Source organism: Phyllobates terribilis, unplaced genomic scaffold (genome assembly GCF_046119375.1).
Source record: "Phyllobates terribilis strain yellow unplaced genomic scaffold, ASM4611937v1 Scaffold_4__5_contigs__length_816908805, whole genome shotgun sequence".
Lineage (NCBI taxonomy): Eukaryota > Metazoa > Chordata > Amphibia > Anura > Dendrobatidae > Phyllobates > Phyllobates terribilis.
In genome coordinates, this window is record NW_027362764.1 from 474,214,871 (window position 1) to 474,336,766 (window position 121,896).

The following is a 121,896-nucleotide window of genomic DNA, read 5'->3' on the forward strand; positions in this document are numbered from 1 at the left end:
AGTATATACTTCTTAGAAAAAGCAATAAGTGTAATAAATATTGTATAATATGCCTTGTGTCAGTATGGTAATGAAGACTGGAGAATGTTCCAAGTATCTACTTAACACAATGAAAACCAATTACTGTTACTGCCTTGAGGTTCCGCTCTCACCAGCAATCACTTGTCCATGTAGCACCTAGTCTTTTTCCACATTTTGTTGCTGAGTAAAGAACTTTAAAGCGCTGGCAAATATTGCTCTGACTGGTGTGGAACCCCAGGGGTCTGGTTACCACAGTAATAGCAATATTACGTCTGAGAGCAGGTGGGAGGTCTCCTGGTCAGGTGCCCTAAGCATGCCACACCTCCTGCCCAGTCCTGGGAGGGGAAGAACTTCCCCTATAAAAACTGGGGGCTGAGGTAGGGTTAGGGAGAAGAAGAGGAGTCCCAGACAGAGACACAGTCTGGTCTGGAGTGGAGCAGATACAGGGAGAGCAAGATCAGGAGCTCTGTGGGAGCAGTGATAAAAGGGGTCAGAGACTGGAAGCTGTAGAGCTCGTCCTGACTGAAGAGATCTCACCGGACACGGAGTCCGAGGCTGTGGGGACTGATCCATACCCAGCAGCAGAAACCGACCGGCAGGGGATTTCAGGTCCTCTGGCCAAGAAACCCGAAGGCACGGTCACACGCAAGGGACCAGCACCGCCGGCGTGGAGCGGAGGCTACCAGAAGGCCCCGAGTCACCGGCCATACGGGTGAGCACCACACGGTACACTCAGGGACGTGGGCTACTTCTACCCGCTTCTAGCAAGGTAGCCAGGAAGAGTACAATAGTTGGGGAGGCCTACAACTCCGCCTGGCCAGGGGAGATCCTATCTGCTCACAGACTGACCAGGCCCCGATCGCTAGCCAGTACTCCCGGGAGGGTCTACCTTTGCCACCAGTAAAGACGCTGAATTACACCGCACCGTCTCTGAGTGGTTCCTGGTGCCCGCGTGCAATTCTGCTATCCCCATCATCCACGTCCGCTGCCCTGAGGCCATACCCCTCCCGTTGGGGGTTATACTATCCACGCTGCACAACCGTACCACCGGCCTCAGCGGTCTGCCCTGCAGCGGCGGTTTCATAACCGCATTCAACGGGTGGCGTAGTCGAACTCTATAACATCTTATTCTAAGTTCTGCCACTTGGTTTAACACCCTGGGCACGGACCGGGTCACCGCCACGAGGACTACTACCCCTATCAGATCCGGCTCCGGGTATTCCCCGCATGCGCAACGCTGCACAACATGGCCCAGGGGGCACGTCAACTTTGGCATAGTCGGCAGGATTTCGTGCCCGCAACCACCGGGTACTGCGTGCCTGAAAAAGACTGTTAAACTTACCTGTGGTGAAGATTCCCGCCATCCGACGCCATCTTCTGCCTTCTTCCCGCCATCCGTGGAGTTTTCCCGCCATCCGACGCCATCTTCTGCCTTCTTCCCGCCATCCGTGGAGTTTTCCCGCCATTGGACGCCATCTTGAGGACGCCGCGCGGGAAGAAGAGGGGCGTGGACTCCGAAAGCGCGCGAGAACTGAAGCTCCGCCTCACGTCCGGACGTTGCGTAAGGTCCTGGAAGGAGCCCAGCAGACGCCGACGTCACAGGAGCGCGACGGAAGGTCCTCGACCCTGACGATCCACTGCGGAGCCGCGGCCTATGGAAGAGGATCATCGCAAGGTAGGCCACGGTCCACTAAGGGGGAGGAGGATGTCGGATACAGAGGAGAGCTTCACTGCCACAGCCACCGCCAGCGCCACCGCTGCTGCGGTCATGCCTTTCACTATGCCCTATATCCCGGGGGCAGCCTGGCTACCCCAGTACTCAGGGGAGTCACATACCCTAAATGACTTCAGAGAAAGGCTGGATAGCCTCTTCCAGGTGTACCCCCTCACAGAGGAGCAAAAAGTGAGCATCCTGGTGGCTCAATTAACAGGGGCAGCCCAAAGGGAGGTAAAGTCCTGGCCACTCGGGAGGAGGAGGACTGTCGCAGAGATACTAGCCCGGCTGAAGGACACCTTTGATACCCGTACCTCAGCCGAGATCAAGCTTAGATTCTACGGGTGCAAGCAGCGAGCACATGAGAATATAAGGGACTATGCACTAAACCTACAAGAGGCCCTGAGAGCCATTAAGCAGGCCGACCCTGACGGCGTGGGAAACGAAGACAAGTTGTTGACTGAACAATTTATAGAGGGTCTACATTGCAATGCCCAACGAACCCAGTTGCGGGCAATGGCCTTACAGGACCCTCATCTGGACTTTGCACAGTTCAAGGACAGAGCCATCCGGGTGCTCCGAGAACCGGCACCAGGTGGCGCTGTGACCCACAGACGCCCTACTACCACTTACCACCAGGAGACGGCGCCCTTGTCGGCAGGGCCTGTGGGAGCTGATGCGCAGGCTTTAAACAATGACCCAGATACAGACCTGCACCATCAGGTCCAAGAGCTAACTAAAAGCGTTGCTGCGCTAACCCGAACTGTGCAGTCTTTACAGGTTTCTACTCCAGGGAAGATTCAGCTGGCATCCGGACCGGAGGATATCCCGTGGCGACGACCAAGGAGGACCCCACCGGCCAGAGGAAGACCCAGCGACCGATACAACGAGGACGGACAACCCATCTGCCGCCGCTGCAATTAACCCGGACATATGGCAAGGTACTGTCCTTTAAACTGGCACAACCTGGGGTAGAGGGCCAACCCCTAGGAATAAGATCACCAGGCCCATCGAACTGGCGTGACAAATATGTGGGAGGACGTCCAGTCTTGCCTGTGGTACTGGATGGCATTCCTATGAGTGCCCTACTGGACACCGGGTCACAGGTCACCACCATCCCGTACGTGCTCTTCAAGCAGTACTGGAATGACTCGGATATAACCCGCTACCCAGATGACGACCTGAGTATCATCGCCAGCAATGGTCAGCCCGTGCCGCAGGTGGGATTCAAAGAGGTGACCATTAAGATCGGTAAAGTCGAACTGGCGGCACAAGGACTGATAATAGTGGACATAGACCGTCATGAGAGTCACCCTAGAATAACCTTGGGAACTAATGTGATTGAAAATTGTCTTGCAGAGGTGATTCTCATTTTACAGCAGATTGCCAAGAACGCCAGTTCCGGCCAGCAGCGTGTGCTCCAAAAAGAGATCCGGGCACTGATGAAGCGGCAACAGGTGGAACTATCTGGTGGTGAGATAGGTAGCGTGAGAATGTGTGACCCGTTCCCTATTGCCATGCCCCCAAAAAGTGAGATGATGATTTGGTGCCGGGCAGCTATTGATCTAAGAGGTAGAGACTACCAGGCAATGGTGGAACCAGTCTACTCAGACAGTAGGCCCACCATTTTGACAGCACGGGGGGTGGTCGATGTACGCCATGGGAGGGTGCCCGTTCGCATCATAAATATCGGGGAGAGAGAAGTACACCTGCCCCGGTATGCCACGCTAGCCAAATTGTTCACCATAAACCAGAATTCTGTACAGGCCGTGGAACCCTTGCCTCCATCTCAACCAGAGGAAGGTAACGGCTCTAAGCAACAAATGGAGGACTGGTGTCAGCAACTACATTTGGGTACTGACTCCACTCCCTCACACCAGAAACAGGGAGTCTATCGGGTGGTTCAAGAGTACGAGAGAGTGTTTAGTAAACACCCGTTAGACTTCGGGCGAGTAAAGGGGGTAGAACACCACATCCCCACGGGAGACCATCCTCCCATAAAGGAGAGATACCGACCCGTACCCCCTGCACACTACCAACACGCCAAGGAGATGCTTAGACACATGAAGGAGGCTGGGGTAATCAGGGATAGCTGTAGCCCCTGGGCAGCTCCACTAGTCTTGGTTAAAAAGAAAGACAACACCATGAGAATGTGTGTAGATTACCGGAAAATCAACCGTATCACACACAAAGATGCGTACCCCTTACCAAGGATAGAGGAGTCTTTGGCTGCTTTAAAATCTGCTAACTTCTTCTCCACTTTGGATCTCACTAGCGGGTACTGGCAGGTTCCTGTAGCAGAGGCGGACCGGGAGAAGACCGCATTCACCACCCCGATGGGACTTAGCGAGTTTACCTGCATGCCATTCGGACTCTGCAACGCACCAGGAACTTTTCAACGATTGATGGAATGCTGTCTGGGACACCGGAACTTTGAGACGGTCCTGCTGTACCTGGATGATGTTATAGTTTATTCCAAAACCTACGAGGACCACCTGAAACACCTGGCGGAAGTGTTTGAAGCCCTGGCAAACTACGGTCTGAAGGTGAAACCGTCGAAGTGTCACCTGCTAAAACCAAAAGTGCAGTACCTGGGACATGTGGTGAGTGCTGACGGAGTGGCTCCCGACCCTGATAAGATCACCGCGATTAAGGAATGGCCAAGACCCTCCAGCGTAAAGGAAGTGCGGCAGTTCCTCGGGTTGGTAGGCTACTACCGAAGATTCATTCCCGGTTTCACCAAAAAGGCAGCTCCTATGCAGGACCTCCTGATAGGCCAGTCCAGGAAGGCCAAGAACCAGAAGCCGCCCTTCAGATGGGAGAAGCTGGAAGAAGAGTCCTTCCGCCAGCTGAAGATGGCCCTCACGGGGGATGAAATCCTGGCGTACCCTGATTACAATCAGCCCTTTATCCTCTACACCGACGCAAGTAACATCGGGCTAGGAGCCGTACTGTCCCAGATCCAGCAGGGAAGAGAACGGGTAATTGCTTACGCCAGCCGAAAACTGCGACCCACCGAAAGAAACCCTGAGAATTACAGCTCATTCAAGCTAGAGTTCCTGGCAATGGTGTGGGCAGTCACCGAACGCTTTAAGCACTACCTCGCCTCTTCCCGGTTCACCGTGTACACGGATAACAACCCGTTGACACATCTGGACACTGCAAGACTCGGTGCCCTGGAGCAGAGATGGATGGCCCGCCTGTCCAACTATGAATTCACGATCAAATACCGGGCAGGACGCTCCAATACCAACGCGGATGCCTTGTCCAGAATGCCGAACCTACCGGACGTAGGGGAAGATCCAGAGGAACTGGAAGAAGTTGAACTCCCCGCGTTCCACCGTCATGGGACTACCCAGTATTCCCACCGTGTAAGGGGTAAGCAATCCGCTACGTTCAACCCCTTACCTCATTACAACTGGGCGGAAACGCAAGACAGTGACCCCGCCGTCCGACTGGTGAAGGAGATGCTGACTCAGCCAGATGCTCGCCTTGACCCAGACGCTCCGGAGGAAACCAAGCAACTGTGGGCTGAGAAGAGTCGACTGTTCCTTTACAAGGGGAAGTTGTGACGAAGAATGGTTAACTCCCGGACGCATGAACTGATCTGGCAAGTAGTGGTGCCAAGAAGAGACGCGGCTATGGTACTGGAGGCATACCATGACGGGGCTGGGCACTTCGGATGGAAGAAGCTGGAGTTCCTGCTGCGCGGGCGGTTCCACTGGGTAGGCATGAGAGGAACCATCGAGAGGTGGTGCAGAGACTGTGGCCCATGCAACCTAAGAAGGAAGGACCGTGCCAGTCAGAAGACTCCCCTGCAGTCCATCGTCACCAGGCAGCCGTTGGAACTGGTAGCCTTGGATCATGTAAAACTGACCCCCAGCAGAAGTGGCTACGTCTATGCGTTAACCATCGTGGATCACTACTCCCGGTTCTTGGTTGTAGTCCCCGTCAAGGACTTAACGGCTCAAACAGCAGCTAGAGCCTTCCAGCAGCACTTCTGCCGTCCACACGGATACCCAGAGCAGGTGCTGACGGACCAGGGGCCTGCCTTTGAAGCGGAAGTCTTCCAGGAGTTCTGCACTCTGTATGGCTGCCGGAAGATAAGAACAACACCCTATCATCCGCAAACCAATGGGCTCTGCGAGAAGATGAACCAGGTGGTAATATACCTTCTGAAAACATTGCCCCTGGAAGAACGCAGTCTGTGGCCTGAGAAACTGCCTGATCTGGTGGACCTATACAACCACATCCCTGTAGGTTCCACCAACTGTACCCCGGCTTACCTAATGAGAGCAAGACCTGGTAAGCTGCCTGTTGATCTGGATATGGGAGTCCTGACACCCGAGGACACTTCACCAGAAGCAGACTGGGACACAGAGAGGCAGCAGCAGTACCGGAAAGTACAGGAGAGCGTTGAGCGAAGTCTCTGTCAAGCAAGAGAAAGACAGGAGAAGACTTACAACCAGTATGCTCCCGCTGTTCCCCTGGTACCTGGAGAGCAGGTCTTGAAAAGGAAGAGACGGCTCCACAAGTTGGACGACCAATGGGAGAAGGACCCGTACACCGTACTGCCATCAAAACCCAAAAATCTGCACAATCAGTAAGGATGGAGGAGAAACCACAGCCATTGTCTCCCGAGATCACCTGAAGAAGTGTCCCGAGCAGCTACGAAACCCTGAAGAAGATCAAGAAAACCCTTGACCCGCAGAGGAAAGGGAAGAAATGGTCAGTACTGTACTCGGAGACTTCCCTCGGTCTTGGACACAAGTAAATGGCGCTGTTGTGGTACCCGTCCTCACCTTCCTCCAGCCAGCATCCCAAGTGCCTACGGAAAAACAGGTAGAGCTGGAAGAGCAGCCGTCCAGGAGGCAGAAGACCCCACACAAGCAGACCAGGAGAATCGACCCTCTGCTTATAGTGAGCCTGCCGTGCCCCTAGTGAGCCAAAGAACCCGTAGACAGCTGCCCAGCTTACCTTTGACAGCTCCTACACCCTGTAGCTTAGGACCGGTCAGTAAGCTCCGTAGGTTTACTAGGGCCACTAGAGGCCAGTTGCCAGTACGTTGGAGGATCTAAAGTTTTCAGACTGTTTTATTGGTATTTACCTGTTTACTGTTGCTTGTAAATAATTATGTTTTTCCAGTTATTTTATAGGTGTCTTTTGTGGATTAACCGGAATTCTTTGTATATATGTTTGGAGCGTAACCCAGGAATGGACTAAGACTGCTAAAGACTCGGGGTAGGACAGACCCCCACCTGGTTACGGCTCCCTGTTCTTTGGTGAAATGGACACCCTTATTGCTTCAAAAACTGCACCCGGTTGCGGACATGCCGTGACCACCCTAACGTGTTTTTCCTTATTGTATTGTTCCTGTTTATACCCTGTTATGTTTTCAAAAATATGTTTAGTCCCGGAGTACTAAATTTTACTAGGGGGGAATGTGGAACCCCAGGGGTCTGGTTACCACAGTAATAGCAATATTACGTCTGAGAGCAGGTGGGAGGTCTCCTGGTCAGGTGCCCTAAGCATGCCACACCTCCTGCCCAGTCCTGGGAGGGGAAGAACTTCCCCTATAAAAACTGGGGGCTGAGGCAGGGTTAGGGAGAAGAAGAGGAGTCCCAGACAGAGACACAGTCTGGTCTGGAGTGGAGCAGATACAGGGAGAGCAAGATCAGGAGCTCTGTGGGAGCAGTGATAAAAGGGGTCAGAGACTGGAAGCTGTAGAGCTCGTCCTGACTGAAGAGATCTCACCGGACACGGAGTCCGAGGCTGTGGGGACTGATCCATACCCAGCAGCAGAAACCGACCGGCAGGGGATTTCAGGTCCTCTGGCCAAGAAACCCGAAGGCACGGTCACACGCAAGGGACCAGCACCGCCGGCGTGGAGCGGAGGCTACCAGAAGGCCCCGAGTCACTGGCCATACGGGTGAGCACCACACGGTACACTCAGGGACGTGGGCTACTTCTACCCGCTTCTAGCAAGGTAGCCAGGAAGAGTACAATAGTTGGGGAGGCCTACAACTCCGCCTGGCCAGGGGAGATCCTATCTGCTCACAGACTGACCAGGCCCCGATCGCTAGCCAGTACTCCCGGGAGGGTCTACCTTTGCCACCAGTAAAGACCCTGAATTACACCGCACCGTCTCTGAGTGGTTCCTGGTGCCCGCGTGCAATTCTGCTATCCCCATCATCCACGTCCGCTGCCCTGAGGCCATACCCCTCCCGTTGGGGGTTATACTATCCACGCTGCACAACCGTACCACCGGCCTCAGCGGTCTGACCTGCAGCGGCGGTTTCATAACCGCATTCAACGGGTGGCGTAGTCGAACTCTATAACATCTTATTCTAAGTTCTGCCACTTGGTTTGACACCCTGGGCACGGACCGGGTCACCGCCACGAGGACTACTACCCCTATCAGATCCGGCTCCGGGTATTCCCCGCATGCGCAACGCTGCACAACATGGCCCAGGGGGCGCGTCACTGGCTTTTTGACAAGTGCAGATGCAGGAATGCTGCCAAAGCTGATTTTGCTATTAAGTCCTATTACTCCCAGTAAGCAAAGCAGAAGCTGTACTGGAGCCTAGACGAGACATTGGAGATATTGTGAATATCGAAGGAAAAAAAAACAAAAAACAATGATCAGCTCCCCCATTCATTTAGAAGATAGGCTTCCTCGCACGGAAACTGGCAGTACGACAGGAAAAGTATTCAAAAGACAAAGATTATCCAGCGTGGAAAAAATCTCCATAAAAATAGAAAATTTATTAATTAAAAATATTAAAAACTTTTTGAGGCATAAGATGACATCAAATCAGTACAGAGTACAGACGCGTTTCGGAATGAAACTTCCTTATTCATTGCTATCCATAACCATGTGCTTATGTCATATCCTGACTATGCATGTGGTTGGATATGGCCAATCCCATCTGGTAAGGAAATATACAAACATTTAAAATCTACATAATCAATTATAAAAACACAAGACAAGAAAGGCAATGAAAAAATATATATGTACAATACTATATTATTCATAGTGGTATATTAGATCATACTTGGTATGAACATTAAGTATGATCTATTATACCACTATGAATAATGTAGTATTGTACATATATATTTTTTCACAGATTGGATTGGCTATATCCAACCACGTGCATAATCAGAATATGACATAAGCACATGGTTTTGGATAGCAATAAATAAGGAAGTTTCATTCCGAAACGCGTCTGCCTAAGTACTCTGTACTGATTTGATGTCATCTTATGTGTCAAAAAGTTTTTAATATTTTTCATTAATAAATTTTCTATTTTTATGGAGATTTTATCCACGCTGGATAATCCTTGTCTTTTGAATACTGTGAATGTGGTTAGTTTGGATGTGGATCCAAGTCATGTCAAACTGCAAATCTAAAGCAGAAATTCAAGGGTCAGCCTCAGATTTCTGCCACGGATTCTTTTGTAAAACCGCATTGAATTTTTCAGACAAAGGCGTGTGTGAACATAGCTCTAAAGGCGTTGTCCAGTACTTTTATATTGATGGCCTATCCTTAGGATAGGTCATCAATGTCAGATCGGTGAGGGTGCGACACTCTGCACTCCTGCAGTTCCCGATGCTGGATGTGATCAGTCGCAGAGCTGCACAGCACAGCTCCGTCAACTGTGTATTGGTCACGGCTGGGTATTGAGCATCTGTCCCTATTTCAATGAACAGGATTGGATGTGCAGTACCCCACTGCGGCCAATATACAGTTGTCGGAGCTGTGCTGTTCCACTCCACAAATGATCACATTCGGCTGCTGCTGGCACTGGGAACAGCTGATTGGCACGGTGTTGCACCCACGCCTACCCACATCTGATATTGATGACCTATCCTGAGGATGCGCCATCAATATAAAAGTACTTGACAACCGCTTTAATAAGGTGTACTGAACTGCAGGGAATTTACCAGAATTCACCCCCTTCTCTTAAAAAAAAAAATCTGCAAACTTAAAGAGCTATCCCAGTCTACAAAACAAACAAGTTCTATATAGTAAGAGCTATAGTATAGTATATTGCTCCATTCAGATTGAAAAGCCCCCTTCTTGGGATGGGTCATGGTCCTATCGTACAAGAAGCTTTTCCCCATCCTCTGGATAGAGGATAACTTTAAATCTTGGTTCAGACCTTTTAAACAATCACCAATATACATAAGCATTCCCAAGAAAAGCATACCATATGTATGAGCCCCAGTAATGACCTTAAAAGCATCTTCTTACTGTCAATTAGAACATGAAAGAAGTAAGCCACTAAGTAAGAGTATTTTTGGTCCGAGTGCTGTCCGTGGAAAAAATGGAAGCACTCGGACCAATGTTGTTCAATGAGGCTGTGCAGATGAGTGTTGTTTTTCAGTGATTGAATCTGTATGAAAAAAAATTGCGCCATGCACTAGTTTCTTCCGTAAAATGGATGAGGCTCATCCATTCAAGTCTATGGGTGTGTAAAAAAAAAAAATCGAATGCCAAGCAGAGCCACAGTATAGCCTCTGTTTTTTACAGATACATTGTAATTCTGTAACATAGTAAACTGTAAATGGTCCTGTAAGTGATTAATAGCTACCGTAAAAAAAATGGATTGCATACAGATGACAAGTGAGAAAAAAAATCGTCTGAGTTTTCTAGATGAAACTGAACAATGATTTATATGATCGTGTGAACCTACCCCATAAGCGGATAATAATGAGGACAATCTGGGCTCCTGCCCGAGGCAAAAGGTTCCAGGGGGCCCATGGCCAGATTGCCCTAATTATAATATTTTTTGCGCCAGCAGGGAGCGCTCCTCTTGCTTTGCTGCTCGCAATAGAGAGACAGAGCATAGCTGCAGCCGTCGCCTTCTCTATGACTTACCATGTACGCGCCTACAAGAAGAGGAAAGAAGCAGAGCTGCAGGGGATTGCTAGGAGAGGCGAGTTATTCTTTTTTCTTTAAAGTGATTGAATTGGAGTGGGAAGATGGCTGACAGCACAGTATGTCATAATGAATTGGATGGGGATGGGTGAGAGCACAGTATGTTATACTGAATTGGGGCGCGGGGATGGGTGAGAGAACAGTACATTATACTGAATTGGGGTGCAGGGATGGGTAAGAGAACAGTATTCATAATGAATTGGATGGGGATGGGTGAGAACAGTATGCTACAATGAATTGGGATGGGTGAGAGCACAGTATGTTATAATGAATTGGATGGGGGATGGGTGAGAGCACAGTATGTAATAATAAAGTGGATGGGTAAGAGCACAGTATGTTATAATGAATTGCATGGGGGATGGGTGAGAGCACAGTATGTTACAATGAATTCCATGGGGGATTGGTGAGAGCACAGTATGTTATAATGAATTGGGGTGGAGGACGGGTGAGAGAACAGTACGTTATATTGAATTGGGACGTGGCGATTGGTGATAAAACAGTATGGTATACTGAATTGGCGTGCAGGGATGGGTAAGAGAACAGTATTCATAATGAATTGGATGGGGGATGGGTGAGATAACAGTACGTTATAATGAATTGGGATGGGTGAGAGAACAATATGTTATAATGAATTGGGATGGGTGAGAGAACAGTATGTTATAATGAATTGGATGGGGGATGGGTGAGTGCACAGTATGTTATAATGAATTGGGGTGGCGGATGGGTGAGAAAACAGTATGTTATAATGAATTGGGATGGGTGAGAGAACAGTATGTTATAATGAATTGGGATGGGTGAGAGAACAGTATATTATAATTAATTGGATGGGGGATGGGTGAGAGCACAGTATGTTATAATGAATTGGGGTGGCGGATGGGTGAGAGAACAGTATGTTATAATGAATTGAGATGGGTGAGAGAACAGTATGTTATAATGAATTGGGATGGGTGAGAGCACATCACATGATCGCGGGTCACCGTTGGGTTGGCATGGCAACCCGGAGTCTGCAGGAGACCCCCGTGGTTGCCATGTCCAGATTGCTATGAGCGCCACCCAGTGGTCGGCGCTCATAGCAAGTGAGCAAATCTGCTACATACAGGTGATCTGCTCATCGCCTGTATGTAGCAGCGCCGATCAGGCAAGTGCTGCTTCTAGACTCCCATGGAGACTATTGAAGCATGCAGAAAGTAAAAAAAAATGTTTTTAAAAATATTAAAAAAATAAAAAATATATAAAAGTTTAAATCAACCCCCCTTTGCCCCATTCAAAATAAAACAATAAAATAAAGAACCCACATACACATATTTGGTATCGCCGCATTCAGAATCGCCCGATCTATCAATATAAAAAAAGAATTAATCCGATTGGTAAACGGCGTAATGAGAAAAAAATTCTAAACGCCAGAATTATGTTTTTTTGGTCGCCACAACATTGCAATAAAATGCAATAACGGGCAATAAAACATCAGATCTACCCCAAATTGGTATGAATAAAAATGTCAGTTCGGCACGCAAAAAATAAGCTCTCACCTAGCCCCAGATCACGAAAAATAGAGACACTACAGGTCTTGGAAAATGGCGTCATTTTTTTTTTTAGCAAACTTTGGATTTTTTTTTCACCACTTAAATAAAAAAGAACCTATTCATGTTTGGTATGTACAAACTTGTAATGACCTGGAGAATCATAATGGCAGGTCAGTTTTAGCATTCAGTGAACTTTGTAAAAAAAAAATCACAAAACAACTGTGGAATTGCACTTTTTTTGCAATATCACCGCACTTGGAATTTTTTTCCCGTTTTCCAGTACACAGTATGGTAAAACCATTGGTGTCGTTCAAAAGTACAACTCGTCCCACTATACACTATATATATATATATATATATATATATATATATATATATATATATATATATATATATATATCCCTTTATTTTTTTGAGCAGTGTGTGTATATATATATATATATATACACAGTACAGACCAAAAGTTTGGACACACCTCATCTAAATATTTTTCTGTATTTTCATGACTAGGAAAATTGTACATTCACACTGAAGGCATCAAAACTATGAATTAACACATGTGGAATTATATACTTAAAAAAGTGTGAAACAACTGAAAATATGTCTTATATTCTAGTTTCTTCAAAGTAGCCACCTTTTGCTTTGATGACTGCTTTGCACACTCTTGGCATTCTCTTGATGAGCTTCAAGTGGTAGTCACCGGAAATGGTTTTCACTTCACAGGTGTGCCCTGTCAGGTTTAATAAGTGGGATTTCTTGCCTTATAAATGGGGTGGGGACCATCAGTTGTGTTGTGCAGAAGTCAGGTGGATACACAGCTGATAGTCCTACTTAATAGACTGTTAGAATTTGTATTATGGCAAGAAAAAAGCAGCTAAGAAAAGAAAAACGAGTGGCCATCATTACTTTAAGAAATGAAGGTCAGTCAGTCCGAAAAATTGGGCAAACTTTGAAAGTGTCCCCAAGTGCAGTTGCAAAAACCATTAAGCGCTACAAAGAAACTGGCTCACATGAGGACCGCCCCAGGAAAGGAAGACCAAGAGTCACCTCTGCTTCTGAGGATAAGTTTAACCGAGTCACCAGCCTCAGAAATCGCAGGTTAACAGCAGCTCATATTAGAGACCAGGTCAATGCCACTCTAGCAGCAGACACATCTCTACAACAACTGTTAAGAGGAGACTTTGTGCAGCAGGCCTTCATGGTAAAATAGCTGCTAGGAAACCACTGCTAAGGACAGGCAACAAGCAGAAGAGACTTGTTTGGGGTAAAGAACGCAAGGAATGGACATTAGACCAGTGGAAATCTGTGCTTTGGTCTGATGAGTCCAAATTTGAGATCTTTGGTTCAAACCACCGTGTCTTTGTGCGACGCAGAAAAGGTGAACGGATGGACTCTACATGCCTGGTTCCCACCGTGAAGCATGGAGGAGGAGGTGTGATGGTGTGGGGGTGCTTTGCTGGTGACACTGTTGGGAATTTATTCAAAATTGAAGGCATACTGAACCAGCATGGCTACCACAGCATCTTGCAGCGGCATGCTATTCCATCCAGTTTGCGTTTAGTTGGACCATCATTTATTTTTCAACAGGACAATGGCCCCAAACACACCTCCAGGCTGTGTAAGGGCTATTTGACCAAGAAGGAGAGTGATGGGGTGCTACGCCACATGACCTGGCCTCCACAGTCACCAGACCTGAACCCAATCGAGATGGTTAGGGGTGAGCTGGACCGCAGAGTGAAGGCAAAAGGGCCAACAAGTGCTAAGCATCTCTGGGAACTCCTTCAAGATTGTTGGAAGACCATTTCCGGTGACTATCTCTTGAAGCTCATCAAGAGAATGCCAAGAGTGTGCAAAGCAGTCGTCAAAGCAAAAGGTGGCTACTTTGAAGAACCTAGAATATAAGACATATTTTCAGTTGTTTCACACTTTTTTGTTAAGTATATAATTCCACATGTGTTAATTCATAGTTTTGATGCCTTCAGTGTGAATGTACAATTTTCATAGTCACGAAAATAAAGAAAAATCTTTAAATGAGGTGTGTCCAAACTTTTGGTCTGTACTGTATATATATATAAAGCATCCGCCAACTACTGCAAAGTCTGTGGTGCAACGTGATGTTGGTGGATGGAGCGAGACATGATGTCCCAGATGTGCTCAATCGGATTCAGGTCTGGGGAAAGGGCGGGCCAGTCCATAGCTTCAATGCCTTCATCTTGCAGGAACTGCTGCCACACTCCAACTACATGAGGTCTGGCATTGTCCTGCATTAGGAGGAACCCAGGGCCAACTGCACCAGCATATGGTCTCACAAGGGGTCTGAGGATCTCATCTCGGTACCTAATGGCAGTCAGGCTACCTCTGGTGAGCACATGGAGGGCTGTGCGGCCCTACAAAGAAATGCCACCCCACACCATTACTGACCCACTGCCAAACCGGTCATGCTGAAGGATGTTGCAGGCAGCAGATCGCTCTCCATGGCGTCTCCAGACTCTGTCACATGTGCTCATGGTGAACCTGAATTCATCTGTGAAAAGCACAGGGCGCCAGTGGCGACTTTGCCAATCCTGGTGTTCTGTGGCAAATGCAAAGCATCCTGCACGGTGTTGGGCTGTGAGCACAACCCCCATCTGAGGATGTCGGGCCCTCATACCACCCTCATGGAGTCAGTTTCTAACCGTTTGTGAGGACACATGCACATTTGTGGCCTGCTGGAGGTCATTATGCAGCGCTCCTCCTGTTCCTCCTTGCACAAAGGCGGAGGTAGCGGTCCTGCTGCTGGGTTGTTGCCCTCCTACGGCCCCCTCCACGTCTCCCGGTGTACTGGCCTGTCTCCTGGTAGCGGCTCCAGCCTCTGGACACTACGCTGACAGACACCGCAAACTTTCTTGCCACAGCTTGCATTGATGTGCCATCCTGGATAAGCTGCACTACCTGAGCTACTTCTGTGGGTTCTGGAGTCCGTCTCACGAGTGTGAAAGCACAACCAACATTCAATAGTGATATATACACACACTGCTCAAAAAAATAAAGGGAACACTTAAACAACAGAATATAACTATAGTAAATCAAACTTCTGTGAAATCAAACTGTCCACTTAGGAAGCAACACTGATTGACAATCAATTTCACATGCTGTTGTGCAAATGGAATAGACAATAGATGGAAATTATTGGAAATTATCAAGACACACTCAATAAAGGAGTGGTTCTGCAGGTGGGGACCAGAGACCACATCTCAGTACCAATGCTTTCTGGCTGATGTTTTGGTCACTTTTGAATGTCGGTTGTGCTTTCACACTCGTGGTAGCATGAGACGGACTCTACAACCCACAGAAGTTGCTCAGGTAGTGCAGCTCATCCAGGGTGGCACATCAATGCGAGCTGTGGCAAGAAGGTTGCTGTGTCTGTCAGCCTAGTGTCCAGAGGCTGGAGGCGCTACCAAAAGACAGGCCAGTACACCGGGAGACGTGGAGGGGGCCGTAGGAGGGCAACAACCCAGCAGCAGGAACGCTACCTCCGCCTTTGTGCAAGGAGGAACAGGAGGACTGCCAGAGCCCTGTAAAATGACCTCCAGCAGGCCAAAAATGTGCATGTGTCTGCAAAAACGGTTAGAAACCGACTCCATGAGGGTGGTATGAGGGCCGACGTCCTCAGATGGGGGTTGTGCTCACAGCCCAACACCGTGCAGGACGCTTGGCATTTGCCACAGAACGTCAGGATTGGCAAAGTCGCCACTGGCGCCCTGTGCTCTTCACAGATGAAAGCAGGTTCACACTACGCACATGTGACAGACGTGACAGAGTCTGGAGACGCCGTGGAGAGCGATCTGCTGCCTGCAACATCCTTCAGCATGACCGGTTTGGCAGTGGGTCAGTAATGGTGTGGGGTGGCATTTCTTTGGAGGGCCACACAGCCCTCCATGTGGTCGCCAGAGGTAGCCTGACTGCCATTAGGTACCGAGATGAGATCCTCAGACCCCTTGTGAGACCATTTGCTTGTGCGGTTGGCCCTGGGTTCCTCATAATGCAGGACAATGCCTGACCTCATGTGGTTGGAGTGTGTCAGCAGTTCCTGCAAGATGAAGGCATTGAAGCTATGGACTGGCCCGCCCGTTCCCCAGACCTGAATTAGATTGAGCACATCTGGGACATTATGTCTCGCTCCATCCATCAACGTCACGTTGCACCACAGACTGTCCAGGAGTTGGTGGAAGCTTTAGTCCAGGTCTGGGAGGAGATTCCACAGGAGACCATCCGTAACCTCATCAGGAGCATGGCCAGGCGTTGTAGGGAGGTCATACAGGCACGTGGAGGCCACACACAATACTGAGCCTCATTTTGACTTGTTTTAAGGACATTGCATCAAAGTTGGATCAGCCTGTAGTGTGTTTTTCCACTTTAATTTTGGGGGTGACTCCAAATCCAGGCCTCCATTGGTTAATAAATTTGATTTCCATTGATGATTTTTGTGTGATTTTGTGGTCAGCACATTCAACTTTGTACAGAACAAAGTATTCAATGAGAATATTTCATTCATTCAGACCTAGGATGTGCTATTTGAGTGTTCCCTTTATTTTTTTGAGCAGTGTATATATATATATATATATATATATATATATATATATATATATATATATATATATATATATATATATATATATATATATATATATATATATATATACACACATACACACAGGGTGGTCCAAAAGTAGGTGGACAGAAAGTGTAATAAGCTTATGAAGGGGGAGATTTATCGAACATGGTGTAAAGTGAAACTGGCTCAGTTGCCCTTAGCAACCAATCAGATTCCACTTTTCATTCCTCATAGACTCTTTGGAAAATGAAAGGTGGAATCTGATTGGTTGCTAAGGGCACACATATTATATATATATATATATATATATATATATATATATATGAGAGGCATATACTGTATATGTGACATTTTTAGCGGCTCGGTGAACAGTGCAGCAAACTCTGTAGTGTGTCCACATCACGCCTTTAGGACATCGACAAGAAGGTTTGACAAGATGGAGAAGAAACAAAGAAAATGGCTGTAATCAAACAAGACCTCAATGGTAAGTTACTAGCTGCAAATATGTATTCTGTATTTGCACCAAAGGTTTACAAGGTGATCAGTGGCACTAAACGACCACTGATTGGTAAAACATGATCATTGTTCTTGGCAGTGCGAGTTCTGTTTACAGAGGACGATCATCATTTGTGCTGGACAACAAGTCATTTCACCTGATGAACGAGCATTTTGCTCATTCATCGGGTGATCGGCGGCATGTTCACACTGAAACAATACATTATAAGAATGCTTCTTCAATGATTATCTTTCAGTGTAAATGCAGCTTTATTTGCAGAGTGATGGTTGGAGTAATACTTTTGTTTGCAAAAAAACCTCCCTTATTATGTAAAGCACCATCACTTAGTATATAGGCTTTTCCCTTGTTATGTTCAGAGCTGTATGTAAGGGAAACCTTTTTCCCTTATTCCATAGCATCCCCTCTTGTCATATATAGCCCCGTCCCTTATTGCATAGCATTCCCTCTTGTTATGTATAGCCCCATCCCTTATTACATAGCATCTCCTCGTTATGTATAGCCCCATTGCCTTACTACATAGCATCCCCTCTTGTTATGTATAGCCCCATCCCTTATAATGTAACACAGGTACTTTAGATGCAGTGACACAGAAGCACAGAGCAGCCAATACAGGGTTAACAAGGAAAGTTTATGATAACAAGATGAATCTCCACGCAGGGAGTAACAGGTAAATATGGGGAAATAGCAGGTAACTGACAGTTTACAGTTTAACTAGATGTAGCAGAGTCAAACCGGTAACAAACGACAGTTTTTTCTTTTTCACTTAGCTGACTTGTATCCTCTACAAGGCAGTTGCCATCTGGTGCTGGTGACGCTGTCTTCAGGCTTCCCCGCCCAAACAATGCTCCGTCTTCTGGCGGTAGCGGGCGGTCTCCGGTTTTACCCGCTGAGCCCCTAGTCCATAACAGTGCACCTCACGTGCTCAGCTCCACGGACCCTGCGTCTCTTCTCCCTACAGTCAGCTTGACTCCTCCGGTCCACTGCACTCGGATCCCTTGCTCCAAGTCCTGTAGCCAGGAGCCTCGACCCTCTCACACTGCTCTGCTGAGCTGGACCCAGCTCAGTTTTCCCGCGCAAACGTCCTGGTCTCTCCCTCTCTCTTGTCACACCAGTCCCTCTGTTACCTGACCTCCCAGCTCTCTCTCTCGACACACCCCCAGCTTCCCTGTCACATGACTCCTCTGTCATGTTCCGGATCCGTTGCTCTGAAAGTACTTACACCCCGGTCTTCCCCCTTACACTCCCGCTCTCCTTTAACTCGCCATTCCACGGGCGAGAGTTCCTTCATCAAACGTTCACATTCTTGGACTTCCTGGACGATACGGTACCATATGAATTGATCTTGTTCGTAACGGTGAGGAGGCACTCCTGCTGTTGTCCGTTCTGACCGGCGTAACTCAGTTTGACCGATGGGGGGGTGCAGGGTCACTCGAATTTCCAATCTCCGCCTGCCCGGTGGCTTCAACCGATGTTGTTCCCTCGCCACCTGCACTGGGGACTGCAGGTAATCGAGTGCTGGGGCTCGGAGGTAGAATCAACAACTCTTCTTCGTCCACATCGTGGCTTGGGGCAACTGTGACAGGACCCTCTCTAGAAGCAGGTGATTCTTCTCCATCCTCGTCACCTTTAGACAGACAGGGTCGCAGCATACTACGTTGAACCACTCTGGCAGGGGCTCCTTCAGCCCCCTCGGGTTGAACTTCATACACAGGTCCTTCAGTGCCAATCCTGCGCTTCACTCGGTGCGGGGTCCGTTCCCACCGCCTACTCAATTTGCCCCGGGGCCGCCTGTCCCGAACTAACACCCGCTCCCCGGGCCTCAGAGCTGTCCCTCGAAGAGGCAATGTCTCATGATGTTTGAGCTCCTGAAACTTTTGTTGTACCAACCGTCGGAGGGTCTGCAGTCGATGCCGATGTTCTCGGACCCAGGAAGACACCCCCGTCCGTCGGTAGTCCTCCTCGGGGTCCAGCTCTAACTCGGTGATCTCTCGCCCCTTTCGTCCGAACAGCAAGGTATAAGGAGTGAACCCCGTCGTACTATTCACTAGGTTGTTGTAGACCCACACCAGCTCGACCACAAACTCAGGCCATTGTACCTTTCGATCTTCCTCCAACGTGCGGAGCATTTGGATCAGTGTCCGATTAAAGCGTTCACAGGCCCCATTTCCTTGAGGGTGGTAAGGAGTAGTCCGTGACTTCTCAATCTTGTACAACCGGTGAAGCTCTTCCATCACCCGGCCTTGGAAGCAGGCACCTTGATTGGAATGAATCCTCTTTGGGCAGCCATACACTCGAATGAAGTCTCGGCAGATGGCCTGCGCAGCTGACTCGGCGGTCTGGTCTCTGGTCGGTGTCACTACCGCAAACTTGGTGAAGTGGTCTGTCATTACCAGGCAATGTTCATACCCGAGATGCGCCGGTCCAACAGTCAAATAGTCGATCATCAGCACCTCCAAGGGGGCAGAAGTCACAATAGTTTGTATGGGGACCTGCTGCTCCGGGGGCTTTACCAGCTCACAGCTCCGACATCTTCGACAAGTGTCTTCTATTGTTGCTCGCAGTCGGGGATGATACACCAGCCTCTGCAACCACTGAAACGTCTTCTCTGGTCCGAAGTGAGCCCCTCGTTCATGAGCCTCCTTAGCCACTACCCCGACCAACTTTTCTGGGATCACCACTTGCCAGGTGGTCCCGAACTCTCGCAGTAGCTGCACCCGTCGGTACAGCAGCCCGTCTCGCAAACACAGTCTCTTCCATTGTCCCAGCATTTTCAGTGCTCCCGAGGACAGGGTACTCCTCTCTTCTCGACTGGGGACTTGCCGCAAAGCCACCCATTGATGTAATTGAGCAACTTCTCTGTCAGTCTGTTGAAGTTGGATATAGTCATCTCTTGGCTGTCCTAGTACTTTTTCTTCCGACGTCTCTCCGATCTGTCCCTGTGCCGCAGCCAGCGGTCCCACCAAACTTCGGAAGCTAGGGGTCTCATCCGCCTCCAAATCTTCAACGCGGTCATGATCAGGCTGTTCATATGTCACTCTGGAGAGGGCGTCGGCGTGAGTATTCTCTGCCTTAGAGCGGTAGGCGATCTTATACCGGTACCTGGCCACCCACCGCTGCTCCAGGGCCCCCAATTTCGCATTCTCCAGGTGAGCCAGTGGGTTATCTGTTCTCACCAGTACTTCGGACCCGGACAAATATCCGCAAACTTCTCGGTCATAGCCCAAACCAGAGCCAGCAACTCTAATTTGAAAGAAAGAGCTATAATTATCTGGGTTCCTCTCGGAGTCGTGAAGGGAGCGGCTGGACTATGCAATCACGCGCTCTTTCCCCTCCTGTACTTGGGATAACACACTCCCAGACCATGTAGGCTCCCATCGGTGTGGAGTATGAAGGGTTGGGAGAAATCCGCATAGGCAAGTATTGGGGCCTCGGTCAGGGCCATTTTTAGGGCACGGAAGGCCTCTTCCTGGCTGCTTCCCCACCGAATCGCCTGATTCTTGGAGCCCGCCGGCACTCCCTTAAGAAGCTCCAGCAATGGGTTGGCTATGCGGGTGATGTTCTTCACGAATCTTCGGTAGTACCCGGCAAGTCCCAGGAAGGCCCGAACGTCCTTCACTGTCTACGGGGTAGGCCACTCCTGTACGGCGGCCACCTTTTCCTGGGTGGGCCTTACTCCTTCACCGGACACAGTATGACCGAGATATTCGATCTGTTTGCGGAACGGTTGGCACTTCTGGGGCTTCACCTTTAGGCCATGACTCTGTAGGCGACTCAGTACTTGCTCCAGTCGCTGGAGGTGCTCCTCGAAGCGACTGGAGCAAGTCTCCGCACAAGTCTCCGCACTTCCCATCCTTTTCACTGTGGTGGACTTTGGAAAAATGGCCGCCAGAGGTGGCGCATGCACAGAATGAGATCTCCGCTCCCGAATGCGGAGATCTCAATCTGCGTATGCGACACCTCCGGCAGCCATCTTCCCGGAGTTCACCGCAGTGAAAAAGATGGGAAGTGCAGGGACTCCCGACATTTTCTGAAAGTCTAGCGCCCGCGCAGCCTCGCACCGTCGAACACCCCCTCCTCCCATTTCGTGGCCCGCAGCATCGCCCCACTCCTGCTGCTGCTGCCAGCTTTCTGCAGCGGCACCCCTGCCTCCTGGGACCCCGCTCCACCGCAGCCGCCCCCCAGTAAGCTACCATAAAGGTGGACTATAAGAAGCACCACCATTTTATTAAAACATTTTTTTTCCTATTTGGGGTGCGTCCTATAATTCGCAAATTACGGTAAGTGAATAAAATAAATAATACCATCATTGCAATGCAGTTTTTTTAAAAAAGCACTAAGGATTTCTAATCTTTTTTTTTTGTGAAACTCCGTCAGTTGTAGTTTCACAGCAGCGGGACACCACGTTTGTGCATTAGGAATACAAGGATATATGCACGCTGTATAGCAGTGTAACACCTGTTTAGTACATCAGTGAGCAGTTTATTCTGGCTAGTCCTAAGGACAGAGCAGCAACATTATTTCTCATACATTTACAATACTATGGATGGCTTTATCTACAATTGCTTCTCATATTGATCCAGTGCACATGTTTATTTCGATTAGTGGCATGGAGCTAGATTTGCTAATCTCCAGACCCCAATGATGATAGTGTACTGTCTATCCCACGGCAGTATTTTCAGCAGTTCTCATATAACAAAGTGGAGTCTCATATAAAGTGATGGCGAGCCAGCAGGACACTCACTGTCCTTCTTATGACCATCTGCTGCTTAATTGGGAATGGAGCAGACAAAGTTCATACTCTAATCAGCAATGCTGGTATATGATGAATATGTAAGACACATATTATACGTACACCTCATCAGCGGCTCAAGCACACTGGTGTAAAGGGAAGGTGACAAGTGAGCATGCTACCCTAGGGAGGAAAATCTGATGAGCAGCAGATGGATGGAGACACAGTTGCATAAATGCATTTCAGTCTCCAGATGCTTCAGAAGTGACCGTCCATTCGGCAGCACAAGCTAGTATAGATTTACGGTAAGGAGTCTGGACAGACCAATAATGACACTGATCTATAAAGTGACAATTTATAAGTTACACTACAACCCAAAGAGTAGAATCAATGTTTCTATAGTCTAATATGCAATGGGATAAAACGGGCAGATTTGGAAAGTAAATTAAAAATATCGTAAAAGATTAGGTTTAAAATTACCTAGGAAAACCTCCCTTACTAAACACAGAGGAAACAGAGCTCTTCTGTGGATTTATCCTTTATTTAAAGTGAATCTGTCACCAGGTTTTTGCTATGTAATCTGAGAGTAGTACGATGTAGGTTCAGATACCCTGATTCCAGGGATGTATCACTTACTGGGCTGCTTGCTTCAGTTTTGGTCAAATCAGTTTTCTCTGCTGTATATGTAGCTGTTCTCTGAATGCTGAGCTCTGTATAACCCTGCCCACACCTCTGATTGGCAGCTTCTGTGTACACTGCATTGGAAAAAAATTGCCAATCAGGGTGGGGGTGGGGTTATGCAGAGCAGGAAGACTACATGGCACATGGCAACAAGTTCTCCAGTAACTGCTAATAAAATGCTGATTTTATTGAAACTACATCAAGAAGTCCAGTAAGTGACATATCACTGGAATCAGGGTCTCTACTGGTCAATGTAGGTCGATATTTTCACAAATAAACGTAAAACATATCGGAATTTTGACAAATTTTGAAAAATTAGCAATTTTCAAAACTTTTGTTATATCCTTAAACCAGTTAGTCATGCTGTACAAAATAATTAATAAATAACATTTCCCATATCTATACTTTACATCTACATCATTTTTCAAATGTCATTTTATTTTAAGATTTTAGAAAGGTTAAAGGTTTTGCAGCAATTTTTAATTTTTTTCAAGAAATTTACAAAACCTTTTTCTTTAGGGACCTATTCAGATTTAAATGGAACTGCAGGAGCCTATATATTGGAAACTTCCCAAATGTGATATTTTAAAAACCGAAACCCTCAAATACTTCAAAACAATTGTCAAGAATTTTTTTAACCCTTCAGATGCTACACAGGAATAAAAGAAGCCCTCCCATCAAAGTGGAAAAATGGACTCACAATTTGTTACCCAGTTTCTTCTGAGCGTGTTAATACCCCACATGTGGTCAGAAACCTCTGTTTGGACAAACGGCAGAGCTTGGAAGGGAAGGGGCCCCATTTGAATTTTGGAACACAAATTTGGCTGAAATAGATTGCGGGCGCCTTGTCGCATTTGCAAGACCCCTAAAATGCCTAAACAGCAGAAACCCCCTCCCCCCCCATTTTGAAAGCTGCACCCATGAAGGATTTTATTCAGGGGTATTTTGAATCCCCCTCGTACTACACATCATTTGATAACATTAGGTCATCATATTGAAAATTTTCATTTTTTTTCCCACAAAACTGTTGCTTTAGCCCCAAAGTTTTTCACTTTTGCCAGAGGTAACAAGAAAAAGTGGACCGCGCAGTCTGTTTCCCACTTTCTTCTGTGCATGGCGATACCCCACATGTAGTGGACAGTTATGTTTGGACACCTGGCAAGGCTCAGAAGGGAAGGGGTGTGTTGAGAATGATGAACCCATAGGTGCTTGGCAGAACTTTTTAAAATGTGGATGTGAAAACGGAACTTTTTTTTTTCAGATAAAATGTTGTTTAAGCGATACTACCCCATATGTGGTCAAAAACTGCTGTTTGGGCACCTGGCAGAAAAGCAAAGAGACCTTTTTGGCTTTTGGAGCATACATTTATCAGGAATAGATTTTGAATGCCATGTCGAATTTGCAGAGCCCGTGACATGCCAAAACAGCAGAAATCCCCCCATAAGTGACCCCATTTTGGAAACTAGATCCCTCAAATAATTCATCTAGTGGTGTACTGAGAATATTTAGCTTACAGGTGATTCACAAAACTTTGTAACATTTAGATGTGAAAACAAAAAAATTTAATTTTTTCCACTTAAATACTGTGTTAGCACCAAATTTATAATTTAAACAAGGGCTAATAGAAGAAAATGGACCCTATAGTTTGTTATGCAATTTATCCTGAACACAGTGATACCCCATATGTGGTCAAAAACTGATGTTTGGGCACAGGGCAAAACTTGGATAGCAAAGAGCGTTGTTTAATTTTTGGAACACAAATTTCGACACAGAGTTGCATTTGTACAGTCCCTAAGGTCCTTATAGCAGAAATACCCACAAGTTAACCCATTTAGAGGACTAAACCCGAGGAGTTCATCTACTGGTGTGGTGAGCATTTTTAACCAACAAACTTCATCATAGAATCAAAATTTTAATTCACACAAGGGGTAATAGGAGAAAATGGACAGAACAATTTGTTATGCAATTTTTACCAAACGTGGCAGTACCCTATATGTGGTTGTACACTACAGTTTGAGCACATAGCATGGATCGGATGGGAAGGAGCGCTACTTGGCATTTTAAAACAAAGATTCTGTTTGAACAGATTGTGGGCTCCATTAGCCAAGCCCCTGAGGTGCCAGAACAGCACAAACCCCCCAGGTGATCCCATATTGGAAACTTTACTGCCTAAGGAATTCATCTAGGGGTGTAGTGAGTATTTAGCACCCATGGGTGCCTCACAGAACATTGCGAAGTGGAAATATAACATTTTAGTGGTAAAAATTTTATATTTTTTTATCTGCTGCAAATTTGTTACCCAAGAGTTAATAGGTAAGACTGGACCCCACAATTTATTGTGGAATTTCTCCTGAAAGCAGTGATGCCCTATATGCTGTCAAAAACTATTGTTAGGCCACACGTCAAAGCTGAGAAGGAAGGAGCGTTATCTGGCTTTCGGAGCACAAATTTTGCTAGTTTAGTGGGTTCATCTGCAGGTTAATAGCGTTATTAACCTTCCCGGCGCCAGCACTTAGCCAAACGATGCCGGGAGAAAATTAACTTTATTTTCCCCAGCAGCGTTCTGGTTTCAGTCACTGCTCAGTGTATAGAGAGCAGTGGCTGTACCCGTACCCCGACACTGACAGCCGGCCTCAATGCAGATCCCATGTCAGTCAGTGTCGGCAGCATGGTTACAACTGCACGCTCTCTATACACAGAGCGGTGATTGAACCCACGCCAGCGCCGCTCCATGACTGAAACTGGAATGCTGCCGGGGGAAATAACATTAATTTTCTCAAGGCAGCATTCGGCTAATTGCGGACACAGGGCAGGTTAATAATGCTATCAACCAGCAGATAACCCCATATCTGCAGGTTAATGCTGTTTTTTTCTCGTGACAAGTTCCCTTTGAGTGTGCTCTCCACGCTACAATAATGCCAAACGTGGCCGATAACTGCACAGTGGGGGTTAGAAGGAGGGGGCATTTGGATTTGGGAGCACAGATTTCACTGGATTTTATTTGAGGGGATGGGAGGCGTCACTTTTCCAGAGTCTTTCTTCTACCAGTAACATGGGAAAATCCTATAAGTATTTCCAGTGACAGACAATGGACCTGAGTGGCCACTGGTTTTGTGCAGGATAAATTAGGGTTTTTTGTTGGTAACATTTTGGGGTACATGACGTTTTTTGATAGCTTTCAGTATAAGGCTGAAATCACTTTCTTGTGTTCTACGGTGAGAACTTATGTCGGTGTTTCCATGTAAATCCCACAAAAATGCGATTCAGACAAAACCCATCACCATTATGAACCAGATGTAGTCACTTTGAAATCCATTTGGCGTCTGTGGCATCCATGTTTTTAGGCGTTCACAAATCTGTGGCCGACCACACTTGTGCACTAAAAAGATGCCAACAATGATGGGATGCCGCCAGAACAAAGACCAGACGGAGTCAAAAATGACTCCATCTGCCTCATTATAGTGAGCGATTCCGTAGGGGTTTTTGTCTGAATAGCAATTTTTGGGATTTTTACAGAAACACCGATGTAAGCGCTCAGCAGAGAGCACAGGATAAATGTTAGCCGAGCCTTATTCCGATTTTTGGGAGGCAGAATGAGTAAATAAACAGCAGTACAAGAATAGTTCTTATTTTTATTGTTTAAGTGATAAGGCAGATTTATTTCTTTGTGATTACATTGATACCAGATTTATATAGTTTTTGCTATGTTTTGCTATCACACAATAAAAATGCTTTTTTTTTTTTTTATAAAAAATTTTTTTTTTTCGTTACCATATTCTGAGAGCTGAAACTTTTTTTTAGTTTTTGGAGAACAGAAGATTTTTTTTTGTATTACTTTGAGATACAAAGTTTTTTAATAGCTTTTTATTCAGATTTTTCAGACACAGAATGAACAAAAACCAGAATGAGCCAAATTAGAGCTTGTTTTTTTGTAGGATGGTTTGGTGTTTTTATTTATACCATTTTTTTCTTTTTACATATGACTTTTTGATTGCTTTTTTATTCCATTTTTTGTGCGTCAGTATGATGAAAAAGATACATTTTTGTCTTTTTTTTGTTGTTGTTTTTACGGCTGTCGCCATACGTTATAAATAATGTGACAGTTGTATAGTTTGGGTAGTTCTGGACGTGTCAATACCAATTATGTGTACTTTTTTTTTGTTTTAACACAAAGACTGCATTTTTAGTGGCAAAATGGCTTTTTTGTGCGCTTTGTGTATTTTTTTTTTACATATTTTATTTAACTATTTCACTTAGTCCCACTGTGGGACATATATATTTTTTACTTTTATCATTGGTCTTATACTGTACTTATGTACTACAGTGAGTGCATGAGACCTATCGGTGTCTCACTGACTGCCTATAGCAGGATCTAACAGGGCACTGTACCCTGGGGCCATCAGATGAACTCGGGGTACCATGGCAAGTACTGTAACCAGTGATTATGATTGTGGGGGTGTCATGGACATGTTTTGTGGAACCACTGTGCCACGGACCGCGGAGAGCCTGGAGAGGCGTGACTAAGCGAGCACCGAACTGTTCGCTAGAGCCTTTGATGGTGAGGTTAGACTTGGCTCCCGATGAACGTAAGGTGCCACTCCAGGACAGACCAACCGACGCGCAGCAGCGGAACCCAGTAGGACAGACTGGATGGTGCAGCAGGCTGGGCTTGCACCCGAGTGAAGCAGACAGGGTTTGTAGCGAGGACTGGTATGCAACCTTAACAACATAGACTGCAGAACAAGAACGTTGCTCAGGCACCTCCCCAGTGGGGAGGAAGCAATATACACTGCTCAAAAAAATAAAGGGAACACTTAAACAACAGAATATAACTCCAAGTAAATCAAACTTCTGTGAAATCAAACTGTCCACTTAGGAAGCAACACTGATTGACAATCAATTTCACATGCTGTTGTGCAAATGGAATAGACAATAGATGGAAATTATTGGCAATTATCAAGACACACTCAAAGGAGTGGTTCTGCAGGTGGGGACCACAGACCACATCTCAGTACCAATGCTTTCTGGCTGATGTTTTGGTCACTTTTGAATGTTGGTTGTGCTTTCACACTCGTGGTACCATGAGACGGACTCTACAACCCACAGAAGTTGCTCAGGTAGTGCAGCTCATCCAGAATGGCACATCAATGCGAGCTGTGGCAAGGTTTGCCACAGAACACCAGGATTGGCAAAGTCGCCACTGGCGCCCTGTGCTCTTCACAGATGAAAGCAGGTTCACACTGAGCACATGTGACATACATGACAGAGTCTGGAGACGTCATGGAGAGCGATCTGCTGCCTGCAACATCCTTCAGCATGACCGGTTTGGCAGTGGGTCAGTAATGGTGTGGGGTGGCATTTCTTTGGAGGGTCACACAGCCCTCCATGTGCTCGCCAGAGATAGCCTGACTGCCATTAGGTACAGAGATGAGATCCTCAGACCCCTTGTGAGACCATATGCTGGTGCGGTTGGCCCTGGGTTCCTTCTAATGCAGGACAATGCCAGGCCTCATGTGGCTGAAGTGTGTCAGCAGTTCCTGCAAGATGAAGGCATTGAAGCTATGGACTGGCCCGCCTGTTCCCCAGACCTGAATCCGATTGACCACATCTGGGACATCATGTCTCGCTCTATCCACCGTCACGTTGCACCACAGACTGTCCAGGAGTTGGCGGATGCTTTAGTCCAGGTCTGGGAGGAGATCCCACAGGAGACCATCCGCAACCTCATCAGGAGCATGCCCAGGTGTTGTAGGGAGGTCATACAGGCACGTGGAGGCCACACACAATACGGAGCCTCATTTTGACTTGTTTTAAGGACATTACATCAAAGTTGGATCAGCCTGTAGTGTGTTTTTCCACATTAATTTTGGGGGTGACTCCAAATCCAGGCCTCCATTGGTTAATAAATTTGATTTCCATTGATGATTTTTGTGTGATTTTGTTGTCAGCACATTCAACTTTGTACAGAACAAAGTATTCAATGAGAATATTTAATTCATTCAGATCTAGGATGTGTTGAGTGCTCCCTTTATTTTTTTGAGCAGTGTATATATGTAATGTCCCACAGCCATTGGCTGGGGACGTAATAGCAAGTGCGTGCGCTGGCCCTTGAAGAGGGCAGGAGCGTGCGTGCCCTAAGGACACAGCCGGAAGCACTACTGGAAGTAGGCAGAGCACGGGGGAAGGATGCACCAGCCGCAGCGCGGGTTAGTGAAGTGACACGCCGGAGATGCTGCTTGTTAGAGCAGGGATCCGGCGTGGCGCTAACAGGGGGGCAGATGGTGTCAAAAGGGGTATTTTAGCCACTTGGATGCTGCTGTCGCGATAGACAGTGGTATTTAAGGGGTTAATTGACACTGATCGGTTCCAAAACTGGTCGGTGTCGATGCCGCAGGGTGTCCGCTGTCACCCACAGGAATTTTGGCCATGGGGGGAGCTATTTATTTATTCCTGATGGCCGGTTTAAAACGACGAAAAATAAGGCCCCTTAACAGCCGCAGTTTTAATGCATATCGGCGGATGTTAAGAGATTAAATAGATTTTTAAAAGGTTGGATAACCCTAAGGAAACTTGTGTATGCAAGAGTCGACAACTTTCTAAGTTGTATGGGGATTCAAGGGTATGTGCACACAATTTAGTTTGGATGTCGGAGTATCTGACGAGTTTTGCTACCGGAAGACGTGGTGGTGTTTGTCCTGAAGCGTCTTCTCGGTCATTTGTGATGACTTTTTTCTACGCCCCCAGCCTTTTTTCCTTGTATCCATCAGCTAGTGAGCGGCTTCCAAGCAGAAGGCGCCTAAAGAATGAACCGGTCAATTCTGTTAACGTTAACATCTTGTGAGAGCAGGAGTTATTTATCTATACTGACTCCATCTTGATTTTTGTACTGTATCTGCTTACCAGAATGGAGTTTGAGCTAGCATGTGTATTTTGTCCATGTACTTTGCTCTCAAAGAGATCAGATAAGAAGGTTTTAAGGTACAGTCACACTTAGCGACGCTACAGCGATTCCGACAACGATATGACCTGGCAGGGATCGTTGCTGCGTCGCTATGTGGTCGCTGGTGAGATGTCAAACAGTCAGATCTTCCCAACGACGCAGCAACGATGCGGCGACCCGTATAGCGATGCACGCCTATGTGTTTCTGTGTCTGAGTCGGCAACGAGGTCGTTGGTAAAGGTGTCAAACACACCGACGCATGCTACCCAGCGGGGCCTCAACGATCAAAGAAATGTCCAGACTATTCCAACACGACCAGCGATCTCACAGCAGGGGCCTGGTCGCTGCTAAGTGTCAAACGTAGCGACATCGCTACTGAGGTCGCTGTTGCATCACAAAACTTGTGACTCAGCAGCGATCTCGCTTAGTGTGACGGGGGCTTTAGGAATGTCTCTGTTTAAAGATGTAGCAATAAGAAGAAATGTGACAAAGGGCGGATAGTACACCAACTAGTTTCCCAAGCTTGGTGTCAATAGTGTTAACTTAGCCAATGAGATGTATGTATGCTAATGTCAGCACATATGTACAGATAAGCTGAGCCAATTATATAGCTACAACGAATGTCCAAGAAATGTCTATATATGTGACAATGATGTAATAAACTCAGATCTACCCTGATGCTCAAAACAACCAGTGTAGTGCTTCCGTGCACGTATTTGAATTTTACAATTTAATTTGGAACAGGCACAACGTCTCAGACCGTCCCACATTATGTGATGACAATCTTTACAAACGTTAAGCGGTTAACAGGCAATCAAAAGACAGAACAATATGCACAGCAAGTCGTTTTTACATTGCAATGCACAAGTTCAGTCTTTTTAAACATTTATTGAGCACTTTTTCAGGTGGGTTACAGAGCAGATCTGCCTGAAAAAGATGTCTTGTGCACATACCTTAACACAAGTTTTCTCTATTTCTTTCGCTATACACTAGAACAGGGAAAAGAAAAATTACAAAAGACATCTCTAGAATCATCCCTAATAACGGATAGTCATAAACAAAGGAACACATGTCACATTGTCATAAATGGAAAAGTTTTATTAAATCCAGTTTAGATATATCTGGTTCTGTTTCTATAAAAATAGAAGGCCCGATTCATTATGACCAGCACTGATTCATCAGACCATTTTTTTTCACGCCGATCTTGATGAGGGGCATGCTGGAGTCAGAAGCATACGCCTCTTCATGAATCAGGAGCACCAGGTGAGTGGAGTACACCTCTGTTCACCTTGACACAAATCTTACTTCAGCCCCTGCTCATCATGAATTTGACAAGTGGCGGCCACCATGTCCCCGCCCCAGCTCCACTCATTTTGGTGGAGCTGTGAGAACCTGGAGTCAAGGCACCAACAGTTAAAATTTTTGCGCAACTCCGAGTTGCGCCTAAATGTTGTGACTTTTCAAAGCTTTTCTGGCATGAAAGCTTTTATGAATCAGTCCCCTTGTGTTGGATGCCTTTAAATTACAAAAAATTGTATGTAAAAGCTGCTTGGAAAGAGTTTTTGCTCGTCGTACACAAATACCCCCACATACAAGAACAATAGGGACATGGAATGATGGGTCTGTACATTTTTCATCCCGAATTGCAGAGTCTAAACGGATTACAACAACAACAAATGGTTGAAAACGTATTAAATGTTATTAATACATAACAAAACATTTCTGCACTGAAATACACTTGCAGTGATAGGACGTTACTTATTTTGCAGATTTTCTCCATGGATTTTTATTCTTTGCAATATAGCAAAAACTGAAGAAAATCCCATTCAAAACCCACATGTAACAGCTTTTTTTTGCGGTTGTGCCTCAAAATCCCCATGTGTGGCGCACCTTAAAAGTAGCGTAAAACAAGTGCCAGGGAAATGACTGATTATCAGGTTTAGGATGTGGTTACATGGCAACTTCGGTTGCGACACATGACATTGAAGCTCAAAACATGTAAATGGGGTCTAATTGCAACCCCGAAGGTACTGTGTCAAGCAAGTTGTAAAAAATTTGAATTGTGTACTTTTTTTACGACTTGTCATGGTGGCACTGCGACCCCTTCACTTGTATTTCGATGTGATGTAGCAGCGACACCTAGCAATCCTTGGCAGTGCAACTTGTGTTGTGGCCAAAGCCACAGTGTAGCCCCAGACTTATGTTTACTGCACATTTAATGAAGAGTAAGAAAAGGGCCAAGTTGTGAAGGATAGCTTTTTATAGAACTTTTTCTTGGTCTTCTGACAGCATCTTTACAGCCCATTCACACAAGTCTGCTGGAATTCTGGATGAAATAAAGAAAACAAAGTTACTTTTTTCTTAACAGAGGTACCTGTAGATTTATCCATAGTGTGAGAAGAGACATGAATATAACAGTTGGTACAAATTGTGCAAAACTGGCGCATGTGCTGTCATGTACCCTACATGCCCAAAACTTTGAGGACAACAAAACAATTTATGGAGTTCAGATGTTTCAGCCACAAACACTGCAGACAGATGCATAAAATCAAGCACATGCCATGCCATCTCCATGAACAAAAATGGCTTTCAGTATGGGTCGTAATAAAGAGCTCAATGAGCTTAATGATCTATGACTTACCGATAGATCTTCATAACAGACAGATGCTGACTGTTACATAACCAGTACAGCCATCTGTCTGTAACTGCAGGGATAGGAGCTAGCTCAGATTACTGCAGTGTAACTAAATGCTGCTGTCAATCACGGAGAGTGGAATTCAAATGACGCCATCGCTCCCCTCAGACCCCAACAACAAGACTGCAGGGAACCAATGGGTTACGGTGGCAGCAAGGGGTCTGCTGAAGGACCCTTATCTACCATCTTAATCCTCCTGTGAAGCTCAGCTACAGGATGGAGTCAGATGAGTGTATTAAAAATCGTCCGTTTCATCTAGAAAACTATTTTCATCCATATTATCATCTGTGTGCCATCCATGTGTCTATTTTATACGTGGCCGTGTGACATCTATTTCTGTACATCAACATAAAAAAAATGGAATAGTCCGTTGAAAATCCAAATGGCCATATCCTTTTTTTCTTTATCCTTGGGGGAGAGTCACGAGACCTCCTTATCACCTTAGGTTGTCAGACAATCCTATCCTTGGGTTTGACTAACTTTGGTATAATGTATCTGCAAGGCTGTGGAGTCTGAGTCCATTTTGGTGGAATCGGAGATGGTATAAAATGGAAAGACTCCGACTTCTAAAATGTATAATAAGTTGGGTTCAGTGGCTCAATGCAGTATGTGCTGTAAATTTTTTCATAAGAATTTGGGAAATGTCCTTTTAATGTCTGTTCTGTTCCTGATCTAAGCTTTTAGTTGAGATGAATCTGTGCTGCACTTTATGTACATGCTCAGTAGTGAGGCAGCGCTGTGGAGTCGGAGTCATGGAGTCGGAAGTCAGGGAAATTGAGGAGTCGGAAGTTTGGCTTACCGACTCCACAGCCCTGCGTATGTGGGAGTCGTAAGAGAGCCTGGCTGCCAAATGCTGAAGCATCTAAAAATCACTTATCCTCTTGCATCACTCACACAGAATATCAAACTATCCTTGGAAAAATATCAGCACAAGAAGGTTATAACTGGAATTCATGGAATGGGCTTTCATAGTTCGGTAGCTGCACACAAGCCTAAGATCACCATGTACAAGGCTGAGTGTCAGGTGAAGTGCTGTAAAGTGTGGCGTCAATCAGACTCTGAAGCAGTGGAAACATGTGATCTGGAGTTATCAATCAGGTTTGACAGAAGCCCGAAAAATGTTGTCTTCTGAAATGTACAACGCCCCAAAATGAGGTACATAAAGGTTGACAAGCTTGGTGTGGCTGATCTCAAGTGGCCAGCAGAGCCCTGACCTCAACCCCAAAGTAAACCTCCAGGATGAATAGGAGCACTGATTGCACAGGAGACCTTCTCATCTACCATCAGTGTCTGACCTCACAAATGCTCGTCTGTCTAAATAGGCACAACTTCCCACAGACCCACTCCATAATAATCTGAAAAGCCCTCAGGGAGAGTGGAGGATGTAGTATTTGCATAAAGTGCTCAACTTTATAATAATGGCCATGAAATGTCCAACAAGATGTATGCGATTGTCCACAATACTTTTGACCATATATTTTACTAGGCATTTGAAACACATATCTCTCTCATACATTGAAAGCATACGTAAATACCAATAATTTCTGCCCTTCACATAGTTTATATCTTTAATTGAGAAGTTTTGTTTTATGTGAACCTCTTTAATGAGAAGTAGTCAGTCGTTAAATGCTGCTCGAACCACAGGCAGGATGAAGCCTGGACGGAGCCTGGCTGCACAATCATCATTTTGATAATATTTTGCAAGCCATATAGTTTTGTTCGTCTGTACTACAGTATAGCTTTTAAATGGATGGCTGTGGTTTGCACTGCTGGGTGAGTGTTACCTGGGCAGTAACTTGGCACTAGGAAGAAGAGTCTGCTCGGCGTGAAACGGCTGTTGTCCATTCACTACCTCTCCCTATCTACACACATGGGAGAGACCTGCAAGTCTCCTAGAGAGGTGCAGGGAGAAGAGGCTGGGGATGGCTCTGGACTAGTCACATCTTTCCCTATAGTCCCTGGCTGGATCTTTAAAGAGGACCTATCGCCTTCACATATACGACGGTATATAACAGTAAGGAGACTGTTAAATTAACTACTTTTGGAAGAATAATGACTATTATTATGTGAATTATGTTATGAGAAAATCAGTTTATGGGAGCGGCCATCTTGGGACTGGCAGCGCAGCGTGCTGTGTGCTAATGAGACACGCCCCAGATTCCAGGCTGGTTGCTAGGCAGCGCCTCTGCTCAGCAGCAGTGTAGGAACCCTAATAGCTCATTTACCAAATCTGGCCAATACCTCTAAAATATGGGCCCCCATTGCCAACAGACCATCTCTCCTACTCATTCCTTGATTCACTTATATTATTTACGGGGGTTTGCTTTGTCATAAACACATTTTGACTGGTTGTGCCGTGCTATTTATAGCCAGGGTTGCTTAGTAGGTCTACATTAATCAAATGTTATATAAGTGATGTAAAATATACCTGTGGCACATAACATAGTGGGGTTTAGTGCTATTTTTATGCATATTATCATGAATTCCCCCATATGAAGATTGCACATGTTTTTGTCTGTTTTAAATGCTTTTAAAAATTTTTTTATTTTGTTGTCTAAATGTAATAAAGATTTTTTTCACTTTTCCAACATTGGGTGTGCATGGTTATATATCCTGAGTCTTTTTCTTCCGGGGAGAAAATGAACTTTATTCTTCCCGCCAGCATTCGGATTCAGTCATGGAGGATACAGAGAGGTGGCTGCAACCGCGCCCCGGGCCCTGACTGACAACGGAGCCCCAATGCAGAGGGAGTGTCAGTCAGGACCCCATGACACACACACTGACATACATACATACATATAGACACACACACACTGCTCAAAAAAATAAAGGGAACACTTAAACAACAGAATATAACTCCAAGTAAATCAAACTTCTGTGAAATCAAACTATCCACTTAGGAACCAACACTGATTGACAATCAATTTCACAAGCTGTTGTGCAAATGGAATAGACAATAGATGGAAATTATTGGCAATTATCAAGACACCCTCAATAAAGGAGTGGTTCCGCAGGTGGGGACCACAGACCACATCTCAGTACCAATGCTTTCTGGCTGATGTTTTGGTCACTTTTGAATGTTGGTTGTGCTTTCACACTCGTGGTAGCATGAGACGGACTCTAAAACCCACAGAAGTTGCTCAGGTAGTGCAGCTCATCCAGGATGGCACATCAATGCGAGCTGTGGCAAGAAGGTTTGCTGTGTCTGTCAGTGTAGTGTCCAGAGGCAGGAGGCGCTACCAGGAGACAGGCCAGTACACCAGGAGACGTGGAGGGGGCCGTACGAGGGCAACAACCCAGCAGCAGGACCTTTACCTCCGCCTTTGTGCAAGGAGGAACAGGAGGAGCACTGCCAGAGCCCTGCAAAATGACCTCCAGCAGGCCACAAATGTGCATGTGTCTGCACAAACAGCTAGAAACTGACTCCATGAGGGTGGTATGAGGGCCCGACGTCCACAGATGGGGGTTGTGCTCACAGCCCAACACCGTGCAAGACGCTTGGCATTTGCCACAGAACACCAGGATTGGCAAAGTCGCCACTGGCGCCCTGTGCTCTTCACAGATGAATGCAGGTTCACACTGAGCACATGTGAAAGACTTGACAGAGTCTGGAGACGCCGTGGAGAGCGATGTGCTGCCTGCAACATCCTTCAGCATGACCGGTTTGGCAGTGGGTCAGTAATGGTGTGGGGTTGCATTTCTTTGGAGGGCCGCACAGCCCTCCATGTGCTTGCCAGAGGTAGCCTGACTGCCATTAGGTACCGAGATGAGATCCTCAGACCCCTTGCGAGACCATATGCTGGTGCGGTTGGCCCTGGGTTCCTCCTAATGCAGGACAATGCCAGACCTCATGTGGATGGAGTGTCAGCAGTTCCTGCAAGATGAAGGCATTGAAGCTATGGACTGGCCCGCCCGTTCCCCAGACCTGAATCAGATTGAGCACATCTGGGACATCATGTCTCATTCCATTCACCAACGTCACGTTGCACTACAGACTGTCCAGGAGTTGGCGGATGCTTTAGTCCAGGTCTGGGAGGAGATCCCACAGGAGACCATCCGCAACCTCATCAGGAGCATGCCCAGGCATTGTAGGGAGGTCATACAGGCACGTGGAGGCCACACACAATACTGAGCCTCATTTTGACTTGTTTTAAGGACATTACATCAAAGTTGGTTCAGCATGTAGTGTGTTTTTCCACTTTCATTTTGGGGGTGACTCCAAATCCAGGCCTCCATTGGTTAATAAATTTGATTTCCATTGATGATTTTTGTGTGATTTTGTTGTCAGCACATTCAACTTTGTACAGGACAAAATATTCAATGAGAATATTTCATTCATTCAGATCTAGGATGTGTTATGTGAGTGTGTACACACACACACACACACACACACACACACACACACACACACACACACACACACACAGTACAGACCAAAAGTTTGGACACACCTTCTCATTTAAAGATTTTTCTGCATTTTCATGACTAAGAAAATTGTACATTCACACTGAAGGCATCAAAACTATGAATTAACACATGCAGAATTATATACTTAGCAAAAAAGTGTGAAACAACTGAAAATATGTCTTATATTCTAGGTTCTTCAAAGTAGCCTCCTTTTGCTTTGATGACTGCTTTGCACACTCTTGCCATTCTCTTGATGAGCTTCAAGAGGTAGTCACCGGAAATGGTCTTCCAACAATCTTGAAGGAGTTCCCAGAGATGCTTAGCACTTGTTGGCCCTTTTGCCTTCACTCTGCGGTCCAGCTCACCCCAAACCATCTCGATTGCGTTCAGGTCTGGTGACTGTGGAGGCCAGGTCATCTGGCGTACCACCCCATCACTCTCCCTCTTGGTCAAATAGCCCTTACACAGCCTGGAGGTGTGTTTGGGGTCATTGTCCTGTTGAAAAAGAAATGATGGTCCAACTAAACGAAAAACCGGATGGAATAGCATGCCGCTGCAAGATGCTGTGGTAGCCATGCTGGTTCAGTATGCCTTCAATTTTGAATAAATCCCCAACAGTGTCACCAGCAAAGCACCCCCACACCATCACACCTCCTCCTCCATGCTTCACGGTGGGAACCAGGCATGTAGAGTCCATCCGTTCACCTTTTCTGCGTCGCACAAAGGCACGGTGGTTGGAACAAAAGATCTCAAATTTGGACTCATCAGACCAAAGCACAGATTTCCACTGATCTAATGGCCAGTCCTTGTGTTCTTTAGCCCAAACAAGTCTCTTCTGCTTGTTGCCTGTCCTTAGCAGTGGTTTCCTAGCAGCTATTTTACCATGAAGGCCTGCTGCACAGTCTCCTCTTAACAGTTGTTGAAGAGATGTGTCTGCTGCTAGAACTCTGTGTGGCATTGACCTGGTCTCTAATCTGAGCTGCTGTTAACCTGCGATTTCTGAGGCTGGTGACTCGGATAAACTTATCCTCAGAAGCAGAGGTGACTCTTGGTCTTCCTTTCCTGGGGCGGTCCTCATGTGAGCCAGTTTCTTTGTAGCGCTTGATGGTTTTTGCAACTGCACTAGGGGACACTTTCAAAGTTTGCCCAATTTTTCGGACTGACTGACCTTCATTTCTTAAAGTAATGATGGCCACTCGTTTTTCTTTACTTAGAATTTGTATTATGGCAAGAAAAAAAGCAGCTAACAGTCTATTCAGTAGGACTATCAGCTGTGTATGCACAAGACTTCTGCACAACACAACTGATGGTCCCAACCCCATTTATTAGGCAAGAAATCCCACTTATTAAACCTGACAGGGCACACCTGTGAAGTGAAAACCATTTCCGGTGACTACCTCTTGAAGCTCATCAAGAGAATGCCAAGTGTGTGCAAAGCAGTCATCAAAGCAAAAGGTGGCTACTTTGAAGAACCTAGAATATAAGACATATTTTCAGTTGTTTCACACTTTTTTGCTAAGTATATAATTCCACATGTGTTAATTCATAGTTTTGATGCCTTCAGTGTGAATGTACAATTTTCCTAGTCATGAAAATGCAGAAAAATCTTTAAAGGAGAAGGTGAGTCCAAACTATTGGTCTGTACTGTATACACACTATATATTATATATATATATATTATATATATATATATATATATATTATATATTATATATTATATATTATATATATATATATATATATATATATATATATATATACACACACACACACACATTAACGTGCACACACATTTACATACAGTTCTTACATACACTATACACTCATGCATGCAATCTCCACATATAGGCAAATATTTGACATGTCTATAGACACAATTAGACCTACAGTGGGGGAAATAAGTATTTGATCCCTTGCTGTTTTTGTAAGTTTGCCCACTGACAAAGACATGAACAGTCTATAATTTTAAGGGTAGGTTAATTTTAACATTGAGAGATAGAATACCCCCCCCCCCGCAAAAAAAAAATCTATCAAATCACATTGTATAAATTAGATAAATTTATTTGCATTTTGCAGTGAGAAAAGTATTTGATCCCCTACAAACCATTGTGAGTTTTGGCTCCTACAGACCAGTTACACACTTCTAATCAACTCGTTACCTGCATTAAAGACAGCTGTCTTACATAGTCACCTGTATAAAAGATTCCTGTCCACATACTTAATCAAGCAGTCAGACTCTAACCTCTACAATATGGGCAAGACCAAAGAGAATTCTAAGGATGTCAGGGACAAGATCATAGACCTGCACAAAGCTGGAATGGGCTACAAAACCATAAGTAAGACCCTGGGTGAGAAGGAGACAACTGTTGGTGCAATAGTAAGAAAATGGAAGAAATACAAAAAGACTGTCAATCGACATCGATCTGGGGCACTATGCAAAATCTCACCTCGTGGAGTATCCCTGATCATGAGGAAGGTGAGAGATCAGCCTAAAACTACACGGGGGGGAACATGTTAATGATCTCAATGCAACTGGGACCACAGTCACCAAGAAAACCATTGGTAACACATTACACCTTAAAGGTCTAAAATCCTGCAGTGCCCACAAGGTCCTCCTGCTCAAGAAGGCACATGTGCAGGCCCATCTGAAGTTTGCCAATGAACACCTTGTTGATTCTGTGAGTTATTGGGAGAAGGTGCTGTGGTCAGATGAGTCAATGAGATGTCTGAAATCTCATGGAAAAGCAGCTTATTTTTTCCTTGCAGATTTGAAACAGTTTCATGTCTGCAGCATCTAATCTTTCAGCATTTTTGCAGCTTTTTTCACCCTTTCTAAAGAACGGGAAAAAATCTCTTAAAAAAACGCAGCAATATCAAAGCGATTTTCCTGCCAAGAAATACGTTATTGGTGCAAAAAGCAAATACTTATCGCGTGCACATAAACGTGCCATATCATGATCAGTAAACATTGCAGACTGTGGGCTTTATCTTTACTAGATACTGACTTCAACAATTATCTTGAACAGGAGAACGGTGCATTTCCACCGGCCAACAGCAGCTGTTAAAATGGCTTTCCACCGCTTTGTCATGTAATTGCAAGTATGGGATTTCCACGGTTTTATTCTGCTTGCTGAAAGTTTCCTTTGGGGTGAAACAACCCTTTAACGGCTGTAACCATTTTTAAAAGAGTGGTTACAATATGGCTAAGAATAGATGTACCAGCCATTCTTCCCTTTCTTTTTTGCTTATATTTTATGTTATATAGAGTTCCTTAATATATTTATGTCATCCCCTATTACCTTTTTCATCTCTCCTTACAAGTATGTCTTGTATCTTAGCTAAAACATGGTAGTAAGTAGCATATTAGACACTCTTATAATGGGTAGTGTATAATCACTGCATATTTCAGGGTTATGTGCTTCTGATGACCAATTCTGGCAGCTAAATAGGAAAGGCTTCTTTACAGTTAGAGCAGTCAGAATGTGGAATGACGACCACAAGAGGTAGTAATGGCAGACACTATAGCAGCATTTAAAAAAGGGCTGGATACTACTAACAAAACAGAACATTGTGAGTTATACATTTTCTATTACTAGATTATTTATAACTATGAAGATAGTTTGAACTTTATGGTCCTAGGTCTTTTTTCAACCTATATAACTGTGCAACTATGTAGAATATACATTAGGAAAATGCTTCAAATGCAATTCCCTATAATATTATTCTACAAGTAATTTCCTCTTAATTTTTTTCCTTTGTAAAGTGCTAGTTATAAGCCCAATCTCAACCCAATCTCTGGATATAAAAAGTGCAAAACACTCCTGAAAAACTTGCACATTTAATCTGTCACTGTATTTCTTATGGTGCCTAAAGGAAGCCATAATGACAAGGAACCTGTATGGTAACAAGTGCAGTTATTTGCCTCTATAATGAAAGCAAATTACCAATGATGAAAGGGTTAATACTTGGGCCCCTGTAGCAACCATGACAACTGTTATGAGATCATAAACAAGTGTCAAAGAAGATTCCATAAAAGAAGGGCACGCTGCCATGATCAGTTCCATTACTGATGCGCCTGAGGACCTTGAGCTTGACCACCCCACGTAATGTGCCGAGCTTGGTGTAATTTGGAGGTTCTAGCAGGGAAAGAGGTTGTCTGCTTTAGACACCCAGAGGGCATGGGAAGGTAACAAAGGGGGGTCCTCAGCACAGGATCTCCTTCTGTTACCTTCTACATAGAGCTGCTCTCCTATGGGTGTTCATGGATGGAACTATGTCTTTAATGGGTGATAAATTGGGAAGGGGAGGGGAGGAAGGGGAGGGGAGGAAGGGGAGGGGAGGAAGGGGAGGGGAGGAAGGGGAGGGGAGGAAGGGGAGGGGAGGAAGGGGAGGGGAGGAAGGGGAGGGGAGGAAGGGGAGGGGAGGAAGGGGAGGGGAGGAAGGGGAGGGGAGGAAGGGGAGGGGAGGAAGGGGAGGGGAGGAAGGGGAGGGGAGGAAGGGGAGGGGAGGAAGGGGAGGGGAGGAAGGGGAGGGGAGGAAGGGGAGGGGAGGAAGGGGAGGGAGGAAGGGGAGGGGAGGAAGGGGAGGGGAGGGGAGGGGAGGAAGGGGAGGGGAGGAAGGGGAGGGAGGAAGGGGAGGGGAGGAAGGGGAGGGGAGGAAGGGGAGGGGAGGGGAGGAAGGGGAGGGGAGGGGAGGGGAGGAAGGGGAGGGGAGGGGAGGAAGGGGAGGGGAGGGGAGGAAGGGGAGGGGAGGGGAGGGAGGAAGGGGAGGGGAGGAAGGGGAGGGGAGGAAGGGGAGGGGAGGAAGGGAGGGGAGGAAGGGGAGGGGAGGAAGGGGAGGGGAGGAAGGGGAGGGGAGGAAGGGGAGGGGAGGAAGGGGAGGAGAGGAAGGGGAGGAGAGGAAGGGGAGGGGAGGAAGGGGAGGGGAGGAAGGGGAGGGGAGGAAGGGGAGGGGAGGAAGGGGAGGGGAGGGGAGGGGAGGGGAGGGAGGAAGGGGAGGGAGGGGAGGAAGGGGAGGGGAGGGGAGGGGGAGGGGGAGGGGAGGGGAGGAAGGGGAGGGGAGGAAGGGAGGGGAGGAAGGGGAGGGGAGGAGGGGGGGAGGGAAGGGGAGGGGAGGAAGGGGAGGGGAGGAAGGGGAGGGGAGGAAGGGGAGGGGAGGAAGGGAGGGGGAAGGGGAGGAGAGGAAGGGGAGGGAGGAAGGGGAGGGGAGGAAGGGGAGGGGAGGAAGGGGAGGGGAGGGGAGGAGGGGAGAGGGGGAGAGGGAGGAAGGAGGGAGGAAGGGAGGGGAGGAAGGGAGGGGAGGGAGGGAGGGGAAGGAGGAGGGGAGGAGGAGGGGAGGAGGGAGGAAGGGGGGAGGGAGGGAGGGGAGGGAGGAGGGGAGGAGGGAGGGAGGAGGAGGGGAGGAAGGGAGGGGAGGAAGGGAGGGGAGGGAGGGGAGGGGAGGGAGGGAAGGGGAGGAAGGGAGGGGAGGAAGGGCTATTTATCTTATTAGGGATTATCCATAATGAACTGTAAACGAGTGTCCAACTTCTTGAGACTTGTACCATTTCTCCCTTACAGATCCAGTCCATCCACCTGGGCAATCGGATCAACCAAATTCATTCTAGTAATCAATGTGGTGGCAGATATCGCAGTCAGATCTCTCCCACATCCAGTTTATCACATTTATAGTCTATATTTATGATTTTCTCTGTAAATCTGGTAAAATGTACAAATTCTAAAACTCTATTATATCGGCACTGACTCTCTAAGCCCATCGGAAGGGCAATCCTCCAGCCATGGTTTCCAAGAGGTTTCCTCCACAGGGGTTTTTCCTCTCCTGAGTGCTGGAGGGTGAGACTCTTTGTGAGTCGGGGGTTGTGCTATTTTCGGTGTCATGTGAAATTAAATAAAGTTGTGAATGTTTGACACCCAACTGCCATGCTTCGTGTATTTATTTTGTATGCTTCTGTCTGATACTTTTTGTTTGGGAGTTGGGGTCCATCACATATCACTGAGTGATACGTCTGGACATCTGCTGCTAGCCGTTTTGCCCCAGGGATTGCCCCTGCTCTGGGGAGTATGATGGAGCAGAGAAGACAAGCATTACAGCACAGCACCTGCAAGTGTACACTCATCCTCGGAATAAGGACTTATATTACACACAGCTAACAACCAGAGAGGAACACAAACAAAGAAAAATAATAACTGAAATACTTTCACCTCTTCTGGGTTTTAGATTCACTCCTGGTGTTTGTTAACAAATAAATACTGATGAAAAATATCGCCATGTAAAAGTGCCCTAAATCCTTACTGACTGATTTCACAGTTTGAGTTGCAGTAAAGCAGCAGAGGTTGCAATCGTTAAAGGAGTTTTCCGGTTTCAAAAACTGATGTCCCCAGGTTGCCGTACTGTAATTTCCTTACCCTCCCCGGGAGGAAAGACTGTGCAGCATATGATCCCTTTTATGATAACCGCCTCCCTATCCTCACCTCACCTCACTTACAACCAGCTACTGCATCTGAGTTTGAGACGCACTGATTTAGGCTAAGTTCTGCTGCATATTTTCATGCAAAAAAACAAAACATATTACAGTGTATTACAGTTCCAGCAAAGTGGATGACATGTATATAATCAAAAAGGCAAAAAAGTCAACTCAGCCATAAGAAGATCCATGCACAGAGACTTGTAATGCAGCGAGAAGTAGGCAGAAGCAAAAAACAGTGATCCAGCATCAGAATCTTCTATTAAAAGCCATACTTTATTGTGCAAAAATAGAGAAAGGAAGTCGCAACATCATCTCTAAAAACCATTAAAAATGTATACAAACGCATTTCAGGCGACTGTGTTAATGTATGTAAATCTGACGCCCGTGTCTTTTTTTAACACTAAAGAATTTGAAATGCATTGAGTTTTTGAAATCTGCAGCGTCACTTTATCTATCCTGAACCTGTGCCGCCTGTCCAGATCTCAGACCATCTGACCTCGTCCTCCTGTACCTGGTACCCGCACCTCTGACTCTCCGGTCTGCTGCTGCAGTCTCGGGGACTGCCCTGGCGTGGTACCTGGTGTCTACCGGCAGCCCAGCCTATCCTCACCACCAGAGGCTCTAATGAAGACTCAGACACCTAGTCACATCCCTACAGGGTAAGTCCATCCCATAGCGCAGTGGGTCCTCACCCACCAGCATTACAGCCGCATAGCAAATGTGGTACCAATATTTAAGACGGGGACAAGATCTGAGCCTGGAATTTATAGGCTGGTGAGTTTAACCTCTATTGTGGGCAACATCTTTGAGGGTTTTCTAAGAAATGCTATCCTGAAGTATCTCAATAAGAATAATTAAATTTCGCAATATCAACATATGTTTATGAGAGATCTGTCCTGCAAACTAATCTGATAGATCAGAGGAGGCAAGTTCTAGATTGGACCAGGGAAACAGTGGATGTTGTCTATTTGGACTTTTCAAAGGCATTTCATACGGTGCCATACAAAAGGTTGATACATAAAATGAGAGCAATGGGACCAGGGGAAATATGTGTAACTGGGTTAACTGGCTCAGTGATAGGAAACAAAAAGTGGTTATTAATGTAACACACTCAGATTGGGTCACAGTTAACAGTGGGGTGCCACAGGGATCAGTACTGGCAGGGGTGCGCATATCGCCGGTGTAGCTGCACCGGGGCCCAGAGTTGGAGGGTTCCAGCGATAACGGCACATATCCAGCTGAAATGTATTGCGACTGCAGTGACCCCGCCGGTTCCCTACGCTGCCATATACACCATTGGCCAATCAGAGGCTGGCAGTTGACGTTGGTGGGCCCCTGACTGGGGGAACATGGCAGTGACATCATGCACCATGGTTCGCACGCCGAAGATCACGTGTAGCAAGATGGGAGCAGCAGATCAGGGGCAGGAGCTGCTGGACAGGACAGAGGACAAGTGTTTCAACTAACACATCCTCCCGCAAACTTGGAAAAGGGTCCTCATCAGCTGGACTGGGGGAGGGTTCCTGCACTAACACTTTCAATGTGTGGAAGCCAAGTATCTCAGCCTGCTCCTTCGAGGCTGGCTGTAGGTAATTATCATGCTGACTGGCTGTGGAGTCATCTACTCTTTCATCCATCACGTGCATAACGTGAATGTGAAGAAAAGGACGTCACGTGGGACTCGTGAGAGAAGGGGTGGGGTATTGATCCCTGCGCAGCGAAAGATAACAGGAGACACCATGTAACAGAGTGGCCCAGCAGAGGTACCAGCCCATCTGGCAATTGCCAGATGACCAATCTGGCTCTGGTTACTGCTGACTCACTGACAGGATAATTTGTTACCATTGTATACAGCAGCCAGCGATCCTGCTCTGCGCATCTTACCCCTAGCTGAGCAGCTCGAATATTACTTACAGAGCGCAGACCGGCAGACTGCTGATCACTGTCACTTTGTGCACTGCATCATGGGAAAGTGACAGCAGAGGAGCTTGGGGAATCCCCTGGAGGTGACTTCAGCTGAAGTCGGCTCAGTTAAAAGAGAGGCTTGTGCCAAGAAAGGGAGTTTTTCTCCCACTTAGCTTTTGCCTTGTTTATAACTTTGTCAAATTATTGATGTTTTTACTTGTGCTTTTAAATTAAATACTAAAAAAATTTAGTGATGGGTTCACTTTAAACTATGGGTCTGATTCATTAAGACTGGTGTTTTGTATTCCAAAAGTAGCAATTTTTTTGTGCAAATTCATGATACGCAAATGTTTTTCAACATTTTACGGTGTTTTATGCTAGTATTCTGGGGTAAATATCTTGATAAATCGGGCCCTATGTTTTCTCTGAAAAACTAGAGTGTTTTAAAGAAAAACATACCTGGCTACAATGATTTATATTTTTCAGATAAAAAACAGCTGAAGGTATCCGATATCCACTTTTGTGTATATGTGTCATGAGCTTATCGTGTAGATTTATTTATTCACATAAAACTCACTGTATAGCTTTTACGTGGGCACAGAGGTCTTCAGAAGGCGACTTGTACTTATACTGAAAGGGTGTTCCATCCTGATGGACCTGTGAAAAAAGAAATATAATCACTACCATATTTTAATAATATAATTTTAACATACAGTACAGACCAAAAGTTTGGACACACCTCATTTAAAGATTTTTCTGTATTTTCATGACTATGAAAATTGTACATTCACACTGAAGGCATCAAAACTATGAATTAACACATGTGGAATTATATACTTAACAAAAAAGTGTGAAACAACTGAAAATATGTCTCATATTCTAGGTTCTTCAAAGTAGCCACCTTTTGCTTTGATGACTGCTTTGCACACTCTTGGCATTCTCTTGATGAGCTTCAAGAGGTAGTCACCGGAAATGGTCTTCCAACAATCTTGAAGGAGTTCCCAGAGATGCTTAGCACTTGTTGGCCCTTTTGCCTTCACTCTGCGGTCCAGCTCACCCCAAACCATCTCGATTGGGTTCAGGTCTGGTGACTGTGGAGGCCATGTCATCTGGCGTAGCACCCCATCACTCTCCTTCTTGGTCAAATAGCCCTTACACAGCCTGGAGGTATGTTTGCGGTCATTGTCCTGTTGAAAAATAAATGATGGTCCAACTAAACGCAAACCGGATGGAATAGCATGCCGCTGCAAGATGCTGTGGTAGCCATGCTGGTTCAGTATGCCTTCAATTTTGAATAAATTCCCAACAGTGTCACCAGCAAAGCACCCCCACACCATCACACCTCCTCCTCCATGCTTCACGGTGGGAACCAGGCATGTAGAGTCCATCCGTTCACCCTTTCTGCGTCACACAAAGACACAGTGGTTGGAACCAAAGATCTCAAATTTGGACTCATCAGACCAAAGAATAGATTTCCACTGGTCTAATGTCCATTCCTTGTGTTCTTTAGCCCAAACAAGTCTCTTCTGCTTGTTGCCTGTCCTTAGCAGTGGTTTCCTAGCAGCTATTTTACCATGAAGGCCTGCTGCACAAAGTCTCCTCTTAACAGTTGTTGAAGAGATGTGTCTGCTGCTAGAACTCTGTGTGGCATTGACCTGGTCTCTAATCTGAGCTGCTGTTAACCTGCGATTTCTGAGGCTGGTGACTTGGATAAACTTATCCTCAGAAGCAGAGGTGACTCTTGGTCTTCCTTTCCTGGGGCAGTCCTCATGTGAGCCAGTTTCTTTGTAGCGCTTGATGGTTTTTGCAACTGCACTTGGGGACACTTTCAAAGTTTGCCCAATTTTTCGGACAGACTGACCTTTATTTCTTAAAGTAATGATGGCCATTCATTTTTCTTTACTTCGCTGCTTTTTTTCTTGCCATAATACAAATTCTAACAGTCTATTCAGTAGGACTATCAGCTGTGTATCCACCTGACTTCTTCACAACACAACTGATGGTCCCAACCCCATTTATAAGGCAAGAAATCCCACTTATTAAACCTGACAGGACACACCTGTGAAGTGAAATCCATTTCCAGTGACTACCTCTTGAAGCTCATCAAGAGAATGCCAAGAGTGTGCAAAGCAGTCAAAGAAAAAGGTGGCTACTTTGAAGAACCTAGTATATAAGACATATTTTCAGCTGTTTCACACTTTTTTTGTTAAGTATATAATTCCACGTGTGTTAATTCATAGTTTTGATGCCTTCAGTGTGAATGTACAATTTTCATAGTCATGAAAATACAGAAAAATCTTTAAATGAGAAGGCGTGTCCAAACTTTTGGTCTGTACTGTACATATACATGTATTAGCATAAAAGTTCCTTTTTCATATGCATAACTATAGCGTACCATAGTGGATGCAGTCTGGCCATACACTAGAGATTTGAATGCCTGAAAAAGGCAATTTAGATCATTTTCTGTGGGCCACGTGTGCAATCTTTTGACAAGCCAGTGTGACAGATGCTGGCAGAGATTGACTGGTGAACTGACTCACAGACCAACCATGAAAAAAAATTGTTAAGCAACAGCCAAACTTTTTACACTGATCAATAAATACTTTTCTTGTACAGGTTTCCATCCTTCTGTGAATATACAAGGGTGGGTCTACACCACCAGAACTGCGGTGTTAAAGGACTGATCGGCTACTTGTCTGTTGATCGCTGGAGTTTAATAGCTTGTTTAGACAGGCAGACCGCATTTCATTTGCGCACAGAACTATCAGTAATAGACTGTTCATTGTTTGTAGGCTGCCAATAGTCTCAGTAGCACAGGTCCGGTTTACACAAGAGTGCGATGATGTTTCTAGACTGCTTAAAAATCATTCCACCTGATGAATGAGTGTTTTGCCAGTACATTGGGTGATTGGCAGCCTGTTTACACTGCCTGGTTATTGGGAAAGGAGCGTTCCTAGAAATATTTGTTCACAGAAATCGTCCAGTGCAAATGCAGCTTTAAAGGGAAGCTCTCATCAGAAAATGACCTATTGTTTAAGGATTTTGTGTTAAATCTATTTTTTTTTTTTTTTTCATTTTTACTTACAGCAGGGTATATGTTAATTTTGTTTCTGTCTTGGGTTTAATGACCAGTGTGAACCTGCTCCTATTTTGCATGCATGCCAACTTATACTCCAGTTAATTTTTTTCGGTTACGTTTCTGCATTTAGTGCAGGGCTTGATGTGTTTTTGGACAATTCACAGCTGACATCAACCTCAAGCATTTTTATAGCATTTTTTTTTACTGACTTCATTGAAGTCAATGGGTGAAAAAAATGCAAAAACACTGATAGAATTGACATGCGGCAGATTTGAATCTGCACTAAATCTGCAAGTCACAAATAAGCAACGTGTGCATGAGACTTCAGGATTCTCATTCACTTTACTGGCATCAGGAAACCCTTCAAGTTTTGTGACAAATCTGCACTGAAAAAACGCACAGTGTGCACACAGCCTAAGTCTTCCCCAGTAATGGCTCACTGCAACAATTCTAGACAATTTTCTGTAAACAAAGATGAAATGTAATCATTAACACTAGATAGGTAATCGATTAATCCCATGAACTCCTAGATTAACTAGGCAAAAAAACAGCAATTTAAATCATTTAAGATAAAGTAACCTAGTACAAGATCTTGAAAGATATGTCTTCAGAGGTGGGAAAACCTGCTTAGACTAGATTATAAGAATGCATCCAGTACTGTGTGGCTCAATTCTGTCTTTTCTTTGCTGGATGTCTGCAGACACACCAGATCCTATAGATTTGTACATGAAAAACTCTTTATTAGTCTCTAACTATAATCCCATTATTGGGGTATACCTGTAGCGCCTCATCAACTATTGGGGCTGGTTTACTAATCATAACTTTTAGAAATCGCTGACAAGACAGTCTTAAAATATGCAAAATGTATCACAGTGGTTGATGCGGTTTTATAGATGGTGTAAACTGACGGCCTCCATACACATTAGACAGATTCGGCCAACAGTGTAATGTGTATGGGGGCCACAACTCATGATGTTGGAAAGAGAAAGATCTGACATGTCTGATTTCAGACTGCCGATCCTTTTTCTCTTTAAAGAGATAACTGCTGCCAGGGATGCCTGATAGAGAACACAGCTTATAGGAGAGCGGCCGGCCGAACGAACGATCTAAAGTGTATGGCGGGGCTTTAGACTAAATAGTCTAAAGATGTGCCAGATATACTAATTGGCTAACTTTGCTCTTAGTTATGCCAAAGTCTTGTTTTTTTCCATATCACCATCTTTATTAAAAACAAACTAAATTAGTAATCTTGCAATTAACACTGGCTACTAGGACATTTTTATGCTCATACTTCCTGTACTTTCAGGAAGAGTTTCCAGCAGTTTCTTCAGGGCTGTGGAGTCCGAGTCGGAGTCGGAGTCAGAGTCAGTGCTCATTTTGGTGGAGTCGGAGTTGGTATAAAATGGACCGACTCCTAAAATATATAATAAATTGGGTACAGTAATTCAATGCAGTTTGTGGGGAATATTTTTTCATAGGAATTTGGGAAAGTTATGAAATGTCCTATAAATGGCTGTTCTATTCCTGATCTATGGCTACATTCACACACAGCGTTTTTTGAGGATACGTTTTTCAGCTGCAAAAGCAGATCAGCTTTTTAAAAAACCGCATCACCTGAAAGGTTTTTGAGCTCATAGATGTTTTCAATAATAGCAAAAGCAGATTAGAAAAACGCCGCACAAACTGACATGCTCATTCTTTGGGAGGATCAGTTTTTGAGCCCAAAAACGAATCCTCACAAAAAGATGTTTCTGAATGTCATATCTTGAAACCCATTGACTTTGCTGGAGTGCCCAGAGACACTGCATTTTCCTGCAAAAAAAGTATCCGCAAAAACGCTGTGTGTGAATCATGGCCGTAGCCAGCGAGGGGCAGCTGCCCCCCTCCAGAAGCGGGGGCACGCACCTATCAAAACTCACTTGTATGCTGCAGTGCTCCCGTCCTGCACTGGCTCCAGACTGCAGGGGGCAATCTCCCCTCCTCTGTCCTGTCTTCTGCCATCTTCACTAGAGAGAGGAGGGGGAGGGGTGCTTGCCCTGCACAGGACCCGATTCCTGGGCCCCGAGCTGGAGAAAGTGAAAGTACTACTGCTCATCTCTGTCACAGGAAGGTAACTAAAGCTAATATTGCAGGTGATTATTATGTGCTCTCTGTACAATGTGTGTGAACTATATGTGCGATATGTGCAATGTACTATTTGCTGTCTGTAGCTGTCATCTGTCTATCACACTCTATCCCTCCATCCATCCCTCTATCTATCTATCCATTCATCTATCCCTCCAGCTATCCCTCATTATATTCTATCTAAATATCTTGATTATTGTATCATAAAAATGATTAAATGTCTGATGTTCACATTGTACTACAATAAATTTTTCACTTAAATATAAGCAATATATGTGGGAGTCTGAGTCGTGGAGTCGGTAAGGGAAATTGAGGAGTCGGAGTCACAGGTTTGGCTTACCGACTCCACAGCCCTGGTTTCCTTATCATTGGAGGCAGGATGACAATGACAGGTGACACATATAAACACAACTAATAACAAAGGTTCAACAATTTACAATAGGCAATGTCACAGCGGATCCTGCTAACCCTTCTTTCACAATGACCTGTGCACACGCTCATTAGATGGGTCAGACTCTGCTCATTTTGGCTAGGTACATGTGTAATTTCCTGAAACAGCAGGAAGTTAGGATCTAAAAAAGCCCCAGTGACCAGTGTGAGAATTATAAGATTTTTATATTTTATTTTTAATACAGAATTTTTATAGAAAAAAAATATGTCAGGGGGTTTATCCAGATGCAAAGCGAGCGAGCAATGCTGTATGAGTGACTCCAGTGTAGTTAGTGGTGATACGCTGTTTCCATAACTCCTTTTCATTTCCATGGGAGTTCCGCAAACATTGTGGTACCACTGTGCTTCGCTCTTTTCCTAACCCCTCCTCTGGTGGCCTAAAAGCAGTTTTCCCATCACTGCCATCAAAGGCAGTGATGCGAATTACCCTTGAAGTTAAAGTAATAGAGTATTCTTCAATAGGCGAGTGACCTGACCTCATCCAGATGCTTTTCACTTACTGAAGACACCACTGAAGGGGAAAAGACACAAAAAAAGCAGCAAAAGAAACCAGCTACAGTAAAGGGCAGGCCAAGCACCTCAAGGAATCAAACTCTGTATTTGTCTATGTGTTCCAGACTTCAGACAGTCACGAACTGTAAGGGGTTTGCATCCAAGTATTAAAAATAATTCTTATTATGTTACTTTATACAAATTACTCTTGGACGGACTATGTATAAAATAGTAGTAATTCCTAAATGGTCAATATTTTTGTAAAATCTCTTGAATTAAAGCTGAAAATTAGTACAAATAAACTCTGCACAGAATAAAGTAAGTGTGAACAGGTGCAAGCTGCTCGTACTGCATAAAGTACAGATAATTGATTACAACATCACTCTGTATACACCAAGATATATGCTAACATAGAATATATAATATTTAAACTGCATTACTGCTATATAAAATTTACTTATAAAATGAAGGTACTTAGAGTACAATTTGGCCAATTTGTGTGTGCCCCCAGACGCGACAAGGTGACCTTTCTTTGGTAGTAGCCTAAACACAATATTTATCAAACATGCCTCTCTAGAGTACTACAACTTTAAGGGTACGTCCCCACGTTCCGGGGCCACCTGCAGCCCCGACACTGCGGAGAAGCCGAGTGGCTCCCGCCATCATTTATGCAAATGAGCGGCCACGATTTTTTTTTTTCACATGCGGACTTTTCTCATTGATGTTAGTCTATGGGGAAAGTACACATGTGGACCCGCAACAGAAATTGACATACTGCGGGTCTTAAAGGAGCCCCGCATGTCAGTTTCCGCGGGTGATCTGCAGGTGTACAGAGACGCATAGTGGACATGGGATTTCTGGAAATCCCATCCACTGTGCTGTAACATCTGGACGCTGCGGGTTTGCCGCTGCATAAACACGCAGCTTCAAACCCGCAGCGGCTCCTGATCGTGTGCACATACCCTAAAGGGCGTGTAAGATCCAGCACTAATTAAAAACAGCCATAGGCCTACGGAAGGGGTGTTTAGCCAAATACAGCGGCAGACACCACAACCAGTAGTATAGTAAAAAAAAAAAAAAAAAAACTCACCAGCACCTCATAGCAGGTTTTGGTCCCGCCAGAGAAACGTTGTATTATCATGGCTAATGGGCACACATGAATTGGCCAATTTGTGACCTAAGTACCTTCATTTTAGAAGTATAATTTATATAGCAGTAATGCAGTGTATATATATTAGCATATACAGAGTGCTGCTGTATTCTTCTATTTGTATATTAAAGCTGAAAGTTTACACATCAATGGATCTGAAACAAAACCATGGAGATGTGAATGAACTAGTAAATGAAAGCTAAATTATGAAAATTCTGGCACTCTCCAAATACTTCTACACCCATCTAGATTTCGTTACCTGGGATTGAAAGGCATCCTCTACCAAGTAAATAAAACTTTGTGACAAAAGTGCATTACTTAGATTTCTCTGATCCCGAGTTACATGACTTTAGTCCAGTGGCCTGTATGACTTTCCATGGGCGGGTGTTTAAACGGTCGGGCATGGGTCCTGCTCTGTTCCTGTCTATTGAGGCCTGCTGGTACCAGTGCTGTGAAGTCGGAGTCTGTATAAAATGGACCGACTCCTAAAATATATAGTAAATTGGGTTTAGTAGTTCAATGCAGGATGTGCTGTATATGTTTTCATAAGAATTTGGGAAAGTTATGAAATGTCCTATAAATGTCTGTTCTATTCCTGATATAAGGATCCAGGCTTTTAGTTGAGATGAATCTGTGCTGCACTTTATGTACATGCTCAGTAGTAAAGCTCCTCCCCTACAGATCAGAGCAAAAAGGCACTGGAAAGGAATGCCTGCACTCATCTCAGAACTGCTAGAGTGAACAGGAAAAAGCTTGATTATTGTATCATAATGGTGTTGAAAAGCCTGATGTTACCATTTTACTACAGTAAATGTATCGCTTAAACATGAGCCATGTATGAGGGAGTTGGAGTGGGAGGTTTGGCTTACCGACTCCACAGCCCTGGCTGGCACATAGAGAGGTGAGATACTAGAGCTAATGTACACCTTGTTGCGGTGGGAAGATTTTTACACTCTTTTGATCAAAATAGTGTCAACTAAGTACCCTATGTTATCTGCATGTACTAATACTATTTCCTTAACGCAGGGTATTTGCCCATTTGTTTTTATTCTAGGTTATGTTTATAAATGGTCACAGTGTGAATGTGCACCTACACATTGCACTTATACCAACAGGTGTTCCAGCTCATTTCTTTGGTTTTGCTTTATTATTTTAGTCCAGACCTGCAAACACAGTTCTGTGTACTACTGGAAACAGTCAACAACCTTGTGCCAACAATGAGCATGGAAAGATAACATTACAGATGTTCACTGCTCCTCTTATAATACTGCTTAGATGGAACAGTTTTTGTGCTTCCTCTTCCAGTGGGGACAGGCATGTGACCACTGCAGCCAATTGCAGAACATAGCCGTGAACAACGAGTCATGGCTGAGTCCAGTGATTGGCTGCAGCAATCACATGCTTGTATGACCGGAAGAGGATGTACCTGGCAGGATCCATGTCACATCGTATATTCTTTAAGACTATGGCCAAATATGACAAATTAAATGCATTTCACTGTGGAAATGTAGCTATAACAACAATTAATAGCAGCAACATTCCTCACCAATTTAGTCCTTTCTATTTCCATGGTAGGGACTGGGTTTTTCTCTTTGACCTGGAAAGAAGACGACGATCCATGCGTTGCATTAGATGGTGCTTCCTGTATCAAGTCTTTATTTGTTGTAGGCCCATTTGAAGAATCTTTAGTTACAAGGATTGTTGGATTGACCACAAACTGTAAGCTGGGTTTATGTGCTTTTATTCTCTTTCTGCTAAATTTATCGCATTGTGCATAATGTGATTTAACATGATGTTTAGTTTTCTTGTTATTTTGTTCCATATCTCCATCAGGGATTGCTGCCTCTTTTTTTCCTATCTGGTTACTGACTTCAGTGAACTTAACACCATCCTCATTATTAGACGGCACGGTAGTAGTCACACAATCTGGCCTTTCTATGTGTGCAGGCTCCTGTTGTGCCAATTCTGACCATGGATCCTCACAAGTTTGCTTCCTCTTCGAGGGCCTCCGTGTGCCCGGGGAACAGCTTTTCTCTCTGTTGCTCTCATTACTTAGGGAGGAACAGTCTCTTTTAGAGGCAGAGCTGCTTTTATTTTCTGATATATGGGACTTAATTGGACTGATCTGAACTTTATTGCCTGTTGACAAACTTCTCTGCAGTGAATCTTTGAATGAGTCTTGAGTAAGTGGTATTAGGTTGAGAGAGGCAGCACAGGAGTGTCCACTTCCTCCTTGTTTGCAGTTGGGGCTGGCATTACTGCTGGCACTGCCAGTCTGAGGTCTACTTGTACTGGGCTGTTCTGGGTGTAAAGAATGTTCGGAAAACATCAAGGGAGAAATCCCATTCTGGCCATCAGTGGAGTCACCCATAGATACATCTGCAGGAGGTGTGAATATATCGGGAGTGCTACTGTCCGGATCTGATCCAACCTCATTTTCCCTGCTCTTCTGGGAACCAGAAGATGAACACTTTGGCTGGGAATCTAAAAAAGCAAACACAAAAAGTTACTACTAGTAAAAAGCCGTATTAACACATTATATATGCACACAAGAACAAAAAAACAATGTTTTCCATTACATTGTTCTGATAGAATATCATTCTTAGGTTTCCAATAGATATATGTAATAATGGGGGATTGTATGTTTTATAAACAAAAAAAAAAATCAGCACTTCTCTAGAGTTCATGCACCACCTTATTCTATGGATGCTTAAGGGTATATGCACACTTCAGTATTTGCAGCAGAAAAATCTGCTGCAAATACTGATATGTTGTCAAGAAAAAGCAGCATAAAATACTTGTCTTTTTGACGTGTTTTTCCCATTCATTAGTACTGGGTGAAATCTATAGCAAAAATGCTGAAACAAATGACATAAATCTGCACTAAGTCTGCAAGGAAAAAATAAGCAACATGTGCATGAGACTACAGGAATCTCCTTCACTTGGTGGTACTAGGAAATCCTCAAGGTTATTGTCCCCTAATTAAGGTCATATCTGCCATCTTTTATTGTACTAGGCTTACCACTAATATATATCTCAATTAATAAAAATACTGGTTTCTTGTGTAGTTTTATTTCATTAAGGGCTCTTCTCACCAGAACTCGTAGCAATGCTGACGCAAAGGGACTGTAGCTTGTTCCAGGGGTTTTGGGATTGACAGCTTGGCCCTTCTTCTACGGGCTCCTCATAAGGTGAAGATAATGCTGTACCGTATGGCTGTGCTGGAATAATGTGATCAGTGAGGGGAGAACAGAAATTAGCTCGACAAAACTTAAAAAGGACACACATTGCAGATTTAGAGACTTGCCTTGAGTTTTGGTTGGTAAGGGTCTTGAAATTCAGAGACCCCCCCCTTTTTTAAAAGTGACAGTGAGCACTGAGAACAGTAGACTGATACTGACAAAATACTATGTTCCCAAAATAAAAAGTTATTATGCACTGCACATGTTTGGCTACCTGCAGGTTTACTAGTTACTTAGATACAGAAAAATATAGAAATTCTGTTTATAACTAGGCCGATCCCAAAGGGAATAAAGCATCCCTAAGGTTTGGTATTCTGCACATTGTTTTTTTCAAAAGCACAAGACAAACAAATCTCTACTGCACAAGCAAAAAGTATATATCAAAACCCTGTGTAGTAGTCCCCTTATCACTATTCAGCACCAAATAATACCTAAATACATAAAATGACTTCTAAATATGGAGCACATTATATGGCACATCCTTAAATGGAAACACCATTGAAAATTCACGTTTCCCAATATTAACTACTTCTGGACGACCATGAACTATAAACGTCCGGGTGGTTTGCATTATGCTTTGCAGTGATGTTCTAAAATGTCACTGCACAGTATAGCAGCTGCACAAGATCATGCAGGTGCAGGAGTGGGGAGCTGGCTGTCAGACACAGCCAGACTCCCCATAGAGAAGGCAGAGACTGTTTTTTACCATCTCTGCCTTCTCTATCGCTGTATACACAATGCTGAAGAAGTGCTATGTGTACAGTAATAGGTAGCGCTGACGCCGCTTTCTCCTCCTGACACAGCGGTCATGTGGTTGCCGGGTGAAGGGATGGAGCAGGAGCTGGTGGGTCCTAGAAAAAACAGTCAGCTCTGCAGCCAGGAAACTGAATTTATATTAATTGAGGCCATTATACCAGCCTCAGTTACAAGTAGAACACATTACAAAAACTAAGTATTTAAATGTTGAAATGCCCATCAAAAGTCTCGGGGGGGTGGGGTGGAGGGTGGGGCGGGGAAGGGACGATGTGTAAAATAAATTGAAAACAAAAAAGAGGGAAAATAAAAAAAAATTAACAAAAAAAAACAGCCACAAGGGGGAAACAAATTTCAAAATGTATGTTTTAGTGGTCCTTTGTCTTTCACATTTTTTTATGACCACAGACATACATTTCCTTTATTTTCCCACAAATATAAGCAAAAAATATAGTGAGTTAAAGCGTATGAAAATAAAAGTTAGGCCTCATGTATTACGAAAAAAAGATGCAAAAAGTATTTGAATATCTGTACAAGAAAACATTTGGTCAGAAATGGGGATAAATGGCCCGGTCAAGAACTTATTAATAGAATTCAAAAAGAACTCCAAATTCCTATGTGGCAAGAGCACGCACTTTCAGATGTAAGAAGTCTAACAGCTTATGGTGATCAACGAAAAAACATATACCAGTCTTCTTGATTTGCCATTTTGAAGCAGCCAAATGCTACCAAAAGGTTTTTTTTGCTGATCATAAGATAAGGTAGGGATTCCAAGTTCCATATGAAGTAAACAGAGCAGGTTCCTTACAAAGAATATATTTAGAATTTTAAAACCTGTCACCAGGTTTGTCACTTATGAAGTAACACCAGTTAGTTTAAGATCTCATTTACAACATTCTAATATGCTGTATATATGCCCTCCATCCAGCCTGCAAGACAAGAAAAACATCTAGTATAATACTAACCTATGGGGCGGTCTGGTCTGATGGGCGTCGCTTGTCTTGGTCCGATGCCTTTGTTTTTCTTGCAATGCCGTCCTCCTTCTTGGTTCATGTGGAGGACTCGTCCCTACACCATACTCACCTTTGTCCCCAGCATTGGGCTCCTGCACATGCGTTCGTCTCTGCCCTCTCAAGGGCAAAGCAATGTACTGCAGTACAGGAAAGGTCAAAGAGCCCAGGCGCATGCTCACTGCAGTACTTAACTCTGCCCTGAGAAGTACACCTGCGCAGGAGCACGATGCCGGGGACCCTGTGTGGATCATGTAGGAAGCTCCATCCACACAAAGCACAGAAGGAGGACGGCATCGCAAGGAGAGAGGAGGCACTGGAGCAAGGCAAGCGACGCCCATTGGACTGGATCACCCAGTAGGTGAGTATTATAAAAGGTGTTTTTCTGGTCTTTTAGGCCGGATCGTGGGCTTATATATACAGCATATTAGAATGCTGTACATCAGGGCAGAAAGGTACTGGGACAAACATGGCGATAGGTTCCCTTTAATGTAAAATGAAGTAAGACCGATTTATTTTATTTTTCCTCTAGCTGTCCAAATGTGAACTAGGCCCAGGCACATGCATGCTTTAGTGGCTTGCAGACAATAATAAATGTAATGGGAAGAGCTGATCAAGAGACCTGGCATGTAATTGTGTCCGTTGTCAATAAACACTGTAATTACCCTCCTGTTCACGCGGCACAAGGGACATACACTAAATTAGAATATTATAGTCCTTGGACATTTGACACTTACAGGAATTATCTCCTTCAGAAGAATCTGCGGGTTCACTGGTGCACTGACCTTCATACCTGCACTCTGGAGAAAAGGAACATTTGTTATTTGAGCACCAAGACTACAATAATATAATGCATATATAGAAGATTTGGCCCTTATGATACTAATTGCTCAATAACATACCAACTAAAATCGAAAAAAAAAGCTAAAATCCTTAAAAGATTATATAGAAAGAGCTTTGTCCAGGGGTTGTCTCAAATTCATTAATGAGGAAAAAAATAGTAATTTTGTCTTTGCAATTAACTCATTATTAAGATTCCTCTCTGTTCTCAAGAATACAGGAATTTTTACATTTTCTGGTGAACAGTTCAATGCCCAGGTTACGACCTGCAGTCGGTTAGCTAGGCATGGAGCGTGGCATGAGCAGGCTCTATGCTTTACAGCCTGAAGCCGGCTGATTGCTATACCTGGCCAGCATCAATCCTCCTAAGCTTCTGAGGAAAGCTACCTCTGCTAGCAGCCAGTTCAGACCAGCAGAGTGACCATGCCTCCAGCCTAAACAGTTGGTCTTCATGAGCTGCTTCTTGGGGTTGGCAGGGGGCTAGAAGGAGTGCACTCCTGAAGATACAACCCCTTTAATTCAAAATGCACATTAAAAAAATTGTATATTAGCAGATACCATCAAAATACTTTATTTAGCAATTCTTCACATTATTGCATGAATAAGTATGGGGAACTAACAGAATGGTGGCGTATAGCCCCAACAGCAATACTAATGAACTAGATATAATATCCTTGTCATAGAATAGTCATACAGAATATGCCAGGATTCAAGACAAGAAAAAAAATAGGCTTAGACACAAATGTAAAGTTGAAAAAAAGACTTTGATGAATGGAACGATGGGAAAGGTTTCTAAGTTACACAGTCCCATAAAATAATACGGGCACAGGAATAATGGATCAGCACTCCGTTAGCATGGTGCACGTGGAGTAAAATATGCAGAAAGGAAGTAATTCCCAACACTCACGTGTTCAATGAATAATTGCTCTTTTATTTCATTGCGCCAAAGGACGTTTCAGCCTGTCCCAGGCTTTTTTTTGTTGAAAAAAGCCTGGGACAGGCTGAAACGTCCTTTAGAGCAATTATTCATTGAACACGTGAGTGCTGGGAATTACTTCCTTTCTGCATAAATAATAATTCTAGCAGTGACAGCATTAAGAGGGAACAGTGGGCATCATGGCATGTAGTTTTGAGAAGACTCTAAACCATCTTGAGAACAATTTACACCCAGCCTCCAGAAAATGACTGGAGATGGAAGTATAGATTTTGGATTTAAGAAAAAAAAAAAAAAAAAAAAGATGAAGATTTCCACTCCCAATTCCAAGGAAATGAGGCCTGTCTTGGGAAGACCTCAACGTGGAATTTATGAATGATGGTGTGTGTCCCGTCAAGCCAATACAGAACATTTAAAGCATCTTTTTAAGTGAGAGAAAGTTGTAAAGAGGCCAAAAAGATATATGCAAAGATATACACATAAGCAATAATTGCTAGGCCTTGATACTCTTTTTAACCCACTAACTAGAGCTTGCTCAATTGCTGCGGCGAGCTCACCCCATGGGCCGCTTTATACACTCGCACCCGAATTGCGCCATACATGCAAGGCAGATGTTGGGAAGGGGTTAAACTACAACTGTTCCTGGTTAAAAAAAAAAAAGAAGCTATATACAGTTATGCTGATGGAAAAATAAAAAAAAGTTATTCTTGGAAGAGGAGGACTTTAAAAACAGCCTGGCAGGGAGAAAAGATTGTGAAGTTGCAAATACAGCAATTGCCTAATACCTTGCTATTGATACATACCCTGCTGCCAGCAGTGCGGTACACTGGGGTGCCGAGGTATTTGGCTCGGCTCTGTACAGCAGTACAATGAATCTGCAGCTCAGCTAACAAGATAGACTTTTAGAGTTAACTTCGATAAAACGTTTAAAAATAAATTAAAACTGTTCAGAAACTGCAGCCATATTTTACATAACTCCTCCATTTTCACAGGCTGAAAAGTGATTGGGCAAACTAGCTAATATTTAGAATTATGATATTTATAATTGCTGAAGTTTTAACACCTTGATGCTGTGTGGCTACGTCTATTACATACCTGTCATCTGTTCCAAAATGGCTTCCTCGTGTGGAGGAATAAGGAGCAAATCTAAAGGGATAACAAATCGTTCAGTATTTTCCTGAAACGAAAAAGGTACAAAATATATAAAATATAACAAAATGCAAATTTGCCCTTGGGAGAATCTTTCCCAATTCTTTCAAATGAGATTTTATACATGCGAAACAGATTTTACAGTGAACTGTACCACATGCGGTCTTAAAATTTGGAGAAATCTTGATTACGGTCCAACATGTGGAGTGTAGTTTACAGCGTTTATTCAGGTGAATGAAGATGAATCAGATACATATGGAGGAACAGAAAATCATTGTCCTGTGTGAGGGCCACCCTCACACGATGTGGCTGGCCGTGTGCTGCTCTTAGACCTACATTTCTTTATCACTGATATCGTTGTCCATAGGCGTTCGCAGAGTAGATTGATAATCATTTCAAAGTTGCTCCACTCAAGCTTTTTTTAATCTCTACACACTGAGATTTCTTTTCTTACATGTGCCAAGCCTGTACATCACACGTCGGTGGTGGGCATATGCAGTGGGTTCAGGAGCTTCTCCATACAAGATGGGTGACACTATGCCATACAGCCAGAGCCGACCTCTAACAGCAGCGATCACAGCAGGTTGTTTAAAAACTTAAGCTGTCAATCTCTGACTGTAGCATTTAAATGGCACAGTGCTGGTCAGGTGAACGTTTTGCCCCCCATTTCCACAAGACCACAGGATGGATGTCAATGGGTTGTAATGGCTGCTGGGGCATACTGAAAGTCATTATCTTGTGGCTGGGCTTCATAGGAAATGGCTAATTTTTTTTACTACATGGTGTGTGTGTGTGTGTGTGTGTGTGTGTGTGTGTGTGTGTGTGTGTGTGTGTGTGTGTAATATAAATATTATATATATATATATATATATATATATATATATATATATATATATATATATATATATATATATATAAAATTGTAGAAACAGCACTCCAAAAATCATCTATTTTTATCTATTTTTGGAGTGCTGTTTCTACTATTTTTTTTCATATGTAAGAAGGTTTGGTATTTACCTGGAGGACAGGCACCCACCCATTTACAAGTTGTTTGCTTGTGCTGTTCTTTTTCTTTTTTTTCTATATCTATCTCTATATATAATGTATGTACAGTACAGACCAAATGTTTGGACACACCTTCTCATTTAAAGATTTTTCTGTATTTTTATGACTATGGAAATTGTACATTCACACTGAAGGCATCAAAACTATGAATTAACACATGTGGAATTATATACTTAACAAAAAAGTGTGAAACCACTGAAAATATGTCTTATATTCTAGGTTCTTCAAAGTAGCCACCTTTTGCTTTGATGACTGCTTTGCACACTCTTGGCATTCTCTTGATGAGCTTCAAGAGGTAGTCACCGAAAATGGTCTTCCAACAATCTTGAAGGAGTTCCCAGAGATGTTTAGCACTTGTTGGCCCTTTTGCCTTCACTCTGCGGTCCAGCTCACCCTAAACCATCTCGATTGGGTTCAGGTCTGGAGACTGTGGAGGCCAGGTCATCTGGCGTAGCACCCCATCACTCTCCTTCTTGGTCAAATAGCCCTTACACAGCCTGGAGGTGTGTTTGGGGTCATTGTCCTGTTGAAAAATAAATGATGGTCCAACTAAAAGCAAACCGGATGGAATAGCATGCCGCTGCAAGATGCTGTGGTAGCTATGCTGGTTCAGTATGCCTTCCATTTTGAATAAATCCCCAACAGTGTCACCAGCAAAGCACCCCCACACCATCACACCTCCTCCTCCATGTTTCACGGTGGGAACCAGGCATGTAGAGTCCATCCATTCACCTTTTCTGCGTCGCACAAAGACACGGTGGTTGGAACAAAAGATCTCAAATTTGGCCTCATCAGACTAAAGCACAGATTTCCACTGGTCTAATGTCCATTCTTTGTGTTCTTTAGCCCAAACAAGTCTCTTCTGCTTGTTGCCTGTCCTTAGCAGTGGTTTCCTAGCAGCTATTTTACCATGAAGGCCTGCTGCACAAAGTCTCCTCTTAACAGTTGTTGTAGAGATGTGTCTGCTGCTAGAACTCTGTGTGGCATTGACCTGGTCTCTAATCTGAGCTGCTGTTAACCTGCGATTTCTGAGGCTGGTGACTCGGATAAACTTATCCTCAGAAGCAGAGGTGACTCTTGGTCTTCCTTTCCTGGGGCGGTCCTCATGTGAGCCAGTTTCTTTGTAGCGCTTGATGGTTTTTGCAACTGCACTTGGGGACACTTTCAAAGTTTGCCCAATTTTTCGGACTGACAGACCTTCATTTCTTAAAGTAATGATGGCCACTCGTTTTTCTTTACTTAGAATTTGTATTATGGCAAGAAAAAAGCAGCTAACAGTCTATTCAGTAGGACTATCAGCTGTGTATCCACCAAACTTCTGCACAACACAACTGATGGTCCCAACCCCATTTATAAGGCAAGAAATCCCACTTATTAAACCTGACAGGGCACACCTGTGAAGTGAAAACCATTTCCGGTGACTACCTCTTGAAGCTCATCAAGAGAATGCCAAGAGTGTGCAAAGCAGTCATCAAAGCAAAAGGTGGCTACTTTGAAGAACCTAGAATATAAGACATATTTTCAGTGGTTTCACACTTTTTTGTTAAGTATATAATTCCACATGTGTTAATTCATAGTTTTGATGCATTCAGTGTGAATGTACAATTTTTATAGTCATGAAAATACAGAAAAATCTTTAAATGAGAAGGTGTGTCCAAACTTTTGGTCGGTACCGTGTGTGATTGCAGACTTATGAAACCCCCCCAGTACACGCACTGTGGGGATTCGCCTGTTTCAGACCCGGTAACGGAGGGCATGTACGAGTTATATATAACCCCGGCCAGTGGGCGGGGGCTCGCTCTCCATATACTGGCCGGCTGAGTCGCTAGACAGGGCGTGGCCACGGCTCAATACAAGTGTATGGAGTGATACAGCACCGACTGGCCGGGGGTATGCATAACTCATACATACCCTCCATTATCAGGTCTGAAACCGGCAAATCCCTGCAGCGAACAATGTGTGCACTGGGGATTCCCAAGTCTGCAGTCACACAGAGTGACTGAAGACTTATCGGTTTTGACCGCCCCCTATACCCAATTCAAAAATAGAGAAATTAAAAAAACATAATTGCCATCACCGCCGCTGTATAGGTCCGATATATATGGAAGTAATTAACCCATAGGTTAAACAGTGTAAAGGAAAAAAAAAATTCAAATTCCATTTTCAATCACCTCCCTCCAAAAATGGAACAAAAAGTGATCAAAACTTTCTATTTACCCTAAAATTGTACCAGTAAAAATTACAGCTTGCTATGCAAAAAACAAGACATCACAAAATAGAGATAGAGAAATAAAAAAAAAGTCACGAGTCTCAGAAAATGGTGACACAAACCAAGTTTTTTTTGTTTTTTTTTAACCAGGTAAGAATTAGAAAAAACTATATGGCTTGTTGGTGATGTCTACGCCTCAGCCCCGCGTCTCCTGTCATGTCTACGCCTCAGCCCCGCGTCTCCTGTCATGTCTACGCCTCAGCCCCGCGTCTCCTGTCATGTCTACGCCTCAGCCCCGCGTCTCCTGTCATGTCTACGCCTCAGCCCCGCGTCTCCTGTCATGTCTACGCCTCAGCCCCGCGTCTCCTGTCATGTGTATGGCCCAGCCCCGTGTCTCCTGTCATGTGTATGGCCCAGGCCTATGTCTGCGGTGATGCAAATACAGCAGTCTCGGTACGACTTACTGCTGCAAATTCTTTCCAAAATGTATCATCGCAAAGAGTCACCTGTGCTGCAGACTGATGTAAACCTGGAAAAGCAGTAACGAGTAGGAACATCATCCACACCACCTAACATCAAGCATCGCACCAAAGAGAAACAGCTCCAGCCAGATGTTAGGGAAGAGTTAATTAAATGTTTGACCCAATATAGCAGGGTAATTTTCAAGTTGATAATTTTGTACGGCCCCAGAAGGATGGTATAAATATCCAAATGGCCTTTGTTCAGAAAAAAAAGTTCCTCTCCCCTGCTCTAGAGCAGAGGTCCCCAACCGCCGGTCCGCGGACCAGGACCGGGCCGTTGGGGTTTTTCAGCCGGTCCGCGGCGCCGCTGACAGCTAGCTCCGCGGCCCTGCGCCTGGTCAGAGCTCGCTCTGTGTGGATTTATAATGTTTTCTGCCATAGCCGTGACAGCTCGCAGCTCCCGGCAGAGAACATTATGCAGGACGGGGTGGGGCGTCAGGCGGGTCTTAGTGACGCAGCCCTCCACAGCACAGCATGGTACCTGTTGTACGTCACGGGGCGGGTCTTAGTGACGCGGCCCTCCTGCACAGCATGGTGTGTTCCTGACGGGGTGGGGCGGCAGGCTCTCCTCACTGACACGCCCCCGGCAGAACATGTTATGTGGGGCGTGCTGGGGCAGCAGACTGGCTTCAGTGACGCGGCTCCCGGTACCGGTGTTCAGTGTGTAGCGCTGCTAAGCAGCAGCGCTGTATACACTGACGCTCAATGTACAATGCTGCTACTTAGCAGCGCTGTACACCGAGGTCCCGCCAGCATCCTCCCCATACAGCTCCACCCCTCCATAACCCCACCCCCATATGACCAAAGCCCCGCCCCCACCCCCACCGGGCCATGGAAAACTGGTCTTGCTTAAAGCCGGTCCCTGGTGCAAAAAAGGTTGGGGACCTCTGCTCTAGAGCATCAGTTCAGGGAAAATGTATTAGCGTGTTGGCCATTTTGGGTGTGTGGCGGGGAAGGGGGGATTCATTGTATATAAACCAATGTCCCTGTACAGAATAATGGAGCCTAGAAACTCCAAGCTCTTTATCTTCATTTTACAAGCAGCACAGACATTAGGCAGATCATTGTGGATACTCCTATATCTTACACTGGGAGAAAAAAAGCAACTTTATAAGGATATCGTGAAATTTGCATATTGCCCTGCAACACATCAATAAACTAGATGTAATTTATTGGTGTGAGGGAAAGGACATTTTCTATCACTTATGCATGGATACAATTTAGGAATTATATAGAAACTGTCCATATTAACAACAGTACCTGGTTTCTTTTTCTCTCTAAGCTCCAAAAATTCTCACCCAGCTGTGGAACATCTTGGATTACAGATGGGTTGAGCTCCAGACACTGCTCGGCTATAGATTTCAAAGCGCTGAACTTCTCTTCACTTGCAAACATTAGTAACTGGGTCAGAGAAACATCTGATAAAAGAAAGAAAAGGCAAATCAGCTAAAACTGAAAACGGTCAATACAGTGGGTACGGAAAGTATTCAGACCCCTTTAAATTTTTCACTCTTTGTTTCATTGCAGCCATTTGGTAAATTCTAAAAAGTTCATATTTTTTCTCATTAAAGTACACTCTGCACCCCATCTTGACTGAAAAAAAACAGAAATGTAGAAATTTTTGCAAAATTATTAAAAAAGAAAACTGAAATATCACATGGTCATAAGTATTCAGACCATTTGCTGAGTATTGAGTAGAAGCACCCTTTTGAGCTAGTACTGCCATGAGTCTTCTTGGGAATGGTGCAACAAGATTTTCACACCTGTATTTGGGGATCCTCTGCCATTCTTACTTGCAGATCCTCTCCAGTTCTGTCAGGTTGGATGGTGAAGGTTGGCGGACAGCCATTTTCAGGTCTCTCCAGAGATGCTCAATTGGGTTTAGGTCAGGGCTCTGTCTGGGCTAGTCAAGAATTCAAGAATGGTCACAGAGTTGTTCTGAAGCCACTCCTTTGTTATTTTAGCTGTATGCTTAGGGTCACTGTCTTGTTGGAAGGTGAACCTTTGGCCAAGTCTGAGGTCCAGAGCACTCTCAAAGTGGTTTTCATCCAGGATCTCTCTGTGCTTGGCCACATTAATGTTTCCTTCAACTGCAACCAGTCATCCTGTCTCTGCAGCTGAAAAACACCCCCCCATAGCATGATGCTGCCACCACCATGTTTCACTGTTGGGATTGTATTGGGCAGGATATGAGCAGTGCCTGGTTTTCTCCACACGTACCGCTTAGAATTATCACCAAAAAGTTCTATCTTCATCTCATCAGACCAGAGAATCTTATTTCTCATAGTCTGGGAGTCTTTCATGTGTTTTTGAGCAAACGCTATGCGGGCTTTCATTTGTCTTGCACTGAGGAGAGGCTTCCGTCAGGCCACTCTGCCATAAAGGCCCGACTGGTGGTGGGCTGCAGTGATAGTTGACTTTGTGGAACTTTCTCCCATCTCCCTATTGCATCTCTGGAGCTCAGCCACAGTGATCTTACGGTTCTTCTTTACCTTTCTCACCAAGGCTCTTCTCCCACGATTGCAGAGTTTGGGTGGACGGCCAGGTCTAAGAAGACTTCTGGTAGTCCCAAACTTCTTCCATTTTAAGGATTATGGAGGCCACTGTGCTCTTAGGAACCTTGAGTACTGCAGAAATTATTTTGTAACCTTGGCCAGATCTGTGCCTCGCCACAATTCTGTCTCTGAGCTCCTTGGGCAGTTCCTTTGAGCTCATGATTCTCATTTGATCTGACATGCACTGTGAGCTGTGAGGTCTTATATAGACAGGTGTGTGCCTTTCCAAATCAAGTCCTATCAGTTTAATTAAACACAGCTGGACTCCAATGAAGGAGTAGAACCATCTCAAGGGGGATCACAAGGAAATGGACAGCATGTGACTTAAATACGAGTGTCTGAGCAAAGGGTCTGAATACTTATGACCATGTGATATTTCAGTTTTTCTTTTTTAATAAATTTGCAAAAATTTCTACATTTCTGGGTTGTTTTTTTAGTCGAGATGGGGTGCAGAGTGTACTTTAATGAGAAAAAAAAATGAACTTTTTAGAATTTACCAAATGGCTGCAATGAAACAAAGAGTGAAAAATGTAAAGGAGTCTGAATACTTTCCGTACCCACTGTATACAAAAAAGGAGGGGCCACAAAATTCAACAAAGAGTCAAAAATAATATTAAATGGGGTTGTCCAGGCCTTAAATATTGAACGTCATACACTGTGTAGTGGTTGTTCTTGAATGTAGCTCAGCTCCTATTGAAAAGATTGTAAGCCACTCATGGGACCCTAATGAAATGTAATAACTTGCATTCATGCAGTGGATTTTTTTTTGTCAAATGTGACAGATTCTGCAGCCTAAAAAAAACAAACAATAAAAAAAAACTATAACAAAAACTACAGCCTAAAAATGTACCTGTTTTTAGTAAATGCATGATATGTGAACAAAAGAATAACATAATAAAGAAATAAAGATTATACTGCATCACTGTAGTTTCATCAGCTAAAAAAAGTCTGTAGTTAGGTTTACCATTCTATGGAAATCTTATAGCACGTTCACAGAAAGCAAACAGTGATGAGACCAGTATCATGGCTGAGTTACCAACTGTTGGGTTATGTGCATACAGTGCGTTTTTGGTGCATTTTTTCAGCATGGAAATGGGCCAGAAATGCATTGTATACCTTATCTCATGACTTCCTATGACATTTTGCAAGTTCTGAGCACATGATCAGGAATTTTCCTAAAGGGATTTCATGTGCGGGAAAAAAACGCAGCATGTCCATTCATTGTGCGTTTCTGCCTATACAATGCATTTGAAAAAACGCATGGGAAATACTCAGGCAAAAATGCACAAAAAACACGTCAAAACAGCGTGGATTTTCCACAGCGTTTTTCCTGCCAAGGAGATGCAGAAACACTGGAAATTTCTACTTCAAATCCTGAACATGCGCACATAGCTTAAAAAAACATTGCCCCCGAAATACAGAAATTTAGTTTTCCTCTGATGTTAGAAATGTTGATAGCTGTTTCTTACTCATATTTTTCCCATTCACTGAGCTGCCGTTTTTTAGTAAAAAATAACAAGAAAATATCTTTTACAAAAAAATGCAGATGTGAACCCAACTTTTCTGGGAAAACTCAGAAAGCTAGGTGACACCCCTACTACTTTTCCATACTGTTCCTACATGAGATATCCCAGGTTCTTGGATAACTTTCCCTAGTTACAAAGTGACGTAGTCCTCCCTACTAAACAGCTGCAGATTAGCTGCTCCAGAAACAGATATACGGTAACCATTCTATAGTATTATGTATCCTGTTATTATCTGCCGGGGAATACACAGCAGGATGATACTGACCTGATAAGTTTATGTCAGACGAAGTTTCATTCATTTCCAGTTCGGTCATGTAGTTTCTGAAAGAAAATGCATAAGTTATAGGCCAAGTAAGCCAGTGCACCTCAGCCTACAGTAGGTACCACAATGGGGTACACGCCACAGGTTCACGGGATATGTTAAATTGTAAATCAAATTGTCGCCACACACTACTTTGACTCTGAAAAAATTGAAGTTGTAAGTTTACATACATCTAGGTTGAAGTCATTAACCCTTTAGCACATATATCACTACGTCCATACTGAAGAGGGCTCAGGAGTGGAGCTCTCTCCACAATATGCAGGCTGTGTTACAAAGCCAACACCTGTCTCTAACAGCAGCGGCCGGAGCTGTGCTCTGATCTCGGATAGCGGCATTTAAATGGATCGCTCACTAGTGCCCCAGCCCCCCGCAATGCGATTTCCTGGTATTCGTGGGTTACCATGATAGCTGGGGGGGGCCTACTAAAGGTGTTAAAATATATTGTATTTTTTAATAATTCAATTAAAGTAAACTTGATGTCAGGATTTACTTCTAGAAGTTTTTAAGAGCGTTTTTTCATCCTCCTAATAAGGTCTAGAAGTTAAGAGCTTTTTATCAACCTCCTAATATGGTCTTTAATGATACCTAAATGTAAGTGTTTAAAAATCCATTTTAATCGACCCTTCTCTCCCTTCGCCAACAGAAATGTAATTGACATGCCGGTGTGTGCAGGGAGAGCAGAGGGAAAAGGAGAAAAAGTGTAGACTGATAAGTGTCATCAACTTAGTCTTTGAAGTGGTTTTAAGTTAAAGAGATTGCCCACTATTGAAGAAGCCCAACTAAATAAAAACCGTGTATACTCCTGTTGCGGACGTGTCAGGATGTGTCACTTGCAGGCCGCAGTCAATGGACTGGCCACTCTTTGGCTGCAGCTTTTATTATCATTGCTGGAATGGTGCTGCTGCAAGAGCAGAATTTGATGAGGGGCTACATTTAGAAAAGCCAAGAAACTGTCTTAAGCTGCTAAAATTAACTAGAACAGTCTAGGAAGGTTTGCAAGAAAATTCCCTCAATTTGTAACTAGAAAACAGCAGCATTACGATTATTCCTGACAGGCGTCTTGTGGGTTGCGAAAGAGAAAGGGGTCGTAATGTGACTGCAAATATACAACTCGCATATAAGCGGTCATGTGACATCTGATGGAACTGTGAAATCCTGTATATAGATTACATGTGGTTAGGATTCCCATTATTAGATTACCTGCTTCATTTTATACTAGGCTCAGAAAAGAGGGATTTTTGGTACTCACCGTAAAATCTCTTTCTTGGAGCCTTCATTGGGGGACACAGGACCATGGGTGTATACTGTTGTCGCTAGGAGGTTGACACTAGGCAAAAAAAAAAAAAAAAAGAAGAAATAGCTCCTCCTCCACAATATACACCCGCCTACAGGCACCAAGCTCACCAGTTAGCGGCTAAAGCAGTAGGAGGAACATAAAATAATTAACTATGCAATGCCCAACGGGGCACAACCGTGAAAACAAAAATAGATGCCCAACAGGGCCAACTGGACATATGCCCAAAATCAGGGAGGGTGCTGTGTCCCCCTATGAAGGCTCCAAGAAAGATTTTACGGTGAGTACCAAAAATCCCTCTTTCTTTATCGCTTCATTGGGGGACACAGGACCATGGGACGTCCAAAAGCAGTCACTAGGGTGGGAGAACAAAAGATAGCCACAGACTAGGTCTCACTGCGGGCAACCGCTGCCTGCAGAACCTTCCGTCCAAGACTGGCATCAGCTGAGGAATAAGTGTGGACCTTGTAAAACCTTGAAAAGGTGTGGAGTGAAGACCAGGTTGTGGCCTTACAGATCTGAGAAGCTGAAGCCTGATGGCGAACAGCCCAAGAGGCCCCCACCGCCCGGGTGGAGTGAGCCCTTACTCCCGGAGGGGGAGGTTTGTCCGAGACGCAATATGCCTCCAAAATGGTCGAACGTAGCTAAAGGGTGAAGGTTGACTTGGAAGCAGGAAGACCCTTGCGATGCCCTTCAGGGATGACAAACAGGGCGTCCGAACGCCGAAGGGAAGCCCTTATAGAAAGGTACACACGTAAAGCTCTGACCAGATCCAGTTTGTGCAGGGATTTCTCCCACGTGTGCACTGGGGCAGGGCAGAAGGAAGGCAAAACAATGTCCTCATTGATGTGGAAAGAGGAGACTACCTTCGACAAAAAAGAAGGCACAGGCCTGAGCACTACCTTGTCTTGATGGAAGACCAGAAAGGGCGACCGACATGAGAGGGCTGCGAGCTCTGCAACCCTCCTAATAGAGGTAACAGCCACCAGAAAAGCCACCTTCCAGGAGAGAAGAGAGGCTGAGATGTCCTGAATGGGTTCAAACAGGGGCTGTTGGAGGACAATGGGACCATATTAAGATCCCATGGATCCACCGGGGGGGCGATAAGGCGGCACCAGGTGAGCCATCCCTTGTAGAAATGTCTTGATCTGAGGACGAGAAGCCAAGTTACGTTGGAATAGAATGGACAAGGCCAAAACTTGGCCTTTGAGAGTACTTAGAGAGAGTCCCGCTTCCAGGCCAGACTGAAGAAAGGCCAAAATGACAGGTGACGAAAAGGACATGGGAGCTAGCTGATCTTTCTTGCAGTGACGAAAAAAACGCTCTCCAGGTTCTGTGGTATATGCGCGAGGTTGCGGGTTTTCTGGCACTAATTAGGGTCTGGATGACGTTGTCCGCAAAACAAGCCTTCCTCAACACTGCGGCCTCAATGGCCATGCCATTAAAATCTCGTTCAGAGAACGAGAACTCTGACGAAGAATAGGCCCCTGAGCGAGGAGGTCCGGACGGTCCGGATGTCTCCAGGGGGAGTCGACGAACAGGTTTACTAGATCTGCGTACCAGACGCGTCTGGGCCAATTCGGGGCTACTAGAATTGCCGGTACTCCTTCTGTCTTGATCTTTTTGACGACTTGAGGAATCAATGGTAGAGGGGGAAAAAAATAGGGCAGCTGGAATTGAGACCATGATATGACTAGCATGTCTTGAGCGATCGCAAGAGGATCGTGGGACCGGGCTACAAAGGATGGAACCTTGTGATTTAACCGAGACGCCATGAGGTCGACGTCCGGCGTGCCCCATCGTAAGCAAATCTGATGGAACACCTCGGGATGGAAAGACCAATCTCCTGAGGTAAGGCCCTGCCGACTGAGGAAGTCGGTCGCCCAATTGTCGACCCCCAGAATGTGGACTGCTGAGATTGCCCGAACTGTGTTCTCGGCCCAAACTAGCACTCTTGCTACCTCTTTCAAGACGGACTTGCTGCGCGTTCCTCCCTGATGGTTTATGTACGCCACAGCCGTGGCGTTGTCCGATTGTATGCGGACTGGGAACCCTGCAAGAATATCTGCCAGGTAGATTGCCCTTATCTCCAAGATATTGATCGGTAGGGAAACTTCGTGGGGACTCCACCGGCCCTGCATCGTGTGGTGAAGAAAGACTGCCCCCCAACCGATGAGGCTGGCATCGGTCGTGACCACCTGCCAGCAAAGCGGTAGGAATGACCTCCTGGGTCTGAAGGAAGAAGGGCGAGTCCACCATGTTAATGACCTTCTCACATGAACAGGTAACCTGATGCGTCGATCTAGAGACGACGAGTTCTTGTCCCATGCCGACAAAAAGGCCAGTTGAAGAGGCCGGGTATGGAACTGGGCAAACGGCACTGCTTCCATAGCTGCCACCATTTTTCCCAAGACACTCATGCATAGGCGAAGAGAGTGTGGACTTGGGTCGGAGAGAAGGTGGATCCCCCGATGGAGAGAGTTTATCTTTTCCCTCGGGAGAAGGACGCGGGCAAGGGCGTGTCGAACTGCATCCCTAGAAAGGTTACGCGTTGAGATGGGACCAGGGAGGATTTGTCTGTGTTGATCAGCCAGCCTAACCAAGAGAGCGTGTTCAAGGTGATCTGGAGACTGTGGAGACAGTCCCTGAACGTGGGACCCTTGATCAAAAGGTGGTCGAGGTAGGGGATAATTACAATCCCCCTGGCTCGTAGAATGGCCATGACCGTCGCCATTACCTTTGTGAAAACCCTCGGGGCGGAGGTAAGCCCGAAGGGGAGAGAAGTGAATTGGTAATGTGCGTTCTGGAAGGCAAAACGAAGGAACTTCTGATGTGGTGCGCAGATTGGGATGTGAAGATATGCATCCTGAATGTCCACTGAACATAGATATTCCTCGGCTTCCATCGAGGCGATTACCGACCTGAGGGACTCCATTCTGAAGTGCCGGATGCGTACCTGTCGGTTTAGTTGTTTGAGGTCCAGGATCGGACGTAGTGAGCCGTCCTTTTTTGGAACAACGAAAAGATTGGAGTAAAAAACGGAAAACCTTTCCTGAAGGGGGACTGGAATTATGACTCCTGAGCGCAGAAGGGAGGCAATGGCCTGAAGGAAACCGGGAAGCAGAGATGGATGTGGGGGGCGGGACCTGAGAGATCGTGTTCCTGGCATGGCACTGAATTCTATCTTGTAGCCGGAGGTCACAATCTCCCTGACCCAGGCGTCTTCTATTGCCGAGACCCAAGAGTCTCGGAACAGAAGTAGACAGCCGCCCACCCTGGGAGAAGTCCCAGGTGGGAGTGACCCGTCATGCTGAGGAAAATCTGTTGGATCGTGATCGGGATCCAGAGGGCTTGGAAGAGCGACCCTTTGCGTGCCAGTTGGAAGTGGGCCTAAAGGTAGGCTTACGCCTCTCTTGCTGTGCTGGGGTACGGTCCTGTACCGGAACTGAAGGGAACGTCTCCTAGGAAAGGGGCGTTTAGATCTTGGCTGGGGAAGGGAGCTGCTCTTGCCCCCAGTGGCATCAGAATGGGTCTAAGTTAGACCAGAACCTAACAGCCTGGAGCCTTGAAACGGGAGATTTGTTAGTGATTTTTTGGAGGCCAGGTCAGCGTTCCAAGCCTTCAGCCAAAGAATTCTACGTATAGCATTGATATTGCTAGAGATGCGGGCTGAACAGGCAGCGGCATCAAGGGACGCCATGAGCAGATATTTCCCTGCGTGGGCGATCTGATCCACTAGGTTAGCCAGATCGTCTGGGGAAGGCCCCGTTAGGATGCCCTGCCTAAGCTGTTTGGCCCATGCGGAGACGGCTTTTGATACCCAAGTTGAGGCGAAGGAAGGACACAGGGAGGTGCCAGCAGCTTCGAAGGCTGTCTTAGCCAAGGCCTCAACCTGTCTATCCGTAGTGTCCTTGAGGGAGGAACCGTCTTGAAGAGACAGCACAGTCTTGGCCGAGAGATGGACGAGAGACAGGAGGATCCACAGATGGAGACTCCGTCCATTTGCTGACAAGGTAGTGGTTAAACGGGTATAGCATGTCTAACTGTTTCTTTCCAGTGAAGCGCTTTTCTGGATGCTCCCACTGTTTCTGAAAGACGCCATCAAATTTTGTATGGTTAGAAAAGGTGCGTGCCTGGCGCTTAATTCTCTTGAAGGAAACAGTAGTCCTGAGAAGGGCTCTCGTCCTCTTTAACATGCAGAGTCTGATTGACGGCCGATATAAGGCCGTCAACCATGTCCTGGATCCTAGAATATTGGTCGGTGTCGGATCCAGAGTCAGAATCTGATGCCGTGTCAGATCCCGGAGCGACCTCTGGGGAAGAAGTGTGAGATGCAGGGAGCATTTTGGAGTCTGGAGAGCTGGAAGATGAACTTGTGTGAGTCCGTTTCTGAGAACGTGCTCTCAGTCTGCCCTTAGGAGGAGGGGGCAGGGGTGTCTGCGAATCTTCCGTGGGAACGTTCGGAGCACTGGTGGCTGTGGATAACATAGGCAAGTGTTCTAGGACCTGCACCAGAGATTGAGATACCTTGGTGAGGTCAGAGACAGACTGGGACATAGCAACAGCCCACTCCGGAGGAGGGAGAGTTACTTTGTCCTGGGCGGCAGGGGGATCTTGGGGTGCCAGAATGGTTGGAGGCTTGCAGGTCGAGCAGAAGGCTGTTGTCAGACCCGCGGGCCACTTAGTACTGCAAAGAGCACAGGCGTAGTATGTGACGGTGTGAGCGGGACGGACCGAAAGCTCCCTGGGTTTGGGCATATGTGCCTAACCAGGAATACTGCAGAGGAGGGGGCCTGTGGGCAGGAAAGGGTGTGTGCCAGGGCAGGCCCTACCCGGTCTGGAATATCCACGGTCCCGTATCCCCCGTCGGAAACACCGGAGCAGAGGCTGAAGCGAGCCGCTGTAGGCGGTGAGGTGCTGAAGCAGCCAGGCAGAGAGGTGCTGCCGGAGCCAGGAACAGAAAACAGTGTAGAGGGGCGGGGCAGGAGCAGAGCGTGCTGCCCTGAGTGACTTATGGGAGCCGAGGCTCTGATAGGCGGAAGGAATGGGGGCGGGCTTAAGAACCCAGCCGCTGATAGGTCCCCTGGAGAACTGTGGGCGTGGCGGAAGCGTCACATTGCTCCTCGGCCCTGATTGGCCGATTGCCGGAGGGGGGCGTATACCCGCCGGTAAGAGAAACGCCCCACCCGAGACGCCCCTCGCCGGAAAAAGCGCGGGCAGATTTGCCGCGCAAAAAGGAGAAGGAGGGGGGGGGCTAGGGGGAACACCAGGGACGCCATGCTGCGGGAGACCCCATGAAGATGCGAGGAGAGAGGGCGTGGCCAGGGAAGCGCTGCTGTAAGTAAGCGACTGAGAAGAGACACCAGTCATCATCAGTAACTTAGAGATGTGACGCCCCCATATATCATCCACGGGATTTATAGGACCCGCTGGCAGGTAGCGTTGGTGTCCATATCCAGTGTTCTGAGGGGCCTGGGGAGCTGCGGTTGTAAGGCAGCAGGAATGGGAGGGATTGTACCTTTGTTTGAGGTCCCGATACCTCTTCTTCCTCTCCCCTTATGAGCATGGTCACAGGAGGTCCTCCGTGGATATGGGGGATCCTGGCTCTTCCTCCTTCCCGCACTGACCGGTACTGGACAGTGCAGGAGACTGTGTCGACCCCAGAATCTGGGGGAAGGTCACACACAGGGACCACCGTCTCCCTCCCAGGCCGCTCCGAGGAGGGGACTGGGGTGGGGAATAGGCAAGGACTGGCCACCGGGAATCACCCTGAGACACCGTGAGGTGACAGGGGATAAGTCTTGCCAAGCAGGTCCGAGAGTGGGCGATGTGGGAAATGCCACACTGCTCTCTCGGTCGCTTGAGAACGGGGATAACAGGGGACGAAGTGTTCCCTGAAGAGCTGTATCTGAAAAATAAAGAACTAGGATTAATAAAACACAACAGGGTTGGATCTGTTAGGATGCAGGTCTACCTCCTACAGACACTAAGCTTAAACTGGTGAGCTTGGTGCCTGTAGGCAGGTGTATACTGCGGAGGAGGAGCTATTTCTTTTTTTTTTTTTTGCCTAGTGTCAACCTCCTAGCGACAACAGCATACACCCATGGTCCTGTGTCCCCCAATGAAACGATAAAGAAAGCCTTTTAAATTAAAAGGCCACCGATAGTGCCGCTCACAGGCAGAAACAGCACCAGGAGGTAATTAGAAAGAAGCTTCTATTTATCATTAAAACACATTGGCATATTTTTAAAAGTACTGGACAACCCTTTTAAGAAGTGAATATGTCTGCCTGTAGTTCCCTGCACAGATGGGAGGTCGAGAGCAATGCTGTGCAGGAAAAATGTAAAAAGATATGAAACACCACAATGCCGGGATCTCTCTAATCTTAGGATTAGTGGAGAGATTGGACCCCCCCAAAGATAAAGTGATGGCACATCATAGCAATACGCCATGATGTTTTAATCTTAGAATGCTCCTTTAATACTGGCACACATGAGGGTAAGGCAAGAGGTCAGTTTCTTGGTAGTATAAGCTGAGATCTCTGAGCTCGTCTATCTATATGTCCAGTTTGAGGATGTGAAATAAGAATTGAATCTCACTGCCACAATTCCTTCATCTTCTTCCTCACTCCTGGCTCCATGTTACTGAAAGACATATAACGTTTCATAACTTCAATATTGTAATATCATCCAAGAAAAAAAAAAAAAATTAACAACGATCTAATAACAGGACAATAAGATTAAAGTAAATTAAAAGGGTTGTCTCATTAATCACATTGGCAGCATACACCACCAATGAGTGAGTAGCACCTAAAATGAAGTGGCCACGGGGAAATATTGCACTTTGTATATAGGGGGCCCTCCTTTTTACAGTTAAGGGTGTTTATGTAAGCACCCAAAAACAGCAAAGAGGAGAAGGTGAAGGTGACGTTCAACAAAACTCTTTAAGGCTGCTCACACTTTTCGAGCAACAATGATCAAAGCAGTCCTGCCACTCCTAATGAAATATTCATGACATATAATAGCAAGATGCAATCAGTATTTTTATGACAACAGCCCATTAATTAAAAGGATCCTGTCACATCATCTGGCCCTTCCAAACTGCCTCCATTGTGATATTGCGCATGTAATGTGCATCCCTAACATGCTTCTGTAAAGCTAAACACCCCAGTATAAACGTATAAGAAAAACAATAAGAATCTTCAGTCACCTTCTAAGTAAATCCCTGTCTTCTAGTGATGTGGATCGCGCAGGATACTGGTTCAGTCATCCACGGTAGTGATGCCCACCGCAGTATGAGTGATGGCCTGGTCTGCCCTGATGTCACGCCATTCTCCACGGGAATCCTATGCCTGCGCAGACAGACAGCTCCCCAGACGTGTGCATTGCAGCTGGGTGTATGTCCCCAGATTCATTTTTGTTCTGCACACACAAGCCGTACACTCAGCTTCTAATGCATTGTTGAAAAGCAGGCTGTCAGCACGCTGTCTGTCAAAGGGTGGCGTCATGTAGGGCCAGCCCAGTCCTGCAATCACACTGTGGTGGGCATCACTACTGGGATGGGGAGCGTGACTGAAGCGACATACAGGCCCAGCAGAATGATTTGTTCTTTTACTTATATAGAGATACTTAACTTTACTGAAAAATTTGTTAAAGTTAGAAAAGTTATAGACAGTATATGACCTTTAGGCAACAGAGGCAGTTTAGTAGAACAAAATGAGTGACATGATCCCTCTAAGCCAGCGGGGGGGCAGAATATTTTTTTTCTGCTAAGGGCCACTTGGATATTCATACCATCCATCAGGGGCCGTACAAATCGCATGCTATCTAAGCCCACAAAGTATGTCCACCTGCAGGCACTGGTGTTAGGAGGTAATCTTTCATTACATGTGCCTCCGCATTCAGTAGTGAACACTGCGTGCGCATGCTCACAGAGCAAGAAGAAATTAAAGGGCAGATGGCTGTCAAAATTCAGCTGCCGGCCCAAGCACGGTGGTCCCCAGATAAAAGGTCATCGTGGGATGCAAATGGCCCACGGGTCTGAGGTTCCCCACCCCTGCTCTAAGCAAACTACTTACCAGTTTAATATGTCCACTGTGTCTGTCTCCATGGGTAGTACACTGAAGTGCTGAACAGTGAGGTAAAATTCACATCCTCTCTAAAAAAAAAAAAAAAAAGATGGAAAAGCAGAAATGATGAAAATGAATAGCAAATAATGGAAATGATTAGTATAAATGTGTACATAGTAGCCAGGGCCGGCTCCAGGTTTTTCTGGGCCCCGGGCGAAAGAATCTCAGTGGGCCCCTTTAACACATACCACGATTCATGATGCAGAGATACGGCGGAGATAGATAGATAGATAGATAGAGATATATATATATATATATATATATATATATATATATATATTGTAACGGGTCTGGGAGGCGGAACCTCTGAGCTACTATACAAGGGGGCGGCCCTTGTAAGGGAGCGGGCGGCAGTCTCTGGATGAACGAACAGGGAGATACGGCAAGTGATCAGGGCAGTCTCTGGGTAAAGGGTAGGTACGACCTGTGATGGCAGAGCCTCCGGGTAGGCTAACAGGCAGATGGTAGATGTGTGCTCCCAGGTGAGCAAGCGAGAGTCTCGGGAATAACAGGTGGTCACGGCACGTGACGGCGGAACCTCCGGGCTGGCAAGCAGGCAGGTAACGGAGAAGCGCTCCCAGGTGAGCGGGCAAGAGTCTCTGAAGTAGCTGATGGTCACAGCACGTGACAACGGAGCCTCCGGGCTGGCAAGCAGGCAGGTAACGGAGAAGCGCTCCCAGGTGAGCGGACAAGAGTCTGAAGTAGCTGATGGTCACAGCACGTGACAACGGAGCCTCCGGGCTGGCAAGCAGGCAGGTAACGGAGAAGCGCTCCCAGGTGAGCGGGCAAGCTGGTCCATAGACAGACTGACCGGAGTTGTAAGGCAGACCGTCGGACCTCAGGAAAGTAGGCAGGTAGCTGATGTGCGCTCCCAGGTGAGCGGGCAGGCTGGTCCTTTAGACAGACTGACAGGAGTAGTAAGGCAGACCGTCGGACCTCAGACTGGCAGACAGGTAACAAGTATTCAGGCAGGAATCAGGCAGGTAACTGGCAGGAAACTGGCAGGTAACTGGCAGGAAACTGGCAACGGGACCTGAGGGCTGAAGCACAGGTGAGACACAGGTGCAAACAACATTGCTCGGGCACCTCCATTTTGGAGGAGGTGCCTTATATATGATGAAGTCCTCCGGCCATTGGCCGGGGACTCCTTAGGACGGCGCGCGAGGCCCCTTTAAGAGGAGGGGAGCGCGCGCCCTAAGCACAGGGGCCGGGAAGGAGCGCGCGCTGAGAGCAGAGCGGGAGGAGGACGCCGGGAAGGAGCGCGCGCTGACAGCAGAGCGGGGAGAGGACGCCGGGCACGGAGCAGAGCGGTGAGGGGAGCAGCGTCCCTGCCTAGCAGAGGGCAGGGACGCCAGCGCTACAGTACCCCCCCCTTTAGGCCCCCCCTTTTTTAGGCCAGACAGAAATTTAGCTAGGATGAGAGGGGCATGGATGTTCTCCCGGGGCTCCCACGTTCTCTCCTCAGGACCAAACCCCTTCCAATCTACCAGAAAAAAGGTCTTTCCTCTTACCCTTTTGGTGGCAAGAATGTTCTCTACCTCAAACTCGTCCTCAGCAGAAACCGGAGCAGGAGGCGTACCTGTAGACTTGGAAAAAGAGTTAAGTACCACAGGTTTGAGGAGAGATACATGGAAGGAGTTAGGGATCCGTAAGTTGACCGGGAGTTTCAATTTATAGGCCACCGGGTTGATCTGACTGATGACCTCCAGTGGGCCGATGAACCGAGGCCCTAACTTATAGGAAGGGATCTTGAGCCGGACATATTTGGACGAGAGCCAGACTTTATCCCCAGGACGGAATTGAGGAGGGTCCAGACGTTTTTTGTCAGCGTGTCTTTTCATACGCTCGGAAGACTGAAGGAGTGCGGATCGGGTACTCTCCCAAATGGAGGAAAATTTGCTAACGAGAGATTCCGCAGCCGGGTTGTCCACCGAGGTGGAGACAGGAAAAGGAATCCGAGGATGCTGACCAAAGACTACAAAAAACGGGGATTTGGAGGAGGATTCGCTCTCGTGATTATTGTAAGAGAACTCGGCCCATGGTAGGAGATCCACCCAGTCAGAATGGTGGGCATTAACGAAGTGCCGGAGGTAACTGGTCAGGTTCTGATTGATCCGCTCCACTTGACCATTGGACTGTGGGTGGTAAGCGGAAGAGAAGTCCAGGGAGACGTCTAGTAGTTTACAAGTGGCTCTCCAGAAGCGTGAGGTGAACTGTACCCCACGATCCGACACGATGTGGAGGGGCAGGCCATGAAAACGGAAGATGTGACGAATAAAGTCTCTAGCTAGCTCGGGTGCAGACGGGAGGCCTGGCAGGGGAACGAAATGAGCCATCTTGGAGAAGCGGTCAGCGACCACCCAAATGACCGTACAACCGGCAGAGAGTGGGAGGTCAGTTATGAAGTCCATTGCAATATGCTGCCAGGGGGCAGCAGGTACTGGGAGCGGAAGGAGGTGACCGGCTGGCAGCTGTCTCGGAACCTTGTTGCGGGCGCAGGACACACAGGCAGAAACAAAGTCTATTACATCCTTGTGCAGGGTAGGCCACCAGTAGTGCCGGGAAATAAGCTGGAGGGTCTTCTTCTGACCAGCGTGGCCAGCCAGTTTAGACGAGTGACCCCAGTGAAGGATCTTCTCCCGATCAGGTACTGATACGAACGTCTTTCCGGGAGGAAGACGATTTAGACTCACGGGAGCCACCTGCATTACTCTGGCGGGATCGATGATGTGTTTCGGATCTTCCTCGAGATCAGATACCAGAAAGGATCGAGACAAGGCGTCCGCCTTGACGTTTTTGTCAGCCGGGCGAAAATGAAGGACAAAATCAAAACGAGCAAAAAACAAGGACCACCGGGCTTGGCGCGGGTTAAGTCTCTGGGCATGCTGGAGATAAGCCAAGTTCTTGTGGTCAGTGTAAATTATTACCGGGTGAAGAGCCCCCTCAAGCAGGTAACGCCACTCCTCCAATGCCAGTTTGATGGCCAATAACTCTCGATCTCCTATGGAATAATTGCGCTCTGAGGAGGAGAAGAGTTTAGAGAAGAAGCCGCAAGTTACCATCCTCCCGGAAGAAGATTTTTGAGTAAGTACCGCTCCAGCTCCAGAGGAGGAGGCGTCCACTTCCAGGAAGAACTGCTTGTTGCCGTCCGGGCGATGCAGCACCGGGGCGGAAGAGAAGGCCTGTTTTAAGGAAAGAAAGGCTTCTTCTGCTTCGGGCGGCCACTCTTTGGGATTAGTACCCTTACGGGTGAGCGCGGAAATTGGGGCAGTCCGGGAAGAGAAGTGTGGTATGAAGAGGCGGTAGTAGTTGGCGAAGCCCAGGAACCGCTGAATGGCCTTCAGCCCCTCCGGTCGAGGCCATTTCTCGATGGCAGACAGTTTCTCTGGATCCATTCGTAGGCCGGTCTGAGAAATAATGTAGCCCAAAAACGGAAGCGAGGTCTGCTCAAAGAGGCACTTCTCGTATTTAGCGAAGAGGTGATTCTGCCTGAGCCTGAGCAGGACCTGACGAACGTCCCTCCGGTGAGTCTGGAGATCCGGAGAGAAGACCAAGATGTCGTCCAGGTACACCACTACGCAGGAGTAGAGAAGGTCCCGGAAGATGTCATTGACCAACTCTTGAAAGACGGCAGGAGCGTTACAGAGACCAAAGGGCATTACCAGGTATTCATAGTGGCCGTCCCGGGTGTTGAATGCCGTCTTCCATTCATCCCCTTGACGGATACGAACCAGGTTGTACGCCCCACGGAGGTCTAGTTTGGTGAAGATTCTAGCCCCCCTCAGACGATCAAATAATTCTGGAATGAGCGGAAGGGGGTACTTATTCTTCACCGTGATCTGGTTTAGGCCTCTATAGTCTATACAGGGACGGAGAGAGCCGTCCTTCTTTTTAACGAAAAAGAAGCCTGCTCCCGCCGGGGAGGTAGATTTCCGGATGAATCCCCTGGCCAGATTCTATACGCCCACGGGGAGGAGTAGTACCGGGTAACAGGTCGATGGGACAGTCGTATGGTCTATGAGGGGGTAATGTCTCTGCCTCCTTTTTATTAAAGACATCAGCATAAGACCAATAAGGAATTGGAAGTCCAGGTAGATTAGCTGGGGTAGGAGAGGGACGGACGGGATGGACGGGAACCAGGCAGGTCTTATGACAGTCTTGTCCCCAGCGAAGGACTTCTCCGGTTTGCCAGTCAAGCACGGGTGCATGTCTCTGGAGCCAAGGCAGACCTAGCAAGAGGGCGTGAGAGAGTCCAGGCAGAACATGAAAGGAGATACTCTCAGAATGCAGCATTCCCACCTGCAGAGTAATGGATTCGGTGATGAGTTGGATGGGGCGTGGTAAGAGCCCCCCATCCACGGCAGCCACAGACAAGGGTACAGCCAGAGGTTTGGTGGGGATGCGGTATTTCTCTACCAGGGACTGTGAAATAAGATTCCCGGCTGCTCCAGAGTCCAGTTGGGCTAGTTCGAAATAACGGTTCTCCCCGTAGACGATTGAAACTGACAACAGCAGGGATGGAGAGGATTTATTCTTGTCTAGGTGGACCTCTCTGAGCGAACCTAGACACAGGCGTTTCCAGACCTTTCCGGGCAGGCACGGATCTGGTGCTCCTTACCGCCACAGTAGAAGCAGGTCCCCTCGGCACGGCGTAAGTCCTGACGGGTCTTGACCATCTTGGTCTGGTCGACCTGCATAGGCTCAGGAGGGTGTACCTGGTTAGAGACAGAAGGAGTGACGGGTTTCTGAAAAGTAGGAGCTAGACGTGGTAACCTCCTCTCACGGGTGACCTCTCTGGCACGCTCCTGGAACCGTAGGTCAATCCGGGTGGCAAGAGTTATTAAGTCATCGAGAGTGGTAGGAGTGTCCCGACCGGCAAGTTCATCTTTAATACGGCCGGACAGACCCTCCCAGAAGACTGAAACCAGAGCGTCGTTATCCCAGGTCAGCTCCGAGGCAAGGGTACGGAACCGTATGGCATATTGGCCCACGGTGAGACTCCCCTGACGGAGGCGTAGCAACGATGATGCAGATGAGGTCTTCCGTCCGGGTTCGTCGAAGACTTTCCGGAAAGCCGTGAGAAAAGCAGGCAAGTTGGACACCAGGGGGTCTCCTCTCTCCCATAGAGGATTTAGCCAGGCCAGGGCTTCCCCGGTGAGATGGGACATGATGAAGGCAATTTTGGCCCGGTCGGAGTTAAACTGGTAGGACAAAAGTTCAAAATGCAGGGTGCACTGATTTAAGAAGCCCCGAGCCTGGACGGAGTCGCCTCCGAAGCGAGGAGGTGCAGAAAGCCGGGGTCCGGGGTAGGATACCATGGTATTAGTGGGCAGCGGAGCTGCCGGATTGCAAGATATGGCACTGGCGGAGGTTGTTGGTGGATCAGACAGAGTGTTCAGGCGAGTATTAACATTCCGCAGGTGACCCAGGATGGACTCCTGTTGGGACCTCTGACGGGACAGTTCAAGACAGAGGTCCGAGAGCGAGGGAGCTTGGGTGCCACCGGGTTCCATGGCCCGAGCAAACTGTAACGGGTCTGGGAGGCGGAACCTCTGAGCTACTATACAAGGGGGCGGCCCTTGTAAGGGAGCGGGCGGCAGTCTCTGGATGAACGGACAGGGAGATACAGCAAGTGATCAGGGCAGTCTCTGGGTAAAGGGTAGGTACGACCTGTGATGGCAGAGCCTCCGGGTAGGCTAACAGGCAGATGGTAGATGTGTGCTCCCAGGTGAGCAAGCGAGAGTCTCGGAAATAACAGGTGGTCACGGCACGTGACGGCAGAACCTCCGGGCTGGCAAGCAGGCAGGTAACGGAGAAGCGCTCCCAGGTGAGCGGGCAAGAGTCTCTGAAGTAGCTGATGGTCACAGCACGTGACAACGGAGCCTCCAGGCTGGCAAGCAGGCAGGTAACGGAGAAGCGCTCCCAGGTGAGCGGACAAGAGTCTGAAGTAGCTGATGGTCACAGCACGTGACAACGGAGCCTCCGGGCTGGCAAGCAGGCAGGTAACGGAGAAGCGCTCCCAGGTGAGCGGACAAGAGTCTGAAGTAGCTGATGGTCACAGCACGTGACAACGGAGCCTCCGGGCTGGCAAGCAGGCAGGTAACGGAGAAGCGCTCCCAGGTGAGCGGGCAAGCTGGTCCATAGACAGACTGACCGGAGTTGTAAGGCAGACCGTCGGACCTCAGGAAAGTAGGCAGGTAGCTGATGTGCGCTCCCAGGTGAGCGGGCAGGCTGGTCCTTTAGACAGACTGACAGGAGTAGTAAGGCAGACCGTCGGACCTCAGACTGGCAGACAGGTAACAAGTATTCAGGCAGGAAACTGGCAGGAAACTGGCAGGAAACTGGCAGGAAACTGGCAGGAAACTGGCAGGAAACTGGCAACGGGACCTGAGGGCTGAAGCACAGGTGAGACACAGGTGCAAACAACATTGCTCGGGCACCTCCATTTTGGAGGAGGTGCCTTATATATGATGAAGTCCTCCGGCCATTGGCCGGGGACTCCTTAGGACGGCGCGCGCGGCCCCTTTAAGAGGAGGGGAGCGCGCGCGCCCTAAGCACAGGGGCCGGGAAGGAGCGCGCGCTGAGAGCAGAGCGGGAGGAGGACGCCGGGAAGGAGCGCGCGCTGACAGCAGAGCGGGGAGAGGACGCCGGGCACGGAGCAGAGCGGTGAGGGGAGCAGCGTCCCTGCCTAGCAGAGGGCAGGGACGCCAGCGCTACATATATACACACATATATATATATATATATATATATATATATATATATATATATATATATATATATATATATATATATAGTACAAAGATTTCACTTCTTACATTACATGAGTGATATCTACTGTAAATTCCACAATAGCTCAGAAACCGGTGAATCGCTCCACACAGAATACTGGCCCCCATATAAGGCCCCATAAGGAATACTGGCCCCCATATAAGGCCCCATAAGGAATACTGGCCCCCATATAAGGCCCCATAAGGAATACTGGCCCCCATATAAGGCCCCATACGGAATACTGGCCCCCATATAAGGCTCCACGCGGAATACTGGCCCCCATATAAGGCTCCACACAGAATAGTGGCCCCCATATAAGGCTCCATACGGAATACTGGCCCCCATATAAGGCTCCATACGGAATACTGGCCCCCATATAAGGCTCCATACGGAATACTGGCCCCCATATAAGGCTCCATACGGAATACTGGCCCCCATATAAGGCTCCATACGGAATACTGGCCCCCATATAACGCTCCATACAGGATACCGGTCCCCTTATAACGCTCCATACAGGATACTGGCCCCCATATAATGCTGCATGCAGGATACCGGTCCCCTTATAACGCTCCATACAGGATACTGGCCCCCATATAATGCTGCATGCAGGCAGTTACCCCCCACATAATGCCCCATACAGGCTGTCCCCCCCTTATAATGCCCCATACAGGCTGCCCCCCCCCCCTTTATAATGCCCCATGCAGGCTGTTCCCCGCCTTATAATGCCCCATGCAGGCTGTCACCCCTCCTCTTTATAATGCCCCATGCAGGATGTCACCCCTCCTCTTTATAATGCCCCATGCAGGCTGTTCCCCACCTTATAATGCCTCATGCAGGCTGTCACCCCTCCTCTTTATAATGCCCCATGCAGGCTGTTCCCCACCTTATAATGCCCCATGCATGCTGTCACCCCTCCTCTTTATAATGCCCCATGCAGGCTGTTCCCCACCTTATAATGCCCCATGCATGCTGTCACCCCTCCTCTTTATAATGCCCCATGCAGGATGTCCCCCCTCCTCTTTATAATGCCCCATGCAGGATGCCCCCCCCCCCCTCTTTATAAAGCCCCATGCAGGCTGTTCCCCACCTTATAATGCCCCATGCATGCTGTCACCCCTCCTCTTTATAATGCCCCATGCAGGCTGTTCCCCACCTTATAATGCCTCATGCAGGCTGTCACCCCTCCTCTTTATAATGCCCCATGCAGGCTGTTCCCCACCTTATAATGCCCCATGCATGCTGTCACCCCTCCTCTTTATAATGCCCCATGCAGGATGTCCCCCCTCCTCTTTATAATGCCCCATGCAGGATGTCCCCCCCCCCTCTTTATAATGCCCCATGCAGGCTGTTCCCCACCTTATAATGCCCCATGCATGCTGTCACCCCTCCTCTTTATAATGCCCCATGCAAGCTGTTCCCCACCTTATAATGCCCCATGCATGCTGTCACCCCTCCTCTTTATAATGCCCCATGCAGGATGTCCCCCCTCCCTCTTTATAATGCCCCATGCAGGATGTCACCCCTCCTCTTTATAATGCCCCATGCAAGCTGTTCCCCACCTTATAATGCCCCATGCATGCTGTCACCCCTCCTCTTTATAATGCCCCATGCAGGATGTCCCCCCTCCCTCTTTATAATGCCCCATGCAGGATGTCACCCCTCCTCTTTATAATGCCCCATGCAGGCTGTTCCCCACCTTATAATGCCTCATGCAGGCTGTCGCCCCTCCTCTTTATAATGCCCCATGCAGGATGTCCCCCCCCCCTCTTTATAATGCCCCATGCAGGCTGTTCCCCACCTTATAATGCCCCATGCATGCTGTCACCCCTCCTCTTTATAATGCCCTATGCAGGATGTCCCCCCCTCTCTTTATAATGCCCCATGCAGGCTGTTCCCCCTCCTCTTTATAATGCCCCATGCAGGATGTCCCCCCCCCCTCTTTATAATGCCCCATGCAGGCTGTTCCCCACCTTATAATGCCCCATGCATGCTGTCACCCCTCCTCTTTATAATGCCCTATGCAGGATGTCCCCCCCTCTCTTTATAATGCCCCATGCAGGATGTCCCCCCTCCTCTTTATAATGCCCCATGCAGGATGTCCCCCCCCCCTCTTTATAATGCCCCATGCAGGCTGTTCCCCACCTTATAATGCCCCATGCATGCTGTCACCCCTCCTCTTTATAATGCCCCATGCAAGCTGTTCCCCACCTTATAATGCCCCATGCATGCTGTCACCCCTCCTCTTTATAATGCCCCATGCAGGATGTCCCCCCTCCCTCTTTATAATGCCCCATGCAGGATGTCACCCCTCCTCTTTATAATGCCCCATGCAAGCTGTTCCCCACCTTATAATGCCCCATGCATGCTGTCACCCCTCCTCTTTATAATGCCCCATGCAGGATGTCCCCCCTCCCTCTTTATAATGCCCCATGCAGGATGTCACCCCTCCTCTTTATAATGCCCCATGCAGGCTGTTCCCCACCTTATAATGCCTCATGCAGGCTGTCGCCCCTCCTCTTTATAATGCCCCATGCAGGATGTCCCCCCCCCCTCTTTATAATGCCCCATGCAGGCTGTTCCCCACCTTATAATGCCCCATGCATGCTGTCACCCCTCCTCTTTATAATGCCCTATGCAGGATGTCCCCCCCTCTCTTTATAATGCCCCATGCAGGATGCCCCCCGCCCTTCTCTTTATACTGCCCCATGCCTCCATACATTAAAAAAAAAAAAAATCAAATACTCACCTCCCTTCTCCTCACCTGCTACCTGCTGCCTGCTGCTCGGGTCCGAACTCCAGCGTTGTCGGCGTCTTCCCGCTCTGCGCTCCCTGTGACGGCTCAGGGGAGGGCGCGGTGTAAAGGCGTCACCGCACCCTCTGACCTGAGACGTCACAGGGAGTGCAGAGCAGGAAGACAGCTGATCTGCGGAGGCACGGGGAGAGGTAAGTATCCAGCTGCCGGGGCCCTGAGCAAGCGGCGGAGAAGGGCGGGCGCTGACACCGCTCTCCTCCGCCCATAGCCCAGCGGGGTGCGCGACCGCCAGTGGGCCCCTCTGCCTGCTCAGGGCCCCGGCATTTGCCCGGGTGCACCGGGTGCTGACGCCGGCCCTGATAGTAGCAGAGCGCTTCTTTAACTCCGTCACGATACAAGACGTATATTTACGTCATATGTCGTGTCCCTGACTTTATGCTGAACCTGCATCTTTCCCTGTACATGAGATAGGATTCAGATACACGGAAAGGAAACCACTCCTGGTCAATCACACAGATAGAATCTGGCACTCAAAATTGCAGAAAGTGTAGTTTTTAATAGTCCAACAGGAATAATAGAAAAGCAATCCACATAAATGTAACGTTTCGGTTGTTAAGCCACGACCTTCATCAGAAAATTGCTAGGAGGACATCAGTAGTAATCAAAGCTATGGAGCAGGGGCATGTAAGGCCAAGTGAAGAGGCACTCCCTGTACATGATGGCTGATTTAATCAGCTGTCATTTGCCTTTAACATCGGAGCTCCACCCACAGCTGTGAACTAGTTCAATCCCACTATCAATCTCCGACAGCGGAATTTAACATGCTCCGGCCGGAAGCATGTCATTCCGGGAGCCCGTCGGCGACCATGTCACATGATTGCGGGGCACGGATGGGTTGTCATGGCAGCTGGAGGTCTGCAGAAGACCCCCGTGCCTGTCATTACAATACTCCTGTGAACGCCAGGTCGTGTCCGGCGTTCATAGGAGATGATGATTTCTGTGATCCATAGCAGGGCCGAAGCCCTGATATGTATAGCCGGCGATCGGACGATGGCAGCTTCAAGTCTCCTAAGGGGTCTATTAAATAAAGTAAAAAAAAAAAGTTTTTAAAAATATGAAAAAAATAAACACAAAAGTTCAAATCAACCTTTTTTGAAAATAAAATAATTAAAAAAACAAACATGTTTAGTATTCAACCTACTGTATATAACGCCCAAATTAGTAAGATACTTCCATATATAATACACAACCTACAAACGGACGGAAGTCAAGCAGCAATCAAGAGTTCAATAAAATATAATCTTTGACGGCAATTATTAAAATCAATTAAAGAAAGGAGAAAAAAATAGCAGACAAGAAGATTCAAACACTGATCATATTTCATTGCTCCACTAGAGAGGGAGCCACAATGATATCCCAGAAAAAGGACCTAGGATCCCTCATACAGCTAAGTACACAATTGTATCAAATTTGATCCAGCCACGTTAGATATATAAAGTGCTGCTGTGCCAAATATTAAGGAGGATCTGTCCCAAATAAATGTATGTAAATATTGAACACACTCTATGGCCTAATAGAATATAAGTGTCACTGTGCTTTTAGTGCAAAATTATATCCAGGAAATCACAATGGGTTGTTCAATTATATTGCACAGACATCTCAGGACTTACCATGGGTAAAGTGCATCTGTGCTTATTGGGTGGTCCTCCGTAAGTTCGCCAGTAATCTTACATAAGGTGCTGCTGTGCTCAGTGCATGGTAGTGTCCAAGTACATATAATGGATCATTATGGCCTAACCAGAAAAAGTGTCACTATAAATCCAGTCAAATTACTAAAATATCCTACTCCATCAAATAAGGGAGGAATGCTGCTCTCCAAAAAGGAGCTAATCGTACCAAGAAACAATCAACAATATCAGATGGCTGCATAACCCATCACCAATTCAGGAAATGTCTGGATACAAAAAGTCATAGTAAATGGATCCCCATGGGGATTAACCATCACATAGGTCATATTCTTTTCTCCCTTTTACATTCTTACTATAATCTAGTGATTTAATGTGATACCTGCCATATATCTATTATATCTGTGTGCCATGCTACATTACCAATCCATATCCATTTACTATGACTTTCTGAATCCAGACGTTTCCTGAATTGGTGATGGGTTATGCAGCCATCTGATATTGTTCATTGTTTCTTGGTACGATTAGCTCCTTTTTGGAGAGCAGCATTCCTCCCTTATTTGATGGAGTAGGATATTTTAGTAATTTGACTGGATTCAGGATTTAATAGTTAATTAATCTAGGGTCATCAACATGTTTAGTGACTTTTTTTCTGGTTAGGCCATAATGATCCATTATATGTACTTGGACACTACCATGCACTGAGCACAGCAGCACCTTACGTAAGATTACTGGTGAACTTACGGAGGACCACCCAATAAGCACAGATGCACTTTACCCATGGTAAGTTTAAAACCCAGACACATAAAATGAGGAATAATTTATTTTCTATAAAGATAGCATTCATAGAATAAAAAGTGATGAAATCTGTGATGCAGAAGAAACCCCTCTATAAAGGTAAGGCATCTTTAGTAAACATGATATTGTTATGATGGGTAATATGGCGTGCACTTACCAGATCTTCCACTGCGGTGAAACACAAACAGAATTTTTTCAAAATGATAATCTTGTTCTTGATGTTCATTAGTGAGAAGTGTTCATCTTCACTAACAATGGAAAATAGCTGTCAGGCATTTAAACAAACAAGATCACCAGTTTGGCTCAATAAAAGGACTTCAAAATAAGTACATAGTTACACTAAAAAAGTGAAAGGAGAACAGAGTCTTTAACGAGTTCAAGACCAGGCCTTTTATATTTAACCATTTTTTCATAAAATGTGGAGAATACTTTTTATGTTAATTTCATATGCTATTTTTCATACACTATTTTGAATATGAAAATAAACTAAAACAAATGTCTGTTTTTTTCATATTTTTATGACCAAAAGGACCATGAAAAAAAAAACACATTTTCTAAATTCTTTTCCCTTTTCTGGTAACAATTTTTATATATTGGACACTTTTTCTTATAGGGAAAGGTGCCCCTCATTCTGGTATGCATGGCACCCCACACAAAAAAAATAAAGGATTATACTCACATTCCTTCCTCGGCTGCAGCGCTGCGTCCTATTCTGCTGCCAGCAGCTGATCTCAGTGTGAGCCACGTATGACGTCACTGCCATGCACCGTCACACAGTGAGATGATCTGCCAGATGATTCACTGCTCTGCACGCCGGGACTATAGGCGTGGGGAGTAGTGACTTCATTCTCCTTATTGGCGGATGCACACTGTAGTCGCAGCTCCTGCAGCAGCTGGGCGATCGCGTATGCCCGCTATTAAAGAACATGAATATTCACTACTCTCCACGCCCATGGGAATGGGGAGTAATTAATATTCATGCTCTTTAATAGCGGGGACACGCGACCGTCAAGACGCTGCAGGAGCCGGCAGCGGCTGCTGACTATGCGTACTATTAAGGAGAATGAATATTCAGTGCTCCACACGCCCATGGGCGTAGGGAGCAGTGAATACTCATTTTATTTAGCAGCAGACACATTGTTGACTGCAGCAGGCGGCTGCTGCCTCCTGTGCTCTGCCGCTGCAGCTCCACCCACCTTCCAAAGCCATATTTGGACTATAAGACGCACCCCCACTTTCCTCCAAAATTTTGGAGGAAAAAAAGAGCGTCTTATAGTCCGAAAAATACGGTACTTTTTTTTTACCCAATTTCTCCTTGTAACTGGGGCTAGTAAATTTAGCACCAATAACAGGGAATATTTAGCCTCCAGGCTATATAGCAGAGCTGATGAGGTCTCCTATGACCCAGTAGTTGCTGCTCCCTCCATTCAGTGATTCCAGAGGAGCAAGCACGGTCAGTGCTTCTTATTACTGTATAAACAGCGCTTGTTAAGAGCTGTATATAGAGCAATAGAGATGGCAGCGACGGTAAGAAGATGTCTATGCCTTCTCTATATGGCATCCAGCTGCGTCTGACAGCCAGCAACCCGCTCATACTATATTTTGCAGTGACGTTTTAGAATGTCACTGCAGAGTACAATGTGGACCTGCCCAGATGTTTATAGTATATGAGCAGTCCAGAAGAAGTTAAGCATTAAATGAATCCTAGTTTTTATCAGTAGTTAAAATTTATTTTCAGATTATCACAAACAGGTAATGTCACACCAGTGTGGCACACAATATTGCCTAAGATTGTTCCTGCCCTGTTCTAAATATACTAAGACTCACACTGTATAGGTAGGGGCCTGATTAGTACCTGATAAAGTTACCCCCCATCCGTCCCAGCAGTTGGACCCTCAGTGATCCCGAGATTGTGGCTCTACAGCTTCATCTTCAATAAGGCAGAGGTGTTCGACCTCTGCACCATGCAATGTCAGAGGGACTGCCAGACAAAATCAAGTGCTGTACTCGACTATTTCTTGTAGATTCATTGTCAACAGATAGAGTGGCGTTCAAGCAAGTGCAGCTCCACTCCATTCAAAATCAGCCTGCAGAGCTGCAATCTTTGGATTGCTGGGGGTCTAACTGCTGGGATGGATAGGGAATAACTAACTTTTGACAATAACAATTGAACTTTGGTGAGAAGCCGATCAGCACCCGTCCTCTTTATTGTTTACCAAGACACAATGTACATCAGCATGGGACTAATGGGATGAGTTGGTTAAATTAGAAGGCTGAAACCCATGCAGGGGCGGACTGGCCCACCGGAGGATTGGGAAAAACCCCTGTGGGCCCCGGGTCCCGATGGCCACGCCCCGCCCCCCCAGGCCCTGTACAGAGAACAGAAGGCCCCCCCCAGTTCGCTAATCGTATCGGCAGCAATACCAATATGATCAGTGATGAGCCCTCTGCAGCGGCAAAGCAGGGAGAGCGATCTCCCTGCTCTGCCTGCTGCCGCAGTGCCCCTCTGCCTCCTCTGCGCAGCGCGACACTGCCGGCGCATGCGCAGGAGGTCAGTCTCAGGGCGATGACGTCATCGCCCTGGGACTGCTTCCTGTGCGCACTGTGGAGGACGGACCCGGCGTCGCCCCATGCAGCGGCAGCAGAATCTATGGGCTCCTGTCAGGTATATATTATTGGAGGCAGCAGAATGTATGGGCTCCTGTCCGGTATATATTATTGGAGGCAGCAGAATGTATGGGCTCCTGTCCGGTATATATTATTGGAGGCAGCAGAATGTATGGGCTCCTGTCCGGTATATATTATTGGAGGCAGCAGAATGTATGGGCTCCTGTCCGGTATATATTATTGGAGGCAGCAGAATGTATGGGCTCCTGTCCGGTATATATTATTGGAGGCAGCAGAATGTATGGGCTCCTGTCCGGTATATATTATTGGAGGCAGCAGAATGTATGGGCTCCTGTCCGGTATATATTATTGGAGGCAGCAGAATGTATGGGCTCCTGTCCGGTATATATTATTGGAGGCAGCAGAATGTATGGGCTCCTGTCCGGTATATATTATTGGAGGCAGCAGAATGTATGGGCTCCTGTCCGGTATATATTATTGGAGGCAGCAGAATGTATGGGCTCCTGTCCGGTATATATTATTGGAGGCAGCAGAATGTATGGGCTCCTGTCCGGTATATATTATTGGAGGCAGCAGAATGTATGGGCTCCTGTCCGGTATATATTATTGGAGGCAGCAGAATGTATGAGCTCCTGTCCGGTATATATTATTGGAGGCAGCAGAATGTATGGGCTCCTGTCCGGTATATATTATTGGAGGCAGCAGAATGTATGGGCTCCTGTCCGGTATATATTATTGGAGGCAGCAGAGTGTATGGGCTCCTGTCCGGTATATATTATTGGAGGCAGGAGAATGTATGGGCTCCTGTCCGGTATATATTATTGGAGGCAGCAGAGTGTATGGGCTCCTGTCCGGTATATATTATTGGAGGCAGGAGAATGTATGGGCTCCTGTCCGGTATATATTATTGGAGGCAGCAGAGTGTATGGGCTCCTGTCCGGTATATATTATTGGAGGCAGGAGAATGTATGGGCTCCTGTCCGGTATATATTATTGGAGGCAGCAGAGTGTATGGGCTCCTGTCCGGTATATATTATTGGAGGCAGGAGAATGTATGGGCTCCTGTCCGGTATATATTATTGGAGGCAGCAGAGTGTATGGGCTCCTGTCCGGTATATATTATTGGAGGCAGGAGAATGTATGGGCTCTTGTCAGGTATATATTATTGGAGGCAGCAGAATCTATGGGCTCCTGTCAGGTATATATTATTGGAGGCAGCAGAATCTATGGGCTCCTGTCAGGTATATATTATTGGAGGCAGCAGAATCTATGGGCTCCTGTCAGGTATATATTATTGGAGGCAGCAGAATCTATGGGCTCCTGTCAGGTATATATTATTGGAGGCAGCAGAATCTATGGGCTCCTGTCAGGTATATATTATTGGAGGCAGCAGAATCTATGGGCTCCTGTCAGGTATATATTATTGGAGGCAGCAGAATGTATGGGCTCCTACCAGGTATATATTATTGGAGGCAGCAGAATGTATGGGCTCCTGTCAGGTATATATTATTGGAGGCAGCAGAATGTATGGGCTCCTGTCAGGTATATATTAGGTATATATTATTGGAGGCAGCAGAATGTATGGGCTCCTACCAGGTATATATTATTGGAGCCAGCAGAATGTATGGGCTCCAGTCAGGTATATATTATTGGAGGCAGCAGAATCTATGGGCTCCAGTCAGGTATATATTATTGGAGGCAGGAGAATTTATGGGCTCCAGTCAGGTATATATTATTGGAGCCAGCAGACTGTATGGGCTACTATCAGGTATATATTATTGGAGGCAGCAGAATCTATGGGCTCCAGTCAGGTATATATTATTGGAGGCAGCAGAATGTATGGGCTCCTACCAGGTATATATTATTGGACCCAGCAGAATCTATGGGCTCCTGTCAGGTATATATTAGGTATATATTATTGGAGGCAGCAGAATGTATGGGCTCCTGTCAGGTATATATTATTGGACCCAGCAGAATCTATGGGCTCCTGTCAGGTATATATTATTGGAGGCAGCAGAATCTATGGGCTCCTGTCAGGTATATATTATTGGAGGCAGCAGAATCTATGGGCTCCTGTCAGGTATATATTAATGGAGCCAGCAGAATGTATGGGCTCCTGTCAGGTATACATTATTGGAGGCAGCAGAATGTATGGGCTCCTGTCAGGTATATATTATTGGAGGCAGCAGAATGTATGGGCTCCTGTCAGGTATATATTATTGGAGGCAGCAGAATGTATGGGCTCCTGTCAGGTATATATTATTGGAGGCAGCAGAATGTATGGGCTCCTGTCAGGTATATATTATTGGAGGCAGCAGAATGTATGGGCTCCTGTCAGGTATATATTAATGGAGCCAGCAGAATGTATGGGCTCCTGTCAGGTATACATTATTGGAGGCAGCAGAATGTATGGGCTCCTGTCAGGTATATATTATTGGAGGCAGCAGAATGTATGGGCTCCTGTCAGGTATATATTATTGGAGGCAGCAGAATGTATGGGCTCCTACCAGGTATATATTATTGGAGCCAGCAGAATGTATGGGCTCCTGTCAGGTATATATTATTGGAGGCAGCAGAATCTATGGGCTCCAGTCAGGTATATATATTATTGGAGGCAGGAGAATTTATGGGCTCCAGTCAGGTATATATTATTGGAGGCAGCAGAATGTATGGGCTCCTCTCAGGTATATATTATTGGAGGCAGGAGAATGTATGGGCTCCAGTCAGGTATATATTATTGGAGGCAGGAGAATGTATGGGCTCCAGTCAGGTATATATTATTGGAGGCAGGAGAATGTATGGGCTCCAGTCAGGTATATATTATTGGAGGCAGGAGAATGTATGGGCTCCTGTCAGGTATATATTATTGGAGGCAGCAGAATCTAAGGGCTACTATCAGGTATATATTATTGGAGGCAGCAGAATCTATGGGCTCCAGTCAGGTATATATTATTGGAGGCAGGAGAATGTATGGGCTCCTGTCAGGTATATATTATTGGAGGCAGCAGAATGTATGGGCTCCTGTCAGGTATATATTATTGGAGGCAGGAGAATGTATGGGCTCCTGTCAGGTATATATTATTGGAGGCAGCAGAATGTATGGGCTCCTACAGGTATATATTATTGGAGGCAGCAGAATGTATGGGCTCCTACCAGGTATATATTATTGGACCCAGCAGAATCTATGGGCTCCTGTCAGGTATATATTAGGTATATATTATTGGAGGCAGCAGAATGTATGGGCTCCTGTCAGGTATATATTATTGGACCCAGCAGAATCTATGGGCTCCTGTCAGGTATATATTATTGGAGGCAGGAGAATGTATGGGCTCCTGTCAGGTATATATTATTGGAGGCAGCAGAATCTATGGGCTCCTGTCAGGTATATATTATTGGAGGCAGGAGAATGTATGGGCTCCTGTCAGGTATATATTATTGGAGGCAGGAGAATGTATGGGCTCCTGTCAGGTATATATTATTGGAGGCAGGAGAATGTATGGGCTCCAGTCAGGTATATATTATTGGAGGCAGGAGAATGTATGGGCTCCAGTCAGGTATATATTATTGGAGGCAGGAGAATGTATGGGCTCCTGTCAGGTATATATTATTGGAGGCAGCAGAATCTAAGGGCTACTATCAGGTATATATTATTGGAGGCAGCAGAATCTATGGGCTCCAGTCAGGTATATATTATTGGAGGCAGGAGAATGTATGGGCTCCTGTCAGGTATATATTATTGGAGCCAGGAGAATGTATGGGCTCCTGTCAGGTATATATTATTGGAGGCAGCAGAATCTATGGGCTCCTGTCAGGTATATATTATTGGAGGCAGCAGAATGTATGGGCTCCTGTCAGGTATATATTATTGGAGGCAGCAGAATGTATGGGCTCCTGTCAGGTATATATTATTGGAGGCAGGAAAATGTATGGGCTCCTGTCAGGTATATATTATTGGAGGCAGGAAAATGTATGGGCTCCTGTCAGGTATATATTATTGGAGGCAGCAGAATGTATGGGCACCTGTCAGGTATATATTATTGGAGGCAGGAGAATGTATTGTCTCCTGTCAGGTATATATTATTGGAGGCAGCAGAATCTATGGGCTCCTGTCAGGTATATATTATTTGATAATCATGCCCATTGCCCAGCTCCCGCCATATGTTGATCGCCAGCCGGATAAAACAAGGCAGCTGAGGGCTGGGATTCGCAGCATGGTAAGGCCCAAGCGTTCTTGGCCCCCCACGCTGAAAATCGCAGCCCGCAGCAACCCCTGAAAATGGCGCATTCATCATAGCACCATTTCCAGGTGCTTTACCCGGCTCTTCCAGCGGCCCTGGTGGTGAGTGGCACCCTGGGTAATAATAGGGTTAGTACCAGGCCAGCTTTGTATTATCAGCTGGTACTAAGCCCGAAATTCATGGTGTCACGCCAAATTAGACATAGCCACCATGAATTTCTAGTAAACAGAAAAAAAAAAAAAAAAGACAATTTTTTTTTTTTTTTTTTTTTTTATTAAAAATAAGACACATTTAGGGACTCCATCTTTAATAAAGAAAAATCCTCACTCCAACGTAATCCATAGGTCTTCTGTCTTCAGCTCTGCTACATCTTTGCCATGAGACAAATATGTCTGCTGACAGAGATGAGCCGGCACAGAATGACACTGGAGCACTGTTACTGTGTAGTGCGGCACTATGTTGCTTTTTTGTCATTTCATGCAGTGAAGAAATCTTGGGAAAAGTGTGGATTGTGCTCTGGAAGTGATCAATTATAGCTAACTATGTTATTTTCTGCAGAGATAAGTCCTGAATAGAAGATGTGATATATCGGTCTGCGGCAGATAAAGAACTTCACCTAGAGACATCACTGGTGAGTATGTGTATTACCTATACACAAACAATGACACTATATACAGAGCTCCTGTGTATAATGTCACTGGTGATCACTGTATTACCTATACACACACACACACACACACACACACACACACTATATACAGAGCTCCTGTGCATAATGTCACTGGTGATCACTGTATTACCTATACACACACACACACACACACACACACACACACACACACACACACTATATACAGAGCTCCTGTGCATAATGTCACTGGTGATCACTGTATTACCTATACACACACACTGACACTATATACAGAGCTCCTGTGCATAAGGTCACTGGTGATCACTGTATTACCTATACACACACACTGACACTATATACAGAGCTCCTGTGTGTAATGTCACTGGTGATCACTGTATTACCTCTACACAGAGCTCCTGTGTATAATGTCACTGATAATCTCTACACTATCTGTACACTGACTCTATATACAGAGCTTTTTACATTTTCATTATCAGTCACTATCTGGTGCCATTATGTGCCATGGTCGTGGCGGTATTTGTCCCTTGTATGTGGTATTACTCGGACAGTCACTATGTGGTGGTAATATGTGGTCTTCTCATAGTGTGGCAGTATATATTCCTTGTACTTGGTAGTATTTGATCACTATATGGTGGTATGTGTTCTGGTCATGGTGTGGCGGTATTTCTCTCTTCTATATGGTATTATTAGTCTAGGTATAGTGGATTGTTATCAGTCATTTGTTTTTTTTGGATATTAAGAATGGGAACATTCTTTATTTGCAATACATATTAAATACTTGGATGTTTAACCTCTCCCTGTGTTGTGACTACTACACAGCAGCAGAGATGCACATCAGCTCAAGACGCAAAAAATAAGCCGTCACACAGCCCAAGATCCAAAAATATGAGAAAACTACGATGCGCAGAACATGGCGCGAAAAGTGTGATTTTTTTTTTTCAAACTTGTGAATTTGTTTTCACCACTTAGATACCAATAAAGGTATACATGTTTGGTATCTACGAACTCGTACTAACCCGAGGCATCATACTGTCACGTCGGTTTTACCATATAGTGAACATGGTGACTAAAAAACCCAATAAACAAACGTGTAATTGCACTTTTTTTGCAATTTTACTGCACTTGGAATTTTTGTTGCCATTTCCCTGTACACTATATGGTAAAATAAATGATTGCATCTGAAAGTAAAACTCGTCCCACAAAAAAAACGTCTTTCCTGCTGCTACAGACTTTTATATGACTACAATTTACATTCTGCGGCTTACACAAACATTTTTGCAGTTTACAAGACACTTCTTACACTTGCTTGCACCCAGGTTTCATGTGAAAGTGTTCTCAAAGCTGAAAATTGTAAAAAATCGTCTGAGGTCTTCGATTGGACAGGAGCTTTTAGAGTCACTCCTTCTGTTGAACATTGAGTGTGACATTTCAAGGAGTTTAGACTATGATGACATTATTAATACATATGCAATATCATCTTCTGTTCTGAAAAAAAAAAAACTTTTGTAATTTTGCTGCTGATTGACTGTTAGTGTGTGTTTATTTGTTGTTTTGGACCTTTCACTAACAATTGAATGGTACTGTATTATAGAGGAGAGAAAACGTGCAATACAAACTTCCAAAATGCTTACAGAATTCTTTAAGTTTTCCCAGTGGGCCAAGTTTGGTGCTGCTACAATGATGCTGGCTGCTGGGATGCTAGATAGATGCAGGTTCAATTTGTGGCACTTACACTTTAAGAGAATGTACCTTGAAAGTATTTATTGTTATTGTTCTGTTATGGCACTTTATCACACACTGATGTGAATAAGATAACAGTGTCTCTCTTTTGCCAGGAGTGTTTCTTTAGTTTGTTATTCATTCATTATATTGGTTATTTATTGGTTAATAAAGTGGATTCATTTTGAAAGAGTTTGTGGACTTATGTTATTCCTATATACGGTAACTGCATGGTGCTGGTGGGCCCCAAGATTGATTTTTTTCCTGGTGGGCCCCAGGTACTCCAGTCTGGCGCTGAACCCATGCCTTAATCCAGGGGTCCTCAAACTACGGCCCGCGGGCAACATGCGGCCCGCGGAGGACTTTTATCCGGCCCGCCGGGCTATGGGCGAATGAGAGGAGAGCGGTGCCATTGCCCGCCCTTCCCCCCGCTTGCTCAGGGCCCCGGCAGGCGGATACTTACCTCTCCCCGTGCCTCTGCAGATCCGCTGTCTTCCTGCTCTGCGCTTCCTGTGAGGTCTCAGGTCAGAGGGCGCGGTGACGTCTTTACACCGAGTGCCGTCACAGGAAGCGCAGAGCTGGACAACGCCGCCGCGACGCTGGAGTCCAGACCAGAGTAGAGCAGCAGCAGCAAGTGAGGTGAGTACTGGATTTTTTTTTTATGTATGGAGGCATAGGTCATTATATGGGGGGGGGGGGGGAGGGTGACATGCTGCATTATATGGGGGGGTGACATGCTGCATTATATGGGGGGGGTGACATGCTGCATGGGGCATTATATGGGGGGGGGGGGGGAGGGTGACATGCTGCATTATATGGGGGGGTGACATGCTGCATGGGGCATTATATGGGGGGAGGGGTGACATGCTGCATGGGGCATTATATGGGGGGAGGGGTGACATGCTGCATGGGGCATTATATGGGGGGGAGGGGTGACATGCTGCATGGGGCATTATATGGGGGGAGGGGTGACATGCTGCATGGGGCATTATATGGGGGGGAGGGGTGACATGCTGCATGGGGCATTATATGGGGGGGGAGGGGTGACATGCTGCATGGGGCATTATATGGTGTGAGAAAGGGACATCCGACATGGGGCATTATAAGGGGGGGAGGGGAAGACAGCCTGCATATGGCATTATAAGGGGGAAACAGCCTGCCTATTGGGAACATTTACCTGCCCATTGAGGACCTATGCTGCCTATTGGGGACCTATGCTGCCTATTGGGGATATTTACCTGCCTATTGGGTACAGTTACCTGCCTATTGAAATACCGGTTGATTTAACTTTACTTGTTCTTCATTTTAAATATTGTATTTGTTCCTGTATTGTTTTTTTCACTTCAAAATAAGATAAGATATGTGCAGTGTGCATAGGAATTTGTTCATAGTTTTTTTTAAAAACTATATTCCGGCCCTCCAATGGTCTGAGGGACCGTGAACTGGCCCCCTGTTTAAAAAGTTTGAGGACCCCTGCCTTAATCAATCAGGTGCATAGCTTATTAATGGTCTTGTATGAGAATTGTAAATGCTCACAGTGCGGATTTGAGTGGATTGTTCATACAGATTTGTGTAACACACATGTTCCACGCCCCATAATAGAGGTTTATAACGTAAAGTCACTATACCTAATGTGCTTGGGTCTGCTGCCGCTGCCTCAGATACAAAGAATGGTCCCCCATCTTCATCTACAAAAAGGCTAAAGGCCGCTGTGGAGGCACGAGGAGTACTGTGGATAGTCTGAACCACACCTCCCCTGCCTGTGGCCTGCAGCAGATTGGACGCATTACCATCATCATCATCATCATCATCATCATCACAGATGGTCCATCCCACCAATGAAAAGACAGAGGAGGAGACCAGAGACTAGTTTGGAGGCGAAGATGAGACACTGATCTCAGGGACAGAAGCAGTGGATGCAGAACGGATGCCATTAGGTACAGTAACTTCCCAACAGAAATGTGCCGTCCTATTTAATGTGGGGGGGAATGGAGAAACACTAACAAGCCTTCATCGTCTCACTTGAAAGCATGGTTAGTATTCAGTGACAGCAAAGAGATCTTGCAAATGAAGGTATATTTGACAGCTACAAAGCTTTTCATTACCCAAGGATTATGTTTTATTTGCATGAAACTAGAAAAAAAACATAGAGGTGGTCTCTGACTCAGGGCCCTCCCCATGAATTAAACAGAGGGCTGTGAAATCTCTGTCCAGAAGCAACTCCTGCAATGATGAGCCATTCACCCATGATTAGAGAAGCCAAATATAGAGCTGATTGCTGCAGCAGCTCCCACTCAGACATAGAAGGAAACCCTTCAAAGGGGGAAAAGAGCAATAGTGGGAATCTCCAAACCTTTCTAGTGTCTCCTGTGCCTCCTTGGTGATGATTGCTCTGATGTAGTACTTCTGGTCAGAAATATTGATGACAGCTTCTGGATACTGGCAGTCATCGGCGTAGACTGAGCAATCTGGCATCCTCAGAAACTAAAGCAAGACAGTGAATTAGGAACACTTGCAATGAATAGTACAATAATGGCTTCGATATGCAGCATATAAGACAAGGTACAAGTCACCGAGAAGTTTACTGTTTGGACATGTTGTAAAACCACAAGCAGGGCCATACTTCAGTTCCTGAGAGTTTTGTTGTACACAGAGTTTTTTTTCTGGAACGCTTCCTTTTCATTTCCACTGTAAAAACACTTTCCTGCTTATATGTTCAGTCTTTTGAGTCTTTCTTCCTCTTCGGGTTTTAAAAAACACATTGTGGTAAAAAAGAAAGAAAATATCACGTCTTTTATATGGCTCCTGAGCAGAGCTGTGACAGGGACATCGAAATGCCACAAGGGGGTCGAATTATGAAGAATCCAAGGGTCATGACTGGAGCTAATGAACCTGGACTAGTGTCAGAAAGTCAATGCCTCTCTGGACTAGTCTTGCTTCATTACCATACATCGAGCTGATGTAGATAAGTTAGTTAACTTTACTACAATATATTCAGTTATGTAAAACATTGCTGAGTAAGGTTTTGAATGACCTAACCGGTTCCCTTTAAATTATAGCTAAAAAAAAAAACCTAAAACTAATAAAAACAACTAAGGTTTGCTGTAATGTGCCATGTTACAGCCACACGGAGGGGGTTCAAGTAAGAGAATGCACATAGACAATTACTTGTGCCGAGTCAGAATCATTTGGTTTGCAACTCGAAAGCATCAGACAAAATATTTTAATGGACCGGTAGCCTGAGTTCATACGTGCTAAATCTTTAATGGAGAATTGGACTGTCTGGCATCAAACTCATCATCTTCATGATTCCAGTTTCTTTGAATTGAATAAATGGCAGTCCAACCTTTATATGCGTCCATGGTGAGAGCTTTCATGTAAGGTTCCTAATCCAAAATGTCTAAATTTACCTAAGATAACCTAACACAAGCGTCTAAGGCAGTGCACACATGCGTTACTTGGGGTATGTCGGTGTGATAACTGCCCAATAGAACGTTTCTCCCGCAGTTGTCCAACATCTGCTGGCATCTGATGGCCTTATTATTATTATTATTAGTGTGTATTTTATTATGTTATGTTGCTTTGAATATAAAATAACAAATTATGAAATCTTATACAACCTACCTCCACTACCTGACCGGGGACCGGCTTTTGCTTAACAATCGCACTGTCATACTTAGCAATGCAGTCAATGATCCAGGGGTAACCGATTAAGGAATGATATCCCGCCATATCTGCTGTTCAATGACCTATATATACACACACATATAAAACATACAGAAAACTAAAAATTACCAGCGGTAGCAGGAAATAACATTCTATTATTTACCAGGAAGGGTTGTCTTATATATTAATGGATTATGTTCCTCAGGGACTTAAAGGAGTTGTCTAATACTAGGACAACCCCTTCTGATTTCTCATGTTTGGTCCTATAAAATAAAATCACCTACAGTCACCTCCCGTACCGGCGCTGTTCCAGCGGTGTCAGAACTCATGTTCATGGGGCTCTTGGGTGGTTGTTATGACAAGCGAGCCTGGCACCTAATCAGCGCTGGCGTCACCGTCTCGCCATCAGACGTATTAGTAATGAAGAGGAAGTGAACTGTCAGGGGCAGCCCGCAACCCCATCTTGATTACTTATATGTCCGAAGTAGTGACTGGGCGCCAGGCTCACGTGTCAGAACACCCACATGTGAGCCATGGGTGAGTGCGGACACCGCTGGAACAACGTCGGCACGAGAGGCGAGTATAAGTGTTTTTATTTTATAGGGGCCAAACATGAGGACTCAGAAGGGGTTGTTCAAGTAGTGGACCATCCTTTTAAATGTACTGTGAAGACAAGCCATCACCTACCCCTAGGACAAGTGACAACTTGATGATCGGTTGGAATTTGCAGAAAGGGGAATTAGTATCCCAGTTACAAAATGGAGTGCCATGTCAGATGGCCGACCTCAGCTCCATCCTCTATGGGGCTGCCGTGCGTTGGATATTTCTAGTAGCCCCATAGAGAATGAATGGAGCAGCTGTTGGGCCTCTGACCTGCCGCTCCATTTTATAACTGGGATAAAAATTCCCCATTTTGCACATCAGTGTGGGTCCCAGCAATCAGTAAGTTATCACCTGTCCTGTGGATGGGTGATAACTCGTTTTCACTAAACGATAGCTTTAAGACCTCTTGACCTTTTCTTGGGAAACACGCAAATGACCAATCTGGTGTAAGGTGTCTCACTGCAGCAAGTACAGATCGGGAAGTCAGTCCGGAGTCTCGAAGGCATGGGAAGCATGTGTGATTTAGACCCTGTTCACACACTTGGTTTAGTGTTCTTTAAAGGGAACCTGCCACTAGGTTTTCCCAATATAAATATGAATACCACTTTTAATGTCTCATTTACAGCAGTCTAGTAACCTGTATATAAGCTCATAACCCCATCTGCAGATCCCAAAAAATCTCTCTTGGGTTTTTGGTGTCTTACAAGTCCCAGCCTGCCCCAAATGTGTCTCTGGCTTCTTACTATGAGCTTATCAGTTTAAAAAAATAACACCTGAAAAATGGCCTGTACACATGTATGGACTCAAAGAAAGGGCTCCTCCACCAGGTGTAATGGTGGCTGTGCGGCTGCAGAGTCCTGTGTGTGGGACGCAGTTCACAAAGACCTGTTATCTGACCAATCAGACCCAGCGGTTGTCTTCTATACAGCTTTAACACTCATAAATGGAGTGTTTTGATTGGTTGTCATTGGCCCCCAGATATTATATGAATTACTCGTATGAAGGGGAGCTATAGGAACAAGCTATTCCTGAGGTGACTCCATGCTCGGCTTACATGAGGAGCGCACGCATCGTACCTGCACAGTCTACCAACCCGGGAACTTCCTCGGCGGCCATATTTGTTTTGGGCGGAAGTGTCACATATACAGGGAAAACATGACGTCACCGGAAGTCGGGTACCGGCCGTAGGGAAGCATGGAAACCATGGAGCTGTCACACCGGCCCATCAGTATCCACAACTTCAGCGAAAAGATCAGTGACCGGCTCGTCCACTTCCACGTCATGAGTCTGCAGGACTGCTTCTTCCTGTGGGTCGGGTTCTCGGCCAGGCTGTGTAACCTGTCGGTGGCCATGTGCAGCAGATTCGTGAGTGTCTGCTCTGCTGCTGTTTCCTGTATGTGTGCTGTGTGTATACAGGTCACCGTGTCAGGCTCCGCCCCCTCTGTATTACATCGTGGATGAAACGTCTTGGCCACTTTTTAGGGACAATGATTATTTTTCTTTTTTCTTCCTTCTTTTTTTTTTTACTTTAATTTTTTTAATGCACGTTCGGCTAAAAATTTTTGATATTGGGTTTTCTTATAAATTTTGCAGGTTCTTCTTGTCACTGCAAATTCTACTTTGATGTGGTCATAAACCAGCTCCTAAAAAGACTGATCTAGTGTTCCAATCTCTTCCTTCAGACCTTCACAACAGCCCACTGCTTGGGAGGTCCGACACCTATAAAGCCCTTTATATAAATATCTATCTTTAAGCCATAACCAGTTTTCTAATGGGCTTTATTATCAAGTTCCATAAACTCCTCCCTATCCTGCTAATTCCTATGTTTTTTTAACTTTGCTTCCTGTAACGTTTTGTTTGAGAGGAGTCTTAGATGAGATGTCACAGGAAGCTGGGGCTGCACTCGCTCCTCACAGTGCCTATCACCCCTCCTGGAACAGGACATTATCAGTCGGCAACACTGCGGTCAGCTACTGTCACCACTGTCCTCTGGTGACCCCTGATCCTGGTTCAGTTGAGATGATCGAGAAGTGACCTCCTCTTCAGGTGCCGCCATCACAGTCACTGCTTCTATAGCCACGGCCCCACTATCCGTATTTGGTCATTATTTTTTCTCAGGAGTGGGAGCCAAAACCAGGATTGGGTGATAAATGCAGAATTGGAGACTTGTTTCTATTATACCTTTTCTCTGATTGTTCCTCACCTGGTTTTGGCTCCCACTTCTGAGAAAAAATACTGACCGAATACTGACCATATACTGATAGTGGGGCCATGGCCAAACACTGCAGTTTCTTTCCCTGAAATGAGTCGTTATTAGGGGGCAGTGATAGAAGCAGTGTGAGTGATACAAGCGCCGCCTCTTGCTGACTATTCATTTGAGAATGGTGATTGAAGCAGTGTGAGTGTCAGCAGCGCCGCCTCACAGCTCTTATCACCACCCTCAAACGAACTGTCATCAGAGGGGCAGCGCTAGTGTCACACAGTATAATGGCCCCAATACAGTATCGCAGCCCTCCACACAGTATAACGCTCCCAACACTTGATGGCCCCTAAAGCTCCCCACACTTTATGATGACTCCTCACCCCCCTCCAAACAATACGATGGCCCCACAGTATATCCCCTGAATACAGTATATCTCCACAAAATTAGTCATTCATTGACTGAAGCTGTAGTAGTAATGTCAGAGCTCAGACGTATAAGGAGAATCAGATATTGGGGATTTTTCCTGTATGTAAAAACATGGACCGATTTTTCATGTGTGTTTTGGATCAGCTTTTCATCAATGTTTAGTCAGTGTGTCATTTTTTTTGTATCATCTTCTTTGTGTACGAGAAGTTTTATCAGACTTCTATAAAAAAAAACAACTGAAAATTGGACAGCACATTGAGGGCATCTGAATGCTGATTGTCCAATTTTTTATTTTTTTTATTATGGACCCACAGATTTGCATTGGCTAGTTTCAGTCATGACTTGGATCAAAATCTATCACGTCTCCATATTTTGAGACTACTGTGTTGACAAAAATACCCAGTCAGAAGCCCACCCATGACTTTTTTTTTTACTAAACCTGTGTATATGTGTCTGTAGTGTATGTGTGTTAATATACTGTGCAGTTCCGACCAGCGACGACACCGGCAACTGCTGATTGGCTGGGGTGCCGGGTGTTGCACCCCCTCCGATCAGACATTGACGACATATTCTAAGGGTAGACCATCAATATTAAAGTCCCAGACAACCCCTTTATCGTTAAAAGGAAAAAACAATCTCTGCCTTTTCCTTTTTCTGAAATAATAATAAAAAGAAAATTGTATAAAATAAACCTACGGTATATGGTATTATCACATCTTTAAAAGTCCAAATTTTAAAATATCACTTTTTCTGCACGGTGACTTTTTCTCCCCAAAAAATGGAACAATAATCTATCAAAAAGTCATATATACAGTAACCAAAAATTAAAAATGGTTCCAATGAAAACTACAACTGACCCTACAAAAACCGAACCCTCACAGAGAGAGAAATCAATGGAAAATAAAGATTTATGGATCTTAGAATGTAATGACGCATCAAATTTCTAATTATTACATTTATTTCAGTACTATAACTGGCAACATTTAAAACTATAACTTGTCCTGAAAAATTAGCCCGCACATGGGGTATGTTGATAGAAAAATAAAAAGTTTTGTCTCTTGGACAACAGGGAGAAAAGCAAAAGTGAAAAAACGAAAATTGGTTTTGGTTGGAGGGAATGACTGAATACAAATGGCAAAGCCTGAACCTCCCGTAATGCAACAAGCAACTCAAAACTGGAATGTCCCTTGAAGCAGAAGATACAGGTGCTTCTCACAAAATTAGAATATCATCAAAAATTTAATTTATTTCAGTTCTTCAATACAAAAAGGGAAACTCATATTATATAGAGTCATTACAAATAGAGTGATCTATTTCAAGTGTTTATTTCTGTTAATGTTGATGATTATGGCTTACAGCCAATGAAAACACAAGTCATTATCTCAGTAAATTAGAATAATTAACAAAAAACACCTGCAAAGGCTTCCTAAGCGTTTAAAAAGGTCCCTTAGTCTGTTTCAGTAGGCTCCACGATGATGGGGAAGACTGCTGACTTGACAGATGTCCAGAAGACAGTCATTGACACACTCCACAAGGAGGGTAAGCCACAAAAGGTCATTGCTAAAGAAGCTGGCTGTTCAGAGTGCTGAATCTAAGCATATTAATGGAAAGTTTAGTGGAAGGAAAAAGTGTGGTAGAAAAAGATGCACAAGCAACCGGGATAACCGCAGCCTTGAAAGGATTGTTAAGAAAAGGCCATTCAAAAATTTGAGAAATTCACAAGGAGTGGACTGCTGCTGGAGTCATTGCTTCAAGAGCCACCACACACAGACGTATCCAGGACATGGGGTACAAGTGTCGCATTCCTTGTGTCAAGCCCCTCATGACCAATAGACAATGCCAGAAGCGTCTTATCTGGGCCAAGGAGAAAAAGACCTGGACTGTCGCTCAGTGGTCCAAGGTGTTGTTTTCAGAAGAAAGTAAATCTTACATTTCATTTGGAAATCAAGGTCCCAGAGTCTGGAGGAAGAGTGGAGAGGCCACAATCCAAGCTGCCTGAGGTCTAGTGTGAAGTTTCCACAATCAGTGATGGTTTGGGGAGCCATGTCATCTGCTGGTGTAGGTCCACTGTGTTTTATCAAGACCAAAGTCAGCGCAGCCGTCTACCAGGAAATTTTAGAGCACTTCATGCTTCCCTCTGCCGACAAGCTTTTTGTAGATGGAAATTTCATTCTCCAGCAGGACTTGGCACCTGTCCACACTGCCAAAAGTACCAATACCTGGTTTAAAAACAACAGTATCACTGTGCCTGATCGGCCAGCAAACTCGCCTGACCTTAACCCCATAGAGAATCTATGGGGTATTGTCAAGAGGAAGATGAGAGACACCAGACCCAACAATGTAGACGAGCTGAAGGCTGCTACCAAAGCAACCTGGGCTTCCATAACACCTCAGCAGTGCCACAGGGTGATCGCCTCCATGCCACGCCGCATTGATGCAGTAATTGATGCAAAAGGAGCCGACCAAGTATTGAGAGCATTTACTGAACATACATTTCAGTAGGCCAACATTTCAGATTTGAAAAACATTTTTCAAGCTGTTGTTATAAAGTATTCTAATTTACTGACATAATGACTTTTGTGTTTTCATTGGCTGTAAGCCATAATCATCAACATTAACAGAAATAAACACTTGAAATAGATCACTCAGTTTGTAATGAATCTAATAAATATATGAGTTTCATTTTTTGTATTGAAGAACTGAAATAAATTAACTTTTTGATGATGTTCTAATTTAGTGAGAAGCATCTGTAGACTTTTCAACCAGTAGTAAGCCCCAGTGTATTACTGGGTGGACGTTTGTTTGGAATCATACAAAGAATTGGGCAAAAACAATTAGACTTTAAGACTAATACCTCTGGGATCTTGTACACAGGAAAGACTTGGGGCAGAAACATATATATTTGACTATATAGCATATACTTCTGATCCTGTACTCCTCTACTGTATACGTAGGCAATATATTAATGACGTGTATCAAGGTACAGAAAAATTGTGCTTTAGATGGCGCCATCTGCTGGATTGCATCAGTATTATATTTATGTACCGAGTGCGGTTTACATTATCACTATGCTAAACCGAAGCATTCACTGGCATCTATTGTGTAAAGCAACAGTGGAAGCATGGTGTAACCCTGCTCGGTATACAGGTATTGGAGCAAATGTTTGGAAAGGGTACAAAATGTCTACAATTACTGTTTTTGCTGGCACTTTTCTGTATGTGAAAACAGCCCACATTCTAATAGACGTGTATCACATTCCCAGGGTAGGTTCAGGGACATATTTTAATTTAGCCTCCATATTATTTATTAGGTTACATTTGCCAAGTGTAGAACTTGTGCCCAGGAGTTGTATCCTGGTTCCCATTTGTCACAGAGAAATCCCCTTTTTACTGTGTATTTCTGGTGTTGGAAGGTTTTTGTTTTTAATTTGAGAACGTGCATGTGTAAATGTACACGTGCCCCACATCGCTCCCGAAACATCTCAGCCTTCTCCTCTGTTGTCCCAGTGCATTCTGTATTGGTCTGTAATGTAAGCCAACCTGCATGATTTCTGTATTACAGGTGATTGATGGCGGCCCCTGGTTTAATCACTTCTCTTTGATGTGGAAACCTGTATGGAAAGTTTTTAGGAGAAACTCAAAAGGTTTCACATGTTTGCCAGTTTTGATCAAATCAGGGAGTGAATTGGAGACAAGAGCTCACAATCAATGCTGTCTGTGTACAAGACTTCAGATGCCCAGTCACAAGTTATTACAACCACAAAGATAAGGAAAGTGGATATGGCTTAATACATTACATTACCTAAAAAGAAAGATATCTAAGTTGGGAATAACAAAGTGGTAAATGATGTATTCTGCTGAATTCCTTTGTAACTGGCTATATCTAGTTTACTATACTTTCGGAAACAAAGGAAAGGTTTGACACAGACACCTCTATATAAGATACAATGCCCTGTGTTATTGCTTTATGAATAACACTTATAAAGCTAATATTAAAATACAAAATTATCAAAGATATACAGTACATACCAAAAGTTTGGACACACCTTCTCATTTAAAGATTTTTCTGTATTTTCATGACTTTGAAAATTGTACATTCACACTGAAGGCATCAAAACTATGAATTAACACATGTGGAATTATATACTTAATAAAAAAGTGTGAAACAACTGAAAATATGTCTTATATTCTAGGTTCTTCAAAGTAGCCACCTTTTGCTTTGATGACTGCTTTGCACACTCTTGGCATTCTCTTGATGAGCTTCAAGAGGTAGTCACCGGAAATGGTTTTCACTTCACAGGTGTGCCCTGTTAGGTTTAATAAGTGGGATTTCTTGCCTGATAAATGGGGTTGGGACCATCAGTTGTGTTGTGCAGAAGTCTGGTGAATACACAGCTGATAGTCCTACTGAATAGACTGTTAGAATTTGTATTATGGCAAGAAAAAAGCAGCTAAGTAAAGAAAAACGAGTGGCCATCATTACTTTAAGAAATGAAGGTCAGTCAGTCCGAAAAATTGGGCAAACTTTGAATGTGTCTCCAAGTGCAGTTGCAAAAACCATCAAGCGCTACAAAGAAACTGGCTCACATGAGGACCGCCCCAGGAAAGGAAGACCAAGAGTCACCTCTGCTTCTGAGGATAAGTTTATCCAAGTCACCAGCCTCCGAAATCGCAGGTTAACAGCAGCTCAGAATAGAGACCAGGTCAATGCCACACAGAGTTCTAGCAGCAGACACATCTCTTCAACAACTGTTAAGAGGAGACTTTGTGCAGCAGGCCTTCATGGTAAAATAGCTGCTAGGAAACCACTGCTAAGGACAGGCAACAAGCAGAAGAGACTTGTTTGGGCTAAAGAACACAAGGAATGGACATTATACCAGTGGAAATCTGTGCTTTGATCTGATGAGTCCAAATTTGAGATCTTTGGTTCCAACCACCGTGTCTTTGTGCGACGCAGAAAAGGTGAATGGATGGACTCTACATGCCTGGTTCCCACCGTGAAGCATGGAGGAGGAGGTGTGATGGTGTGGGGGTGCTTTGCTGGTGACACTGTTGGGGATTTATTCAAAATTGAAGGCATACTGAACCAGCATGGCTACCACAGCATCTTGCAGCGGCATGCTATTCCATCCGATTTGTGTTTAGTTGGACCATCATTTATTTTTCAACAGGACAATGACCCAAACACACCTCCAGGCTGTGTAAGGGCTATTTAACCAAGAAGGAGAGTGATGGGGTGCTACGCCAGATGACCTGGCCTCCACAGTCACCAGACCTGAACCCAATCGAGATGGTTTGGGGTGAGCTGGACCGCAGAGTGAAGGCAAAAGGGCCAACAAGTGCTAAGCATCTCTGGGAACTCCTTCAAGATTGTTGGAAGACCATTTCCGGTGACTACCTCTTGAAGCTCATCAAGAGAATGCCAAGAGTGTGCAAAGCAGTCATCAAAGCAAAAGGTGGCTACTTTGAAGAACCTAGAATATAAGACATATTTTCAGTTGTTTCACACTTTTTTGTTAAGTATATACAGTGCCTACAAGTAGTATTCAACCCCCTGCAGATTTAGCTGGTTTGATAAGATGCAAATAAGTTAGAGCCTTCAAACTGCAAACGAGAGTAGGTTTTATGAACAGAAGCATAAATCTTACAAACCAAAAAGTTATGTTGCTCAGTTGAATTTTATTAAATTTTAAACATAAAAGTGTGGGTCAATTATTATACAACCCCTATGTTTAATATTTTGTGGAATAACCCTTGTTTGCAATTACAGCTAATAATCGTCTTTTATAAGACCTGATCAGGCCGGCACAGGTCTGTGGAGTTATCTTGGCCCACTCCTCCATGCAGATCTTCTCCAAGTTATCTAGGTTCTTTGGGTGTCTCATGTGGACTTTATTCTTGAGCTCCTTCCACAAGTTTTCAATTGGGTTAAGGTCAGGAGACTGACTAGGCCACTCCAACACCTTGACTTTTTCCCTATTGAACCAGGCCTTGGTTTTCTTGGCTGTGTGCTTTGGGTCGTTGTCTTGTTGGAAGATGAAATTACGACCCATCTTAAGATCCTTGATGGAGGAGCGGAGGTTCTTGGCCAAAATCTCCAGGTAGGCCGTGCTATCCATCTTCCCATGGATGCGGACCAGATGGCCAGGCCCCTTGGCAGAGAAACAGCCCCACAGCATGATGCTGCCACCACCATGCTTGACTGTAGGGATGGTATTCTTGGGGTCGTCTGCAGTGCCATCCAGTCTCCAAACATCACGTGTGTGGTTGGCACCAAAGATCTCGATCTTGGTCTCATCAGACCATAGAACCTTGAACCAGTCTGTCTCAGAGTCCTCCAAGTGATCATGAGCAAACTGTAGACGAGCCTTGACATGACGCTTTGAAAGTAAAGGTACCTTACGGGCTCGTCTGGAACGGAGACCATTGCGGTGGAGTACGTTACTTATGGTATTGACTGAAACCAATGTCCCCACTGCCATGAGATCTTCCCGGAGCTCCTTCCTTGTTGTCCTTGGGTTAGCCTTGACTCTTCGGACAAGCCTGGCCTCGGCACGGGAGGACACTTTCAAAGGCTGTCCTGGCCGTGGAAGGCTAACAGTAGTTCCATAAGCCTTCCACTTACGGATGATGCTCCCAACAGTGGAGACAGGTAGGCCCAACTCCTTGGAAAGGGTTTTGTACCCCTTGCCAGCCTTGTGACCCTCCACGATCTTGTCTCTGATGGCCTTGGAATGCTCCTTTGTCTTTCCCATGTTGACCATGTCTGAGTGCTGTTCACAAGTTTGGGGAGGGTCTTAAATAGTCAGAAAAGGCTGGCAAAAGAGATCTTTAATCCACACATGTGAAGCTCATTATTCTTGGTGCCTGAACTACTTCTTAATACTTTAGGGGGACCAAACAGAATTCTTGTGGTTTGAGGGGTTGAATAATAAATGACACTCTGAATTAACTTTTAACGTTTTAAAAAAAAAAAAAAAAAATTTGCTGCAGTGCATTTCCCACTTCCAGGCTGATCTACAGTACAAATGTCACAATGCCAAGTTAATTCCGCATGTGTCAACCAGCTAAATCTGCAGGGGGTTGAATACTACTTGTAGGCACTGTAATTCCACATGTGTTAATTCATAGTTTTGATGCCTTCAGTGTGAATGTACAATTTTCAAAGTCATGAAAATATAGAAAAATCTTTAAATGAGGTGTGTCCAAACTTTTGGTCTGTACTGTATATATACACATAATAGATATATATTTATTTGTCTAAATAATAATCATAGCAAAGTATAAAATATATACCATAACATTTTGCACTCTGTAATTGTAGGATTCCATGCCTTTGTCTTCGCTGATTCTTGGGGATAAATCTGATACGACTTCTGGTTCTTTTGCACAGAGATTAGGTGAGTCTCTTTACCTAACTTCCAAGTAGGTTTTGTGACTTTCATCTGCTTTTAGTCCAGCATATGTGGAATTGTCAAATCTATCAGATTATTAGCTAGAGAAGACATCTATTACATTTTTTTACTTTTAGCCATTGCCCTTGCTTTCAAAACTGTTATCGTTAGGTACAAAAGTGTAGAAAAATGAACATTACGTTGGCTTCTTCTCACTACCCAGTAAAGAAGAGCTTAAAGGGGTTATCCAGGAATAGAAAAACAAAATAACCAAAGGAATTGTTATAATTAATTCCTAAATACTTTTAATTGACAAAAATTAAATTAACAAGGTAATCCGTGTACAATTAAAATGGCTGCTGCCTTGTTACTCTGACCGAAACCTGTTGTATAACGTTAGGACCAGTGCCTCTGAGCTTGTGCGGGAGGAAAGTCCGCTGCTGTGACCTGGAGATTATGTATACTTTATGCCATAACCAGGGGTGGGATTCAAATTTTTAACAGGTTCAGTGTTTGTGTGTAGGAAAACCACACCCATTTTTTAAAGCTACATCCTTTTTAAGCCACACCAATTTACACACACCTTTTCCTCAAATATATACAAGTAGGGGCGCAGTCAAACAGTAAGCCGAGATACCTAATTTTACCACAAAAAACTGGGAAAACGTATTGACTTGAGTATAAGCCTAGGGTGGGAAATGCAGCAGCTACTGCTAAAGTTCCCCATCCTGGTATGTATGGCCCCCCTCATCCCCCCAATCCTGGTATGTGTGGCCCCCCTTATCCCCCCAATCCTGGTATGCGTGGGCCCCCTCATCCCCCACTCCTGGTATGCATGGCCCAATCACTTTACACATAGAAAAAAAAATAAACACTTATACAGACCTTCCTTCATCACCTCTGCTCCAGCACTGCTGTGTCCTGTCTGCCAGGCTGCTCATGTCAGCATCTGAGCAGCGCACGCTCTCAGACGCCAAGGTGAGCTGCTGCTGCCGGCACATTCACTCTTCTCCACTGGACTATGGGCGTGGAGAAGAGTGAAAATGCATTCTCTTTAGTAACGGGCACTGTCAGGAGGAGACGCGGATTAGCGCTCCTCCGTGCCCGCTGCTAAAGAGAATGAATATTCATTCTTCTCCACGCCAATGGGAGTGGAGAAGAGGGAATATTCATTTCCCTTTAGCAGCGGGCACACGTGGTAGCTGCAGTAGCGGCTACTGTGTGTGCCCCGCTCCTCTGCCGCCTCAACCTCCCTCCCCCCTAATACTCACCTATCCTCCTCGTTCCCCCGTTGCTATGGGCCAAAACCCCCTGGCTGAAGATGATTCTATGAGGTAAAACATTGCTTAAAAACAGGCAGAGACATTTTTTACCTTACAATAAGAACCAGCTGTGATCCCCTGCTGTAATTTCTGTATACTCTTTTCCCCCCTAACCCTTCTCCACCCCAGGAGCTGTGGTATGATCAGACCGCGTTCCTACACGGTCAGACACAGCCATTACACAGTACACAGCAGGGGCACATTTATAAGATTATCTCACCACAGGGACATTTTATTCAATCACATCCAATTGTGGAAGTTATTTTCATTCTCAGATCTAGTGAATAATATGAACTTTTGTTCGTGGAAAACCCCTTTAACTATCCCAGCTCCGCCACATCTCAAAGCTTTTTATTGGATATGAAGCGACTATCAATCGGAACACAGTAAAATTCTGTGTCCTATAATAAGAGCGCAGTCAGACAACCGTATAAATCAGACCAAAATCAGAACGCATTGCATGGACTGGCCGGTGACGCTCCCAACCTGAGTGTAACCGCTTCATGTATTTCCATGTAGCTGTCACGCTCAGGTCGGAATAGCTGCCGGCCAGTCCGAGCACTGCGCTCTGTTCTTAGACCGATTTATACAGCCGTCTGACTGTGCCCTAATGGTGATTAAATAATGGGATAATTTATCTTGGTAACATTTTAAGAGATTCCTTTTTACTGCTTACGGTTGTTGTAGATCAGACATAAGTAACGTCCAATGTGGATCTAATACTTTCTTACTTTATTCTTTGTGTGACAGCAAAGAAGACCAAGAAGCAAGTGTTTGCTAGTGTGAACATCCCAACCAACGACAGCCAGCTCATGCTGCTAATAGAGAAACGGATCAAGGAGGAGATGGAGTCCTTTCCTGAAAAGTTTTAAAGATGACCCGTCCTTGGCTGGCTGAGGACCGATCAGACTGGGTTGGAAACCTGAGATGAAGGACAGTTCCACCATTCCCTACTAGATGGAAATTCTGAGCTAGAAAGCACACGGAAGCTGATGTGTTAAGTGACTGCATATTATTAGCCTCTTACAAGATTTATATGTATTAGTGGATTTGGGGGGGGATAAGGCTCGCATACTTGTAAATGAGATTATAATAAATTATGATCTCATTCTCCATGCAAAGAAATAATTAAATTAAATCCATGCTATTTTGCAATGCTGTACATTCAATGTCCAAATTAAATAGTTTTCTCCTACAGTTAATTTTTTTTTTGTTATGGTCATAAGTACAGTCTTTTTTTGTAAATCAAGAGTTTATTGATAATAAAGTGAAATACAATATGCGTATTATGGAAGTGGAAGGATATTACAACATAACACACATAATCGCAATTCTAGAAACTTGTTTGAGTATTTGTCATTTTGGTTGGATTGCATTAACAATATAAGTTTTTAAAATAAGATAATCATTGGTAGAAATATAATGTTTAATAGAGTAGTATAATGGAAACAGAGTGGAAGAAGAAAGGGGGGAAAGTTGAGAAAGAGATGAGGAGAATAGAAGAAATTGGGGGAAGAAGGGGGGTGGGGGGGAGAGTATAATCCCGAATCTTTCCTTCAGACTGGCCCAACCTTGTAACCCTATAGTTAAGTCCAGGTCTTCAATAAGTACCATGACCAATTTATGACATTCAATACACCAAGAGTAGGATGCTGACCGCTATATGTACAATACATGAATTGGTGATCAGTTCAACCAAATATTCAGATCTGGGGTTTCTCTAAATGCGATCCAAGGGGGCCCATGTGTTATAAATCTTATCAGAGTTTTCATTAATTTCACCTATTAATTGTTCCATTCTATATATATATATATATATATATATATATATATATATATATATATATATATATATATATATATATATATATATATATATATATATATACACTGCTCAAAAAAATAAAGGGAACACTCAAATAACACATCCTAGATCTGAATGAATGAAATATTCTCATTGAATACTTTGTTCTGTACAAAGTTGAATGTGCTGACAACAAAATCACACAAAAATCATCAATGGAAATCAAATTTATTAACCAATGGAGGCCTGGATTTGGAGTCACCCCCAAAATTAACGTGGAAAAACACACTACAGGCTGATCCAACTTTGATGTAATGTCCTTAAAACAAGTCAAAATGAGGCTGAGTATTGTGTGTGGCCTCCACGGGCCTGTATGACCTCCCTACAACGCCTGGGCATCCTCCTGATGAGGTTGCGGATGGTCTCCTGTGGGATCTCCTCCCAGACCTGGACTAAAGCATCCGCCAACTCCTGGACAGTCTGTGGTGCAACGTGACGTTGGTGGATGGAGCAAGACATGATGTACCAGATGTGCTCAATCACATTCAGGTCTGGGGAACGGGCGGGCCAGTCCATAGCTTCAATGCCTTCATCTTGCTGGAACTGCTGACACACTCCAGCCACATGAGGTCCGGCATTGTCCTGCATTAGGAGGAACCCAGGGCCAACCGCACCAGCATATGGTCTCACAAGGGGTCTGAGGATTTCATCTCGGTACCTAATGGCAGTCAGGCTACCTCTGTCGAGCACATGGAGGGCTGTGCGGCCCTCCAAAGAAATGCCACCCCACACCATTCCTGGCCCACTGCCAAACCGGTCATGCTGAAGGATGTTGCAGGCAGCAGATCGCTCTCCACGGCGTCTCCAGACTCTGTCACGTCTGTCACATGTGCTCAGTGTGAATCTGCTTTCATCTGTGAAGAGCACAGGGAGCCAGTGACAACTTTGCCAATCCTGGTGTTCTGTGGCAAATGCCAAGCGTCCTGCACGGTGTTGGGCTGTGAGCACAACCCCCATCTGTGGATGTCGGGACCTCATACCACCCTCATGGAGTCGGTTTCTAACCGTTTGTGCAGACACATGCACATTTGTGGCCTGCTGGAGGTCATTTTGCAGGGCTCTGGCAGTGCTCCTCCTGTTCCTCCTTGCACAAAGGCGGAGATAGCGGTCCTGCTGCTGGGTTGTTGCCCTCCTATGGCCCCCTCCACGTCCCCTGATGTACTGGCCTGTCTCCTGGTAGCGCTTCCATCCTCTGGACACTACGCTAACAGACACAGCAAACCTTCTTGCCACAGCTCGCATTAATGTGCCATCCTGGATGAGCTGCACTACCTGAGCAACTTCTGTGGGTTGTAGAGTCTGTCTCATGCTACCACGAGTGAGAAAGCACAATCAACATTCAAAAGTGACCAAAACATCAGCCAGAAAGCATTGGTACTGAGATGTGGTCTGTGGTCCCCCACCTGCAGAACCATATTGAGTGTGTCTTGATAATTGCCAATAATTTGCATCTATTGTCTATTCCATTTGCACAACAGCATGTGAAATTGATTGTCAATCAGTGTTGCTTCCTAAGTGGACAGTTTGACTTCACAGAAGTTTGATTTACTTGGAGTTATATTCTGTTGTTTAAGTGTTCCCTTTATTTTTTGAGCAGTGTATTATTGAGTTCGGTTATAAATTCCACGTGTGTAGGCACTTTTTCTTGCTTCCAGTACCTAGGAATCAAACTCCTAGTAGCCATTAGGAAATGTCTGAGGAAGCCCTTTTTAAATCTAGATATTGACATGTCATTTAGTGATAGTAAGGCTAGTTCCATTGAGGGTTTAATCTTGTGTATAGAGCATTTGTTGTAGAGTTAGAATATTGCTAGCCACAAGCTCTTGATAGGTGGACATGACCACCATATTGTGTGTATAAGAGCCTCTGCCTTCCCAACACGTCCAGCAAGTATCTGGAGTCGTGGGAAACACAGAATGTATATTAGAGGGGCATCTGTACCACCATGATAAAACCTTATAGCTTCTCTCTTGTGATATCGAGCATAGTGAAGATCAAAATGTATTTAGGAGAATTTTAGATCTGTCCTCATGTCATAAGGGTCTTCCGAGGTCACTTTCCCATTTGAAGAAGAACAAAGGAAAAGTATGTGCCACTGTTTGACCCTCTTGATATAGTTTATATAATAAAGAGAGTGTGTGATCCGGAGGGTTCTTTGTTAAAGTTTCGAAAGGGGAGAGTGGTCTGAAAATGTTGGTTTGTTTAGCTATTGCGTTAATGTAACTTTTTAACTGCTCATGAAAGAACCATGTACCTGCGGGAGGCTCTTCGCCAAGGTAAATGTCTTGTAGTGATCTTATTCCGGATTGATTGATGTAATCGAATAGGATAGGGTGTGGATCTTATGTTTGTGTAAAAAGATTGTTTTGCCTACTGGGAACGCTGGGTTATCATATATTGGTGTTAGTGGGCCAGGTGTAGACAATTTGAGAAGAGACCTATTGCCCCTTTTGATGAAGTTAGCAAGGAAGGGAAGTGAGTCGCCATTCCTCTCTGTAGTACTCGAAGACCATAGGATGATAAGTACAGTCTTTAATTTTACTTTTTGGCATGTCATGTCCATCCATCATTCAGGACGTTCATTATTTAGTCTGAGCGGAGAACAGTGTGTATGGCGAGGCCAATCTGTCTGTGCAATTTCATCAGACACCATGTAATACTTTATTTTTCCTGTAGGGGCGCAGCGGAGAATTGAGATTCTGATGCCAGGTTTCTCCACAGATTATAGCTGGTCGCTGGGAGGTCCGAGGGACTGTACTTACCGTACTTGGATATATGGACACGTCCAGGCGATTTTGCACATAGAGGAGCTTTGCGCAATCGCTGCCAGGTGTTCAGCAATTCTCACAGCTGACACCCGACACTCGCAGTTTAAGCCGCTAAATGCTGCGATCGATATCGATCACAGCATTTAGAAGGCAGGCAGAGAGCCCTGTCTGCCCTCTGATTGGTGCCCACGTGATGTCATCGCTGGGCCCCGATCGTTGCCATGATCTAGCAAGTTATGATCTAACTAACTTGTGTCACTGCAGCACTGACAGTTGCAAAGCATAGCAATGCTTATGCATTGCTAAGCTTTATAAATGGTATCAGATTGCTGAAAGTCAGTCCCATAGTGGGACTAAAAAAAAGTGTAAAAAAATAAATAAATTGTAAAAATATTTTTTTTAAAAATTACGGTATATATATTGTAGCCATAAATAAATCTTTTTATGAAAAAAATGAAAGAACACATTTGGCATCACCACATCCAGAACGACCCTCCCTATAAAAATGTCTCTACTTAATCCCTTCATTAGACACCATAAAAAAAACGACGCTGTCATCATACCGCTGAACAAAAAGTGGAATAAAATGCAATCAAAAGACGAATGTAAATAAAAATGGTATCACTGAAAATATCTTACCCCGCAAAAAACAAGCCACCATACAGCACCATCAGTGGAAAAAAAAAAGTTATAACTCTCAGAATAAAGTGATGCAAAAATAATTCTTTGTTCTATAAAATAGTTGTACACAAAAAACGCCAAAACAAACACCATAAATGTGGTTTCGCTGCAATCGTACTGACCCCAAGAATAAAGCTGACTGGCTGGTTTTGTTCATTCTGCCTCCCAAAAATCAGAAGAGAAAGCAATCAAAAAAATGTCATGTGCCCAAAAATGGTACCAATAAAAACATCAACTCGTCCCACAAAAAACAAGCCCTTACACAAATGTCGGCCGAAATATGGAAAAATTATAGGTGCCAAAATATGACAATGTAAAAACTTGTTTTTGCAAAAAAAAAAAGTGTCTTAGTGTGTGACAGCTGCCAATCATAAAAACCCGATAAATCTGGTATTGCTGTAATCACACCGACCTGAAGAATAAAGTCGTCTAATCACTTATACCACATGAGGAACAGTGTAAAAAATAAATAAAAGCAATTCTTCATCTGCTGTTGACTTGTTCATGCTGCCTCCCAAAAATCGCAGTATGACTCGGCACACATTTATCCTGCACTGAGAGCTTACACCGGGATTTCCATGTAAATCTCTGAAATGCCTGATTCAGACAGAACCCCCGGCGAATATTCCCTGTAATGAAACCGATGGAGACACTGTGGACGCCGTCTGAGCTGTGATCCGGCAGTGTCCATCTTTTTAGGTGTAGATAAATGTGCAATCCGCCACAATTTTGTGCACTTCTGAAAAGAAGAACACTGCTGAACAGAGGCCAGACGGAGTCCAGAGTAACTCTGCTGCCTCATTATAGTGAATGGATCCTTCAGGGGTTTTATCTGAATCTCGTCATTGGGAGATTTAGCTGGAAACCCCGATGTAAGTGCTCAGCGTACAGTACTGGATAAATAGTAACATTTTATATAACATTTTGGTTCACAACAAAAACTTCAAATCAATCCACAAAAAAAGCAAGTCCCCACTCAGGTCCGTCATCTGTCAATGGAAATATAGGGGGATTCCACATTAATGGTAGCAGAAAGGCTCTGGAAAAGCAAAATGGCTCTTCGCCCCCCAAACGAAATTCAGCAAATTCTGTGTTCCCAAATCCAAGCCCGACTAATTTACAGGTGCATGTCTCCAGCACGAGCTGGGCATAACGTACTGGTCACTACAACGTACTGGCCACAACAACGGCAGTTTGCAATTTTCACTCAGCAACTTCCACTGCTTCTTGTTTATGGAAAACACCCATGGAGTCACTACACGTGTAGTAATTCCCTCAAAAATGTAAACTGTATCCAGAGAAATGATAAAACCGCAGCAATCAAATAGTTCAAGACAAAGGGGCAATCACCCTACAATCAACACGAACCTGATCCTGTCAGCGGAGGTTGGCACCCTCTTGTAACACAAATGGTGCCCCCGCTCCATGATGGCTCCTCGACATGCTGCTTGGTGGGGGTCAGATTGTACTTTGCTATTGGACATTGTCTCCACCCAGATCTGGACACTAATCGCCATCCTCACAAGCTAAGTGACCTAAAGTTGACATATATTCTCTGTTTGTTGCGTCTATACAGTATGTGCGCCTCATAAGCCTATTTTAAGGAGAAACGCGTCAAGCTAATATCTACTTTGTACTCTGCGCTTAGCACCTTTTGTTTTCTATATGGGTCTAGGTTTATTACTGCTATCCAATTAGCACGTTTTGTTACACAATAAGATATCCTTGATATAAACTATATGAGATAT

General features: G+C 45.4%; 2 protein-coding genes across 3 annotated transcripts; one reads left to right on the plus strand and one right to left on the minus strand.

The window, feature by feature from the left end:
* Positions 1–30,776: 30,776 nt before the first annotated feature.
* Positions 30,777–104,887, minus strand: ACD (ACD shelterin complex subunit and telomerase recruitment factor). 2 transcript variants are annotated; one of them, XM_073678700.1, is made up of 14 exons: positions 104,568–104,887; positions 102,847–102,971; positions 101,576–101,706; positions 90,143–90,233; positions 77,929–78,008; positions 76,451–76,495; positions 68,501–68,556; positions 65,415–65,572; positions 60,306–60,387; positions 58,174–58,236; positions 55,527–55,652; positions 53,978–54,915; positions 45,714–45,793; positions 30,777–31,989 (listed from the first exon to the last, which is right to left on the minus strand). In XM_073678700.1, exons 2-14 carry the CDS (start codon positions 102,952–102,954, stop codon positions 31,923–31,925), a joined length of 2,025 nt encoding a protein of 674 aa, XP_073534801.1. In that variant the 5' UTR covers positions 102,955–102,971; positions 104,568–104,887; the 3' UTR covers positions 30,777–31,922. The 2 variants fall into 2 exon arrangements, with proteins under 2 accessions (XP_073534801.1, XP_073534802.1); XM_073678701.1 differs by lacking the exons at positions 102,847–102,971; positions 104,568–104,887 and having other exon boundaries at positions 90,143–90,250; positions 101,576–101,708.
* On the plus strand, positions 104,620–116,121 carry PSMG4 (proteasome assembly chaperone 4). The gene is made up of 3 exons (XM_073678702.1): positions 104,620–104,856; positions 113,444–113,519; positions 115,586–116,121. Exons 1-3 carry the CDS (start codon positions 104,686–104,688, stop codon positions 115,705–115,707), a joined length of 369 nt encoding a protein of 122 aa, XP_073534803.1. The 5' UTR covers positions 104,620–104,685; the 3' UTR covers positions 115,708–116,121.
* Positions 116,122–121,896: the final 5,775 nt, after the last annotated feature.

Excerpts from the sequence above, each read along its gene's own strand:
- ACD (XM_073678700.1), bottom strand. The coding sequence starts at position 102,954 with ATGGCGGGATATCATTCCTTAATCGGTTACCCCTGGATCATTGACTGC. Across the intron at positions 78,009-90,142 it reads TCACCGCAGTGGAAGATCTG|AGAGGATGTGAATTTTACCT; the intron begins GTAAGTGCACGC and ends TTTTTTTTTTAG. Across the intron at positions 68,557-76,450 it reads AAGATGAAGGAATTGTGGCA|AAACTACATGACCGAACTGG; the intron begins GTGAGATTCAAT and ends ATTTTCTTTCAG.
- PSMG4 (XM_073678702.1), top strand. The coding sequence starts at position 104,686 with ATGGAAACCATGGAGCTGTCACACCGGCCCATCAGTATCCACAACTTC. Across the intron at positions 104,857-113,443 it reads TGGCCATGTGCAGCAGATTC|GATTCCATGCCTTTGTCTTC; the intron begins GTGAGTGTCTGC and ends CTGTAATTGTAG. Across the intron at positions 113,520-115,585 it reads TTCTTTTGCACAGAGATTAG|CAAAGAAGACCAAGAAGCAA; the intron begins GTGAGTCTCTTT and ends TTTGTGTGACAG.